Below are 144,179 nucleotides of genomic sequence, written 5' to 3'. Positions count from 1 at the left end.
ATGCAGGGTATCCTCTACCCACAGGGGTGTAGCACACCGGCCTACACCTCTGTGGTCTGGAGGGCCGTGACATTCCATACCATCTAAGGAATCTCTGGTGGATCTCGGGCTGGGTGTCTAACCAAAATACCCCAAAAAGCAAAAAAAAAAGTGTTTTTAAAGTGTTTTTGTTTGTAATATGCATACTAAGCATATCATTTAGTTATAGCTACTGATAATTTAACAAACATAAAAATATGACGTAGATAGGTTTGCAGTTTTCACGGTGTACATTTCAGATTGCATCTATTATACACATGAAAATAACTCACGTTTTCTCCTGAGGTGACGTAAGTTGCTCGTGTTACCACCAGCGGCAACAACAGTGGCTCCAAACTCGCAAAACGTCGGATTTTTTAAAACCAAAACACTTCCAATTTAATGGATCAGTGAATCTTAGTCCTATCTATAAACTCTGTTTTCTGATCTTTGACATCAAAGGACATTGGCTTTGATGTGAAGAAACACTATCTGTATTGTCACGGAAAAAGCTGTTACTATGGAAACGGTGACATCATCTGTGAGGTGGAAGAAGGTAAACAGGCTATATTGGTGCACAAGAGAGGAGCTGTGTCTGCTGTTTGGAAGTGTTTTGGTTTGAAAAAATCCGACAACAACAGTGGCTCCAAACTCGCAAAACGTCCGATTTTTTCAAACCAAAACACTTCCAAACAGCAGACACAGCTCCTCTCTTGTGCACAGACTATATTGGTGCATCTCCGGACTGTCTTTGTTCCTCCTGCATCGCTCTTTTCTGTTCTTTAAGTAACGCGACGGAGCCTCTCCCAGCTGTTAGCAGACTGTTGTGCTAACGGCTAGCTACAGAGCTGTACCAAGCATGCTGTTTGGCGCTGAAATTTTATAAATGTACAATTATTAGTGTCACAAATTGTTGTGTGCTGTGGTGTTTTCCTGTTAAAGAGGATTAGTTGTGGGTTATTAATTGTTGTGTTATAAAGTTATAACCATAATGTAGCAAGTGTAAAGAACGTTTTAATGTTAACCATCAGATTGTAAATAAATCTAAAAGTTATATTTGCTCCCTTGTTTCTTTCGTGCTTATCTGAACCGTGACTTCTATGATCCGTTGCTCCACCAGTCCACTGCTACTAGTAGTATTTTTCCATCCGTCATCTTTAACCTCTTATCCTATTCTGGGTTGTGTGGGGACCGGAGCCGAAGGCAAGGTTCACCCTGGACAGGGATCCAGATTCTGGCAGGACTGAGACAGACATTCACACTCACATTCACACAACCTGACATGTCTTGACATTGTGGGGGAATCCCCATCGCCTGGATAGAACCCACTGACGCTGACACGGGAAGAACATGTAAACTCCACACAGGAGGGCCATCCTGCGAGGTGACTGTGCTAGCCACAGCACCAGCGTGCCAACGAGATGGAATGCAGGGTATTCTCTACCCACAGAGGTGTAGCACACCGGCCTACACTTCTGTGGTCTGGAGGATACCCCGTGGCACTCCATTCCATCTAAGGAATCTGGTGGACCCAACTCATATTCACCCAACTCACATTTACACAACTCACATTCACACAACCTAACATGTTTTGACATTGTGGGGGAATCCCCATCGCCTGGATAGAACCCACTTGCGCGCTGACACGGGGAGAACATGTAAACTCCACAAAGAAGGGCCTTCCTGCAAGGTGACTGTGCTAGCAACAGCACCAGCGTGCCAACGAGATGGAATGCAGGGTATCCTCTACCCACAGGGGTGTAGCACACCGGCCTACACCTCTGTGGTCTGGAGGGCCGTGACATTCCATACCATCTAAGGAATCTCTGGTGGATCTCGGGCTGGGTGTCTAACCAAAATACCCCAAAAAGCAAAAAAAAAAGTGTTTTTAAAGTGTTTTTGTTTGTAATATGCATACTAAGCATATCATTTAGTTATAGCTACTGATAATTTAACAAACATAAAAATATGACGTAGATAGGTTTGCAGTTTTCACGGTGTACATTTCAGATTGCATCTATTATACACATGAAAATAACTCACGTTTTCTCCTGAGGTGACGTAAGTTGCTCGTGTTACCACCAGCGGCAACAACAGTGGCTCCAAACTCGCAAAACGTCGGATTTTTTAAAACCAAAACACTTCCAATTTAATGGATCAGTGAATCTTAGTCCTATCTATAAACTCTGTTTTCTGATCTTTGACATCAAAGGACATTGGCTTTGATGTGAAGAAACACTATCTGTATTGTCACGGAAAAAGCTGTTACTATGGAAACGGTGACATCATCTGTGAGGTGGAAGAAGGTAAACAGGCTATATTGGTGCACAAGAGAGGAGCTGTGTCTGCTGTTTGGAAGTGTTTTGGTTTGAAAAAATCCGACAACAACAGTGGCTCCAAACTCGCAAAACGTCCGATTTTTTCAAACCAAAACACTTCCAAACAGCAGACACAGCTCCTCTCTTGTGCACAGACTATATTGGTGCATCTCCGGACTGTCTTTGTTCCTCCTGCATCGCTCTTTTCTGTTCTTTAAGTAACGCGACGGAGCCTCTCCCAGCTGTTAGCAGACTGTTGTGCTAACGGCTAGCTACAGAGCTGTACCAAGCATGCTGTTTGGCGCTGAAATTTTATAAATGTACAATTATTAGTGTCACAAATTGTTGTGTGCTGTGGTGTTTTCCTGTTAAAGAGGATTAGTTGTGGGTTATTAATTGTTGTGTTATAAAGTTATAACCATAATGTAGCAAGTGTAAAGAACGTTTTAACGTTAACCATCAGATTGTAAATAAATCTAAAAGTTATATTTGCTCCCTTGTTTCTTTCGTGCTTATCTGAACCGTGACTTCTATGATCCGTTGCTCCACCAGTCCACTGCTACTAGTAGTATTTTTCCATCCGTCATCTTTAACCTCTTATCCTATTCTGGGTTGTGTGGGGACCGGAACCGAAGGCAAGGTTCACCCTGGACAGGGATCCAGATTCTGGCAGGACTGAGACAGACATTCACACTCACATTCACACAACCTGACATGTCTTGACATTGTGGGGGAATCCCCATCGCCTGGATAGAACCCACTGACGCTGACACGGGAAGAACATGTAAACTCCACACAGGAGGGCCATCCTGCGAGGTGACTGTGCTAGCCACAGCACCAGCGTGCCAACGAGATGGAATGCAGGGTATTCTCTACCCACAGAGGTGTAGCACACCGGCCTACACTTCTGTGGTCTGAAGGATACCCCGTGGCACTCCATTCCATCTAAGGAATCTGGTGGACCCAACTCATATTCACCCAACTCACATTTACGCAACTCACATTCACACAACCTAACATGTTTTGACATTGTGGGGGAATCCCCATCGCCTGGATAGAACCCACTGACGCTGACACGGGAAGAACATGTAAACTCCACACAGGAGGGCCATCCTGCGAGGTGACTGTGCTAGCCACAGCACCAGCGTGCCAACGAGATGGAATGCAGGGTATTCTCTACCCACAGAGGTGTAGCACACCGGCCTACACTTCTGTGGTCTGGAGGATACCCCGTGGCACTCCATTCCATCTAAGGAATCTGGTGGACCCAACTCATATTCACCCAACTCACATTTACACAACTCACATTCACACAACCTAACATGTTTTGACATTGTGGGGGAATCCCCATGGCCTGGATAGAACCCACTGACGCGCTGACACGGGGAGAACATGTAAACTCCACAAAGAAGGGCCTTCCTGCAAGGTGACTGTGCTAGCAACAGCACCAGCGTGCCAACGAGATGGAATGCAGGGTATCCTCTACCCACAGGGGTGTAGCACACCGGCCTACACCTCTGTGGTCTGGAGGGCCGTGACATTCCATACCATCTAAGGAATCTCTGGTGGATCTCGGGCTGGGTGTCTAACCAAAATACCCCAAAAAGCAAAAACAAAAGTGTTTTTAAAGTGTTTTTGTTTGTAATATGCATACTAAGCATATCATTTAGTTATAGCTACTGATAATTTAACAAACATAAAAATATGACGTAGATAGGTTTGCAGTTTTCACGGTGTACATTTCAGATTGCATCTATTATACACATGAAAATAACTCACGTTTTCTCCTGAGGTGACGTAAGTTGCTCGTGTTACCACCAGCGGCAACAACAGTGGCTCCAAACTCGCAAAACGTCGGATTTTTTAAAACCAAAACACTTCCAATTTAATGGATCAGTGAATCTTAGTCCTACCTATAAACTCTGTTTTCTGATCTTTGACATCAAAGGACATTGGCTTTGATGTGAAGAAACACTATCTGTATTGTCACGGAAAAAGCTGTTACTATGGAAACGGTGACATCATCTGTGAGGTGGAAGAAGGTAAACAGGCTATATTGGTGCACAAGAGAGGAGCTGTGTCTGCTGTTTGGAAGTGTTTTGGTTTGAAAAAATCCGACAACAACAGTGGCTCCAAACTCGCAAAACGTCCGATTTTTTCAAACCAAAACACTTCCAAACAGCAGACACAGCTCCTCTCTTGTGCACAGACTATATTGGTGCATCTCCAGACTGTCTTTGTTCCTCCTGCATCGCTCTTTTCTGTTCTTTAAGTAACGCGACGGAGCCTCTCCCAGCTGTTAGCAGACTGTTGTGCTAACGGCTAGCTACAGAGCTGTACCAAGCATGCTGTTTGGCGCTGAAATTTTATAAATGTACAATTATTAGTGTCACAAATTGTTGTGTGCTGTGGTGTTTTCCTGTTAAAGAGGATTAGTTGTGGGTTATTAATTGTTGTGTTATAAAGTTATAACCATAATGTAGCAAGTGTAAAGAACGTTTTAACGTTAACCATCAGATTGTAAATAAATCTAAAAGTTATATTTCCTCCCTTGTTTCTTTCGTGCTTATCTGAACCGTGACTTCTATGATCCGTTGCTCCACCAGTCCACTGCTACTAGTAGTATTTTTCCATCCGTCATCTTTAACCTCTTATCCTATTCTGGGTTGTGTCGGGACCGGAGCCGAAGGCAAGGTTCACCTTGGACAGGGATCCAGATTCTGGCAGGACTGAGACAGACATTCACACTCACATTCACACAACCTGACATGTCTTGACATTGTGGGGGAATCCCCATCGCCTGGATAGAACCCACTGAGATGACGCGGAAAGAACATGTAAACTCCACACAGGAGGGCCATCCTGCGAGGTGACTGTGCTAGCCACAGCACCAGCGTGCCAACGAGATGGAATGCAGGGTATTCTCTACCCACATAGGTGTAGCACACCGGCCTACACTTCTGTGGTCTGGAGGATACCCCGTGGCACTCCATTCCATCTAAGGAATCTGGTGGACCCAACTCATATTCACCCAACTCACATTTACGCAACTCACATTCACACAACCTAACATGTTTTGACATTGTGGGGGAATCCCCATCGCCTGGATAGAACCCACTGACGCTGACACGGGAAGAACATGTAAACTCCACACAGGAGGGCCATCCTGCGAGGTGACTGTGCTAGCCACAGCACCAGCGTGCCAACGAGATGGAATGCAGGGTATTCTCTACCCACAGGGGTGTAGCACACCGGCCTACACTTCTGTGTTCTGGAGGATACCCCGTGGCACTCCATTCCATCTAAGGAATCTGGTGGACCCAACTCATATTCACCCAACTCACATTTACACAACTCACATTCACACAACCTAACATGTTTTGACATTGTGGGGGAATCCCCATCGCCTGGATAGAACCCACTGACGCGCTGACACGGGGAGAACATGTAAACTCCACAAAGAAGGGCCTTCCTGCAAGGTGACTGTGCTAGCAACAGCACCAGCGTGCCAACGAGATGGAATGCAGGGTATCCTCTACCCACAGGGGTGTAGCACACCGGCCTACACCTCTGTGGTCTGGAGGGCCGTGACATTCCATACCATCTAAGGAATCTCTGGTGGATCTCGGGCTGGGTGTCTAACCAAAATACCCCAAAAAGCAAAAAAAAAAGTGTTTTTAAAGTGTTTTTGTTTGTAATATGCATACTAAGCATATCATTTAGTTATAGCTACTGATAATTTAACAAACATAAAAATATGACGTAGATAGGTTTGCAGTTTTCACGGTGTACATTTCAGATTGCATCTATTATACACATGAAAATAACTCACGTTTTCTCCTGAGGTGACGTAAGTTGCTCGTGTTACCACCAGCGGCAACAACAGTGGCTCCAAACTCGCAAAACGTCGGATTTTTTAAAACCAAAACACTTCCAATTTAATGGATCAGTGAATCTTAGTCCTATCTATAAACTCTGTTTTCTGATCTTTGACATCAAAGGACATTGGCTTTGATGTGAAGAAACACTATCTGTATTGTCACGGAAAAAGCTGTTACTATGGAAACGGTGACATCATCTGTGAGGTGGAAGAAGGTAATCAGGCTATATTGTTGCACAAGAGAGGAGCTGTGTCTGCTGTTTGGAAGTGTTTTGGTTTGAAAAAATCCGACAACAACAGTGGCTCCAAACTCGCAAAACGTCCGATTTTTTCAAACCAAAACACTTCCAAACAGCAGACACAGCTCCTCTCTTGTGCACAGACTATATTGGTGCATCTCCGGACTGTCTTTGTTCCTCCTGCATCGCTCTTTTCTGTTCTTTAAGTAACGCGACGGAGCCTCTCCCAGCTGTTAGCAGACTGTTGTGCTAACGGCTAGCTACAGAGCTGTACCAAGCATGCTGTTTGGCGCTGAAATTTTATAAATGTACAATTATTAGTGTCACAAATTGTTGTGTGCTGTGGTGTTTTCCTGTTAAAGAGGATTAGTTGTGGGTTATTAATTGTTGTGTTATAAAGTTATAACCATAATGTAGCAAGTGTATAGAACGTTGTAACGTTAACCATCAGATTGTAAATAAATCTAAAAGTTATATTTGCTCCCTTGTTTCTTTCGTGCTTATCTGAACCGTGACTTCTATGATCCGTTGCTCCACCAGTCCACTGCTACTAGTAGTATTTTTCCATCCGTCATCTTTAACCTCTTATCCTATTCTGGGTTGGGTGGGGACCGGAGCCGAAGGCAAGGTTCACCCTGGACAGGGATCCAGATTCTGGCAGGACTGAGACAGACATTCACACTCACATTCACACAACCTGACATGTCTTGACATTGTGGGGGAATCCCCATCGCCTGGATAGAACCCACTGACGCTGACACGGGAAGAACATGTAAACTCCACACAGGAGGGCCATCCTGCGAGGTGACTGTGCTAGCCACAGCACCAGCGTGCCAACGAGATGGAATGCAGGGTATTCTCTACCCACATAGGTGTAGCACACCGGCCTACACTTCTGTGGTCTGGAGGATACCCCGTGGCACTCCATTCCATCTAAGGAATCTGGTGGACCCAACTCATATTCACCGAACTCACATTTACGCAACTCACATTCACACAACCTAACATGTTTTGACATTGTGGGGGAATCCCCATCGCCTGGATAGAACCCACTGACGCTGACACGGGAAGAACATGTAAACTCCACACAGGAGGGCCATCCTGCGAGGTGACTGTGCTAGCCACAGCACCAGCGTGCCAACGAGATGGAATGCAGGGTATTCTCTACCCACATAGGTGTAGCACACCGGCCTACACTTCTGTGGTCTGGAGGATACCCCGTGGCACTCCATTCCATCTAAGGAATCTGGTGGACCCAACTCATATTCACCCAACTCACATTTACACAACTCACATTCACACAACCTAACATGTTTTGACATTGTGGGGGAATCCCCATCGCCTGGATAGAACCCACTGACGCGCTGACACGGGGAGAACATGTAAACTCCACAAAGAAGGGCCTTCCTGCAAGGTGACTGTGCTAGCAACAGCACCAGCGTGCCAACGAGATGGAATGCAGGGTATCCTCTACCCACAGGGGTGTAGCACACCGGCCTACACCTCTGTGGTCTGGAGGGCCGTGACATTCCATACCATCTAAGGAATCTCTGGTGGATCTCGGGCTGGGTGTCTAACCAAAATACCCCAAAAAGCAAAAAAAAAAGTGTTTTTAAAGTGTTTTTGTTTGTAATATGCATACTAAGCATATCATTTAGTTATAGCTACTGATAATTTAACAAACATAAAAATATGACGTAGATAGGTTTGCAGTTTTCACGGTGTACATTTCAGATTGCATCTATTATACACATGAAAATAACTAAATAACTCACGTTTTCTCCTGAGGTGACGTAAGTTGCTCGTGTTACCACCAGTGGCAACAACAGTGGCTCCAAACTCGCAAAACGTCGGATTTTTTAAAACCAAAACACTTCCAATTTAATGGATCAGTGAATCTTAGTCCTATCTATAAACTCTGTTTTCTGATCTTTGACATCAAAGGACATTGGCTTTGATGTGAAGAAACACTATCTGTATTGTCACGGAAAAAGCTGTTACTATGGAAACGGTGACATCATCTGTGAGGTGGAAGAAGGTAAACAGGCTATATTGTTGCACAAGAGAGGAGCTGTGTCTGCTGTTTGGAAGTGTTTTGGTTTGAAAAAATCCGACAACAACAGTGGCTCCAAACTCGCAAAACGTCCGATTTTTTCAAACCAAAACACTTCCAAACAGCAGACACAGCTCCTCTCTTGTGCACAGACTATATTGGTGCATCTCCGGACTGTCTTTGTTCCTCCTGCATCGCTCTTTTCTGTTCTTTAAGTAACGCGACGGAGCCTCTCCCAGCTGTTAGCAGACTGTTGTGCTAACGGCTAGCTACAGAACTGTACCAAGCATGCTGTTTGGGGCTGAAATTTTATAAATGTACAATTATTAGTGTCACAAATTGTTGTGTGCTGTGGTGTTTTCCTGTTAAAGAGGATTACTTGTGGGTTATTAATTGTTGTGTTATAAAGTTATAACCATAATGTAGCAAGTGTAAAGAACGTTTTAACGTTAACCATCAGATTGTAAATAAATCTAAAAGTTATATTTGCTCCCTTGTTTCTTTCGTGCTTATCTGAACCGTGACTTCTATGATCCGTTGCTCCACCAGTCCACTGCTACTAGTAGTATTTTTCCATCCGTGATCTTTAACCTCTTATCCTATTCTGGGTTGGGTGGGGACCGGAGCCGAAGGCAAGGTTCACCCTGGACAGGGATCCAGATTCTGGCAGGACTGAGACAGACATTCACACTCACATTCACACAACCTGACATGTCTTGACATTGTGGGGGAATCCCCATCGCCTGGATAGAACCCACTGACGCTGACACGGGAAGAACATGTAAACTCCACACAGGAGGGCCATCCTGCGAGGTGACTGTGCTAGCCACAGCACCAGCGTGCCAACGAGATGGAATGCAGGGTATTCTCTACACACAGAGGTGTAGCACACCGGCCTACACTTCTGTGGTCTGGAGGATACCCCGTGGCACTCCATTCTATCTAAGGAATCTGGTGGACCCAACTCATATTCACCCAACTCACATTTACGCAACTCACATTCACACAACCTAACATGTTTTGACATTGTGGGGGAATCCCCATCGCCTGGATAGAACCCACTGACGCTGACACGGGAAGAACATGTAAACTCCACACAGGAGGGCCATCCTGCGAGGTGACTGTGCTGGCCACAGCACCAGCGTGCCAACGAGATGGAATGCAGGGTATTCTCTACCCACAGAGGTGTAGCACACCGGCCTACACTTCTGTGGTCTGGAGGATACCCCGTGGCACTCCATTCCATCTAAGGAATCTGGTGGACCCAACTCATATTCACCCAACTCACATTTACACAACTCACATTCACACAACCTAACATGTTTTGACATTGTGGGGGAATCCCCATCGCCTGGATAGAACCCACTGACGCTGACACGGGAAGAACATGTAAACTCCACACAGGAGGGCCATCCTGCGAGGTGACTGTGCTAGCCACAGCACCAGCGTGCCAACGAGATGGAATGCAGGGTATTCTCTACCCACAGAGGTGTAGCACACCGGCCTACACTTCTGTGGTCTGGAGGATACCCCATGGCACTCCATTCCATCTAAGGAATCTGGTGGACCCAACTCATATTCACCCAACTCACATTTACACAACTCACATTCACACAACCTAACATGTTTTGACATTGTGGGGGAATCCCCATCGCCTGGATAGAACCCACTGACGCGCTGACACGGGGAGAACATGTAAACTCCACAAAGAAGGGCCTTCCTGCAAGGTGACTGTGCTAGCAACAGCACCAGCGTACCAACGAGATGGAATGCAGGGTATCCTCTACCCACAGGGGTGTAGCACACCGGCCTACACCTCTGTGGTCTGGAGGGCCGTGACATTCCATACCATCTAAGGAATCTCTGGTGGATCTCGGGCTGGGTGTCTAACCAAAATACCCCAAAAAGCAAAAAAAAAAGTGTTTTTAAAGTGTTTTTGTTTGGAATATGCATACTAAGCATATCATTTAGTTATAGCTACTGATAATTTAACAAACATAAAAATATGACGTAGATAGGTTTGCAGTTTTCACGGTGTACATTTCAGATTGCATCTATTATACACATGAAAATAACTCACGTTTTCTCCTGAGGTGACGTAAGTTGCTCGTGTTACCACCAGTGGCAACAACAGTGGCTCCAAACTCGCAAAACGTCGGATTTTTTAAAACCAAAACACTTCCAATTTAATGGATCAGTGAATCTTAGTCCTACCTATAAACTCTGTTTTCTGATCTTTGACATCAAAGGACATTGGCTTTGATGTGAAGAAACACTGTCTGTATTGTCACGGAAAAAGCTGTTACTATGGAAACGGTGACATCATCTGTGAGGTGGAAGAAGGTAAACAGGCTATATTGGTGCACAAGAGAGGAGCTGTGTCTGCTGTTTGGAAGTGTTTTGGTTTGAAAAAATCCGACAACAACAGTGGCTCCAAACTCGCAAAACGTCCGATTTTTTCAAACCAAAACACTTCCAAACAGCAGACACAGCTCCTCTCTTGTGCACAGACTATATTGGTGCATCTCCGGACTGTCTTTGTTCCTCCTGCATCGCTCTTTTCTGTTCTTTAAGTAACGCGACGGAGCCTCTCCCAGCTGTTAGCAGACTGTTGTGCTAACGGCTAGCTACAGAGCTGTACCAAGCTTGCTGTTTGGCGCTGAAATTTTATAAATGTACAATTATTAGTGTCACAAATTGTTGTGTGCTGTGGTGTTTTCCTGTTAAAGAGCATTAGGTGTGGGTTATTAATTGTTGTGTTATAATGTTATAACCATAATGTAGCAATTGTAAAGAACGTTTTAACGTTAACCATCAGATTGTAAATAAATCTAAAAGTTATATTTGATCCCTTGTTTCTTTCGTGTTTATCTGAACTGTGACTTCTATGATCCGTTGCTCCACCAGTCCACTGCTACGAGTAGTATTTTTCCATCCGTCATCTTTAACCTCTTATCCTATTCTGGGTTGTGTGGGGACCGGAGCCAAAGGCAAGGTTCACCCTGGACAGGGATCCAGATTCTGGCAGGACTGAGACAGACATTCACACTCACATTCACACAACCTGACATGTCTTGACATTGTGGGGGAATCCCCATCGCCTGGATAGAACCCACTGACGCTGACACGGGAAGAACATGTAAACTCCACACAGGAGGGCCATCCTGCGAGGTGACTGTGCTAGCCACAGCACCAGCGTGCCAACGAGATGGAATGCAGGGTATTCTCTACCCACATAGGTGTAGCACACCGGCCTACACTTCTGTGGTCTGGAGGATACCCCGTGGCACTCCATTCCATCTAAGGAATCTGGTGGACCCAACTCATATTCACCCAACTCACATTTACGCAACTCACATTCACACAACCTAACATGTTTTGACATTGTGGGGGAATCCCCATCGCCTGGATAGAACCCACTGACGCTGACACGGGAAGAACATGTAAACTCCACACAGGAGGGCCATCCTGCGAGGTGACTGTGCTAGCCACAGCACCAGCGTGCCAACGAGATGGAATGCAGGGTATTCTCTACCCACATAGGTGTAGCACACCGGCCTACACTTCTGTGGTCTGGAGGATACCCCGTGGCACTCCATTCCATCGAAGGAATCTGGTGGACCCAACTCATATTCACCCAACTCACATTTACGCAACTCACATTCACACAACCTAACATGTTTTGACATTGTGGGGGAATCCCCATCGCCTGGATAGAACCCACTGACGCTGACACGGGAAGAACATGTAAACTCCACACAGGAGGGCCATCCTGCGAGGTGACTGTGCTAGCCACAGCACCAGCGTGCCAACGAGATGGAATGCAGGGTATTCTCTACCCACAGAGGTGTAGCACACCGGCCTACACTTCTGTGGTCTGGAGGATACCCCATGGCACTCCATTCCATCTAAGGAATCTGGTGGACCCAACTCATATTCACCCAACTCACATTTACACAACTCACATTCACACAACCTAACATGTTTTGACATTGTGGGGGAATCCCCATCGCCTGGATAGAACCCACTGACGCGCTGACACGGGGAGAACATGTAAACTCCACAAAGAAGGGCCTTCCTGCAAGGTGACTGTGCTAGCAACAGCACCAGCGTACCAACGAGATGGAATGCAGGGTATCCTCTACCCACAGGGGTGTAGCACACCGGCCTACACCTCTGTGGTCTGGAGGGCCGTGACATTCCATACCATCTAAGGAATCTCTGGTGGATCTCGGGCTGGGTGTCTAACCAAAATACCCCAAAAAGCAAAAAAAAAAGCGTTTTTAAAGTGTTTTTGTTTGGAATATGCATACTAAGCATATCATTTAGTTATAGCTACTGATAATTTAACAAACATAAAAATATGACGTAGATAGGTTTGCAGTTTTCACGGTGTACATTTCAGATTGCATCTATTATACACATGAAAATAACTCACGTTTTCTCCTGAGGTGACGTAAGTTGCTCGTGTTACCACCAGTGGCAACAACAGTGGCTCCAAACTCGCAAAACGTCGGATTTTTTAAAACCAAAACACTTCCAATTTAATGGATCAGTGAATCTTAGTCCTACCTATAAACTCTGTTTTCTGATCTTTGACATCAAAGGACATTGGCTTTGATGTGAAGAAACACTGTCTGTATTGTCACGGAAAAAGCTGTTACTATGGAAACGGTGACATCATCTGTGAGGTGGAAGAAGGTAAACAGGCTATATTGGTGCACAAGAGAGGAGCTGTGTCTGCTGTTTGGAAGTGTTTTGGTTTGAAAAAATCCGACAACAACAGTGGCTCCAAACTCGCAAAACGTCCGATTTTTTCAAACCAAAACACTTCCAAACAGCAGACACAGCTCCTCTCTTGTGCACAGACTATATTGGTGCATCTCCGGACTGTCTTTGTTCCTCCTGCATCGCTCTTTTCTGTTCTTTAAGTAACGCGACGGAGCCTCTCCCAGCTGTTAGCAGACTGTTGTGCTAACGGCTAGCTACAGAGCTGTACCAAGCTTGCTGTTTGGCGCTGAAATTTTATAAATGTACAATTATTAGTGTCACAAATTGTTGTGTGCTGTGGTGTTTTCCTGTTAAAGAGCATTAGTTGTGGGTTATTAATTGTTGTGTTATAATGTTATAACCATAATGTAGCAATTGTAAAGAACGTTTTAACGTTAACCATCAGATTGTAAATAAATCTAAAAGTTATATTTGATCCCTTGTTTCTTTCGTGTTTATCTGAACTGTGACTTCTATGATCCGTTGCTCCACCAGTCCACTGCTACGAGTAGTATTTTTCCATCCGTCATCTTTAACCTCTTATCCTATTCTGGGTTGTGTGGGGACCGGAGCCAAAGGCAAGGTTCACCCTGGACAGGGATCCAGATTCTGGCAGGACTGAGACAGACATTCACACTCACATTCACACAACCTGACATGTCTTGACGTTGTGGGGGAATCCCCATCGCCTGGATAGAACCCACTGACGCTGACACGGGAAGAACATGTAAACTCCACACAGGAGGGCCATCCTGCGAGGTGACTGTGCTAGCCACAGCACCAGCGTGCCAACGAGATGGAATGCAGGGTATTCTCTACCCACATAGGTGTAGCACACCGGCCTACACTTCTGTGGTCTGGAGGATACCCCGTGGCACTCCATTCCATCTAAGGAATCTGGTGGACCCAACTCATATTCACCCAACTCACATTTACGCAACTCACATTCACACAACCTAACATGTTTTGACATTGTGGGGGAATCCCCATCGCCTGGATAGAACCCACTGACGCTGACACGGGAAGAACATGTAAACTCCACACAGGAGGGCCATCCTGCGAGGTGACTGTGCTAGCCACAGCACCAGCGTGCCAACGAGATGGAATGCAGGGTATTCTCTACCCACATAGGTGTAGCACACCGGCCTACACTTCTGTGGTCTGGAGGATACCCCGTGGCACTCCATTCCATCGAAGGAATCTGGTGGACCCAACTCATATTCACCCAACTCACATTTACGCAACTCACATTCACACAACCTAACATGTTTTGACATTGTGGGGGAATCCCCATCGCCTGGATAGAACCCACTGACGCTGACACGGGAAGAACATGTAAACTCCACACAGGAGGGCCATCCTGCGAGGTGACTGTGCTAGCCACAGCACCAGCGTGCCAACGAGATGGAATGCAGGGTATTCTCTACCCACATAGGTGTAGCACACCGGCCTACACTTCTGTGGTCTGGAGGATACCCCGTGGCACTCCATTCCATCTAAGGAATCTGGTGGACCCAACTCATATTCACCCAACTCACATTTACACAACTCACATTCACACAACCTAACATGTTTTGACATTGTGGGGGAATCCCCATCGCCTGGATAGAACCCACTGACGCGCTGACACGGGGAGAACATGTAAACTCCACAAAGAAGGGCCTTCCTGCAAGGTGACTGTGCTAGCAACAGCACCAGCGTGCCAACGAGATGGAATGCAGGGTATCCTCTACCCACAGGGGTGTAGCACACCGGCCTACACCTCTGTGGTCTGGAGTGCCGTGACATTACATACCATCTAAGGAATCTCTAGTGGATCTCGGGCTGGGTGTCCAACCAAAATACCCCAAAAAGCAAAAAAAAAAGTGTTTTTAAAGTGTTTTTGTTTGTAATATGCATACTAAGCATATCATTTAGTTATAGCTACTGATAATTTAACAAACATAAAAATATGACGTAGATAGGTTTGCAGTTTTCACGGTGTACATTTCAGATTGCATCTATTATACACATGAAAATAACTCACGTTTTCTCCTGAGGTGACGTAAGTTGCTCGTGTTACCACCAGTGGCAACAACAGTGGCTCCAAACTCGCAAAACGTCGGATTTTTTAAAACCAAAACACTTCCAATTTAATGGATCAGTGAATCTTAGTCCTATCTATAAACTCTGTTTTCTGATCTTTGACATCAAAGGACATTGGCTTTGATGTGAAGAAACACTGTCTGTATTGTCACGGAAAAAGCTGTTACTATGGAAACGGTGACATCATCTGTGAGGTGGAAGAAGGTAAACAGGCTATATTGGTGCACAAGAGAGGAGCTGTGTCTGCTGTTTGGAAGTGTTTTGGTTTGAAAAAATCCGACAACAACAGTGGCTCCAAACTCGCAAAACGTCCGATTTTTTCAAACCAAAACACTTCCAAACAGCAGACACAGCTCCTCTCTTGTGCACAGACTATATTGGTGCATCTCCGGACTGTCTTTGTTCCTCCTGCATCGCTCTTTTCTGTTCTTTAAGTAACGCGACGGAGCCTCTCCCAGCTGTTAGCAGACTGTTGTGCTAACGGCTAGCTACAGAGCTGTACCAAGCATGCTGTTTGGCGCTGAAATTTTATAAATGTACAATTATTAGTGTCACAAATTGTTGTGTGCTGTGGTGTTTTCCTGTTAAAGAGGATTAGTTGTGGGTTATTAATTGTTGTGTTATAAAGTTATAACCATAATGTAGCAAGTGTAAAGAACGTTTTAACGTTAACCATCAGATTGTAAATAAATCTAAAAGTTATATTTGCTCCCTTGTTTCTTTCGTGCTTATCTGAACCGTGACTTCTATGATCCGTTGCTCCACCAGTCCACTGCTACTAGTAGTATTTTTCCATCCGTCATCTTTAACCTCTTATCCTATTCTGGGTTGTGTGGGGACCGGAGCCGAAGGCAAGGTTCACCCTGGACAGGGATCCAGATTCTGGCAGGACTGAGACAGACATTCACACTCACATTCACACAACCTGACATGTCTTGACATTGTGGGGGAATCCCCATCGCCTGGATAGAACCCACTGAGATGACACGGAAAGAACATGTAAACTCCACACAGGAAGGCTATCCTGCGAGGTGACTGTGCTAGCCACAGCACCAGCGTGCCAACGAGATGGAATGCAGGGTATTCTCTACCCACAGAGGTGTAGCACACCGGCATACACTTCTGTGATCTGGAGGATACCCCGTGGCACTCCATTCCATCTAAAGAATCTGGTGGGCCCAACTCATATTCACCCAACTCACATTTACGCAACTCACATTCACACAACCTAACATGTTTTGACATTGTGGGGGAATCCCCATCGCCTGGATAGAACCCACTGACGCTGACACGGGAAGAACATGTAAACTCCACACAGGAGGGCCATCCTGCGAGGTGACTGTGCTAGCCACAGCACCAGCGTGCCAACGAGATGGAATGCAGGGTATTCTCTACCCACATAGGTGTAGCACACCGGCCTACACTTCTGTGGTCTGGAGGATACCCCGTGGCACTCCATTCCATCTAAGGAATGTGGTGGACCCAACTCATATTCACCCAACTCACATTTACACAACTCACATTCACACAACCTAACATGTTTTGACATTGTGGGGGAATCCCCATCGCCTGGATAGAACCCACTGACGCGCTGACACGGGGAGAACATGTAAACTCCACAAAGAAGGGCCTTCCTGCAAGGTGACTGTGCTAGCAACAGCACCAGCGTGCCAACGAGATGGAATGCAGGGTATCCTCTACCCACAGGGGTGTAGCACACCGGCCTACACCTCTGTGGTCTGGAGGGCCGTGACATTCCATACCATCTAAGGAATCTCTAGTGGATCTCGGGCTGGGTGTCTAACCAAAATACCCCAAAAAGCAAAAAAAAAAGTGTTTTTAAAGTGTTTTTGTTTGTAATATGCATACTAAGCATATCATTTAGTTATAGCTACTGATAATTTAACAAACATAAAAATATGACGTAGATAGGTTTGCAGTTTTCACGGTGTACATTTCAGATTGCATCTATTATACACATGAAAATAACTCACGTTTTCTCCTGAGGTGACGTAAGTTGCTCGTGTTACCACCAGTGGCAACAACAGTGGCTCCAAACTCGCAAAACGTCGGATTTTTTAAAACCAAAACACTTCCAATTTAATGGATCAGTGAATCTTAGTCCTATCTATAAACTCTGTTTTCTGATCTTTGACATCAAAGGACATTGGCTTTGATGTGAAGAAACACTATCTGTATTGTCACGGAAAAAGCTGTTACTATGGAAACGGTGACATCATCTGTGAGGTGGAAGAAGGTAAACAGGCTATATTGGCGCACAAGAGAGGAGCTGTGTCTGCTGTTTGGAAGTGTTTTGGTTTGAAAAAATCCGACAACAACAGTGGCTCCAAACTCGCAAAACGTCCGATTTTTTCAAACCAAAACACTTCCAAACAGCAGACACAGCTCCTCTCTTGTGCACAGACTATATTGGTGCATCTCCGGACTGTCTTTGTTCCTCCTGCATCGCTCTTTTCTGTTCTTTAAGTAACGCGACGGAGCCTCTCCCAGCTGTTAGCAGACTGTTGTGCTAACGGCTAGCTACAGAGCTGTACCAAGCATGCTGTTTGGCGCTGAAATTTTATAAATGTACAATTATTAGTGTCACAAATTGTTGTGTGCTGTGGTGTTTTCCTGTTAAAGAGGATTAGTTGTGGATTATTAATTGTTGTGTTATAAAGTTATAACCATAATGTAGCAAGTGTAAAGAACGTTTTAACGTTAACCATCAGATTGTAAATAAATCTAAAAGTTATATTTGCTCCCTTGTTTCTTTCGTGCTTATCTGAACCGTGACTTCTATGATCCGTTGCTCCACCAGTCCACTGCTACTAGTATTATTTTTCCATCCGTCATCTTTAACCTCTTATCCTATTCTGGGTTGGGTGGGGACCGGAGCCGAAAGCAAGGTTCACCCTGGACAGGGATCCAGATTCTGGCAGGACTGAGACAGACATTCACACTCACATTCACACAACCTGACATGTCTTGACATTGTGGGGGAATCCCCATCGCCTGGATAGAACCCACTGACGCTGACACGGGAAGAACATGTAAACTCCACACAGGAGGGCCATCCTGCGAGGTGACTGTGCTAGCCACAGCACCAGCGTGCCAACGAGATGGAATGCAGGGTATTCTCTACCCACAGAGGTGTAGCACACCGGCCTACACTTCTGTGGTCTGGAGGATACCCCGTGGCACTCCATTCCATCTAAGGAATCTGGTGGACCCAACTCATATTCACCCAACTCACATTTACACAACTCACATTCACACAACCTAACATGTTTTGACATTGTGGGGGAATCCCCATCGCCTGGATAGAACCCACTGACGCTGACACGGGAAGAACATGTAAACTCCACACAGGAGGGCCATCCTGCGAGGTGACTGTGCTAGCCACAGCACCAGCGTGCCAACGAGATGGAATGCAGGGTATTCTCTACCCACAGAGGTGTAGCACACCGGCCTACACTTCTGTGGTCTGGAGGATACCCCGTGGCACTCCATTCCATCTAAGGAATCTGGTGGACCCAACTCATATTCACCCAACTCACATTTACACAACTCACATTCACACAACCTAACATGTTTTGACATTGTGGGGGAATCCCCATCGCCTGGATAGAACCCACTGACGCTGACACGGGAAGAACATGTAAACTCCACAAAGAAGGGCCTTCCTGCAAGGTGTGCTAGCCACAGCACCAGCGTGCCAACGAGATGGAATGCAGGGTATCCTCTACCCACAGGGGTGTAGCACACCGGCCTACACCTCTGTGGTCTGGAGGGCCGTGACATTCCATACCATCTAAGGAATCTCTGGTGGATCTCGGGCTGGGTGTCTCACCAAAATACCCCAAAAAGCAAAAAAAAAGTGTTTTTAAAGTGTTTTTGTTTGGAATATGCATACTAAGCATATCATTTAGTTATAGCTACTGATAATTTAACAAACATAAAAATATGACGTAGATAGGTTTGCAGTTTTCACGGTGTACATTTCAGATTGCATCTATTATACACATGAAAATAACTCACGTTTTCTCCTGAGGTGACGTAAGTTGCTCGTGTTACCACCAGTGGCAACAACAGTGGCTCCAAACTCGCAAAAAGTCGGATTTTTTAAAACCAAAACACTTCAAATTTAATGGATCAGTGAATCTTAGTCCTATCTATAAACTCTGTTTTCTGATCTTTGACATCAAAGGACATTGGCTTTGATGTGAAGAAACACTATCTGTATTGTCACGGAAAAAGCTGTTACTATGGAAACGGTGACATCATCTGTGAGGTGGAAGAAGGTGAACAGGCTATATTGGTGCACAAGAGAGGAGCTGTGTCTGCTCTTTGGAAGTGTTTTGGTTTGAAAAAATCCGATAACAACAGTGGCTCCAAACTCGCAAAACGTCCGATTTTTTCAAACCAAAGCACTTCCAAACAGCAGACACAGCTCCTCTCTTGTGCACAGACTATATTGGTGCATCTCCGGACTGTCTTTGTTCCTCCTGCATCGCTCTTTTCTGTTCTTTAAGTAACGCGACGGAGCCTCTCCCAGCTGTTAGCAGAGTGTTGTGCTAACGGCTAGCTACAGAGCTGTACCAAGCATGCTGTTTGGCGCTGAAATTTTATAAATGTACAATTATTAGTGTCACAAATTGTTGTGTGCTGTGGTGTTTTCCTGTTAAAGAGGATTAGTTGTGGGTTATTAATTGTTGTGTTATAAAGTTATAACCATAATGTAGCAAGTGTAAAGAACGTTTTAACGTTAACCATCAGATTGTAAATAAATCTAAAAGTTATGTTTGCTCCCTTGTTTCTTTCGTGCTTATCTGAACCGTGACTTCTATGATCCATTGCTCCACCAGTCCACTACTACTAGTAGTATTTTTCCATCCGTCATCTTTAACCTCTTATCCTATTCTGGGTTGTGTGGGGACCGGAGCCGAAGGCAAGGTTCACCCTGGACAGGGATCCAGATTCTGGCAGGACTGAGACAGACATTCACACTCACATTCACACAACCTGACATGTCTTGACATTGTGGGGGAATCCCCATCGCCTGGATAGAACCCACTGACGCTGACACGGGAAGAACATGTAAACTCCACACAGGAGGGCCATCCTGCGAGGTGACTGTGCTAGCCACAGCACCAGCGTGCCAACGAGATGGAATGCAGGGTATTCTCTACCCACATAGGTGTAGCACACCGGCCTACACTTCTGTGGTCTGGAGGATACCCCGTGGCACTCCATTCCATCGAAGGAATCTGGTGGACCCAACTCATATTCACCCAACTCACATTTACGCAACTCACATTCACACAACCTAACATGTTTTGACATTGTGGGGGAATCCCCATCGCCTGGATAGAACCCACTGACGCTGACACGGGAAGAACATGTAAACTCCACACAGGAGGGCCATCCTGCGAGGTGACTGTGCTAGCCACAGCACCAGCGTGCCAACGAGATGGAATGCAGGGTATTCTCTACCCACATAGGTGTAGCACACCGGCCTACACTTCTGTGGTCTGGAGGATACCCCGTGGCACTCCATTCCATCTAAGGAATCTGGTGGACCCAACTCATATTCACCCAACTCACATTTACACAACTCACATTCACACAACCTAACATGTTTTGACATTGTGGGGGAATCCCCATCGCCTGGATAGAACCCACTGACGCGCTGACACGGGGAGAACATGTAAACTCCACAAAGAAGGGCCTTCCTGCAAGGTGACTGTGCTAGCAACAGCACCAGCGTGCCAACGAGATGGAATGCAGGGTATCCTCTACCCACAGGGGTGTAGCACACCGGCCTACACCTCTGTGGTCTGGAGGGCCGTGACATTACATACCATCTAAGGAATCTCTAGTGGATCTCGGGCTGGGTGTCCAACCAAAATACCCCAAAAAGCAAAAAAAAAAGTGTTTTTAAAGTGTTTTTGTTTGTAATATGCATACTAAGCATATCATTTAGTTATAGCTACTGATAATTTAACAAACATAAAAATATGACGTAGATAGGTTTGCAGTTTTCACGGTGTACATTTCAGATTGCATCTATTATACACATGAAAATAACTCACGTTTTCTCCTGAGGTGACGTAAGTTGCTCGTGTTACCACCAGTGGCAACAACAGTGGCTCCAAACTCGCAAAACGTCGGATTTTTTAAAACCAAAACACTTCCAATTTAATGGATCAGTGAATCTTAGTCCTATCTATAAACTCTGTTTTCTGATCTTTGACATCAAAGGACATTGGCTTTGATGTGAAGAAACACTGTCTGTATTGTCACGGAAAAAGCTGTTACTATGGAAACGGTGACATCATCTGTGAGGTGGAAGAAGGTAAACAGGCTATATTGGTGCACAAGAGAGGAGCTGTGTCTGCTGTTTGGAAGTGTTTTGGTTTGAAAAAATCCGACAACAACAGTGGCTCCAAACTCGCAAAACGTCCGATTTTTTCAAACCAAAACACTTCCAAACAGCAGACACAGCTCCTCTCTTGTGCACAGACTATATTGGTGCATCTCCGGACTGTCTTTGTTCCTCCTGCATCGCTCTTTTCTGTTCTTTAAGTAACGCGACGGAGCCTCTCCCAGCTGTTAGCAGACTGTTGTGCTAACGGCTAGCTACAGAGCTGTACCAAGCATGCTGTTTGGCGCTGAAATTTTATAAATGTACAATTATTAGTGTCACAAATTGTTGTGTGCTGTGGTGTTTTCCTGTTAAAGAGGATTAGTTGTGGGTTATTAATTGTTGTGTTATAAAGTTATAACCATAATGTAGCAAGTGTAAAGAACGTTTTAACGTTAACCATCAGATTGTAAATAAATCTAAAAGTTATATTTGCTCCCTTGTTTCTTTCGTGCTTATCTGAACCGTGACTTCTATGATCCGTTGCTCCACCAGTCCACTGCTACTAGTAGTATTTTTCCATCCGTCATCTTTAACCTCTTATCCTATTCTGGGTTGTGTGGGGACCGGAGCCGAAGGCAAGGTTCACCCTGGACAGGGATCCAGATTCTGGCAGGACTGAGACAGACATTCACACTCACATTCACACAACCTGACATGTCTTGACATTGTGGGGGAATCCCCATCGCCTGGATAGAACCCACTGAGATGACACGGAAAGAACATGTAAACTCCACACAGGAAGGCTATCCTGCGAGGTGACTGTGCTAGCCACAGCACCAGCGTGCCAACGAGATGGAATGCAGGGTATTCTCTACCCACAGAGGTGTAGCACACCGGCATACACTTCTGTGATCTGGAGGATACCCCGTGGCACTCCATTCCATCTAAAGAATCTGGTGGGCCCAACTCATATTCACCCAACTCACATTTACGCAACTCACATTCACACAACCTAACATGTTTTGACATTGTGGGGGAATCCCCATCGCCTGGATAGAACCCACTGACGCTGACACGGGAAGAACATGTAAACTCCACACAGGAGGGCCATCCTGCGAGGTGACTGTGCTAGCCACAGCACCAGCGTGCCAACGAGATGGAATGCAGGGTATTCTCTACCCACATAGGTGTAGCACACCGGCCTACACTTCTGTGGTCTGGAGGATACCCCGTGGCACTCCATTCCATCTAAGGAATGTGGTGGACCCAACTCATATTCACCCAACTCACATTTACACAACTCACATTCACACCACCTAACATGTTTTGACATTGTGGGGGAATCCCCATCGCCTGGATAGAACCCACTGACGCGCTGACACGGGGAGAACATGTAAACTCCACAAAGAAGGGCCTTCCTGCAAGGTGACTGTGCTAGCAACAGCACCAGCGTGCCAACGAGATGGAATGCAGGGTATCCTCTACCCACAGGGGTGTAGCACACCGGCCTACACCTCTGTGGTCTGGAGGGCCGTGACATTACATACCATCTAAGGAATCTCTAGTGGATCTCGGGCTGGGTGTCCAACCAAAATACCCCAAAAAGCAAAAAAAAAAGTGTTTTTAAAGTGTTTTTGTTTGTAATATGCATACTAAGCATATCATTTAGTTATAGCTACTGATAATTTAACAAACATAAAAATATGACGTAGATAGGTTTGCAGTTTTCACGGTGTACATTTCAGATTGCATCTATTATACACATGAAAATAACTCACGTTTTCTCCTGAGGTGACGTAAGTTGCTCGTGTTACCACCAGTGGCAACAACAGTGGCTCCAAACTCGCAAAACGTCGGATTTTTTAAAACCAAAACACTTCCAATTTAATGGATCAGTGAATCTTAGTCCTATCTATAAACTCTGTTTTCTGATCTTTGACATCAAAGGACATTGGCTTTGATGTGAAGAAACACTGTCTGTATTGTCACGGAAAAAGCTGTTACTATGGAAACGGTGACATCATCTGTGAGGTGGAAGAAGGTAAACAGGCTATATTGGTGCACAAGAGAGGAGCTGTGTCTGCTGTTTGGAAGTGTTTTGGTTTGAAAAAATCCGACAACAACAGTGGCTCCAAACTCGCAAAACGTCCGATTTTTTCAAACCAAAACACTTCCAAACAGCAGACACAGCTCCTCTCTTGTGCACAGACTATATTGGTGCATCTCCGGACTGTCTTTGTTCCTCCTGCATCGCTCTTTTCTGTTCTTTAAGTAACGCGACGGAGCCTCTCCCAGCTGTTAGCAGACTGTTGTGCTAACGGCTAGCTACAGAGCTGTACCAAGCATGCTGTTTGGCGCTGAAATTTTATAAATGTACAATTATTAGTGTCACAAATTGTTGTGTGCTGTGGTGTTTTCCTGTTAAAGAGGATTAGTTGTGGGTTATTAATTGTTGTGTTATAAAGTTATAACCATAATGTAGCAAGTGTAAAGAACGTTTTAACGTTAACCATCAGATTGTAAATAAATCTAAAAGTTATATTTGCTCCCTTGTTTCTTTCGTGCTTATCTGAACCGTGACTTCTATGATCCGTTGCTCCACCAGTCCACTGCTACTAGTAGTATTTTTCCATCCGTCATCTTTAACCTCTTATCCTATTCTGGGTTGTGTGGGGACCGGAGCCGAAGGCAAGGTTCACCCTGGACAGGGATCCAGATTCTGGCAGGACTGAGACAGACATTCACACTCACATTCACACAACCTGACATGTCTTGACATTGTGGGGGAATCCCCATCGCCTGGATAGAACCCACTGAGATGACACGGAAAGAACATGTAAACTCCACACAGGAAGGCTATCCTGCGAGGTGACTGTGCTAGCCACAGCACCAGCGTGCCAACGAGATGGAATGCAGGGTATTCTCTACCCACAGAGGTGTAGCACACCGGCATACACTTCTGTGATCTGGAGGATACCCCGTGGCACTCCATTCCATCTAAAGAATCTGGTGGGCCCAACTCATATTCACCCAACTCACATTTACGCAACTCACATTCACACAACCTAACATGTTTTGACATTGTGGGGGAATCCCCATCGCCTGGATAGAACCCACTGACGCTGACACGGGAAGAACATGTAAACTCCACACAGGAGGGCCATCCTGCGAGGTGACTGTGCTAGCCACAGCACCAGCGTGCCAACGAGATGGAATGCAGGGTATTCTCTACCCACATAGGTGTAGCACACCGGCCTACACTTCTGTGGTCTGGAGGATACCCCGTGGCACTCCATTCCATCTAAGGAATGTGGTGGACCCAACTCATATTCACCCAACTCACATTTACACAACTCACATTCACACAACCTAACATGTTTTGACATTGTGGGGGAATCCCCATCGCCTGGATAGAACCCACTGACGCGCTGACACGGGGAGAACATGTAAACTCCACAAAGAAGGGCCTTCCTGCAAGGTGACTGTGCTAGCAACAGCACCAGCGTGCCAACGAGATGGAATGCAGGGTATCCTCTACCCACAGGGGTGTAGCACACCGGCCTACACCTCTGTGGTCTGGAGGGCCGTGACATTCCATACCATCTAAGGAATCTCTAGTGGATCTCGGGCTGGGTGTCTAACCAAAATACCCCAAAAAGCAAAAAAAAAAGTGTTTTTAAAGTGTTTTTGTTTGTAATATGCATACTAAGCATATCATTTAGTTATAGCTACTGATAATTTAACAAACATAAAAATATGACGTAGATAGGTTTGCAGTTTTCACGGTGTACATTTCAGATTGCATCTATTATACACATGAAAATAACTCACGTTTTCTCCTGAGGTGACGTAAGTTGCTCGTGTTACCACCAGTGGCAACAACAGTGGCTCCAAACTCGCAAAACGTCGGATTTTTTAAAACCAAAACACTTCCAATTTAATGGATCAGTGAATCTTAGTCCTATCTATAAACTCTGTTTTCTGATCTTTGACATCAAAGGACATTGGCTTTGATGTGAAGAAACACTATCTGTATTGTCACGGAAAAAGCTGTTACTATGGAAACGGTGACATCATCTGTGAGGTGGAAGAAGGTAAACAGGCTATATTGGCGCACAAGAGAGGAGCTGTGTCTGCTGTTTGGAAGTGTTTTGGTTTGAAAAAATCCGACAACAACAGTGGCTCCAAACTCGCAAAACGTCCGATTTTTTCAAACCAAAACACTTCCAAACAGCAGACACAGCTCCTCTCTTGTGCACAGACTATATTGGTGCATCTCCGGACTGTCTTTGTTCCTCCTGCATCGCTCTTTTCTGTTCTTTAAGTAACGCGACGGAGCCTCTCCCAGCTGTTAGCAGACTGTTGTGCTAACGGCTAGCTACAGAGCTGTACCAAGCATGCTGTTTGGCGCTGAAATTTTATAAATGTACAATTATTAGTGTCACAAATTGTTGTGTGCTGTGGTGTTTTCCTGTTAAAGAGGATTAGTTGTGGGTTATTAATTGTTGTGTTATAAAGTTATAACCATAATGTAGCAAGTGTAAAGAACGTTTTAACGTTAACCATCAGATTGTAAATAAATCTAAAAGTTATATTTGCTCCCTTGTTTCTTTTGTGCTTATCTGAACCGTGACTTCTATGATCCGTTGCTCCACCAGTCCACTGCTACTAGTAGTATTTTTCCATCCGTCATCTTTAACCTCTTATCCTATTCTGGGTTGTGTGGGGACCGGAGCCGAAGGCAAGGTTCACCCTGGACAGGGATCCAGATTCTGGCAGGACTGAGACAGACATTCACACTCACATTCACACAACCTGACATGTCTTGACATTGTGGGGGAATCCCCATCGCCTGGATAGAACCCACTGAGATGACACGGAAAGAACATGTAAACTCCACACAGGAAGGCTATCCTGCGAGGTGACTGTGCTAGCCACAGCACCAGCGTGCCAACGAGATGGAATGCAGGGTATTCTCTACCCACAGAGGTGTAGCACACCGGCATACACTTCTGTGATCTGGAGGATACCCCGTGGCACTCCATTCCATCTAAAGAATCTGGTGGGCCCAACTCATATTCACCCAACTCACATTTACGCAACTCACATTCACACAACCTAACATGTTTTGACATTGTGGGGGAATCCCCATCGCCTGGATAGAACCCACTGACGCTGACACGGGAAGAACATGTAAACTCCACACAGGAGGGCCATCCTGCGAGGTGACTGTGCTAGCCACAGCACCAGCGTGCCAACGAGATGGAATGCAGGGTATTCTCTACCCACATAGGTGTAGCACACCGGCCTACACTTCTGTGGTCTGGAGGATACCCCGTGGCACTCCATTCCATCTAAGGAATGTGGTGGACCCAACTCATATTCACCCAACTCACATTTACACAACTCACATTCACACAACCTAACATGTTTTGACATTGTGGGGGAATCCCCATCGCCTGGATAGAACCCACTGACGCGCTGACACGGGGAGAACATGTAAACTCCACAAAGAAGGGCCTTCCTGCAAGGTGACTGTGCTAGCAACAGCACCAGCGTGCCAACGAGATGGAATGCAGGGTATCCTCTACCCACAGGGGTGTAGCACACCGGCCTACACCTCTGTGGTCTGGAGGGCCGTGACATTCCATACCATCTAAGGAATCTCTAGTGGATCTCGGGCTGGGTGTCTAACCAAAATACCCCAAAAAGCAAAAAAAAAAGTGTTTTTAAAGTGTTTTTGTTTGTAATATGCATACTAAGCATATCATTTAGTTATAGCTACTGATAATTTAACAAACATAAAAATATGACGTAGATAGGTTTGCAGTTTTCACGGTGTACATTTCAGATTGCATCTATTATACACATGAAAATAACTCACGTTTTCTCCTGAGGTGACGTAAGTTGCTCGTGTTACCACCAGTGGCAACAACAGTGGCTCCAAACTCGCAAAACGTCGGATTTTTTAAAACCAAAACACTTCCAATTTAATGGATCAGTGAATCTTAGTCCTATCTATAAACTCTGTTTTCTGATCTTTGACATCAAAGGACATTGGCTTTGATGTGAAGAAACACTATCTGTATTGTCACGGAAAAAGCTGTTACTATGGAAACGGTGACATCATCTGTGAGGTGGAAGAAGGTAAACAGGCTATATTGGCGCACAAGAGAGGAGCTGTGTCTGCTGTTTGGAAGTGTTTTGGTTTGAAAAAATCCGACAACAACAGTGGCTCCAAACTCGCAAAACGTCCGATTTTTTCAAACCAAAACACTTCCAAACAGCAGACACAGCTCCTCTCTTGTGCACAGACTATATTGGTGCATCTCCGGACTGTCTTTGTTCCTCCTGCATCGCTCTTTTCTGTTCTTTAAGTAACGCGACGGAGCCTCTCCCAGCTGTTAGCAGACTGTTGTGCTAACGGCTAGCTACAGAGCTGTACCAAGCATGCTGTTTGGCGCTGAAATTTTATAAATGTACAATTATTAGTGTCACAAATTGTTGTGTGCTGTGGTGTTTTCCTGTTAAAGAGGATTAGTTGTGGATTATTAATTGTTGTGTTATAAAGTTATAACCATAATGTAGCAAGTGTAAAGAACGTTTTAACGTTAACCATCAGATTGTAAATAAATCTAAAAGTTATATTTGCTCCCTTGTTTCTTTCGTGCTTATCTGAACCGTGACTTCTATGATCCGTTGCTCCACCAGTCCACTGCTACTAGTATTATTTTTCCATCCGTCATCTTTAACCTCTTATCCTATTCTGGGTTGGGTGGGGACCGGAGCCGAAAGCAAGGTTCACCCTGGACAGGGATCCAGATTCTGGCAGGACTGAGACAGACATTCACACTCACATTCACACAACCTGACATGTCTTGACATTGTGGGGGAATCCCCATCGCCTGGATAGAACCCACTGACGCTGACACGGGAAGAACATGTAAACTCCACACAGGAGGGCCATCCTGCGAGGTGACTGTGCTAGCCACAGCACCAGCGTGCCAACGAGATGGAATGCAGGGTATTCTCTACCCACAGAGGTGTAGCACACCGGCCTACACTTCTGTGGTCTGGAGGATACCCCGTGGCACTCCATTCCATCTAAGGAATCTGGTGGACCCAACTCATATTCACCCAACTCACATTTACACAACTCACATTCACACAACCTAACATGTTTTGACATTGTGGGGGAATCCCCATCGCCTGGATAGAACCCACTGACGCTGACACGGGAAGAACATGTAAACTCCACACAGGAGGGCCATCCTGCGAGGTGACTGTGCTAGCCACAGCACCAGCGTGCCAACGAGATGGAATGCAGGGTATTCTCTACCCACAGAGGTGTAGCACACCGGCCTACACTTCTGTGGTCTGGAGGATACCCCGTGGCACTCCATTCCATCTAAGGAATCTGGTGGACCCAACTCATATTCACCCAACTCACATTTACACAACTCACATTCACACAACCTAACATGTTTTGACATTGTGGGGGAATCCCCATCGCCTGGATAGAACCCACTGACGCTGACACGGGAAGAACATGTAAACTCCACAAAGAAGGGCCTTCCTGCAAGGTGTGCTAGCCACAGCACCAGCGTGCCAACGAGATGGAATGCAGGGTATCCTCTACCCACAGGGGTGTAGCACACCGGCCTACACCTCTGTGGTCTGGAGGGCCGTGACATTCCATACCATCTAAGGAATCTCTGGTGGATCTCGGGCTGGGTGTCTCACCAAAATACCCCAAAAAGCAAAAAAAAAGTGTTTTTAAAGTGTTTTTGTTTGGAATATGCATACTAAGCATATCATTTAGTTATAGCTACTGATAATTTAACAAACATAAAAATATGACGTAGATAGGTTTGCAGTTTTCACGGTGTACATTTCAGATTGCATCTATTATACACATGAAAATAACTCACGTTTTCTCCTGAGGTGACGTAAGTTGCTCGTGTTACCACCAGTGGCAACAACAGTGGCTCCAAACTCGCAAAAAGTCGGATTTTTTAAAACCAAAACACTTCAAATTTAATGGATCAGTGAATCTTAGTCCTATCTATAAACTCTGTTTTCTGATCTTTGACATCAAAGGACATTGGCTTTGATGTGAAGAAACACTATCTGTATTGTCACGGAAAAAGCTGTTACTATGGAAACGGTGACATCATCTGTGAGGTGGAAGAAGGTGAACAGGCTATATTGGTGCACAAGAGAGGAGCTGTGTCTGCTCTTTGGAAGTGTTTTGGTTTGAAAAAATCCGATAACAACAGTGGCTCCAAACTCGCAAAACGTCCGATTTTTTCAAACCAAAGCACTTCCAAACAGCAGACACAGCTCCTCTCTTGTGCACAGACTATATTGGTGCATCTCCGGACTGTCTTTGTTCCTCCTGCATCGCTCTTTTCTGTTCTTTAAGTAACGCGACGGAGCCTCTCCCAGCTGTTAGCAGAGTGTTGTGCTAACGGCTAGCTACAGAGCTGTACCAAGCATGCTGTTTGGCGCTGAAATTTTATAAATGTACAATTATTAGTGTCACAAATTGTTGTGTGCTGTGGTGTTTTCCTGTTAAAGAGGATTAGTTGTGGGTTATTAATTGTTGTGTTATAAAGTTATAACCATAATGTAGCAAGTGTAAAGAACGTTTTAACGTTAACCATCAGATTGTAAATAAATCTAAAAGTTATGTTTGCTCCCTTGTTTCTTTCGTGCTTATCTGAACCGTGACTTCTATGATCCATTGCTCCACCAGTCCACTACTACTAGTAGTATTTTTCCATCCGTCATCTTTAACCTCTTATCCTATTCTGGGTTGTGTGGGGACCGGAGCCGAAGGCAAGGTTCACCCTGGACAGGGATCCAGATTCTGGCAGGACTGAGACAGACATTCACACTCACATTCACACAACCTGACATGTCTTGACATTGTGGGGGAATCCCCATCGCCTGGATAGAACCCACTGACGCTGACACGGGAAGAACATGTAAACTCCACACAGGAGGGCCATCCTGCGAGGTGACTGTGCTAGCCACAGCACCAGCGTGCCAACGAGATGGAATGCAGGGTATTCTCTACCCACATAGGTGTAGCACACCGGCCTACACTTCTGTGGTCTGGAGGATACCCCGTGGCACTCCATTCCATCGAAGGAATCTGGTGGACCCAACTCATATTCACCCAACTCACATTTACGCAACTCACATTCACACAACCTAACATGTTTTGACATTGTGGGGGAATCCCCATCGCCTGGATAGAACCCACTGACGCTGACACGGGAAGAACATGTAAACTCCACACAGGAGGGCCATCCTGCGAGGTGACTGTGCTAGCCACAGCACCAGCGTGCCAACGAGATGGAATGCAGGGTATTCTCTACCCACATAGGTGTAGCACACCGGCCTACACTTCTGTGGTCTGGAGGATACCCCGTGGCACTCCATTCCATCTAAGGAATCTGGTGGACCCAACTCATATTCACCCAACTCACATTTACACAACTCACATTCACACAACCTAACATGTTTTGACATTGTGGGGGAATCCCCATCGCCTGGATAGAACCCACTGACGCGCTGACACGGGGAGAACATGTAAACTCCACAAAGAAGGGCCTTCCTGCAAGGTGACTGTGCTAGCAACAGCACCAGCGTGCCAACGAGATGGAATGCAGGGTATCCTCTACCCACAGGGGTGTAGCACACCGGCCTACACCTCTGTGGTCTGGAGGGCCGTGACATTACATACCATCTAAGGAATCTCTAGTGGATCTCGGGCTGGGTGTCCAACCAAAATACCCCAAAAAGCAAAAAAAAAAGTGTTTTTAAAGTGTTTTTGTTTGTAATATGCATACTAAGCATATCATTTAGTTATAGCTACTGATAATTTAACAAACATAAAAATATGACGTAGATAGGTTTGCAGTTTTCACGGTGTACATTTCAGATTGCATCTATTATACACATGAAAATAACTCACGTTTTCTCCTGAGGTGACGTAAGTTGCTCGTGTTACCACCAGTGGCAACAACAGTGGCTCCAAACTCGCAAAACGTCGGATTTTTTAAAACCAAAACACTTCCAATTTAATGGATCAGTGAATCTTAGTCCTATCTATAAACTCTGTTTTCTGATCTTTGACATCAAAGGACATTGGCTTTGATGTGAAGAAACACTGTCTGTATTGTCACGGAAAAAGCTGTTACTATGGAAACGGTGACATCATCTGTGAGGTGGAAGAAGGTAAACAGGCTATATTGGTGCACAAGAGAGGAGCTGTGTCTGCTGTTTGGAAGTGTTTTGGTTTGAAAAAATCCGACAACAACAGTGGCTCCAAACTCGCAAAACGTCCAATTTTTTCAAACCAAAACACTTCCAAACAGCAGACACAGCTCCTCTCTTGTGCACAGACTATATTGGTGCATCTCCGGACTGTCTTTGTTCCTCCTGCATCGCTCTTTTCTGTTCTTTAAGTAACGCGACGGAGCCTCTCCCAGCTGTTAGCAGACTGTTGTGCTAACGGCTAGCTACAGAGCTGTACCAAGCATGCTGTTTGGCGCTGAAATTTTATAAATGTACAATTATTAGTGTCACAAATTGTTGTGTGCTGTGGTGTTTTCCTGTTAAAGAGGATTAGTTGTGGGTTATTAATTGTTGTGTTATAAAGTTATAACCATAATGTAGCAAGTGTAAAGAACGTTTTAACGTTAACCATCAGATTGTAAATAAATCTAAAAGTTATATTTGCTCCCTTGTTTCTTTCGTGCTTATCTGAACCGTGACTTCTATGATCCGTTGCTCCACCAGTCCACTGCTACTAGTAGTATTTTTCCATCCGTCATCTTTAACCTCTTATCCTATTCTGGGTTGGGTGGGGACCGGAGCCGAAAGCAAGGTTCACCCTGGACAGGGATCCAGATTCTGGCAGGACTGAGACAGACATTCACACTCACATTCACACAACCTGACATGTCTTGACATTGTGGGGGAATCCCCATCGCCTGGATAGAACCCACTGACGCTGACACGGGAAGAACATGTAAACTCCACACAGGAGGGCCATCCTGCGAGGTGACTGTGCTAGCCACAGCACCAGCGTGCCAACGAGATGGAATGCAGGGTATTCTCTACCCACAGAGGTGTAGCACACCGGCCTACACTTCTGTGGTCTGGAGGATACCCCGTGGCACTCCATTCCATCTAAGGAATCTGGTGGACCCAACTCATATTCACCCAACTCACATTTACACAACTCACATTCACACAACCTAACATGTTTTGACATTGTGGGGGAATCCCCATCGCCTGGATAGAACCCACTGACGCTGACACGGGAAGAACATGTAAACTCCACACAGGAGGGCCATCCTGCGAGGTGACTGTGCTAGCCACAGCACCAGCGTGCCAACGAGATGGAATGCAGGGTATTCTCTACCCACAGAGGTGTAGCACACCGGCCTACACTTCTGTGGTCTGGAGGATACCCCGTGGCACTCCATTCCATCTAAGGAATCTGGTGGACCCAACTCATATTCACCCAACTCACATTTACACAACTCACATTCACACAACCTAACATGTTTTGACATTGTGGGGGAATCCCCATCGCCTGGATAGAACCCACTGACGCTGACACGGGAAGAACATGTAAACTCCACAAAGAAGGGCCTTCCTGCAAGGTGTGCTAGCCACAGCACCAGCGTGCCAACGAGATGGAATGCAGGGTATCCTCTACCCACAGGGGTGTAGCACACCGGCCTACACCTCTGTGGTCTGGAGGGCCGTGACATTCCATACCATCTAAGGAATCTCTGGTGGATCTCGGGCTGGGTGTCTCACCAAAATACCCCAAAAAGCAAAAAAAAAGTGTTTTTAAAGTGTTTTTGTTTGGAATATGCATACTAAGCATATCATTTAGTTATAGCTACTGATAATTTAACAAACATAAAAATATGACGTAGATAGGTTTGCAGTTTTCACGGTGTACATTTCAGATTGCATCTATTATACACATGAAAATAACTCACGTTTTCTCCTGAGGTGACGTAAGTTGCTCGTGTTACCACCAGTGGCAACAACAGTGGCTCCAAACTCGCAAAAAGTCGGATTTTTTAAAACCAAAACACTTCAAATTTAATGGATCAGTGAATCTTAGTCCTATCTATAAACTCTGTTTTCTGATCTTTGACATCAAAGGACATTGGCTTTGATGTGAAGAAACACTATCTGTATTGTCACGGAAAAAGCTGTTACTATGGAAACGGTGACATCATCTGTGAGGTGGAAGAAGGTGAACAGGCTATATTGGTGCACAAGAGAGGAGCTGTGTCTGCTCTTTGGAAGTGTTTTGGTTTGAAAAAATCCGATAACAACAGTGGCTCCAAACTCGCAAAACGTCCGATTTTTTCAAACCAAAGCACTTCCAAACAGCAGACACAGCTCCTCTCTTGTGCACAGACTATATTGGTGCATCTCCGGACTGTCTTTGTTCCTCCTGCATCGCTCTTTTCTGTTCTTTAAGTAACGCGACGGAGCCTCTCCCAGCTGTTAGCAGAGTGTTGTGCTAACGGCTAGCTACAGAGCTGTACCAAGCATGCTGTTTGGCGCTGAAATTTTATAAATGTACAATTATTAGTGTCACAAATTGTTGTGTGCTGTGGTGTTTTCCTGTTAAAGAGGATTAGTTGTGGGTTATTAATTGTTGTGTTATAAAGTTATAACCATAATGTAGCAAGTGTAAAGAACGTTTTAACGTTAACCATCAGATTGTAAATAAATCTAAAAGTTATGTTTGCTCCCTTGTTTCTTTCGTGCTTATCTGAACCGTGACTTCTATGATCCATTGCTCCACCAGTCCACTACTACTAGTAGTATTTTTCCATCCGTCATCTTTAACCTCTTATCCTATTCTGGGTTGTGTGGGGACCGGAGCCGAAGGCAAGGTTCACCCTGGACAGGGATCCAGATTCTGGCAGGACTGAGACAGACATTCACACTCACATTCACACAACCTGACATGTCTTGACATTGTGGGGGAATCCCCATCGCCTGGATAGAACCCACTGACGCTGACACGGGAAGAACATGTAAACTCCACACAGGAGGGCCATCCTGCGAGGTGACTGTGCTAGCCACAGCACCAGCGTGCCAACGAGATGGAATGCAGGGTATTCTCTACCCACATAGGTGTAGCACACCGGCCTACACTTCTGTGGTCTGGAGGATACCCCGTGGCACTCCATTCCATCGAAGGAATCTGGTGGACCCAACTCATATTCACCCAACTCACATTTACGCAACTCACATTCACACAACCTAACATGTTTTGACATTGTGGGGGAATCCCCATCGCCTGGATAGAACCCACTGACGCTGACACGGGAAGAACATGTAAACTCCACACAGGAGGGCCATCCTGCGAGGTGACTGTGCTAGCCACAGCACCAGCGTGCCAACGAGATGGAATGCAGGGTATTCTCTACCCACATAGGTGTAGCACACCGGCCTACACTTCTGTGGTCTGGAGGATACCCCGTGGCACTCCATTCCATCTAAGGAATCTGGTGGACCCAACTCATATTCACCCAACTCACATTTACACAACTCACATTCACACAACCTAACATGTTTTGACATTGTGGGGGAATCCCCATCGCCTGGATAGAACCCACTGACGCGCTGACACGGGGAGAACATGTAAACTCCACAAAGAAGGGCCTTCCTGCAAGGTGACTGTGCTAGCAACAGCACCAGCGTGCCAACGAGATGGAATGCAGGGTATCCTCTACCCACAGGGGTGTAGCACACCGGCCTACACCTCTGTGGTCTGGAGGGCCGTGACATTACATACCATCTAAGGAATCTCTAGTGGATCTCGGGCTGGGTGTCCAACCAAAATACCCCAAAAAGCAAAAAAAAAAGTGTTTTTAAAGTGTTTTTGTTTGTAATATGCATACTAAGCATATCATTTAGTTATAGCTACTGATAATTTAACAAACATAAAAATATGACGTAGATAGGTTTGCAGTTTTCACGGTGTACATTTCAGATTGCATCTATTATACACATGAAAATAACTCACGTTTTCTCCTGAGGTGACGTAAGTTGCTCGTGTTACCACCAGTGGCAACAACAGTGGCTCCAAACTCGCAAAACGTCGGATTTTTTAAAACCAAAACACTTCCAATTTAATGGATCAGTGAATCTTAGTCCTATCTATAAACTCTGTTTTCTGATCTTTGACATCAAAGGACATTGGCTTTGATGTGAAGAAACACTGTCTGTATTGTCACGGAAAAAGCTGTTACTATGGAAACGGTGACATCATCTGTGAGGTGGAAGAAGGTAAACAGGCTATATTGGTGCACAAGAGAGGAGCTGTGTCTGCTGTTTGGAAGTGTTTTGGTTTGAAAAAATCCGACAACAACAGTGGCTCCAAACTCGCAAAACGTCCGATTTTTTCAAACCAAAACACTTCCAAACAGCAGACACAGCTCCTCTCTTGTGCACAGACTATATTGGTGCATCTCCGGACTGTCTTTGTTCCTCCTGCATCGCTCTTTTCTGTTCTTTAAGTAACGCGACGGAGCCTCTCCCAGCTGTTAGCAGACTGTTGTGCTAACGGCTAGCTACAGAGCTGTACCAAGCATGCTGTTTGGCGCTGAAATTTTATAAATGTACAATTATTAGTGTCACAAATTGTTGTGTGCTGTGGTGTTTTCCTGTTAAAGAGGATTAGTTGTGGGTTATTAATTGTTGTGTTATAAAGTTATAACCATAATGTAGCAAGTGTAAAGAACGTTTTAACGTTAACCATCAGATTGTAAATAAATCTAAAAGTTATATTTGCTCCCTTGTTTCTTTCGTGCTTATCTGAACCGTGACTTCTATGATCCGTTGCTCCACCAGTCCACTGCTACTAGTAGTATTTTTCCATCCGTCATCTTTAACCTCTTATCCTATTCTGGGTTGTGTGGGGACCGGAGCCGAAGGCAAGGTTCACCCTGGACAGGGATCCAGATTCTGGCAGGACTGAGACAGACATTCACACTCACATTCACACAACCTGACATGTCTTGACATTGTGGGGGAATCCCCATCGCCTGGATAGAACCCACTGAGATGACACGGAAAGAACATGTAAACTCCACACAGGAAGGCTATCCTGCGAGGTGACTGTGCTAGCCACAGCACCAGCGTGCCAACGAGATGGAATGCAGGGTATTCTCTACCCACAGAGGTGTAGCACACCGGCATACACTTCTGTGATCTGGAGGATACCCCGTGGCACTCCATTCCATCTAAAGAATCTGGTGGGCCCAACTCATATTCACCCAACTCACATTTACGCAACTCACATTCACACAACCTAACATGTTTTGACATTGTGGGGGAATCCCCATCGCCTGGATAGAACCCACTGACGCTGACACGGGAAGAACATGTAAACTCCACACAGGAGGGCCATCCTGCGAGGTGACTGTGCTAGCCACAGCACCAGCGTGCCAACGAGATGGAATGCAGGGTATTCTCTACCCACATAGGTGTAGCACACCGGCCTACACTTCTGTGGTCTGGAGGATACCCCGTGGCACTCCATTCCATCTAAGGAATGTGGTGGACCCAACTCATATTCACCCAACTCACATTTACACAACTCACATTCACACAACCTAACATGTTTTGACATTGTGGGGGAATCCCCATCGCCTGGATAGAACCCACTGACGCGCTGACACGGGGAGAACATGTAAACTCCACAAAGAAGGGCCTTCCTGCAAGGTGACTGTGCTAGCAACAGCACCAGCGTGCCAACGAGATGGAATGCAGGGTATCCTCTACCCACAGGGGTGTAGCACACCGGCCTACACCTCTGTGGTCTGGAGGGCCGTGACATTCCATACCATCTAAGGAATCTCTAGTGGATCTCGGGCTGGGTGTCTAACCAAAATACCCCAAAAAGCAAAAAAAAAAGTGTTTTTAAAGTGTTTTTGTTTGTAATATGCATACTAAGCATATCATTTAGTTATAGCTACTGATAATTTAACAAACATAAAAATATGACGTAGATAGGTTTGCAGTTTTCACGGTGTACATTTCAGATTGCATCTATTATACACATGAAAATAACTCACGTTTTCTCCTGAGGTGACGTAAGTTGCTCGTGTTACCACCAGTGGCAACAACAGTGGCTCCAAACTCGCAAAACGTCGGATTTTTTAAAACCAAAACACTTCCAATTTAATGGATCAGTGAATCTTAGTCCTATCTATAAACTCTGTTTTCTGATCTTTGACATCAAAGGACATTGGCTTTGATGTGAAGAAACACTATCTGTATTGTCACGGAAAAAGCTGTTACTATGGAAACGGTGACATCATCTGTGAGGTGGAAGAAGGTAAACAGGCTATATTGGCGCACAAGAGAGGAGCTGTGTCTGCTGTTTGGAAGTGTTTTGGTTTGAAAAAATCCGACAACAACAGTGGCAACAAACTCGCAAAACGTCCGATTTTTTCAAACCAAAACACTTCCAAACAGCAGACACAGCTCCTCTCTTGTGCACAGACTATATTGGTGCATCTCCGGACTGTCTTTGTTCCTCCTGCATCGCTCTTTTCTGTTCTTTAAGTAACGCGACGGAGCCTCTCCCAGCTGTTAGCAGACTGTTGTGCTAACGGCTAGCTACAGAGCTGTACCAAGCATGCTGTTTGGCGCTGAAATTTTATAAATGTACAATTATTAGTGTCACAAATTGTTGTGTGCTGTGGTGTTTTCCTGTTAAAGAGGATTAGTTGTGGATTATTAATTGTTGTGTTATAAAGTTATAACCATAATGTAGCAAGTGTAAAGAACGTTTTAACGTTAACCATCAGATTGTAAATAAATCTAAAAGTTATATTTGCTCCCTTGTTTCTTTCGTGCTTATCTGAACCGTGACTTCTATGATCCGTTGCTCCACCAGTCCACTGCTACTAGTAGTATTTTTCCATCCGTCATCTTTAACCTCTTATCCTATTCTGGGTTGGGTGGGGACCGGAGCCGAAAGCAAGGTTCACCCTGGACAGGGATCCAGATTCTGGCAGGACTGAGACAGACATTCACACTCACATTCACACAACCTGACATGTCTTGACATTGTGGGGGAATCCCCATCGCCTGGATAGAACCCACTGACGCTGACACGGGAAGAACATGTAAACTCCACAAAGAAGGGCCTTCCTGCAAGGTGACTGTGCTAGCCACAGCACCAGCGTGCCAACGAGATGGAATGCAGGGTATTCTCTACCCACAGAGGTGTAGCACACCGGCATACACTTCTGTGATCTGGAGGATACCCCGTGGCACTCCATTCCATCTAAGGAATCTGGTGGACCCAACTCATATTCACCCAACTCACATTTACGCAACTCACATTCACACAACCTAACATGTTTTGACATTGTGGGGGAATCCCCATCGCCTGGATAGAACCCACTGACGCTGACACGGGAAGAACATGTAAACTCCACACAGGAGGGCCATCCTGCGAGGTGACTGTGCTAGCCACAGCACCGGCGTGCCAACGAGATGGAATGCAGGGTATTCTCTACCCACAGAGGTGTAGCACACCGGCCTACACTTCTGTGGTCTGGAGGATACCCCGTGGCACTCCATTCCATCTAAGGAATCTGGTGGACCCAACTCATATTCACCCAACTCACATTTACACAACTCACATTCACACAACCTAACATGTTTTGACACTGTGGGGGAATCCCCATCGCCTGGATAGAACCCACTGACGCGCTGACACGGGGAGAACATGTAAACTCCACAAAGAAGGGCCTTCCTGCAAGGTGACTGTGCTAGCAACAGCACCAGCGTACCAACGAGATGGAATGCAGGGTATCCTCTACCCACAGGGGTGTAGCACACCGGCCTACACCTCTGTGGTCTGGAGGGCCGTGACATTCCATACCATCTAAGGAATCTCTGGTGGATCTCGGGCTGGGTGTCTAACCAAAATACCCCAAAAATCAAAAAAAAAAGTGTTTTTAAAGTGTTTTTGTTTGGAATATGCATACTAAGCATATCATTTAGTTATAGCTACTGATAATTTAACAAACATAAAAATATGACGTAGATAGGTTTGCAGTTTTCACGGTGTACATTTCAGATTGCATCTATTATACACATGAAAATAACTCACGTTTTCTCCTGAGGTGACGTAAGTTGCTCGTGTTACCACCAGCGGCAACAACAGTGGCTCCAAACTCGCAAAACGTCGGATTTTTTAAAACCAAAACACTTCCAATTTAATGGATCAGTGAATCTTAGTCCTATCTATAAACTCTGTTTTCTGATCTTTGACATCAAAGGACATTGGCTTTGATGTGAAGAAACACTATCTGTATTGTCACGGAAAAAGCTGTTACTATGGAAACGGTGACATCATCTGTGAGGTGGAAGAAGGTAAACAGGCTATATTGGTGCACAAGAGAGGAGCTGTGTCTGCTGTTTGGAAGTGTTTTGGTTTGAAAAAATCCGACAACAACAGTGGCTCCAAACTCGCAAAACGTCCGATTTTTTCAAACCAAAACACTTCCAAACAGCAGACACAGCTCCTCTCTTGTGCACAGACTATATTGGTGCATCTCCGGACTGTCTTTGTTCCTCCTGCATCGCTCTTTTCTGTTCTTTAAGTAACGCGACGGAGCCTCTCCCAGCTGTTAGCAGACTGTTGTGCTAACGGCTAGCTACAGAGCTGTACCAAGCATGCTGTTTGGCGCTGAAATTTTATAAATGTACAATTATTAGTGTCACAAATTGTTGTGTGCTGTGGTGTTTTCCTGTTAAAGAGGATTAGTTGTGGGTTATTAATTGTTGTGTTATAAAGTTACAACCATAATGTAGCAAGTGTAAAGAACGTTTTAACGTTAACCATCAGATTGTAAATAAATCTAAAAGTTATATTTGCTCCCTTGTTTCTTTCGTGCTTATCTGAACCAAGACTTCTATGATCCGTTGCTCCACCAGTCCACTGCTACTAGTAGTATTTTTCCATACGTCATCTTTAACCTCTTATCCTATTCTGGATTGTGTGGGGACCAGGAGCCGAAGGCAAGGTTCACCCTGGACAGGGATCCAGATTCCGGCAGGACTGAGACAGATATTCACACTCACATTCACACAACCTGACATGTCTTGACATTTTGGGGGAATCCCCATCGCCTGGATAGAACCCACTGACGCTGACACGGGAAGAACATGTAAACTCCACACAGGAGGGCCATCCTGCGAGGTGACTGTGCTAGCCACAGCACCAGCGTGCCAACGAGATGGAATGCAGGGTATTCTCTACCCACAGAGGTGTAGCACACCGGCCTACACTTCTGTGGTCTGGAGGATACCCCGTGGCACTCCATTCCATCGAAGGAATCTGGTGGACCCAACTCATATTCACCCAACTCACATTTACGCAACTCACATTCACACAACCTAACATGTTTTGACATTGTGGGGGAATCCCCATCGCCTGGATAGAACCCACTGACCCTGACACGGGAAGAACATGTAAACTCCACACAGGAGGGCCATCCTGCGAGGTGACTGTGCTAGCCACAGCACCAGCGTGCCAACGAGATGGAATGCAGGGTATTCTCTACCCACAGAGGTGTAGCACACCGGCCTACACTTCTGTGGTCTGGAGGATACCCCGTGGCACTCCATTCCATCTAAGGAATCTGGTGGACCCAACTCATATTCACCCAACTCACATTTACACAACTCACATTCACACAACCTAACATGTTTTGACATTGTGGGGGAATCCCCATCGCCTGGATAGAACCCACTGACGCGCTGACACGGGGAGAACATGTAAACTCCACAAAGAAGGGCCTTCCTGCAAGGTGACTGTGCTAGCAACAGCACCAGCGTGCCAACGAGATGGAATGCAGGGTATCCTCTACCCACAGGGGTGTAGCACACCGGCCTACACCTCTGTGGTCTGGAGGGCCGTGACATTACATACCATCTAAGGAATCTCTAGTGGATCTCGGGCTGGGTGTCCAACCAAAATACCCCAAAAAGCAAAAAAAAAAGTGTTTTTAAAGTGTTTTTGTTTGTAATATGCATACTAAGCATATCATTTAGTTATAGCTACTGATAATTTAACAAACATAAAAATATGACGTAGATAGGTTTGCAGTTTTCACGGTGTACATTTCAGATTGCATCTATTATACACATGAAAATAACTCACGTTTTCTCCTGAGGTGACGTAAGTTGCTCGTGTTACCACCAGTGGCAACAACAGTGGCTCCAAACTCGCAAAACGTCGGATTTTTTAAAACCAAAACACTTCCAATTTAATGGATCAGTGAATCTTAGTCCTATCTATAAACTCTGTTTTCTGATCTTTGACATCAAAGGACATTGGCTTTGATGTGAAGAAACACTGTCTGTATTGTCACGGAAAAAGCTGTTACTATGGAAACGGTGACATCATCTGTGAGGTGGAAGAAGGTAAACAGGCTATATTGGTGCACAAGAGAGGAGCTGTGTCTGCTGTTTGGAAGTGTTTTGGTTTGAAAAAATCCGACAACAACAGTGGCTCCAAACTCGCAAAACGTCCGATTTTTTCAAACCAAAACACTTCCAAACAGCAGACACAGCTCCTCTCTTGTGCACAGACTATATTGGTGCATCTCCGGACTGTCTTTGTTCCTCCTGCATCGCTCTTTTCTGTTCTTTAAGTAACGCGACGGAGCCTCTCCCAGCTGTTAGCAGACTGTTGTGCTAACGGCTAGCTACAGAGCTGTACCAAGCATGCTGTTTGGCGCTGAAATTTTATAAATGTACAATTATTAGTGTCACAAATTGTTGTGTGCTGTGGTGTTTTCCTGTTAAAGAGGATTAGTTGTGGGTTATTAATTGTTGTGTTATAAAGTTATAACCATAATGTAGCAAGTGTAAAGAACGTTTTAACGTTAACCATCAGATTGTAAATAAATCTAAAAGTTATATTTGCTCCCTTGTTTCTTTCGTGCTTATCTGAACCGTGACTTCTATGATCCGTTGCTCCACCAGTCCACTGCTACTAGTAGTATTTTTCCATCCGTCATCTTTAACCTCTTATCCTATTCTGGGTTGTGTGGGGACCGGAGCCGAAGGCAAGGTTCACCCTGGACAGGGATCCAGATTCTGGCAGGACTGAGACAGACATTCACACTCACATTCACACAACCTGACATGTCTTGACATTGTGGGGGAATCCCCATCGCCTGGATAGAACCCACTGAGATGACACGGAAAGAACATGTAAACTCCACACAGGAAGGCTATCCTGCGAGGTGACTGTGCTAGCCACAGCACCAGCGTGCCAACGAGATGGAATGCAGGGTATTCTCTACCCACAGAGGTGTAGCACACCGGCATACACTTCTGTGATCTGGAGGATACCCCGTGGCACTCCATTCCATCTAAAGAATCTGGTGGGCCCAACTCATATTCACCCAACTCACATTTACGCAACTCACATTCACACAACCTAACATGTTTTGACATTGTGGGGGAATCCCCATCGCCTGGATAGAACCCACTGACGCTGACACGGGAAGAACATGTAAACTCCACACAGGAGGGCCATCCTGCGAGGTGACTGTGCTAGCCACAGCACCAGCGTGCCAACGAGATGGAATGCAGGGTATTCTCTACCCACATAGGTGTAGCACACCGGCCTACACTTCTGTGGTCTGGAGGATACCCCGTGGCACTCCATTCCATCTAAGGAATGTGGTGGACCCAACTCATATTCACCCAACTCACATTTACACAACTCACATTCACACAACCTAACATGTTTTGACATTGTGGGGGAATCCCCATCGCCTGGATAGAACCCACTGACGCGCTGACACGGGGAGAACATGTAAACTCCACAAAGAAGGGCCTTCCTGCAAGGTGACTGTGCTAGCAACAGCACCAGCGTGCCAACGAGATGGAATGCAGGGTATCCTCTACCCACAGGGGTGTAGCACACCGGCCTACACCTCTGTGGTCTGGAGGGCCGTGACATTCCATACCATCTAAGGAATCTCTAGTGGATCTCGGGCTGGGTGTCTAACCAAAATACCCCAAAAAGCAAAAAAAAAAGTGTTTTTAAAGTGTTTTTGTTTGTAATATGCATACTAAGCATATCATTTAGTTATAGCTACTGATAATTTAACAAACATAAAAATATGACGTAGATAGGTTTGCAGTTTTCACGGTGTACATTTCAGATTGCATCTATTATACACATGAAAATAACTCACGTTTTCTCCTGAGGTGACGTAAGTTGCTCGTGTTACCACCAGTGGCAACAACAGTGGCTCCAAACTCGCAAAACGTCGGATTTTTTAAAACCAAAACACTTCCAATTTAATGGATCAGTGAATCTTAGTCCTATCTATAAACTCTGTTTTCTGATCTTTGACATCAAAGGACATTGGCTTTGATGTGAAGAAACACTATCTGTATTGTCACGGAAAAAGCTGTTACTATGGAAACGGTGACATCATCTGTGAGGTGGAAGAAGGTAAACAGGCTATATTGGCGCACAAGAGAGGAGCTGTGTCTGCTGTTTGGAAGTGTTTTGGTTTGAAAAAATCCGACAACAACAGTGGCTCCAAACTCGCAAAACGTCCGATTTTTTCAAACCAAAACACTTCCAAACAGCAGACACAGCTCCTCTCTTGTGCACAGACTATATTGGTGCATCTCCGGACTGTCTTTGTTCCTCCTGCATCGCTCTTTTCTGTTCTTTAAGTAACGCGACGGAGCCTCTCCCAGCTGTTAGCAGACTGTTGTGCTAACGGCTAGCTACAGAGCTGTACCAAGCATGCTGTTTGGCGCTGAAATTTTATAAATGTACAATTATTAGTGTCACAAATTGTTGTGTGCTGTGGTGTTTTCCTGTTAAAGAGGATTAGTTGTGGATTATTAATTGTTGTGTTATAAAGTTATAACCATAATGTAGCAAGTGTAAAGAACGTTTTAACGTTAACCATCAGATTGTAAATAAATCTAAAAGTTATATTTGCTCCCTTGTTTCTTTCGTGCTTATCTGAACCGTGACTTCTATGATCCGTTGCTCCACCAGTCCACTGCTACTAGTAGTATTTTTCCATCCGTCATCTTTAACCTCTTATCCTATTCTGGGTTGGGTGGGGACCGGAGCCGAAAGCAAGGTTCACCCTGGACAGGGATCCAGATTCTGGCAGGACTGAGACAGACATTCACACTCACATTCACACAACTTGACATGTCTTGACATTGTGGGGGAATCCCCATCGCCTGGATAGAACCCACTGACGCTGACACGGGAAGAACATGTAAACTCCACACAGGAGGGCCATCCTGCGAGGTGACTGTGCTAGCCACAGCACCAGCGTGCCAACGAGATGGAATGCAGGGTATTCTCTACCCACAGAGGTGTAGCACACCGGCCTACACTTCTGTGGTCTGGAGGATACCCCGTGGCACTCCATTCCATCTAAGGAATCTGGTGGACCCAACTCATATTCACCCAACTCACATTTACACAACTCACATTCACACAACCTAACATGTTTTGACATTGTGGGGGAATCCCCATCGCCTGGATAGAACCCACTGACGCTGACACGGGAAGAACATGTAAACTCCACAAAGAAGGGCCTTCCTGCAAGGTGTGCTAGCCACAGCACCAGCGTGCCAACGAGATGGAATGCAGGGTATCCTCTACCCACAGGGGTGTAGCACACCGGCCTACACCTCTGTGGTCTGGAGGGCCGTGACATTCCATACCATCTAAGGAATCTCTGGTGGATCTCGGGCTGGGTGTCTAACCAAAATACCCCAAAAATCAAAAAAAAAAGTGTTTTTAAAGTGTTTTTGTTTGGAATATGCATACTAAGCATATCATTTAGTTATAGCTACTGATAATTTAACAAACATAAAAATATGACGTAGATAGGTTTGCAGTTTTCACGGTGTACATTTCAGATTGCATCTATTATACACATGAAAATAACTCACGTTTTCTCCTGAGGTGACGTAAGTTGCTCGTGTTACCACCAGCGGCAACAACAGTGGCTCCAAACTCGCAAAACGTCGGATTTTTTAAAACCAAAACACTTCCAATTTAATGGATCAGTGAATCTTAGTCCTATCTATAAACTCTGTTTTCTGATCTTTGACATCAAAGGACATTGGCTTTGATGTGAAGAAACACTATCTGTATTGTCACGGAAAAAGCTGTTACTATGGAAACGGTGACATCATCTGTGAGGTGGAAGAAGGTAAACAGGCTATATTGGTGCACAAGAGAGGAGCTGTGTCTGCTGTTTGGAAGTGTTTTGGTTTGAAAAAATCCGACAACAACAGTGGCTCCAAACTCGCAAAACGTCCGATTTTTTCAAACCAAAACACTTCCAAACAGCAGACACAGCTCCTCTCTTGTGCACAGACTATATTGGTGCATCTCCGGACTGTCTTTGTTCCTCCTGCATCGCTCTTTTCTGTTCTTTAAGTAACGCGACGGAGCCTCTCCCAGCTGTTAGCAGACTGTTGTGCTAACGGCTAGCTACAGAGCTGTACCAAGCATGCTGTTTGGCGCTGAAATTTTATAAATGTACAATTATTAGTGTCACAAATTGTTGTGTGCTGTGGTGTTTTCCTGTTAAAGAGGATTAGTTGTGGGTTATTAATTGTTGTGTTATAAAGTTACAACCATAATGTAGCAAGTGTAAAGAACGTTTTAACGTTAACCATCAGATTGTAAATAAATCTAAAAGTTATATTTGCTCCCTTGTTTCTTTCGTGCTTATCTGAACCAAGACTTCTATGATCCGTTGCTCCACCAGTCCACTGCTACTAGTAGTATTTTTCCATACGTCATCTTTAACCTCTTATCCTATTCTGGATTGTGTGGGGACCAGGAGCCGAAGGCAAGGTTCACCCTGGACAGGGATCCAGATTCCGGCAGGACTGAGACAGATATTCACACTCACATTCACACAACCTGACATGTCTTGACATTTTGGGGGAATCCCCATCGCCTGGATAGAACCCACTGACGCTGACACGGGAAGAACATGTAAACTCCACACAGGAGGGCCATCCTGCGAGGTGACTGTGCTAGCCACAGCACCAGCGTGCCAACGAGATGGAATGCAGGGTATTCTCTACCCACAGAGGTGTAGCACACCGGCCTACACTTCTGTGGTCTGGAGGATACCCCGTGGCACTCCATTCCATCGAAGGAATCTGGTGGACCCAACTCATATTCACCCAACTCACATTTACGCAACTCACATTCACACAACCTAACATGTTTTGACATTGTGGGGGAATCCCCATCGCCTGGATAGAACCCACTGACCCTGACACGGGAAGAACATGTAAACTCCACACAGGAGGGCCATCCTGCGAGGTGACTGTGCTAGCCACAGCACCAGCGTGCCAACGAGATGGAATGCAGGGTATTCTCTACCCACAGAGGTGTAGCACACCGGCCTACACTTCTGTGGTCTGGAGGATACCCCGTGGCACTCCATTCCATCTAAGGAATCTGGTGGACCCAACTCATATTCACTCAACTCACATTTACGCAACTCACATTCACACAACCTAACATGTTTTGACATTGTGGGGGAATCCCCATCGCCTGGATAGAACCCACTGACGCTGACACGGGAAGAACATGTAAACTCCACACAGGAGGGCCATCCTGCGAGGTGACTGTGCTAGCCACAGCACCAGCGTGCCAACGAGATGGAATGCAGGGTATCCTCTACCGACAGAGGTGTAGCACACCGGCCTACACTTCTGTGGTCTGGAGGATACCCCGTGGCACTCCATTCCATCTAAGGAATCTGGTGGACCCAACTCATATTCACCCAACTCACATCTACGCAACTCACATTCACACAACCTAACATGTTTTGACATTGTGGGGGAATCCCCATCGCCTGGATAGAACCCACTGACGCGCTGACACGGGGAGAACATGTAAACTCCACAAAGAAGGGCCTTCCTGCAAGGTGACTGTGCTAGCAACAGCACCAGCGTGCCAACGAGATGGAATGCAGGGTATCCTCTACCCACAGGGGTGTAGCACACCGGCCTACACCTCTGTGGTCTGGAGGATACCCCGTGGCACTCCATTCCATCTAAGGAATCTGGTGGACCCAACTCATATTCACCCAACTCACATTTACACAACTCACATTCACACAACCTAACATGTTTTGACATTGTGGGGGAATCCCATCGCCTGGATAGAACCCACTGACGCTGACACGGGAAGAACATGTAAACTCCACAAAGAAGGGCCTTCCTGCAAGGTGACTGTGCTAGCAACAGCACCAGCGTGCCAACGAGATGGAATGCAGGGTATCCTCTACCCACAGGGGTGTAGCACACCGGCCTACACCTCTGTGGTCTGGAGGGCCGTGACATTCCATACCATCTAAGGAATCTCTAGTGGATCTCGGGCTGGGTGTCTAACCAAAATACCCCAAAAAGCAAAAAAAAAAGTGTTTTTAAAGTGTTTTTGTTTGTAATATGCATACTAAGCATATCATTTAGTTATAGCTACTGATAATTTAACAAACATAAAAATATGACGTAGATAGGTTTGCAGTTTTCACGGTGTACATTTCAGATTGCATCTATTATACACATGAAAATAACTCACGTTTTCTCCTGAGGTGACGTAAGTTGCTCGTGTTACCACCAGTGGCAACAACAGTGGCTCCAAACTCGCAAAACGTCGGATTTTTTAAAACCAAAACACTTCCAATTTAATGGATCAGTGAATCTTAGTCCTATCTATAAACTCTGTTTTCTGATCTTTGACATCAAAGGACATTGGCTTTGATGTGAAGAAACACTATCTGTATTGTCACGGAAAAAGCTGTTACTATGGAAACGGTGACATCATCTGTGAGGTGGAAGAAGGTAAACAGGCTATATTGGTGCACAAGAGAGGAGCTGTGTCTGCTGTTTGGAAGTGTTTTGGTTTGAAAAAATCCGACAACAACAGTGGCTCCAAACTCGCAAAACGTCCGATTTTTTCAAACCAAAACACTTCCAAACAGCAGACACAGCTCCTCTCTTGTGCACAGACTATATTGGTGCATCTCCGGACTGTCTTTGTTCCTCCTGCATCGCTCTTTTCTGTTCTTTAAGTAACGCGACGGAGCCTCTCCCAGCTGTTAGCAGACTGTTCTGCTAACGGCTAGCTACAGAGCTGTACCAAGCATGCTGTTTGGCGCTGAAATTTTATAAATGTACAATTATTAGTGTCACAAATTGTTGTGTGCTGTGGTGTTTTCCTGTTAAAGAGGATTAGTTGTGGGTTATTAATTGTTGTGTTATAAAGTTATAACCATAATGTAGCAAGTGTAAAGAACGTTTTAACGTTAACCATCAGATTGTAAATAAATCTAAAAGTTATATTTGCTCCCTTGTTTCTTTCGTGCTTATCTGAACCGTGACTTCTATGATCCGTTGCTCCACCAGTCCACTGCTACTAGTAGTATTTTTCCATCCGTCATCTTTAACCTCTTATCCTATTCTGGATTGTGTGGGGACCAGGAGCCGAAGGCAAGGTTCACCCTGGACAGGGATCCAGATTCCGGCAGGACTGAGACAGATATTCACACTCACATTCACACAACCTGACATGTCTTGACATTGTGGGGGAATCCCCATCGCCTGGATAGAACCCACTGACGCTGACACGGGAAGAACATGTAAACTCCACACAGGAGGGCCATCCTGCGAGGTGACTGTGCTAGCCACAGCACCAGCGTGCCAACGAGATGGAATGCAGGGTATTCTCTACCCACAGAGGTGTAGCACACCGGCCTACACTTCTGTGGTCTGGAGGATACCCCGTGGCACTCCATTCCATCAAAGGAATCTGGTGGAACCAACTCATATTCACCCAACTCACATTTACGCAACTCACATTCACACAACCTAACATGTTTTGACATTGTGGGGGAATCCCCATCGCCTGGATAGAACCCACTGACCCTGACACGGGAAGAACATGTAAACTCCACACAGGAGGGCCATCCTGCGAGGTGACTGTGCTAGCCACAGCACCAGCGTGCCAACGAGATGGAATGCAGGGTATTCTCTACCCACAGAGGTGTAGCACACCGGCCTACACTTCTGTGGTCTGGAGGATACCCCGTGGCACTCCATTCCATCTAAGGAATCTGGTGGACCCAACTCATATTCACCCAACTCACATTTACGCAACTCACATTCACACAACCTAACATGTTTTGACATTGTGGGGGAATCCCCATCGCCTGGATAGAACCCACTGACGCGCTGACACGGGGAGAACATGTAAACTCCACAAAGAAGGGCCTTCCTGCAAGGTGACTGTGCTAGCAACAATCACCAGCGTACCAACGAGATGGAATGCAGGGTATCCTCTACCCACAGGGGTGTAGCACACCGGCCTACACCTCTGTGGTCTGGAGGGCCGTGACATTCCATACCATCTAAGGAATCTCTGGTGGATCTCGGGCTGGGTGTCTAACCAAAATACCCCAAAAATAAAAAAAAAAAGTGTTTTTAAAGTGTTTTTGTTTGGAATATGCATACTAAGCATATCATTTAGTTATAGCTACTGATAATTTAACAAACATAAAAATATGACGTAGATAGGTTTGCAGTTTTCACGGTGTACATTTCAGATTGCATCTATTATACACATGAAAATAACTCACGTTTTCTCCTGAGGTGACGTAAGTTGCTCGTGTTACCACCAGTGGCAACAACAGTGGCTCCAAACTCGCAAAACGTCGGATTTTTTAAAACCAAAACACTTCCAATTTAATGGATCAGTGAATCTTAGTCCTATCTATAAACTCTGTTTTCTGATCTTTGACATCAAAGGACATTGGCTTTGATGTGAAGAAACACTATCTGTATTGTCACGGAAAAAGCTGTTACTATGGAAACGGTGACATCATCTGTGAGGTGGAAGAAGGTAAACAGGCTATATTGGTGCACAAGAGAGGAGCTGTGTCTGCTGTTTGGAAGTGTTTTGGTTTGAAAAAATCCGACAACAACAGTGGCTCCAAACTCGCAAAACGTCCGATTTTTTCAAACCAAAACACTTCCAAACAGCAGACACAGCACCTCTCTTGTGCACAGACTATATTGGTGCATCTCCGGTCTGTCTTTGTTCCTCCTGCATCGCTCTTTTCTGTTCTTTAAGTAACGCGACGGAGCCTCTCCCAGCTGTTGGCAGACTGTTGTGCTAACGGCTAGCTACAGAGCTGTACCAAGCATGCTGTTTGGCGCTGAAATTTTATAAATGTACAATTATTAGTGTCACAAATTGTTGTGTGCTGTGGTGTTTTCCTGTTAAAGAGGATTAGTTGTGGGTTATTAATTGTTGTGTTATAAAGTTATAACCATAATGTAGCAAGTGTAAAGAACGTTTTAACGTTAACCATCAAATTGTAAATAAATCTAAAAGTTATATTTGCTCCCTTGTTTCTTTCGTGCTTATCTGAACCGTGACTTCTATGATCCGTTGCTCCACCAGTCCACTGCTACTAGTAGTATTTTTCCATCCGTCATCTTTAACCTCTTATCCTATTCTGTGTTGGGTGGGGACCAGAGCCGAAGACAAGGTTCACGCTGGACAGGGATCCAGATTCTGGCAGGACTGAGACAGACATTCACACTCACATTCACACAACCTGACATGTCTTGACATTGTGGGGGAATCCCCATCGCCTGGATAGAACCCACTGAGATGACACGGAAAGAACATGTAAACTCCACACAGGAGGGCCATCCTGCGAGGTGACTGTGCTAGCCACAGCACCAGCGTGCCAACGAGATGGAATGCAGGGTATTCTCTACCCACAGAGGTGTAGCACACCGGCATACACTTCTGTGATCTGGAGGATACCCCGTGGCACTCCATTCCATCTAAGGAATCTGGTGGACCCAACTCATATTCACCCAACTCACATTTACGCAACTCACATTCACACAACCTAACATGTTTTGACATTGTGGGGGAATCCCCATCGCCTGGATAGAACCCACTGACGCTGACACGGGAAGAACATGTAAACTCCACACAGGAGGGCCATCCTGCGAGGTGACTGTGCTAGCCACAGCACCAGCGTGCCAACGAGATGGAATGCAGGGTATTCTCTACCCACAGAGGTGTAGCACACCGGCCTACACTTCTGTGGTCTGGAGGATACCCCGTGGCACTCCATTCCATCTAAGGAATCTGGTGGACCCAACTCATATTCACCCAACTCACATTTACACAACTCACATTCACACAACCTAACATGTTTTGACATTGTGGGGGAATCCCCATCGCCTGGATAGAACCCACTGACGCGCTGACACGGGGAGAACATGTAAACTCCACAAAGAAGGGCCTTCCTGCAAGGTGACTGTGCTAGCAACAATCACCAGCGTACCAACGAGATGGAATGCAGGGTATCTTCTACCCACAGGGGTGTAGCACACCGGCCTACACCTCTGTGGTCTGGAGGGCCGTGACATTCCATACCATCTAAGGAATCTCTGGTGGATCTCGGGCTGGGTGTCTCACCAAAATACCCCAAAAAGCAAAAAAAAAAGTGTTTTTAAAGTGTTTTTGTTTGGAATATGCATACTAAGCATATCATTTAGTTATAGCTACTGATAATTTAACAAACATAAAAATATGACGTAGATAGGTTTGCAGTTTTCACGGTGTACATTTCAGATTGCATCTATTATACACATGAAAATAACTCACGTTTTCTCCTGAGGTGACGTAAGTTGCTCGTGTGACCACCAGTGGCAACAACAGTGGCTCCAAAGTCGCAAAACGTCGGATTTTTTAAAACCAAAACACTTCCAATTTAATGGATCAGTGAATCTTAGTCCTATCTATAAACTCTGTTTTCTGATCTTTGACATCAAAGGACATTGGCTTTGATGTGAAGAAACACTATCTGTATTGTCACGGAAAAAGCTGTTACTATGGAAACGGTGACATCATCTGTGAGGTGGAAGAAGGTAAACAGGCTATATTGGTGCACAAGAGAGGAGCTGTGTCTGCTGTTTGGAAGTGTTTTGGTTTGAAAAAATCCGACAACAACAGTGGCTCCAAACTCGCAAAACGTCCGATTTTTTCAAACCAAAACACTTCCAAACAGCAGACACAGCACCTCTCTTGTGCACAGACTATATTGGTGCATCTCCGGTCTGTCTTTGTTCCTCCTGCATTGCTCTTTTCTGTTCTTTAAGTAACGCGACGGAGCCTCTCCCAGCTGTTGGCAGACTGTTGTGCTAACGGCTAGCTACAGAGCTGTACCAAGCATGCTGTTTGGCGCTGAAATTTTATAAATGTACAATTATTAGTGTCACAAATTGTTGTGTGCTGTGGTGTTTTCCTGTTAAAGAGGATTAGTTGTGGGTTATTAATTGTTGTGTTATAAAGTTATAACCATAATGTAGCAAGTGTAAAGAACGTTTTAACGTTAACCATCAGATTGTAAATAAATCTAAAAGTTATATTTGCTCCCTTGTTTCTTTCGTGCTTATCTGAACCGTGACTTCTATGATCCGTTGCTCCACCAGTCCACTGCTACTAGTAGTATTTTTCCATCCGTCATCTTTAACCTCTTATCCTATTCTGGGTTGGGTGGGGACCAGAGCCGAAGACAAGGTTCACGCTGGACAGGGATCCAGATTCTGGCAGGACTGAGACAGACATTCACACTCACATTCACACAACCTGACATGTCTTGACATTGTGGGGGAATCCCCATCGCCTGGATAGAACCCACTGACGCTGACACGGGAAGAACATGTAAACTCCACACAGGAGGGCCATCCTGCGAGGTGACTGTGCTAGCCACAGCACCAGCGTGCCAACGAGATGGAATGTAGGGTATTCTCTACCCACAGAGGTGTAGCACACCGGCCTACACTTCTGTGGTCTGGAGGATACCCCGTGGCACTCCATTCTATCTAAGGAATCTGGTGGACCCAACTCATATTCACCCAACTCACATTTACGCAACTCACATTCACACAACCTAACATGTTTTGACATTGTGGGGGAATCCCCATCGCCTGGATAGAACCCACTGACGCTGACACGGGAAGAACATGTAAACTCCACACAGGAGGGCCATCCTGCGAGGTGACTGTGCTAGCCACAGCACCAGCGTGCCAACGAGATGGAATGCAGGGTATTCTCTACCCACAGAGGTGTAGCACACCGGCCTACACTTCTGTGGTCTGGAGGATACCCCGTGGCACTCCATTCCATCTAAGGAATCTGGTGGACATAAACTCATATTCACCCAACTCACATTTACACAACTCACATTCACACAACCTAACATGTTTTGACATTGTGGGGGAATCCCCATCGCCTGGATAGAACCCACTGACGCTGACACGGGAAGAACATGTAAACTCCACACAGGAGGGCCATCCTGCGAGGTGACTTTGCTAGCCACAGCACCAGCGTGCCAACGAGATGGAATGCAGGGTATTCTCTACCCACAGAGGTGTAGCACACCGGCCTACACTTCTGTGGTCTGGAGGATACCCCATGGCACTCCATTCCATCTAAGGAATCTGGTGGACCCAACTCATATTCACCCAACTCACATTTACACAACTCACATTCACACAACCTAACATGTTTTGACATTGTGGGGGAATCCCCATCGCCTGGATAGAACCCACTGACGCGCTGACACGGGGAGAACATGTAAACTCCACAAAGAAGGGCCTTCCTGCAAGGTGACTGTGCTAGCAACAGCACCAGCGTACCAACGAGATGGAATGCAGGGTATCCTCTACCCACAGGGGTGTAGCACACCGGCCTACACCTCTGTGGTCTGGAGGGCCGTGACATTCCATACCATCTAAGGAATCTCTGGTGGATCTCGGGCTGGGTGTCTAACCAAAATACCCCAAAAAGCAAAAAAAAAAGTGTTTTTAAAGTGTTTTTGTTTGGAATATGCATACTAAGCATATCATTTAGTTATAGCTACTGATAATTTAACAAACATAAAAATATGACGTAGATAGGTTTGCAGTTTTCACGGTGTACATTTCAGATTGCATCTATTATACACATGAAAATAACTCACGTTTTCTCCTGAGGTGACGTAAGTTGCTCGTGTTACCACCAGCGGCAACAACAGTGGCTCCAAACTCGCAAAACGTCGGATTTTTTAAAACCAAAACACTTCCAATTTAATGGATCAGTGAATCTTAGTCCTACCTATAAACTCTGTTTTCTGATCTTTGACATCAAAGGACATTGGCTTTGATGTGAAGAAACACTGTCTGTATTGTCACGGAAAAAGCTGTTACTATGGAAACGGTGACATCATCTGTGAGGTGGAAGAAGGTAAACAGGCTATATTGGTGCACAAGAGAGGAGCTGTGTCTGCTGTTTGGAAGTGTTTTGGTTTGAAAAAATCCGACAACAACAGTGGCTCCAAACTCGCAAAACGTCCGATTTTTTCAAACCAAAACACTTCCAAACAGCAGACACAGCTCCTCTCTTGTGCACAGACTATATTGGTGCATCTCCGGACTGTCTTTGTTCCTCCTGCATCGCTCTTTTCTGTTCTTTAAGTAACGCGACGGAGCCTCTCCCAGCTGTTAGCAGACTGTTGTGCTAACGGCTAGCTACAGAGCTGTACCAAGCTTGCTGTTTGGCGCTGAAATTTTATAAATGTACAATTATTAGTGTCACAAATTGTTGTGTGCTGTGGTGTTTTCCTGTTAAAGAGCATTAGTTGTGGGTTATTAATTGTTGTGTTATAATGTTATAACCATAATGTAGCAAGTGTAAAGAACGTTTTAACGTTAACCATCAGATTGTAAATAAATCTAAAAGTTATATTTGATCCCTTGTTTCTTTCGTGCTTATCTGAACTGTGACTTCTATGATCCGTTGCTCCACCAGTCCACTGCTACGAGTAGTATTTTTCCATCCGTCATCTTTAACCTCTTATCCTATTCTGGGTTGTGTGGGGACCGGAGCCAAAGGCAAGGTTCACCCTGGACAGGGATCCAGATTCTGGCAGGACTGAGACAGACATTCACACTCACATTCACACAACCTGACATGTCTTGACATTGTGGGGGAATCCCCATCGCCTGGATAGAACCCACTGACGCTGACACGGGAAGAACATGTAAACTCCACACAGGAGGGCCATCCTGCGAGGTGACTGTGCTAGCCACAGCACCAGCGTGCCAACGAGATGGAATGCAGGGTATTCTCTACCCACATAGGTGTAGCACACCGGCCTACACTTCTGTGGTCTGGAGGATACCCCGTGGCACTCCATTCCATCTAAGGAATCTGGTGGACCCAACTCATATTCACCCAACTCACATTTACGCAACTCACATTCACACAACCTAACATGTTTTGACATTGTGGGGGAATCCCCATCGCCTGGATAGAACCCACTGACGCTGACACGGGAAGAACATGTAAACTCCACACAGGAGGGCCATCCTGCGAGGTGACTGTGCTAGCCACAGCACCAGCGTGCCAACGAGATGGAATGCAGGGTATTCTCTACCCACATAGGTGTAGCACACCGGCCTACACTTCTGTGGTCTGGAGGATACCCCGTGGCACTCCATTCCATCTAAGGAATCTGGTGGACCCAACTCATATTCACCCAACTCACATTTACACAACTCACATTCACACAACCTAACATGTTTTGACATTGTGGGGGAATCCCCATCGCCTGGATAGAACCCACTGACGCGCTGACACGGGGAGAACATGTAAACTCCACAAAGAAGGGCCTTCCTGCAAGGTGACTGTGCTAGCAACAGCACCAGCGTGCCAACGAGATGGAATGCAGGGTATCCTCTACCCACAGGGGTGTAGCACACCGGCCTACACCTCTGTGGTCTGGAGGGCCGTGACATTACATACCATCTAAGGAATCTCTAGTGGATCTCGGGCTGGGTGTCCAACCAAAATACCCCAAAAAGCAAAAAAAAAAGTGTTTTTAAAGTGTTTTTGTTTGTAATATGCATACTAAGCATATCATTTAGTTATAGCTACTGATAATTTAACAAACATAAAAATATGACGTAGATAGGTTTGCAGTTTTCACGGTGTACATTTCAGATTGCATCTATTATACACATGAAAATAACTCACGTTTTCTCCTGAGGTGACGTAAGTTGCTCGTGTTACCACCAGTGGCAACAACAGTGGCTCCAAACTCGCAAAACGTCGGATTTTTTAAAACCAAAACACTTCCAATTTAATGGATCAGTGAATCTTAGTCCTATCTATAAACTCTGTTTTCTGATCTTTGACATCAAAGGACATTGGCTTTGATGTGAAGAAACACTGTCTGTATTGTCACGGAAAAAGCTGTTACTATGGAAACGGTGACATCATCTGTGAGGTGGAAGAAGGTAAACAGGCTATATTGGTGCACAAGAGAGGAGCTGTGTCTGCTGTTTGGAAGTGTTTTGGTTTGAAAAAATCCGACAACAACAGTGGCTCCAAACTCGCAAAACGTCCGATTTTTTCAAACCAAAACACTTCCAAACAGCAGACACAGCTCCTCTCTTGTGCACAGACTATATTGGTGCATCTCCGGACTGTCTTTGTTCCTCCTGCATCGCTCTTTTCTGTTCTTTAAGTAACGCGACGGAGCCTCTCCCAGCTGTTAGCAGACTGTTGTGCTAACGGCTAGCTACAGAGCTGTACCAAGCATGCTGTTTGGCGCTGAAATTTTATAAATGTACAATTATTAGTGTCACAAATTGTTGTGTGCTGTGGTGTTTTCATGTTAAAGAGGATTAGTTGTGGGTTATTAATTGTTGTGTTATAAAGTTATAACCATAATGTAGCAAGTGTAAAGAACGTTTTAACGTTAACCATCAGATTGTAAATAAATCTAAAAGTTATATTTGCTCCCTTGTTTCTTTCGTGCTTATCTGAACCGTGACTTCTATGATCCGTTGCTCCACCAGTCCACTGCTACTAGTAGTATTTTTCCATCCGTCATCTTTAACCTCTTATCCTATTCTGGGTTGTGTGGGGACCGGAGCCGAAGGCAAGGTTCACCCTGGACAGGGATCCAGATTCTGGCAGGACTGAGACAGACATTCACACTCACATTCACACAACCTGACATGTCTTGACATTGTGGGGGAATCCCCATCGCCTGGATAGAACCCACTGACGCTGACACGGGAAGAACATGTAAACTCCACACAGGAGGGCCATCCTGCGAGGTGACTGTGCTAGCCACAGCACCAGCGTGCCAACGAGATGGAATGCAGGGTATTCTCTACCCACAGAGGTGTAGCACACCGGCCTACACTTCTGTGGTCTGGAGGATACCCCGTGGCACTCCATTCCATCTAAGGAATCTGGTGGACCCAACTCATATTCACCCAACTCACATTTACACAACTCACATTCACACAACCTAACATGTTTTGACATTGTGGGGGAATCCCCATCGCCTGGATAGAACCCACTGACGCTGACACGGGAAGAACATGTAAACTCCACACAGGAGGGCCATCCTGCGAGGTGACTGTGCTAGCCACAGCACCAGCGTGCCAACGAGATGGAATGCAGGGTATTCTCTACCCACAGAGGTGTAGCACACCGGCCTACACTTCTGTGGTCTGGAGGATACCCCGTGGCACTCCATTCCATCTAAGGAATCTGGTGGACCCAACTCATATTCACCCAACTCACATTTACACAACTCACATTCACACAACCTAACATGTTTTGACATTGTGGGGGAATCCCCATCGCCTGGATAGAACCCACTGACGCTGACACGGGAAGAACATGTAAACTCCACAAAGAAGGGCCTTCCTGCAAGGTGTGCTAGCCACAGCACCAGCGTGCCAACGAGATGGAATGCAGGGTATCCTCTACCCACAGGGGTGTAGCACACCGGCCTACACCTCTGTGGTCTGGAGGGCCGTGACATTACATACCATCTAAGGAATCTCTAGTGGATCTCGGGCTGGGTGTCCAACCAAAATACCCCAAAAAGCAAAAAAAAAAGTGTTTTTAAAGTGTTTTTGTTTGGAATATGCATACTAAGCATATCATTTAGTTATAGCTACTGATAATTTAACAAACATAAAAATATGACGTAGATAGGTTTGCAGTTTTCACGGTGTACATTTCAGATTGCATCTATTATACACATGAAAATAACTCACGTTTTCTCCTGAGGTGACGTAAGTTGCTCGTGTTACCACCAGTGGCAACAACAGTGGCTCCAAACTCGCAAAACGTCGGATTTTTTAAAACCAAAACACTTCCAATTTAATGGATCAGTGAATCTTAGTCCTATCTATAAACTCTGTTTTCTGATCTTTGACATCAAAGGACATTGGCTTTGATGTGAAGAAACACTGTCTGTATTGTCACGGAAAAAGCTGTTACTATGGAAACAGTGACATCATCTGTGAGGTGGAAGAAGGTAAACAGGCTATATTGGTGCACAAGAGAGGAGCTGTGTCTGCTGTTTGGAAGTGTTTTGGTTTGAAAAAATCCGACAACAACAGTGGCTCCAAACTCGCAAAACGTCCGATTTTTTCAAACCAAAACACTTCCAAACAGCAGACACAGCTCCTCTCTTGTGCACAGACTATATTGGTGCATCTCCGGACTGTCTTTGTTCCTCCTGCATCGCTCTTTTCTGTTCTTTAAGTAACGCGACGGAGCCTCTCCCAGCTGTTAGCAGACTGTTGTGCTAACGGCTAGCTACAGAGCTGTACCAAGCATGCTGTTTGGCGCTGAAATTTTATAAATGTACAATTATTAGTGTCACAAATTGTTGTGTGCTGTGGTGTTTTCCTGTTAAAGAGGATTAGTTGTGGGTTATTAATTGTTGTGTTATAAAGTTATAACCATAATGTAGCAAGTGTAAAGAACGTTTTAACGTTAACCATCAGATTGTAAATAAATCTAAAAGTTATATTTGCTCCCTTGTTTCTTTCGTGCTTATCTGAACCGTGACTTCTATGATCCGTTGCTCCACCAGTCCACTGCTACTAGTAGTATTTTTCCATCCGTCATCTTTAACCTCTTATCCTATTCTGGGTTGTGTGGGGACCGGAGCCGAAGGCAAGGTTCACCCTGGACAGGGATCCAGATTCTGGCAGGACTGAGACAGACATTCACACTCACATTCACACAACCTGACATGTCTTGACATTGTGGGGGAATCCCCATCGCCTGGATAGAACCCACTGAGATGACACGGAAAGAACATGTAAACTCCACACAGGAAGGCTATCCTGCGAGGTGACTGTGCTAGCCACAGCACCAGCGTGCCAACGAGATGGAATGCAGGGTATTCTCTACCCACAGAGGTGTAGCACACCGGCATACACTTCTGTGATCTGGAGGATACCCCGTGGCACTCCATTCCATCTAAAGAATCTGGTGGGCCCAACTCATATTCACCCAACTCACATTTACGCAACTCACATTCACACAACCTAACATGTTTTGACATTGTGGGGGAATCCCCATCGCCTGGATAGAACCCACTGACGCTGACACGGGAAGAACATGTAAACTCCACACAGGAGGGCCATCCTGCGAGGTGACTGTGCTAGCCACAGCACCAGCGTGCCAACGAGATGGAATGCAGGGTATTCTCTACCCACATAGGTGTAGCACACCGGCCTACACTTCTGTGGTCTGGAGGATACCCCGTGGCACTCCATTCCATCTAAGGAATGTGGTGGACCCAACTCATATTCACCCAACTCACATTTACACAACTCACATTCACACAACCTAACATGTTTTGACATTGTGGGGGAATCCCCATCGCCTGGATAGAACCCACTGACGCGCTGACACGGGGAGAACATGTAAACTCCACAAAGAAGGGCCTTCCTGCAAGGTGACTGTGCTAGCAACAGCACCAGCGTGCCAACGAGATGGAATGCAGGGTATCCTCTACCCACAGGGGTGTAGCACACCGGCCTACACCTCTGTGGTCTGGAGGGCCGTGACATTCCATACCATCTAAGGAATCTCTAGTGGATCTCGGGCTGGGTGTCTAACCAAAATACCCCAAAAAGCAAAAAAAAAAGTGTTTTTAAAGTGTTTTTGTTTGTAATATGCATACTAAGCATATCATTTAGTTATAGCTACTGATAATTTAACAAACATAAAAATATGACGTAGATAGGTTTGCAGTTTTCACGGTGTACATTTCAGATTGCATCTATTATACACATGAAAATAACTCACGTTTTCTCCTGAGGTGACGTAAGTTGCTCGTGTTACCACCAGTGGCAACAACAGTGGCTCCAAACTCGCAAAACGTCGGATTTTTTAAAACCAAAACACTTCCAATTTAATGGATCAGTGAATCTTAGTCCTATCTATAAACTCTGTTTTCTGATCTTTGACATCAAAGGACATTGGCTTTGATGTGAAGAAACACTATCTGTATTGTCACGGAAAAAGCTGTTACTATGGAAACGGTGACATCATCTGTGAGGTGGAAGAAGGTAAACAGGCTATATTGGCGCACAAGAGAGGAGCTGTGTCTGCTGTTTGGAAGTGTTTTGGTTTGAAAAAATCCGACAACAACAGTGGCTCCAAACTCGCAAAACGTCCGATTTTTTCAAACCAAAACACTTCCAAACAGCAGACACAGCTCCTCTCTTGTGCACAGACTATATTGGTGCATCTCCGGACTGTCTTTGTTCCTCCTGCATCGCTCTTTTCTGTTCTTTAAGTAACGCGACGGAGCCTCTCCCAGCTGTTAGCAGACTGTTGTGCTAACGGCTAGCTACAGAGCTGTACCAAGCATGCTGTTTGGCGCTGAAATTTTATAAATGTACAATTATTAGTGTCACAAATTGTTGTGTGCTGTGGTGTTTTCCTGTTAAAGAGGATTAGTTGTGGATTATTAATTGTTGTGTTATAAAGTTATAACCATAATGTAGCAAGTGTAAAGAACGTTTTAAGGTTAACCATCAGATTGTAAATAAATCTAAAAGTTATATTTGCTCCCTTGTTTCTTTCGTGCTTATCTGAACCGTGACTTCTATGATCCGTTGCTCCACCAGTCCACTGCTACTAGTAGTATTTTTCCATCCGTCATCTTTAACCTCTTATCCTATTCTGGGTTGGGTGGGGACCGGAGCCGAAAGCAAGGTTCACCCTGGACAGGGATCCAGATTCTGGCAGGACTGAGACAGACATTCACACTCACATTCACACAACCTGACATGTCTTGATATTGTGGGGGAATCCCCATCGCCTGGATAGAACCCACTGACGCTGACACGGGAAGAACATGTAAACTCCACACAGGAGGGCCATCCTGCGAGGTGACTGTGCTAGCCACAGCACCAGCGTGCCAACGAGATGGAATGCAGGGTATTCTCTACCCACAGAGGTGTAGCACACCGGCCTACACTTCTGTGTTCTGGAGGATACCCCGTGGCACTCCATTCCATCTAAGGAATCTGGTGGACCCAACTCATATTCACCCAACTCACATTTACACAACTCACATTCACACAACCTAACATGTTTTGACATTGTGGGGGAATCCCCATCGCCTGGATAGAACCCACTGACGCTGACACGGGAAGAACATGTAAACTCCACACAGGAGGGCCATCCTGCGAGGTGACTGTGCTAGCCACAGCACCAGCGTGCCAACGAGATGGAATGCAGGGTATTCTCTACCCACAGAGGTGTAGCACCCCGGCCTACACTTCTGTGGTCTGGAGGATACCCCGTGGCACTCCATTCCATCTAAGGAATCTGGTGGACCCAACTCATATTCACCCAACTCACATTTACACAACTCACATTCACACAACCTAACATGTTTTGACATTGTGGGGGAATCCCCATCGCCTGGATAGAACCCACTGACGCTGACACGGGAAGAACATGTAAACTCCACAAAGAAGGGCCTTCCTGCAAGGTGTGCTAGCCACAGCACCAGCGTGCCAACGAGATGGAATGCAGGGTATCCTCTACCCACAGGGGTGTAGCACACCGGCCTACACCTCTGTGGTCTGGAGGGCCGTGACATTCCATACCATCTAAGGAATCTCTGGTGGATCTCGGGCTGGGTGTCTCACCAAAATACCCCAAAAAGCAAAAAAAAAGTGTTTTTAAAGTGTTTTTGTTTGGAATATGCATACTAAGCATATCATTTAGTTATAGCTACTGATAATTTAACAAACATAAAAATATGACGTAGATAGGTTTGCAGTTTTCACGGTGTACATTTCAGATTGCATCTATTATACACATGAAAATAACTCACGTTTTCTCCTGAGGTGACGTAAGTTGCTCGTGTTACCACCAGTGGCAACAACAGTGGCTCCAAACTCGCAAAAAGTCGGATTTTTTAAAACCAAAACACTTCAAATTTAATGGATCAGTGAATCTTAGTCCTATCTATAAACTCTGTTTTCTGATCTTTGACATCAAAGGACATTGGCTTTGATGTGAAGAAACACTATCTGTATTGTCACGGAAAAAGCTGTTACTATGGAAACGGTGACATCATCTGTGAGGTGGAAGAAGGTGAACAGGCTATATTGGTGCACAAGAGAGGAGCTGTGTCTGCTCTTTGGAAGTGTTTTGGTTTGAAAAAATCCGACAACAACAGTGGCTCCAAACTCGCAAAACCGTCCGATTTTTTCAAACCAAAGCACTTCCAAACAGCAGACACAGCTCCTCTCTTGTGCACAGACTATATTGGTGCATCTCCGGACTGTCTTTGTTCCTCCTGCATCGCTCTTTTCTGTTCTTTAAGTAACGCGACGGAGCCTCTCCCAGCTGTTAGCAGACTGTTGTGCTAACGGCTAGCTACAGAGCTGTACCAAGCATGCTGTTTGGCGCTGAAATTTTATAAATGTACAATTATTAGTGTCACAAATTGTTGTGTGCTGTGGTGTTTTCCTGTTAAAGAGGATTAGTTGTGGGTTATTAATTGTTGTGTTATAAAGTTATAACCATAATGTAGCAAGTGTAAAGAACGTTTTAACGTTAACCATCAGATTGTAAATAAATCTAAAAGTTATGTTTGCTCCCTTGTTTCTTTCGTGCTTATCTGAACCGTGACTTCTATGATCCATTGCTCCACCAGTCCACTGCTACTAGTAGTATTTTTCCATCCGTCATCTTTAACCTCTTATCCTATTCTGGGTTGTGTGGGGACCGGAGCCGAAGGCAAGGTTCACCCTGGACAGGGATCCAGATTCTGGCAGGACTGAGACAGACATTCACACTCACATTCACACAACCTGACATGTCTTGACATTGTGGGGGAATCCCCATCGCCTGGATAGAACCCACTGACGCTGACACGGGAAGAACATGTAAACTCCACACAGGAGGGCCATCCTGCGAGGTGACTGTGCTAGCCACAGCACCAGCGTGCCAACGAGATGGAATGCAGGGTATTCTCTACCCACAGAGGTGTAGCACACCGGCCTACACTTCTGTGGTCTGGAGGATACCCCGTGGCACTCCATTCCATCTAAGGAATCTGGTGGACCCAACTCATATTCACCCAACTCACATTTACACAACTCACATTCACACAACCTAACATGTTTTGACATTTTGGGGGAATCCCCATCGCCTGGATAGAACCCACTGACGCGCTGACACGGGGAGAACATGTAAACTCCACAAAGAAGGGCCTTCCTGCAAGGTGACTGTGGTAGCAACAGCACCAGCGTGCCAACGAGATGGAATGCAGGGTATCCTCTACCCACAGGGGTGTAGCACACCGGCCTACACCTCTGTGGTCTGGAGGGCCGTGACATTCCATACCATCTAAGGAATCTCTAGTGGATCTCGGGCTGGGTGTCTAACCAAAATACCCCAAAAAGCAAAAAAAAAAGTGTTTTTAAAGTGTTTTTGTTTGTAATATGCATACTAAGCATATCATTTAGTTATAGCTACTGATAATTTAACAAACATAAAAATATGACGTAGATAGGTTTGCAGTTTTCACGGTGTACATTTCAGATTGCATCTATTATACACATGAAAATAACTCACGTTTTCTCCTGAGGTGACGTAAGTTGCTCGTGTTACCACCAGTGGCAACAACAGTGGCTCCAAACTCGCAAAACGTCGGATTTTTTAAAACCAAAACACTTCCAATTTAATGGATCAGTGAATCTTAGTCCTATCTATAAACTCTGTTTTCTGATCTTTGACATCAAAGGACATTGGCTTTGATGTGAAGAAACACTATCTGTATTGTCACGGAAAAAGCTGTTACTATGGAAACGGTGACATCATCTGTGAGGTGGAAGAAGGTAAACAGGCTATATTGGTGCACAAGAGAGGAGCTGTGTCTGCTGTTTGGAAGTGTTTTGGTTTGAAAAAATCCGACAACAACAGTGGCTCCAAACTCGCAAAACGTCCGATTTTTTCAAACCAAAACACTTCCAAACAGCAGACACAGCTCCTCTCTTGTGCACAGACTATATTGGTGCATCTCCGGACTGTCTTTGTTCCTCCTGCATCGCTCTTTTCTGTTCTTTAAGTAACGCGACGGAGCCTCTCCCAGCTGTTAGCAGACTGTTGTGCTAACGGCTAACTACAGAGCTGTACCAAGCATGCTGTTTGGCGCTGAAATTTTATAAATGTACAATTATTAGTGTCACAAATTGTTGTGTGCTGTGGTGTTTTCCTGTTAAAGAGGATTAGTTGTGGGTTATTAATTGTTGTGTTATAAAGTTATAACCATAATGTAGCAAGTGTAAAGAACGTTTTAACGTTAACCATCAGATTGTAAATAAATCTAAAAGTTATATTTGCTCCCTTGTTTCTTTCGTGCTTATCTGAACCGTGACTTCTATGATCCGTTGCTCCACCAGTCCACTGCTACTAGTAGTATTTTTCCATCCGTCATCTTTAACCTCTTATCCTATTCTGGGTTGGGTGGGGACCGGAGCCGAAGACAAGGTTCACGCTGGACAGGGATCCAGATTCTGGCAGGACTGAGACAGACATTCACACTCACATTCACACAACCTGACATGTCTTGACATTGTGGGGGAATCCCCATCGCCTGGATAGAACCCACTGAGATGACACGGGAAGAACATGTAAACTCCACACAGGAGGGCCATCCTGCGAGGTGACTGTGCTAGCCACAGCACCAGCGTGCCAACGAGATGGAATGCAGGGTATTCTCTACCCACAGAGGTGTAGCACACCGGCCTACACTTCTGTGGTCTGGAGGATACCCCGTGGCACTCCATTCCATCGAAGGAATCTGGTGGACCCAACTCATATTCACCCAACTCACATTTACGCAACTCACATTCACACAACCTAACATGTTTTGACATTGTGGGGGAATCCCCATCGCCTGGATAGAACCCACTGACCCTGACACGGGAAGAACATGTAAACTCCACACAGGAGGGCCATCCTGCGAGGTGACTGTGCTAGCCACAGCACCAGCGTGCCAACGAGATGGAATGCAGGGTATTCTCTACCCACAGAGGTGTAGCACACCGGCCTACACTTCTGTGGTCTGGAGGATACCCCGTGGCACTCCATTCCATCGAAGGAATCTGGTGGACCCAACTCATATTCACCCAACTCACATTTACGCAACTCACATTCACACAACCTAACATGTTTTGACATTGTGGGGGAATCCCCATCGCCTGGATAGAACCCACTGACCCTGACACGGGAAGAACATGTAAACTCCACACAGGAGGGCCATCCTGCGAGGTGACTGTGCTAGCCACAGCACCAGCGTGCCAACGAGATGGAATGCAGGGTATTCTCTACCCACAGAGGTGTAGCACACCGGCCTACACTTCTGTGGTCTGGAGGATACCCCGTGGCACTCCATTCCATCTAAGGAATCTGGTGGACCCAACTCATATTCACTCAACTCACATTTACGCAACTCACATTCACACAACCTAACATGTTTTGACATTGTGGGGGAATCCCCATCGCCTGGATAGAACCCACTGACGCTGACACGGGAAGAACATGTAAACTCCACACAGGAGGGCCATCCTGCGAGGTGACTGTGCTAGCCACAGCACCAGCGTGCCAACGAGATGGAATGCAGGGTATCCTCTACCCACAGAGGTGTAGCACACCGGCCTACACTTCTGTGGTCTGGAGGATACCCCGTGGCACTCCATTCCATCTAAGGAATCTGGTGGACCCAACTCATATTCACCCAACTCACATTTACACAACTCACATTCACACAACCTAACATGTTTTGACATTGTGGGGGAATCCCCATCGCCTGGATAGAACCCACTGACGCTGACACGGGAAGAACATGTAAACTCCACAAAGAAGGGCCTTCCTGCAAGGTGTGCTAGCCACAGCACCAGCGTGCCAACGAGATGGAATGCAGGGTATTCTCTACCCACAGAGGTGTAGCACACCGGCCTACACTTCTGTGGTCTGGAGGATACCCCGTGGCACTCCATTCCATCTAAGGAATCTGGTGGACCCAACTCATATTCACCCAACTCACATTTACACAACTCACATTCACACAACCTAACATGTTTTGACATTGTGGGGGAATCCCCATGGCCTGGATAGAACCCACTGACGCGCTGACACGGGGAGAACATGTAAACTCCACAAAGAAGGGCCTTCCTGCAAGGTGACTGTGCTAGCAACAGCACCAGCGTGCCAACGAGATGGAATGCAGGGTATCCTCTACCCACAAGGGTGTAGCACACCGGCCTACACCTCTGTGGTCTGGAGGGCCGTGACATTCCATACCATCTAAGGAATCTCTGGTGGATCTCGGGCTGGGTGTCTCACCAAAATACCCCAAAAAGCAAAAAAAAAAGTGTTTTTAAAGTGTTTTTGTTTGGAATATGCATACTAAGCATATCATTTAGTTATAGCTACTGATAATTTAACAAACATAAAAATATGACGTAGATAGGTTTGCAGTTTTCACGGTGTACATTTCAGATTGCATCTATTATACACATGAAAATAACTCACGTTTTCTCCTGAGGTGACGTAAGTTGCTCGTGTTACCACCAGTGGCAACAACAGTGGCTCCAAACTCGCAAAACGTCGGATTTTTTAAAACCAAAACACTTCCAATTTAATGGATCAGTGAATCTTAGTCCTATCTATAAACTCTGTTTTCTGATCTTTGACATCAAAGGACATTGGCTTTGATGTGAAGAAACACTATCTGTATTGTCACGGAAAAAGCTGTTACTATGGAAACGGTGACATCATCTGTGAGGTGGAAGAAGGTAAACAGGCTATATTGGTGCACAAGAGAGGAGCTGTGTCTGCTGTTTGGAAGTGTTTTGGTTTGAAAAAATCCGACAACAACAGTGGCTCCAAACTCGCAAAACGTCCGATTTTTTCAAACCAAAACACTTCCAAACAGCAGACACAGCACCTCTCTTGTGCACAGACTATATTGGTGCATCTCCGGTCTGTCTTTGTTCCTCCTGCATTGCTCTTTTCTGTTCTTTAAGTAACGCGACGGAGCCTCTCCCAGCTGTTGGCAGACTGTTGTGCTAACGGCTAGCTACAGAGCTGTACCAAGCATGCTGTTTGGCGCTGAAATTTTATAAATGTACAATTATTAGTGTCACAAATTGTTGTGTGCTGTGGTGTTTTCCTGTTAAAGAGGATTAGTTGTGGGTTATTAATTGTTGTGTTATAAAGTTATAACCATAATGTAGCAAGTGTAAAGAACGTTTTAACGTTAACCATCAGATTGTAAATAAATCTAAAAGTTATATTTGCTCCCTTGTTTCTTTCGTGCTTATCTGAACCGTGACTTCTATGATCCGTTGCTCCACCAGTCCACTGCTACTAGTAGTATTTTTCCATCCGTCATCTTTAACCTCTTATCCTATTCTGGGTTGGGTGGGGACCAGAGCCGAAGACAAGGTTCACGCTGGACAGGGATCCAGATTCTGGCAGGACTGAGACAGACATTCACACTCACATTCACACAACCTGACATGTCTTGACATTGTGGGGGAATCCCCATCGCCTGGATAGAACCCACTGAGATGACACGGAAAGAACATGTAAACTCCACACAGGAGGGCCATCCTGCGAGGTGACTGTGCTAGCCACAGCACCAGCGTGCCAACGAGATGGAATGCAGGGTATTCTCTACCCACAGAGGTGTAGCACACCGGCATACACTTCTGTGATCTGGAGGATACCCCGTGGCACTCCATTCCATCTAAGGAATCTGGTGGACCCAACTCATATTCACCCAACTCACATTTACGCAACTCACATTCACACAACCTAACATGTTTTGACATTGTGGGGGAATCCCCATCGCCTGGATAGAACCCACTGACGCTGACACGGGAAGAACATGTAAACTCCACACAGGAGGGCCATCCTGCGAGGTGACTGTGCTAGCCACAGCACCAGCGTGCCAACGAGATGGAATGCAGGGTATTCTCTACCCACAGAGGTGTAGCACACCGGCCTACACTTCTGTGGTCTGGAGGATACCCCGTGGCACTCCATTCCATCTAAGGAATCTGGTGGACCCAACTCATATTCACCCAACTCACATTTACACAACTCACATTCACACAACCTAACATGTTTTGACATTGTGGGGGAATCCCCATCGCCTGGATAGAACCCACTGACGCGCTGACACGGGGAGAACATGTAAACTCCACAAAGAAGGGCCTTCCTGCAAGGTGACTGTGCTAGCAACAATCACCAGCGTACCAACGAGATGGAATGCAGGGTATCCTCTACCCACAGGGGTGTAGGACACCGGCCTACACCTCTGTGGTCTGGAGGGCCGTGACATTCCATACCATCTAAGGAATCTCTGGTGGATCTCGGGCTGGGTGTCTAACCAAAATACCCCAAAAATAAAAAAAAAAAGTGTTTTTAAAGTGTTTTTGTTTGGAATATGCATACTAAGCATATCATTTAGTTATAGCTACTGATAATTTAACAAACATAAAAATATGACGTAGATAGGTTTGCAGTTTTCACGGTGTACATTTCAGATTGCATCTATTATACACATGAAAATAACTCACGTTTTCTCCTGAGGTGACGTAAGTTGCTCGTGTTACCACCAGTGGCAACAACAGTGGCTCCAAACTCGCAAAACGTCGGATTTTTTAAAACCAAAACACTTCCAATTTAATGGATCAGTGAATCTTAGTCCTATCTATAAACTCTGTTTTCTGATCTTTGACATCAAAGGACATTGGCTTTGATGTGAAGAAACACTATCTGTATTGTCACGGAAAAAGCTGTTACTATGGAAACGGTGACATCATCTGTGAGGTGGAAGAAGGTAAACAGGCTATATTGGTGCACAAGAGAGGAGCTGTGTCTGCTGTTTGGAAGTGTTTTGGTTTGAAAAAATCCGACAACAACAGTGGCTCCAAACTCGCAAAACGTCCGATTTTTTCAAACCAAAACACTTCCAAACAGCAGACACAGCTCCTCTCTTGTGCACAGACTATATTGGTGCATCTCCGGACTGTCTTTGTTCCTCCTGCATCGCTCTTTTCTGTTCTTTAAGTAACGCGACGGAGCCTCTCCCAGCTGTTAGCAGACTGTTGTGCTAACGGCTAGCTACAGAGCTGTACCAAGCATGCTGTTTGGCGCTGAAATTTTATAAATGTACAATTATTAGTGTCACAAATTGTTGTGTGCTGTGGTGTTTTCCTGTTAAAGAGGATTAGTTGTGGGTTATTAATTGTTGTGTTATAAAGTTATAACCATAATGTAGCAAGTGTAAAGAACGTTTTAACGTTAACCATCAGATTGTAAATAAATCTAAAAGTTATATTTGCTCCCTTGTTTCTTTCGTGCTTATCTGAACCGTGACTTCTATGATCCGTTGCTCCACCAGTCCACTGCTACTAGTAGTATTTTTCCATCCGTCATCTTTAACCTCTTATCCTATTCTGGGTTGGGTGGGGACCGGAGCCGAAGACAAGGTTCACGCTGGACAGGGATCCAGATTCTGGCAGGACTGAGACAGACATTCACACTCACATTCACACAACCTGACATGTCTTGACATTGTGGGGGAATCCCCATCGCCTGGATAGAACCCACTGAGATGACACGGGAAGAACATGTAAACTCCACACAGGAGGGCCATCCTGCGAGGTGACTGTGCTAGCCACAGCACCAGCGTGCCAACGAGATGGAATGCAGGGTATTCTCTACCCACAGAGGTGTAGCACACCGGCCTACACTTCTGTGGTCTGGAGGATACCCCGTGGCACTCCATTCCATCGAAGGAATCTGGTGGACCCAACTCATATTCACCCAACTCACATTTACGCAACTCACATTCACACAACCTAACATGTTTTGACATTGTGGGGGAATCCACATCGCCTGGATAGAACCCACTGACCCTGACACGGGAAGAACATGTAAACTCCACACAGGAGGGCCATCCTGCGAGGTGACTGTGCTAGCCACAGCACCAGCGTGCCAACGAGATGGAATGCAGGGTATTCTCTACCCACAGAGGTGTAGCACACCGGCCTACACTTCTGTGGTCTGGAGGATACCCCGTGGCACTCCATTCCATCGAAGGAATCTGGTGGACCCAACTCATATTCACCCAACTCACATTTACGCAACTCACATTCACACAACCTAACATGTTTTGACATTGTGGGGGAATCCCCATCGCCTGGATAGAACCCACTGACCCTGACACGGGAAGAACATGTAAACTCCACACAGGAGGGCCATCCTGCGAGGTGACTGTGCTAGCCACAGCACCAGCGTGCCAACGAGATGGAATGCAGGGTATTCTCTACCCACAGAGGTGTAGCACACCGGCCTACACTTCTGTGGTCTGGAGGATACCCCGTGGCACTCCATTCCATCTAAGGAATCTGGTGGACCCAACTCATATTCACTCAACTCACATTTACGCAACTCACATTCACACAACCTAACATGTTTTGACATTGTGGGGGAATCCCCATCGCCTGGATAGAACCCACTGACGCTGACACGGGAAGAACATGTAAACTCCACACAGGAGGGCCATCCTGCGAGGTGACTGTGCTAGCCACAGCACCAGCGTGCCAACGAGATGGAATGCAGGGTATCCTCTACCCACAGAGGTGTAGCACACCGGCCTACACTTCTGTGGTCTGGAGGATACCCCGTGGCACTCCATTCCATCTAAGGAATCTGGTGGACCCAACTCATATTCACCCAACTCACATTTACACAACTCACATTCACACAACCTAACATGTTTTGACATTGTGGGGGAATCCCCATCGCCTGGATAGAACCCACTGACGCTGACACGGGAAGAACATGTAAACTCCACAAAGAAGGGCCTTCCTGCAAGGTGTGCTAGCCACAGCACCAGCGTGCCAACGAGATGGAATGCAGGGTATTCTCTACCCACAGAGGTGTAGCACACCGGCCTACACTTCTGTGGTCTGGAGGATACCCCGTGGCACTCCATTCCATCTAAGGAATCTGGTGGACCCAACTCATATTCACCCAACTCACATTTACACAACTCACATTCACACAACCTAACATGTTTTGACATTGTGGGGGAATCCCCATGGCCTGGATAGAACCCACTGACGCGCTGACACGGGGAGAACATGTAAACTCCACAAAGAAGGGCCTTCCTGCAAGGTGACTGTGCTAGCAACAGCACCAGCGTGCCAACGAGATGGAATGCAGGGTATCCTCTACCCACAGGGGTGTAGCACACCGGCCTACACCTCTGTGGTCTGGAGGGCCGTGACATTCCATACCATCTAAGGAATCTCTGGTGGATCTCGGGCTGGGTGTCTCACCAAAATACCCCAAAAAGCAAAAAAAAAAGTGTTTTTAAAGTGTTTTTGTTTGGAATATGCATACTAAGCATATCATTTAGTTATAGCTACTGATAATTTAACAAACATAAAAATATGACGTAGATAGGTTTGCAGTTTTCACGGTGTACATTTCAGATTGCATCTATTATACACATGAAAATAACTCACGTTTTCTCCTGAGGTGACGTAAGTTGCTCGTGTTACCACCAGTGGCAACAACAGTGGCTCCAAACTCGCAAAACGTCGGATTTTTTAAAACCAAAACACTTCCAATTTAATGGATCAGTGAATCTTAGTCCTATCTATAAACTCTGTTTTCTGATCTTTGACATCAAAGGACATTGGCTTTGATGTGAAGAAACACTATCTGTATTGTCACGGAAAAAGCTGTTACTATGGAAACGGTGACATCATCTGTGAGGTGGAAGAAGGTAAACAGGCTATATTGGTGCACAAGAGAGGAGCTGTGTCTGCTGTTTGGAAGTGTTTTGGTTTGAAAAAATCCAACAACAACAGTGGCTCCAAACTCGCAAAACGTCCGATTTTTTCAAACCAAAACACTTCCAAACAGCAGACACAGCTCCTCTCTTGTGCACAGACTATATTGGTGCATCTCCGGACTGTCTTTGTTCCTCCTGCATCGCTCTTTTCTGTTCTTTAAGTAACGCGACGGAGCCTCTCCCAGCTGTTAGCAGACTGTTCTGCTAACGGCTAGCTACAGAGCTGTACCAAGCATGCTGTTTGGCGCTGAAATTTTATAAATGTACAATTATTAGTGTCACAAATTGTTGTGTGCTGTGGTGTTTTCCTGTTAAAGAGGATTAGTTGTGGGTTATTAATTGTTGTGTTATAAAGTTATAACCATAATGTAGCAAGTGTAAAGAACGTTTTAACGTTAACCATCAGATTGTAAATAAATCTAAAAGTTATATTTGCTCCCTTGTTTCTTTCGTGCTTATCTGAACCGTGACTTCTATGATCCGTTGCTCCACCAGTCCACTGCTACTAGTAGTATTTTTCCATCCGTCATCTTTAACCTCTTATCCTATTCTGGATTGTGTGGGGACCAGGAGCCGAAGGCAAGGTTCACCTTGGACAGGGATCCAGATTCCGGCAGGACTGAGACAGATATTCACACTCACATTCACACAACCTGACATGTCTTGACATTGTGGGGGAATCCCCATCGCCTGGATAGAACCCACTGACGCTGACACGGGAAGAACATGTAAACTCCACACAGGAGGGCCATCCTGCGAGGTGACTGTGCTAGCCACAGCACCAGCGTGCCAACGAGATGGAATGCAGGGTATTCTCTACCCACAGAGGTGTAGCACACCGGCCTACACTTCTGTGGTCTGGAGGATACCCCGTGGCACTCCATTCCATCAAAGGAATCTGGTGGAACCAACTCATATTCACCCAACTCACATTTACGCAACTCACATTCACACAACCTAACATGTTTTGACATTGTGGGGGAATCCCCATCGCCTGGATAGAACCCACTGACCCTGACACGGGAAGAACATGTAAACTCCACACAGGAGGGCCATCCTGCGAGGTGACTGTGCTAGCCACAGCACCAGCGTGCCAACGAGATGGAATGCAGGGTATTCTCTACCCACAGAGGTGTAGCACACCGGCCTACACTTCTGTGGTCTGGAGGATACCCCGTGGCACTCCATTCCATCTAAGGAATCTGGTGGACCCAACTCATATTCACCCAACTCACATTTACGCAACTCACATTCACACAACCTAACATGTTTTGACATTGTGGGGGAATCCCCATCGCCTGGATAGAACCCACTGACGCGCTGACACGGGGAGAACATGTAAACTCCACAAAGAAGGGCCTTCCTGCAAGGTGACTGTGCTAGCAACAATCACCAGCGTACCAACGAGATGGAATGCAGGGTATCCTCTACCCACAGGGGTGTAGCACACCGGCCTACACCTCTGTGGTCTGGAGGGCCGTGACATTCCATACCATCTAAGGAATCTCTGGTGGATCTCGGGCTGGGTGTCTAACCAAAATACCCCAAAAATAAAAAAAAAAAGTGTTTTTAAAGTGTTTTTGTTTGGAATATGCATACTAAGCATATCATTTAGTTATAGCTACTGATAATTTAACAAACATAAAAATATGACGTAGATAGGTTTGCAGTTTTCACGGTGTACATTTCAGATTGCATCTATTATACACATGAAAATAACTCACGTTTTCTCCTGAGGTGACGTAAGTTGCTCGTGTTACCACCAGTGGCAACAACAGTGGCTCCAAACTCGCAAAACGTCGGATTTTTTAAAACCAAAACACTTCCAATTTAATGGATCAGTGAATCTTAGTCCTATCTATAAACTCTGTTTTCTGATCTTTGACATCAAAGGACATTGGCTTTGATGTGAAGAAACACTATCTGTATTGTCACGGAAAAAGCTGTTACTATGGAAACGGTGACATCATCTGTGAGGTGGAAGAAGGTAAACAGGCTATATTGGTGCACAAGAGAGGAGCTGTGTCTGCTGTTTGGAAGTGTTTTGGTTTGAAAAAATCCGACAACAACAGTGGCTCCAAACTCGCAAAACGTCCGATTTTTTCAAACCAAAACACTTCCAAACAGCAGACACAGCACCTCTCTTGTGCACAGACTATATTGGTGCATCTCCGGTCTGTCTTTGTTCCTCCTGCATTGCTCTTTTCTGTTCTTTAAGTAACGCGACGGAGCCTCTCCCAGCTGTTGGCAGACTGTTGTGCTAACGGCTAGCTACAGAGCTGTACCAAGCATGCTGTTTGGCGCTGAAATTTTATAAATGTACAATTATTAGTGTCACAAATTGTTGTGTGCTGTGGTGTTTTCCTGTTAAAGAGGATTAGTTGTGGGTTATTAATTGTTGTGTTATAAAGTTATAACCATAATGTAGCAAGTGTAAAGAACGTTTTAACGTTAACCATCAGATTGTAAATAAATCTAAAAGTTATATTTGCTCCCTTGTTTCTTTCGTGCTTATCTGAACCGTGACTTCTATGATCCGTTGCTCCACCAGTCCACTGCTACTAGTAGTATTTTTCCATCCGTCATCTTTAACCTCTTATCCTATTCTGGGTTGGGTGGGGACCAGAGCCGAAGACAAGGTTCACGCTGGACAGGGATCCAGATTCTGGCAGGACTGAGACAGACATTCACACTCACATTCACACAACCTGACATGTCTTGACATTGTGGGGGAATCCCCATCGCCTGGATAGAACCCACTGAGATGACACGGAAAGAACATGTAAACTCCACACAGGAGGGCCATCCTGCGAGGTGACTGTGCTAGCCACAGCACCAGCGTGCCAACGAGATGGAATGCAGGGTATTCTCTACCCACAGAGGTGTAGCACACCGGCATACACTTCTGTGATCTGGAGGATACCCCGTGGCACTCCATTCCATCTAAGGAATCTGGTGGACCCAACTCATATTCACCCAACTCACATTTACGCAACTCACATTCACACAACCTAACATGTTTTGACATTGTGGGGGAATCCCCATCGCCTGGATAGAACCCACTGACGCTGACACGGGAAGAACATGTAAACTCCACAAAGAAGGGCCTTCCTGCAAGGTGTGCTAGCCACAGCACCAGCGTGCCAACGAGATGGAATGCAGGGTATTCTCTACCCACAGAGGTGTAGCACACCGGCCTACACTTCTGTGGTCTGGAGGATACCCCGTGGCACTCCATTCCATCTAAGGAATCTGGTGGACCCAACTCATATTCACCCAACTCACATTTACACAACTCACATTCACACAACCTAACATGTTTTGACATTGTGGGGGAATCCCCATCGCCTGGATAGAACCCACTGACGCGCTGACACGGGGAGAACATGTAAACTCCACAAAGAAGGGCCTTCCTGCAAGGTGACTGTGCTAGCAACAGCACCAGCGTGCCAACGAGATGGAATGCAGGGTATCCTCTACCCACAAGGGTGTAGCACACCGGCCTACACCTCTGTGGTCTGGAGGGCCGTGACATTCCATACCATCTAAGGAATCTCTGGTGGATCTCGGGCTGGGTGTCTCACCAAAATACCCCAAAAAGCAAAAAAAAAAGTGTTTTTAAAGTGTTTTTGTTTGGAATATGCATACTAAGCATATCATTTAGTTATAGCTACTGATAATTTAACAAACATAAAAATATGACGTAGATAGGTTTGCAGTTTTCACGGTGTACATTTCAGATTGCATCTATTATACACATGAAAATAACTCACGTTTTCTCCTGAGGTGACGTAAGTTGCTCGTGTTACCACCAGTGGCAACAACAGTGGCTCCAAACTCGCAAAACGTCGGATTTTTTAAAACCAAAACACTTCCAATTTAATGGATCAGTGAATCTTAGTCCTATCTATAAACTCTGTTTTCTGATCTTTGACATCAAAGGACATTGGCTTTGATGTGAAGAAACACTATCTGTATTGTCACGGAAAAAGCTGTTACTATGGAAACGGTGACATCATCTGTGAGGTGGAAGAAGGTAAACAGGCTATATTGGTGCACAAGAGAGGAGCTGTGTCTGCTGTTTGGAAGTGTTTTGGTTTGAAAAAATCCGACAACAACAGTGGCTCCAAACTCGCAAAACGTCCGATTTTTTCAAACCAAAACACTTCCAAACAGCAGACACAGCACCTCTCTTGTGCACAGACTATATTGGTGCATCTCCGGTCTGTCTTTGTTCCTCCTGCATTGCTCTTTTCTGTTCTTTAAGTAACGCGACGGAGCCTCTCCCAGCTGTTGGCAGACTGTTGTGCTAACGGCTAGCTACAGAGCTGTACCAAGCATGCTGTTTGGCGCTGAAATTTTATAAATGTACAATTATTAGTGTCACAAATTGTTGTGTGCTGTGGTGTTTTCCTGTTAAAGAGGATTAGTTGTGGGTTATTAATTGTTGTGTTATAAAGTTATAACCATAATGTAGCAAGTGTAAAGAACGTTTTAACGTTAACCATCAGATTGTAAATAAATCTAAAAGTTATATTTGCTCCCTTGTTTCTTTCGTGCTTATCTGAACCGTGACTTCTATGATCCGTTGCTCCACCAGTCCACTGCTACTAGTAGTATTTTTCCATCCGTCATCTTTAACCTCTTATCCTATTCTGGGTTGGGTGGGGACCAGAGCCGAAGACAAGGTTCACGCTGGACAGGGATCCAGATTCTGGCAGGACTGAGACAGACATTCACACTCACATTCACACAACCTGACATGTCTTGACATTGTGGGGGAATCCCCATCGCCTGGATAGAACCCACTGAGATGACACGGAAAGAACATGTAAACTCCACACAGGAGGGCCATCCTGCGAGGTGACTGTGCTAGCCACAGCACCAGCGTGCCAACGAGATGGAATGCAGGGTATTCTCTACCCACAGAGGTGTAGCACACCGGCATACACTTCTGTGATCTGGAGGATACCCCGTGGCACTCCATTCCATCTAAGGAATCTGGTGGACCCAACTCATATTCACCCAACTCACATTTACGCAACTCACATTCACACAACCTAACATGTTTTGACATTGTGGGGGAATCCCCATCGCCTGGATAGAACCCACTGACGCTGACACGGGAAGAACATGTAAACTCCACACAGGAGGGCCATCCTGCGAGGTGACTGTGCTAGCCACAGCACCAGCGTGCCAACGAGATGGAATGCAGGGTATTCTCTACCCACAGAGGTGTAGCACACCGGCCTACACTTCTGTGGTCTGGAGGATACCCCGTGGCACTCCATTCCATCTAAGGAATCTGGTGGACCCAACTCATATTCACCCAACTCACATTTACACAACTCACATTCACACAACCTAACATGTTTTGACATTGTGGGGGAATCCCCATCGCCTGGATAGAACCCACTGACGCGCTGACACGGGGAGAACATGTAAACTCCACAAAGAAGGGCCTTCCTGCAAGGTGACTGTGCTAGCAACAGCACCAGCGTGCCAACGAGATGGAATGCAGGGTATCCTCTACCCACAGGGGTGTAGCACACCGGCCTACACCTCTGTGGTCTGGAGGGCCGTGACATTCCATACCATCTAAGGAATCTCTGGTGGATCTCGGGCTGGGTGTCTAACCAAAATACCCCAAAAAGCAAAAAAAAAAGTGTTTTTAAAGTGTTTTTGTTTGGAATATGCATACTAAGCATATCATTTAGTTATAGCTACTGATAATTTAACAAACATAAAAATATGACGTAGATGGGTTTGCAGTTTTCACGGTGTACATTTCAGATTGCATCTATTATACACATGAAAATAACTCACGTTTTCTCCTGAGGTGACGTAAGTTGCTCGTGTTACCACCAGCGGCAACAACAGTGGCTCCAAACTCGCAAAACGTCGGATTTTTTAAAACCAAAACACTTCCAATTTAATGGATCAGTGAATCTTAGTCCTACCTATAAACTCTGTTTTCTGATCTTTGACATCAAAGGACATTGGCTTTGATGTGAAGAAACACTGTCTGTATTGTCACGGAAAAAGCTGTTACTATGGAAACGGTGACATCATCTGTGAGGTGGAAGAAGGTAAACAGGCTATATTGGTGCACAAGAGAGGAGCTGTGTCTGCTGTTTGGAAGTGTTTTGGTTTGAAAAAATCCGACAACAACAGTGGCTCCAAACTCGCAAAACGTCCGATTTTTTCAAACCAAAACACTTCCAAACAGCAGACACAGCTCCTCTCTTGTGCACAGACTATATTGGTGCATCTCCGGACTGTCTTTGTTCCTCCTGCATCGCTCTTTTCTGTTCTTTAAGTAACGCGACGGAGCCTCTCCCAGCTGTTAGCAGACTGTTGTGCTAACGGCTAGCTACAGAGCTGTACCAAGCTTGCTGTTTGGCGCTGAAATTTTATAAATGTACAATTATTAGTGTCACAAATTGTTGTGTGCTGTGGTGTTTTCCTGTTAAAGAGCATTAGTTGTGGGTTATTAATTGTTGTGTTATAATGTTATAACCATAATGTAGCAAGTGTAAAGAACGTTTTAACGTTAACCATCAGATTGTAAATAAATCTAAAAGTTATATTTGATCCCTTGTTTCTTTCGTGCTTATCTGAACTGTGACTTCTATGATCCGTTGCTCCACCAGTCCACTGCTACGAGTAGTATTTTTCCATCCGTCATCTTTAACCTCTTATCCTATTCTGGGTTGTGTGGGGACCGGAGCCAAAGGCAAGGTTCACCCTGGACAGGGATCCAGATTCTGGCAGGACTGAGACAGACATTCACACTCACATTCACACAACCTGACATGTCTTGACATTGTGGGGGAATCCCCATCGCCTGGATAGAACCCACTGACGCTGACACGGGAAGAACATGTAAACTCCACACAGGAGGGCCATCCTGCGAGGTGACTGTGCTAGCCACAGCACCAGCGTGCCAACGAGATGGAATGCAGGGTATTCTCTACCCACATAGGTGTAGCACACCGGCCTACACTTCTGTGGTCTGGAGGATACCCCGTGGCACTCCATTCCATCTAAGGAATCTGGTGGACCCAACTCATATTCACCCAACTCACATTTACGCAACTCACATTCACACAACCTAACATGTTTTGACATTGTGGGGGAATCCCCATCGCCTGGATAGAACCCACTGACGCTGACACGGGAAGAACATGTAAACTCCACACAGGAGGGCCATCCTGCGAGGTGACTGTGCTAGCCACAGCACCAGCGTGCCAACGAGATGGAATGCAGGGTATTCTCTACCCACATAGGTGTAGCACACCGGCCTACACTTCTGTGGTCTGGAGGATACCCCGTGGCACTCCATTCCATCGAAGGAATCTGGTGGACCCAACTCATATTCACCCAACTCACATTTACGCAACTCACATTCACACAACCTAACATGTTTTGACATTGTGGGGGAATCCCCATCGCCTGGATAGAACCCACTGACGCTGACACGGGAAGAACATGTAAACTCCACACAGGAGGGCCATCCTGCGAGGTGACTGTGCTAGCCACAGCACCAGCGTGCCAACGAGATGGAATGCAGGGTATTCTCTACCCACATAGGTGTAGCACACCGGCCTACACTTCTGTGGTCTGGAGGATACCCCGTGGCACTCCATTCCATCTAAGGAATCTGGTGGACCCAACTCATATTCACCCAACTCACATTTACACAACTCACATTCACACAACCTAACATGTTTTGACATTGTGGGGGAATCCCCATCGCCTGGATAGAACCCACTGACGCGCTGACACGGGGAGAACATGTAAACTCCACAAAGAAGGGCCTTCCTGCAAGGTGACTGTGCTAGCAACAGCACCAGCGTGCCAACGAGATGGAATGCAGGGTATCCTCTACCCACAGGGGTGTAGCACACCGGCCTACACCTCTGTGGTCTGGAGGGCCGTGACATTACATACCATCTAAGGAATCTCTAGTGGATCTCGGGCTGGGTGTCCAACCAAAATACCCCAAAAAGAAAAAAAAAAGTGTTTTTAAAGTGTTTTTGTTTGTAATATGCATACTAAGCATATCATTTAGTTATAGCTACTGATAATTTAACAAACATAAAAATATGACGTAGATAGGTTTGCAGTTTTCACGGTGTACATTTCAGATTGCATCTATTATACACATGAAAATAACTCACGTTTTCTCCTGAGGTGACGTAAGTTGCTCGTGTTACCACCAGTGGCAACAACAGTGGCTCCAAACTCGCAAAACGTCGGATTTTTTAAAACCAAAACACTTCCAATTTAATGGATCAGTGAATCTTAGTCCTATCTATAAACTCTGTTTTCTGATCTTTGACATCAAAGGACATTGGCTTTGATGTGAAGAAACACTGTCTGTATTGTCACGGAAAAAGCTGTTACTATGGAAACGGTGACATCATCTGTGAGGTGGAAGAAGGTAAACAGGCTATATTGGTGCACAAGAGAGGAGCTGTGTCTGCTGTTTGGAAGTGTTTTGGTTTGAAAAAATCCGACAACAACAGTGGCTCCAAACTCGCAAAACGTCCGATTTTTTCAAACCAAAACACTTCCAAACAGCAGACACAGCTCCTCTCTTGTGCACAGACTATATTGGTGCATCTCCGGACTGTCTTTGTTCCTCCTGCATCGCTCTTTTCTGTTCTTTAAGTAACGCGTCGGAGCCTCTCCCAGCTGTTAGCAGACTGTTGTGCTAACGGCTAGCTACAGAGCTGTACCAAGCATGCTGTTTGGCGCTGAAATTTTATAAATGTACAATTATTAGTGTCACAAATTGTTGTGTGCTGTGGTGTTTTCATGTTAAAGAGGATTAGTTGTGGGTTATTAATTGTTGTGTTATAAAGTTATAACCATAATGTAGCTAGTGTAAAGAACGTTTTAACGTTAACCATCAGATTGTAAATAAATCTAAAAGTTATATTTGCTCCCTTGTTTCTTTCGTGCTTATCTGAACCGTGACTTCTATGATCCGTTGCTCCACCAGTCCACTGCTACTAGTAGTATTTTTCCATCCGTCATCTTTAACCTCTTATCCTATTCTGGGTTGTGTGGGGACCGGAGCCGAAGGCAAGGTTCACCCTGGACAGGGATCCAGATTCTGGCAGGACTGAGACAGACATTCACACTCACATTCACACAACCTGACATGTCTTGACATTGTGGGGGAATCCCCATCGCCTGGATAGAACCCACTGAGATGACACGGAAAGAACATGTAAACTCCACACAGGAAGGCTATCCTGCGAGGTGACTGTGCTAGCCACAGCACCAGCGTGCCAACGAGATGGAATGCAGGGTATTCTCTACCCACAGAGGTGTAGCACACCGGCATACACTTCTGTGATCTGGAGGATACCCCGTGGCACTCCATTCCATCTAAAGAATCTGGTGGGCCCAACTCATATTCACCCAACTCACATTTACGCAACTCACATTCACACAACCTAACATGTTTTGACATTGTGGGGGAATCCCCATCGCCTGGATAGAACCCACTGACGCTGACACGGGAAGAACATGTAAACTCCACACAGGAGGGCCATCCTGCGAGGTGACTGTGCTAGCCACAGCACCAGCGTGCCAACGAGATGGAATGCAGGGTATTCTCTACCCACATAGGTGTAGCACACCGGCCTACACTTCTGTGGTCTGGAGGATACCCCGTGGCACTCCATTCCATCTAAGGAATGTGGTGGACCCAACTCATATTCACCCAACTCACATTTACACAACTCACATTCACACAACCTAACATGTTTTGACATTGTGGGGGAATCCCCATCGCCTGGATAGAACCCACTGACGCGCTGACACGGGGAGAACATGTAAACTCCACAAAGAAGGGCCTTCCTGCAAGGTGACTGTGCTAGCAACAGCACCAGCGTGCCAACGAGGTGGAATGCAGGGTATCCTCTACCCACAGGGGTGTAGCACACCGGCCTACACCTCTGTGGTCTGGAGGGCCGTGACATTCCATACCATCTAAGGAATCTCTAGTGGATCTCGGGCTGGGTGTCTAACCAAAATACCCCAAAAAGCAAAAAAAAAAGTGTTTTTAAAGTGTTTTTGTTTGTAATATGCATACTAAGCATATCATTTAGTTATAGCTACTGATAATTTAACAAACATAAAAATATGACGTAGATAGGTTTGCAGTTTTCACGGTGTACATTTCAGATTGCATCTATTATACACATGAAAATAACTCACGTTTTCTCCTGAGGTGACGTAAGTTGCTCGTGTTACCACCAGTGGCAACAACAGTGGCTCCAAACTCGCAAAACGTCGGATTTTTTAAAACCAAAACACTTCCAATTTAATGGATCAGTGAATCTTAGTCCTATCTATAAACTCTGTTTTCTGATCTTTGACATCAAAGGACATTGGCTTTGATGTGAAGAAACACTATCTGTATTGTCACGGAAAAAGCTGTTACTATGGAAACGGTGACATCATCTGTGAGGTGGAAGAAGGTAAACAGGCTATATTGGCGCACAAGAGAGGAGCTGTGTCTGCTGTTTGGAAGTGTTTTGGTTTGAAAAAATCCAACAACAACAGTGGCTCCAAACTCGCAAAACGTCCGATTTTTTCAAACCAAAACACTTCCAAACAGCAGACACAGCTCCTCTCTTGTGCACAGACTATATTGGTGCATCTCCGGACTGTCTTTGTTCCTCCTGCATCGCTCTTTTCTGTTCTTTAAGTAACGCGACGGAGCCTCTCCCAGCTGTTAGCAGACTGTTGTGCTAACGGCTAGCTACAGAGCTGTACCAAGCATGCTGTTTGGCGCTGAAATTTTATAAATGTACAATTATTAGTGTCACAAATTGTTGTGTGCTGTGGTGTTTTCCTGTTAAAGAGGATTAGTTGTGGATTATTAATTGTTGTGTTATAAAGTTATAACCATAATGTAGCAAGTGTAAAGAACGTTTTAACGTTAACCATCAGATTGTAAATAAATCTAAAAGTTATATTTGCTCCCTTGTTTCTTTCGTGCTTATCTGAACCGTGACTTCTATGATCCGTTGCTCCACCAGTCCACTGCTACTAGTAGTATTTTTCCATCCGTCATCTTTAACCTCTTATCCTATTCTGGGTTGGGTGGGGACCGGAGCCGAAAGCAAGGTTCACCCTGGACAGGGATCCAGATTCTGGCAGGACTGAGACAGACATTCACACTCACATTCACACAACCTGACATGTCTTGACATTGTGGGGGAATCCCCATCGCCTGGATAGAACCCACTGACGCTGACACGGGAAGAACATGTAAACTCCACACAGGAGGGCCATCCTGCGAGGTGACTGTGCTAGCCACAGCACCAGCGTGCCAACGAGATGGAATGCAGGGTATTCTCTACCCACAGAGGTGTAGCACACCGGCCTACACTTCTGTGGTCTGGAGGATACCCCGTGGCACTCCATTCCATCTAAGGAATCTGGTGGACCCAACTCATATTCACCCAACTCACATTTACACAACTCACATTCACACAACCTAACATGTTTTGACATTGTGGGGGAATCCCCATCGCCTGGATAGAACCCACTGACGCTGACACGGGAAGAACATGTAAACTCCACACAGGAGGGCCATCCTGCGAGGTGACTGTGCTAGCCACAGCACCAGCGTGCCAACGAGATGGAATGCAGGGTATTCTCTACCCACAGAGGTGTAGCACACCGGCCTACACTTCTGTGGTCTGGAGGATACCCCGTGGCACTCCATTCCATCTAAGGAATCTGGTGGACCCAACTCATATTCACCCAACTCACATTTACACAACTCACATTCACACAACCTAACATGTTTTGACATTGTGGGGGAATCCCCATCGCCTGGATAGAACCCACTGACGCTGACACGGGAAGAACATGTAAACTCCACAAAGAAGGGCCTTCCTGCAAGGTGTGCTAGCCACAGCACCAGCGTGCCAATGAGATGGAATGCAGGGTATCCTCTACCCACAGGGGTGTAGCACACCGGCCTACACCTCTGTGGTCTGGAGGGCCGTGACATTCCATACCATCTAAGGAATCTCTGGTGGATCTCGGGCTGGGTGTCTCACCAAAATACCCCAAAAAGCAAAAAAAAAGTGTTTTTAAAGTGTTTTTGTTTGGAATATGCATACTAAGCATATCATTTAGTTATAGCTACTGATAATTTAACAAACATAAAAATATGACGTAGATAGGTTTGCAGTTTTCACGGTGTACATTTCAGATTGCATCTATTATACACATGAAAATAACTCACGTTTTCTCCTGAGGTGACGTAAGTTGCTCGTGTTACCACCAGTGGCAACAACAGTGGCTCCAAACTCGCAAAAAGTCGGATTTTTTAAAACCAAAACACTTCAAATTTAATGGATCAGTGAATCTTAGTCCTATCTATAAACTCTGTTTTCTGATCTTTGACATCAAAGGACATTGGCTTTGATGTGAAGAAACACTATCTGTATTGTCACGGAAAAAGCTGTTACTATGGAAACGGTGACATCATCTGTGAGGTGGAAGAAGGTGAACAGGCTATATTGGTGCACAAGAGAGGAGCTGTGTCTGCTCTTTGGAAGTGTTTTGGTTTGAAAAAATCCGATAACAACAGTGGCTCCAAACTCGCAAAACGTCCGATTTTTTCAAACCAAAGCACTTCCAAACAGCAGACACAGCTCCTCTCTTGTGCACAGACTATATTGGTGCATCTCCGGACTGTCTTTGTTCCTCCTGCATCGCTCTTTTCTGTTCTTTAAGTAACGCGACGGAGCCTCTCCCAGCTGTTAGCAGACTGTTGTGCTAACGGCTAGCTACAGAGCTGTACCAAGCATGCTGTTTGGCGCTGAAATTTTATAAATGTACAATTATTAGTGTCACAAATTGTTGTGTGCTGTGGTGTTTTCCTGTTAAAGAGGATTAGTTGTGGGTTATTAATTGTTGTGTTATAAAGTTATAACCATAATGTAGCAAGTGTAAAGAACGTTTTAACGTTAACCATCAGATTGTAAATAAATCTAAAAGTTATGTTTGCTCCCTTGTTTCTTTCGTGCTTATCTGAACCGTGACTTCTATGATCCATTGCTCCACCAGTCCACTGCTACTAGTAGTATTTTTCCATCCGTCATCTTTAACCTCTTATCCTATTCTGGGTTGTGTGGGGACCGGAGCCGAAGGCAAGGTTCACCCTGGACAGGGATCCAGATTCTGGCAGGACTGAGACAGACATTCACACTCACATTCACACAACCTGACATGTCTTGACATTGTGGGGGAATCCCCATCGCCTGGATAGAACCCACTGACGCTGACACGGGAAGAACATGTAAACTCCACACAGGAGGGCCATCCTGCGAGGTGACTGTGCTAGCCACAGCACCAGCGTGCCAACGAGATGGAATGCAGGGTATTCTCTACCCACATAGGTGTAGCACACCGGCCTACACTTCTGTGGTCTGGAGGATACCCCGTGGCACTCCATTCCATCTAAGGAATCTGGTGGACCCAACTCATATTCACCCAACTCACATTTACGCAACTCACATTCACACAACCTAACATGTTTTGACATTGTGGGGGAATCCCCATCGCCTGGATAGAACCCACTGACGCTGACACGGGAAGAACATGTAAACTCCACACAGGAGGGCCATCCTGCGAGGTGACTGTGCTAGCCACAGCACCAGCGTGCCAACGAGATGGAATGCAGGGTATTCTCTACCCACATAGGTGTAGCACACCGGCCTACACTTCTGTGGTCTGGAGGATACCCCGTGGCACTCCATTCCATCTAAGGAATCTGGTGGACCCAACTCATATTCACCCAACTCACATTTACACAACTCACATTCACACAACCTAACATGTTTTGACATTGTGGGGGAATCCCCATCGCCTGGATAGAACCCACTGACGCGCTGACACGGGGAGAACATGTAAACTCCACAAAGAAGGGCCTTCCTGCAAGGTGACTGTGCTAGCAACAGCACCAGCGTGCCAACGAGATGGAATGCAGGGTATCCTCTACCCACAGGGGTGTAGCACACCGGCCTACACCTCTGTGGTCTGGAGGGCCGTGACATTACATACCATCTAAGGAATCTCTAGTGGATCTCGGGCTGGGTGTCCAACCAAAATACCCCAAAAAGCAAAAAAAAAAGTGTTTTTAAAGTGTTTTTGTTTGTAATATGCATACTAAGCATATCATTTAGTTATAGCTACTGATAATTTAACAAACATAAAAATATGACGTAGATAGGTTTGCAGTTTTCACGGTGTACATTTCAGATTGCATCTATTATACACATGAAAATAACTCACGTTTTCTCCTGAGGTGACGTAAGTTGCTCGTGTTACCACCAGTGGCAACAACAGTGGCTCCAAACTCGCAAAACGTCGGATTTTTTAAAACCAAAACACTTCCAATTTAATGGATCAGTGAATCTTAGTCCTATCTATAAACTCTGTTTTCTGATCTTTGACATCAAAGGACATTGGCTTTGATGTGAAGAAACACTGTCTGTATTGTCACGGAAAAAGCTGTTACTATGGAAACAGTGACATCATCTGTGAGGTGGAAGAAGGTAAACAGGCTATATTGGTGCACAAGAGAGGAGCTGTGTCTGCTGTTTGGAAGTGTTTTGGTTTGAAAAAATCCGACAACAACAGTGGCTCCAAACTCGCAAAACGTCCGATTTTTTCAAACCAAAACACTTCCAAACAGCAGACACAGCTCCTCTCTTGTGCACAGACTATATTGGTGCATCTCCGGACTGTCTTTGTTCCTCCTGCATCGCTCTTTTCTGTTCTTTAAGTAACGCGACGGAGCCTCTCCCAGCTGTTAGCAGACTGTTGTGCTAACGGCTAGCTACAGAGCTGTACCAAGCATGCTGTTTGGCGCTGAAATTTTATAAATGTACAATTATTAGTGTCACAAATTGTTGTGTGCTGTGGTGTTTTCCTGTTAAAGAGGATTAGTTGTGGGTTATTAATTGTTGTGTTATAAAGTTATAACCATAATGTAGCAAGTGTAAAGAACGTTTTAACGTTAACCATCAGATTGTAAATAAATCTAAAAGTTATATTTGCTCCCTTGTTTCTTTCGTGCTTATCTGAACCGTGACTTCTATGATCCGTTGCTCCACCAGTCCACTGCTACTAGTAGTATTTTTCCATCCGTCATCTTTAACCTCTTATCCTATTCTGGGTTGTGTGGGGACCGGAGCCGAAGGCAAGGTTCACCCTGGACAGGGATCCAGATTCTGGCAGGACTGAGACAGACATTCACACTCACATTCACACAACCTGACATGTCTTGACATTGTGGGGGAATCCCCATCGCCTGGATAGAACCCACTGAGATGACACGGAAAGAACATGTAAACTCCACACAGGAAGGCTATCCTGCGAGGTGACTGTGCTAGCCACAGCACCAGCGTGCCAACGAGATGGAATGCAGGGTATTCTCTACCCACAGAGGTGTAGCACACCGGCATACACTTCTGTGATCTGGAGGATACCCCGTGGCACTCCATTCCATCTAAAGAATCTGGTGGGCCCAACTCATATTCACCCAACTCACATTTACGCAACTCACATTCACACAACCTAACATGTTTTGACATTGTGGGGGAATCCCCATCGCCTGGATAGAACCCACTGACGCTGACACGGGAAGAACATGTAAACTCCACACAGGAGGGCCATCCTGCGAGGTGACTGTGCTAGCCACAGCACCAGCGTGCCAACGAGATGGAATGCAGGGTATTCTCTACCCACATAGGTGTAGCACACCGGCCTACACTTCTGTGGTCTGGAGGATACCCCGTGGCACTCCATTCCATCTAAGGAATGTGGTGGACCCAACTCATATTCACCCAACTCACATTTACACAACTCACATTCACACAACCTAACATGTTTTGACATTGTGGGGGAATCCCCATCGCCTGGATAGAACCCACTGACGCGCTGACACGGGGAGAACATGTAAACTCCACAAAGAAGGGCCTTCCTGCAAGGTGACTGTGCTAGCAACAGCACCAGCGTGCCAACGAGATGGAATGCAGGGTATCCTCTACCCACAGGGGTGTAGCACACCGGCCTACACCTCTGTGGTCTGGAGGGCCGTGACATTCCATACCATCTAAGGAATCTCTAGTGGATCTCGGGCTGGGTGTCTAACCAAAATACCCCAAAAAGCAAAAAAAAAAGTGTTTTTAAAGTGTTTTTGTTTGTAATATGCATACTAAGCATATCATTTAGTTATAGCTACTGATAATTTAACAAACATAAAAATATGACGTAGATAGGTTTGCAGTTTTCACGGTGTACATTTCAGATTGCATCTATTATACACATGAAAATAACTCACGTTTTCTCCTGAGGTGACGTAAGTTGCTCGTGTTACCACCAGTGGCAACAACAGTGGCTCCAAACTCGCAAAACGTCGGATTTTTTAAAACCAAAACACTTCCAATTTAATGGATCAGTGAATCTTAGTCCTATCTATAAACTCTGTTTTCTGATCTTTGACATCAAAGGACATTGGCTTTGATGTGAAGAAACACTATCTGTATTGTCACGGAAAAAGCTGTTACTATGGAAACGGTGACATCATCTGTGAGGTGGAAGAAGGTAAACAGGCTATATTGGCGCACAAGAGAGGAGCTGTGTCTGCTGTTTGGAAGTGTTTTGGTTTGAAAAAATCCGACAACAACAGTGGCTCCAAACTCGCAAAACGTCCGATTTTTTCAAACCAAAACACTTCCAAACAGCAGACACAGCTCCTCTCTTGTGCACAGACTATATTGGTGCATCTCCGGACTGTCTTTGTTCCTCCTGCATCGCTCTTTTCTGTTCTTTAAGTAACGCGACGGAGCCTCTCCCAGCTGTTAGCAGACTGTTGTGCTAACGGCTAGCTACAGAGCTGTACCAAGCATGCTGTTTGGCGCTGAAATTTTATAAATGTACAATTATTAGTGTCACAAATTGTTGTGTGCTGTGGTGTTTTCCTGTTAAAGAGGATTAGTTGTGGATTATTAATTGTTGTGTTATAAAGTTATAACCATAATGTAGCAAGTGTAAAGAACGTTTTAACGTTAACCATCAGATTGTAAATAAATCTAAAAGTTATATTTGCTCCCTTGTTTCTTTCGTGCTTATCTGAACCGTGACTTCTATGATCCGTTGCTCCACCAGTCCACTGCTACTAGTAGTATTTTTCCATCCGTCATCTTTAACCTCTTATCCTATTCTGGGTTGTGTGGGGACCGGAGCCGAAGGCAAGGTTCACCCTGGACAGGGATCCAGATTCTGGCAGGACTGAGACAGACATTCACACTCACATTCACACAACCTGACATGTCTTGACATTGTGGGGGAATCCCCATCGCCTGGATAGAACCCACTGACGCTGACACGGGAAGAACATGTAAACTCCACACAGGAGGGCCATCCTGCGAGGTGACTGTGCTAGCCACAGCACCAGCGTGCCAACGAGATGGAATGCAGGGTATTCTCTACCCACAGAGGTGTAGCACACCGGCCTACACTTCTGTGGTCTGGAGGATACCCCGTGGCACTCCATTCCATCTAAGGAATCTGGTGGACCCAACTCATATTCACCCAACTCACATTTACACAACTCACATTCACACAACCTAACATGTTTTGACATTGTGGGGGAATCCCCATCGCCTGGATAGAACCCACTGACGCGCTGACACGGGGAGAACATGTAAACTCCACAAAGAAGGGCCTTCCTGCAAGGTGACTGTGGTAGCAACAGCACCAGCGTGCCAACGAGATGGAATGCAGGGTATCCTCTACCCACAGGGGTGTAGCACACCGGCCTACACCTCTGTGGTCTGGAGGGCCGTGACATTCCATACCATCTAAGGAATCTCTAGTGGATCTCGGGCTGGGTGTCTAACCAAAATACCCCAAAAAGCAAAAAAAAAAGTGTTTTTAAAGTGTTTTTGTTTGTAATATGCATACTAAGCATATCATTTAGTTATAGCTACTGATAATTTAACAAACATAAAAATATGACGTAGATAGGTTTGCAGTTTTCACGGTGTACATTTCAGATTGCATCTATTATACACATGAAAATAACTCACGTTTTCTCCTGAGGTGACGTAAGTTGCTCGTGTTACCACCAGTGGCAACAACAGTGGCTCCAAACTCGCAAAACGTCGGATTTTTTAAAACCAAAACACTTCCAATTTAATGGATCAGTGAATCTTAGTCCTATCTATAAACTCTGTTTTCTGATCTTTGACATCAAAGGACATTGGCTTTGATGTGAAGAAACACTATCTGTATTGTCACGGAAAAAGCTGTTACTATGGAAACGGTGACATCATCTGTGAGGTGGAAGAAGGTAAACAGGCTATATTGGTGCACAAGAGAGGAGCTGTGTCTGCTGTTTGGAAGTGTTTTGGTTTGAAAAAATCCGACAACAACAGTGGCTCCAAACTCGCAAAACGTCCGATTTTTTCAAACCAAAACACTTCCAAACAGCAGACACAGCTCCTCTCTTGTGCACAGACTATATTGGTGCATCTCCGGACTGTCTTTGTTCCTCCTGCATCGCTCTTTTCTGTTCTTTAAGTAACACGACGGAGCCTCTCCCAGCTGTTAGCAGACTGTTGTGCTAACGGCTAGCTACAGAGCTGTACCAAGCATGCTGTTTGGCGCTGAAATTTTATAAATGTACAATTATTAGTGTCACAAATTGTTGTGTGCTGTGGTGTTTTCCTGTTAAAGAGGATTAGTTGTGGATTATTAATTGTTGTGTTATAAAGTTATAACCATAATGTAGCAAGTGTAAAGAACGTTTTAACGTTAACCATCAGATTGTAAATAAATCTAAAAGTTATATTTGCTCCCTTGTTTCTTTCGTGCTTATCTGAACCGTGACTTCTATGATCCGTTGCTCCACCAGTCCACTGCTACTAGTAGTATTTTTCCATCCGTCATCTTTAACCTCTTATCCTATTCTGGGTTGTGTGGGGACCGGAGCCGAAGGCAAGGTTCACCCTGGACAGGGATCCAGATTCTGGCAGGACTGAGACAGACATTCACACTCACATTCACACAACCTGACATGTCTTGACATTGTGGGGGAATCCCCATCGCCTGGATAGAACCCACTGACGCTGACACGGGAAGAACATGTAAACTCCACACAGGAGGGCCATCCTGCGAGGTGACTGTGCTAGCCACAGCACCAGCGTGCCAACGAGATGGAATGCAGGGTATTCTCTACCCACAGAGGTGTAGCACACCGGCCTACACTTCTGTGGTCTGGAGGATACCCCGTGGCACTCCATTCCATCTAAGGAATCTGGTGGACCCAACTCATATTCACCCAACTCACATTTACACAACTCACATTCACACAACCTAACATGTTTTGACATTGTGGGGGAATCCCCATCGCCTGGATAGAACCCACTGACGCGCTGACACGGGGAGAACATGTAAACTCCACAAAGAAGGGCCTTCCTGCAAGGTGACTGTGGTAGCAACAGCACCAGCGTGCCAACGAGATGGAATGCAGGGTATCCTCTACCCACAGGGGTGTAGCACACCGGCCTACACCTCTGTGGTCTGGAGGGCCGTGACATTCCATACCATCTAAGGAATCTCTAGTGGATCTCGGGCTGGGTGTCTAACCAAAATACCCCAAAAAGCAAAAAAAAAAGTGTTTTTAAAGTGTTTTTGTTTGTAATATGCATACTAAGCATATCATTTAGTTATAGCTACTGATAATTTAACAAACATAAAAATATGACGTAGATAGGTTTGCAGTTTTCACGGTGTACATTTCAGATTGCATCTATTATACACATGAAAATAACTCACGTTTTCTCCTGAGGTGACGTAAGTTGCTCGTGTTACCACCAGTGGCAACAACAGTGGCTCCAAACTCGCAAAACGTCGGATTTTTTAAAACCAAAACACTTCCAATTTAATGGATCAGTGAATCTTAGTCCTATCTATAAACTCTGTTTTCTGATCTTTGACATCAAAGGACATTGGCTTTGATGTGAAGAAACACTATCTGTATTGTCACGGAAAAAGCTGTTACTATGGAAACGGTGACATCATCTGTGAGGTGGAAGAAGGTAAACAGGCTATATTGGTGCACAAGAGAGGAGCTGTGTCTGCTGTTTGGAAGTGTTTTGGTTTGAAAAAATCCGACAACAACAGTGGCTCCAAACTCGCAAAACGTCCGATTTTTTCAAACCAAAACACTTCCAAACAGCAGACACAGCTCCTCTCTTGTGCACAGACTATATTGGTGCATCTCCGGACTGTCTTTGTTCCTCCTGCATCGCTCTGTTCTGTTCTTTAAGTAACGCGACGGAGCCTCTCCCAGCTGTTAGCAGACTGTTGTGCTAACGGCTAGCTACAGAGCTGTACCAAGCATGCTGTTTGGCGCTGAAATTTTATAAATGTACAATTATTAGTGTCACAAATTGTTGTGTGCTGTGGTGTTTTCCTGTTAAAGAGGATTAGTTGTGGGTTATTAATTGTTGTGTTATAAAGTTATAACCATAATGTAGCAAGTGTAAAGAACGTTTTAACGTTAACCATCAGATTGTAAATAAATCTAAAAGTTATATTTGCTCCCTTGTTTCTTTCGTGCTTATCTGAACCGTGACTTCTATGATCCGTTGCTCCACCAGTCCACTGCTACTAGTAGTATTTTTCCATCCGTCATTTTTAACCTCTTATCCTATTCTGGGTTGGGTGGGGACCGGAGCCGAAAGCAAGGTTCACCCTGGACAGGGATCAAGATTCTGGCAGGACTGAGACAGACATTCACACTCACATTCACACAACCTGACATGTCTTGACATTGTGGGGGAATCCCCATCGCCTGGATAGAACCCACTGACGCTGACACGGGAAGAACATGTAAACTCCACACAGGAGGGCCATCCTGCGAGGTGACTGTGCTAGCCACAGCACCAGCGTGCCAACGAGATGGAATGCAGGGTATTCTCTACCCACAGAGGTGTAGCACACCGGCCTACACTTCTGTGGTCTGGAGGATACCCCGTGGCACTCCATTCCATCTAAGGAATCTGGTGGACCCAACTCATATTCACCCAACTCACATTTACACAACTCACATTCACACAACCTAACATGTTTTGACATTGTGGGGGAATCCCCATCGCCTGGATAGAACCCACTGACGCTGACACGGGAAGAACATGTAAACTCCACACAGGAGGGCCATCCTGCGAGGTGACTGTGCTAGCCACAGCACCAGCGTGCCAACGAGATGGAATGCAGGGTATTCTCTACCCACAGAGGTGTAGCACACCGGCCTACACTTCTGTGGTCTGGAGGATACCCCGTGGCACTCCATTCCATCTAAGGAATCTGGTGGACCCAACTCATATTCACCCAACTCACATTTACACAACTCACATTCACACAACCTAACATGTTTTGACATTGTGGGGGAATCCCCATCGCCTGGATAGAACCCACTGACGCGCTGACACGGGGAGAACATGTAAACTCCACAAAGAAGGGCCTTCCTGCAAGGTGACTGTGGTAGCAACAGCACCAGCGTGCCAACGAGATGGAATGCAGGGTATCCTCTACCCACAGGGGTGTAGCACACCGGCCTACACCTCTGTGGTCTGGAGGGCCGTGACATTCCATACCATCTAAGGAATCTCTAGTGGATCTCGGGCTGGGTGTCTAACCAAAATACCCCAAAAAGCAAAAAAAAAAGTGTTTTTAAAGTGTTTTTGTTTGTAATATGCATACTAAGCATATCATTTAGTTATAGCTACTGATAATTTAACAAACATAAAAATATGACGTAGATAGGTTTGCAGTTTTCACGGTGTACATTTCAGATTGCATCTATTATACACATGAAAATAACTCACGTTTTCTCCTGAGGTGACGTAAGTTGCTCGTGTTACCACCAGTGGCAACAACAGTGGCTCCAAACTCGCAAAACGTCGGATTTTTTAAAACCAAAACACTTCCAATTTAATGGATCAGTGAATCTTAGTCCTATCTATAAACTCTGTTTTCTGATCTTTGACATCAAAGGACATTGGCTTTGATGTGAAGAAACACTATCTGTATTGTCACGGAAAAAGCTGTTACTATGGAAACGGTGACATCATCTGTGAGGTGGAAGAAGGTAAACAGGCTATATTGGTGCACAAGAGAGGAGCTGTGTCTGCTGTTTGGAAGTGTTTTGGTTTGAAAAAATCCGACAACAACAGTGGCTCCAAACTCGCAAAACGTCCGATTTTTTCAAACCAAAACACTTCCAAACAGCAGACACAGCTCCTCTCTTGTGCACAGACTATATTGGTGCATCTCCGGACTGTCTTTGTTCCTCCTGCATCGCTCTGTTCTGTTCTTTAAGTAACGCGACGGAGCCTCTCCCAGCTGTTAGCAGACTGTTGTGCTAACGGCTAGCTACAGAGCTGTACCAAGCATGCTGTTTGGCGCTGAAATTTTATAAATGTACAATTATTAGTGTCACAAATTGTTGTGTGCTGTGGTGTTTTCCTGTTAAAGAGGATTAGTTGTGGGTTATTAATTGTTGTGTTATAAAGTTATAACCATAATGTAGCAAGTGTAAAGAACGTTTTAACGTTAACCATCAGATTGTAAATAAATCTAAAAGTTATATTTGCTCCCTTGTTTCTTTCGTGCTTATCTGAACCGTGACTTCTATGATCCGTTGCTCCACCAGTCCACTGCTACTAGTAGTATTTTTCCATCCGTCATTTTTAACCTCTTATCCTATTCTGGGTTGGGTGGGGACCGGAGCCGAAAGCAAGGTTCACCCTGGACAGGGATCAAGATTCTGGCAGGACTGAGACAGACATTCACACTCACATTCACACAACCTGACATGTCTTGACATTGTGGGGGAATCCCCATCGCCTGGATAGAACCCACTGACGCTGACACGGGAAGAACATGTAAACTCCACACAGGAGGGCCATCCTGCGAGGTGACTGTGCTAGCCACAGCACCAGCGTGCCAACGAGATGGAATGCAGGGTATTCTCTACCCACAGAGGTGTAGCACACCGGCCTACACTTCTGTGGTCTGGAGGATACCCCGTGGCACTCCATTCCATCTAAGGAATCTGGTGGACCCAACTCATATTCACCCAACTCACATTTACACAACTCACATTCACACAACCTAACATGTTTTGACATTGTGGGGGAATCCCCATCGCCTGGATAGAACCCACTGACGCTGACACGGGAAGAACATGTAAACTCCACACAGGAGGGCCATCCTGCGAGGTGACTGTGCTAGCCACAGCACCAGCGTGCCAACGAGATGGAATGCAGGGTATTCTCTACCCACAGAGGTGTAGCACACCGGCCTACACTTCTGTGGTCTGGAGGATACCCCGTGGCACTCCATTCCATCTAAGGAATCTGGTGGACCCAACTCATATTCACCCAACTCACATTTACACAACTCACATTCACACAACCTAACATGTTTTGACATTGTGGGGGAATCCCCATCGCCTGGATAGAACCCACTGACGCTGACACGGGAAGAACATGTAAACTCCACAAAGAAGGGCCTTCCTGCAAGGTGTGCTAGCCACAGCACCAGCGTGCCAACGAGATGGAATGCAGGGTATCCTCTACCCACAGGGGTGTAGCACACCGGCCTACACCTCTGTGGTCTGGAGGGCCGTGACATTCCATACCATCTAAGGAATCTCTGGTGGATCTCGGGCTGGGTGTCTCACCAAAATACCCCAAAAAGCAAAAAAAAAGTGTTTTTAAAGTGTTTTTGTTTGGAATATGCATACTAAGCATATCATTTAGTTATAGCTACTGATAATTTAACAAACATAAAAATATGACGTAGATAGGTTTGCAGTTTTCACGGTGTACATTTCAGATTGCATCTATTATACACATGAAAATAACTCACGTTTTCTCCTGAGGTGACGTAAGTTGCTCGTGTTACCACCAGTGGCAACAACAGTGGCTCCAAACTCGCAAAAAGTCGGATTTTTTAAAACCAAAACACTTCAAATTTAATGGATCAGTGAATCTTAGTCCTATCTATAAACTCTGTTTTCTGATCTTTGACATCAAAGGACATTGGCTTTGATGTGAAGAAACACTATCTGTATTGTCACGGAAAAAGCTGTTACTATGGAAACGGTGACATCATCTGTGAGGTGGAAGAAGGTGAACAGGCTATATTGGTGCACAAGAGAGGAGCTGTGTCTGCTCTTTGGAAGTGTTTTGGTTTGAAAAAATCCGATAACAACAGTGGCTCCAAACTCGCAAAACGTCCGATTTTTTCAAACCAAAGCACTTCCAAACAGCAGACACAGCTCCTCTCTTGTGCACAGACTATATTGGTGCATCTCCGGACTGTCTTTGTTCCTCCTGCATCGCTCTTTTCTGTTCTTTAAGTAACGCGACGGAGCCTCTCCCAGCTGTTAGCAGACTGTTGTGCTAACGGCTAGCTACAGAGCTGTACCAAGCATGCTGTTTGGCGCTGAAATTTTATAAATGTACAATTATTAGTGTCACAAATTGTTGTGTGCTGTGGTGTTTTCCTGTTAAAGAGGATTAGTTGTGGGTTATTAATTGTTGTGTTATAAAGTTATAACCATAATGTAGCAAGTGTAAAGAACGTTTTAACGTTAACCATCAGATTGTAAATAAATCTAAAAGTTATGTTTGCTCCCTTGTTTCTTTCGTGCTTATCTGAACCGTGACTTCTATGATCCATTGCTCCACCAGTCCACTGCTACTAGTAGTATTTTTCCATCCGTCATCTTTAACCTCTTATCCTATTCTGGGTTGTGTGGGGACCGGAGCCGAAGGCAAGGTTCACCCTGGACAGGGATCCAGATTCTGGCAGGACTGAGACAGACATTCACACTCACATTCACACAACCTGACATGTCTTGACATTGTGGGGGAATCCCCATCGCCTGGATAGAACCCACTGACGCTGACACGGGAAGAACATGTAAACTCCACACAGGAGGGCCATCCTGCGAGGTGACTGTGCTAGCCACAGCACCAGCGTGCCAACGAGATGGAATGCAGGGTATTCTCTACCCACAGAGGTGTAGCACACCGGCCTACACTTCTGTGGTCTGGAGGATACCCCGTGGCACTCCATTCCATCTAAGGAATCTGGTGGACCCAACTCATATTCACCCAACTCACATTTACGCAACTCACATTCACACAACCTAACATGTTTTGACATTGTGGGGGAATCCCCATCGCCTGGATAGAACCCACTAACGCTGACACGGGAAGAACATGTAAACTCCACACAGGAGGGCCATCCTGCGAGGTGACTGTGGTAGCCACAGCACCAGCGTGCCAATGAGATGGAATGCAGGGTATCCTCTACCCACAGGGGTGTAGCACACCGGCCTACACCTCTGTGGTCTGGAGGGCCGTGACATTCCATACCATCTAAGGAATCTCTGGTGGATCTCGGGCTGGGTGTCTAACCAAAATACCCCAAAAAGCAAAAACAAAAGTGTTTTTAAAGTGTTTTTGTTTGTAATATGCATACTAAGCATATCATTTAGTTATAGCTACTGATAATTTAACAAACATAAAAATATGACGTAGATAGGTTTGCAGTTTTCACGGTGTACATTTCAGATTGCATCTATTATACACATGAAAATAACTCACGTTTTCTCCTGAGGTGACGTAAGTTGCTCGTGTTACCACCAGCGGCAACAACAGTGGCTCCAAACTCGCAAAACGTCGGATTTTTTAAAACCAAAACACTTCCAATTTAATGGATCAGTGAATCTTAGTCCTACCTATAAACTCTGTTTTCTGATCTTTGACATCAAAGGACATTGGCTTTGATGTGAAGAAACACTATCTGTATTGTCACGGAAAAAGCTGTTACTATGGAAACGGTGACATCATCTGTGAGGTGGAAGAAGGTAAACAGGCTATATTGGTGCACAAGAGAGGAGCTGTGTCTGCTGTTTGGAAGTGTTTTGGTTTGAAAAAATCCGACAACAACAGTGGCTCCAAACTCGCAAAACGTCCGATTTTTTCAAACCAAAACACTTCCAAACAGCAGACACAGCACCTCTCTTGTGCACAGACTATATTGGTGCATCTCCGGTCTGTCTTTGTTCCTCCTGCATTGCTCTTTTCTGTTCTTTAAGTAACGCGACGGAGCCTCTCCCAGCTGTTGGCAGACTGTTGTGCTAACGGCTAGCTACAGAGCTGTACCAAGCATGCTGTTTGGCGCTGAAATTTTATAAATGTACAATTATTAGTGTCACAAATTGTTGTGTGCTGTGGTGTTTTCCTGTTAAAGAGGATTAGTTGTGGGTTATTAATTGTTGTGTTATAAAGTTATAACCATAATGTAGCAAGTGTAAAGAACGTTTTAACGTTAACCATCAGATTGTAAATAAATCTAAAAGTTATATTTGCTCCCTTGTTTCTTTCGTGCTTATCTGAACCGTGACTTCTATGATCCGTTGCTCCACCAGTCCACTGCTACTAGTAGTATTTTTCCATCCGTCATCTTTAACCTCTTATCCTATTCTGGGTTGGGTGGGGACCGGAGCCGAAGACAAGGTTCACGCTGGACAGGGATCCAGATTCTGGCAGGACTGAGACAGACATTCACACTCACATTCACACAACCTGACATGTCTTGACATTGTGGGGGAATCCCCATCGCCTGGATAGAACCCACTGAGATGACACGGAAAGAACATGTAAACTCCACACAGGAGGGCCATCCTGCGAGGTGACTGTGCTAGCCACAGCACCAGCGTGCCAACGAGATGGAATGCAGGGTATTCTCTACCCACAGAGGTGTAGCACACCGGCATACACTTCTGTGATCTGGAGGATACCCCGTGGCACTCCATTCCATCTAAGGAATCTGGTGGACCCAACTCATATTCACCCAACTCACATTTACGCAACTCACATTCACACAACCTAACATGTTTTGACATTGTGGGGGAATCCCCATCGCCTGGATAGAACCCACTGACGCTGACACGGGAAGAACATGTAAACTCCACACAGGAGGGCCATCCTGCGAGGTGACTGTGCTAGCCACAGCACCAGCGTGCCAACGAGATGGAATGCAGGGTATTCTCTACCCACAGAGGTGTAGCACACCGGCCTACACTTCTGTGGTCTGGAGGATACCCCGTGGCACTCCATTCCATCTAAGGAATCTGGTGGACCCAACTCATATTCACCCAACTCACATTTACACAACTCACATTCACACAACCTAACATGTTTTGACATTGTGGGGGAATCCCCATCGCCTGGATAGAACCCACTGACGCTGACACGGGAAGAACATGTAAACTCCACACAGGAGGGCCATCCTGCGAGGTGACTGTGCTAGCCACAGCACCAGCGTGCCAACGAGATGGAATGCAGGGTATTCTCTACCCACAGAGGTGTAGCACACCGGCCTACACTTCTGTGGTCTGGAGGATACCCCGTGGCACTCCATTCCATCTAAGGAATCTGGTGGACCCAACTCATATTCACCCAACTCACATTTACACAACTCACATTCACACAACCTAACATGTTTTGACATTGTGGGGGAATCCCCATCGCCTGGATAGAACCCACTGACGCGCTGACACGGGGAGAACATGTAAACTCCACAAAGAAGGGCCTTCCTGCAAGGTGACTGTGCTAGCAACAGCACCAGCGTACCAACGGGATGGAATGCAGGGTATCCTCTACCCACAGGGGTGCAGCACACCGGCCTACACCTCTGTGGTCTGGAGGATACCCCGTGGCACTCCATTCCATCTAAGGAATCTCTGGTGGATCTCGGGCTGGGTGTCTAACCAAAATACCCCAAAAAGCAAAAAAAAAAGTGTTTTTAAAGTGTTTTTGTTTGGAATATGCATACTAAGCATATCATTTAGTTATAGCTACTGATAATTTAACAAACATAAAAATATGACGTAGATAGGTTTGCAGTTTTCACGGTGTACATTTCAGATTGCATCTATTATACACATGAAAATAACTCACGTTTTCTCCTGAGGTGACGTAAGTTGCTCGTGTTACCACCAGCGGCAACAACAGTGGCTCCAAACTCGCAAAACGTCGGATTTTTTAAAACCAAAACACTTCCAATTTAATGGATCAGTGAATCTTAGTCCTATCTATAAACTCTGTTTTCTGATCTTTGACATCAAAGGACATTGGCTTTGATGTGAAGAAACACTATCTGTATTGTCACGGAAAAAGCTGTTACTATGGAAACGGTGACATCATCTGTGAGGTGGAAGAAGGTAAACAGGCTATATTGGTGCACAAGAGAGGAGCTGTGTCTGCTGTTTGGAAGTGTTTTGGTTTGAAAAAATCCGACAACAACAGTGGCTCCAAACTCGCAAAACGTCCGATTTTTTCAAACCAAAACACTTCCAAACAGCAGACACAGCTCCTCTCTTGTGCACAGACTATATTGGTGCATCTCCGGACTGTCTTTGTTCCTCCTGCATCGCTCTTTTCTGTTCTTTAAGTAACGCGACGGAGCCTCTCCCAGCTGTTAGCAGACTGTTGTGCTAACGGCTAGCTACAGAGCTGTACCAAGCATGCTGTTTGGCGCTGAAATTTTATAAATGTACAATTATTAGTGTCACAAATTGTTGTGTGCTGTGGTGTTTTCCTGTTAAAGAGGATTAGTTGTGGGTTATTAATTGTTGTGTTATAAAGTTACAACCATAATGTAGCAAGTGTAAAGAACGTTTTAACGTTAACCATCAGATTGTAAATAAATCTAAAAGTTATATTTGCTCCCTTGTTTCTTTCGTGCTTATCTGAACCAAGACTTCTATGATCCGTTGCTCCACCAGTCCACTGCTACTAGTAGTATTTTTCCATACGTCATCTTTAACCTCTTATCCTATTCTGGATTGTGTGGGGACCAGGAGCCGAAGGCAAGGTTCACCCTGGACAGGGATCCAGATTCCGGCAGGACTGAGACAGATATTCACACTCACATTCACACAACCTGACTTGTCTTGACATTTTGGGGGAATCCCCATCGCCTGGATAGAACCCACTGACGCTGACACGGGAAGAACATGTAAACTCCACACAGGAGGGCCATCCTGCGAGGTGACTGTGCTAGCCACAGCACCAGCGTGCCAACGAGATGGAATGCAGGGTATTCTCTACCCACAGAGGTGTAGCACACCGGCCTACACTTCTGTGGTCTGGAGGATACCCCGTGGCACTCCATTCCATCGAAGGAATCTGGTGGACCCAACTCATATTCACCCAACTCACATTTACGCAACTCACATTCACACAACCTAACATGTTTTGACATTGTGGGGGAATCCCCATCGCCTGGATAGAACCCACTGACCCTGACACGGGAAGAACATGTAAACTCCACACAGGAGGGCCATCCTGCGAGGTGACTGTGCTAGCCACAGCACCAGCGTGCCAACGAGATGGAATGCAGGGTATTCTCTACCCACAGAGGTGTAGCACACCGGCCTACACTTCTGTGGTCTGGAGGATACCCCGTGGCACTCCATTCCATCTAAGGAATCTGGTGGACCCAACTCATATTCACTCAACTCACATTTACGCAACTCACATTCACACAACCTAACATGTTTTGACATTGTGGGGGAATCCCCATCGCCTGGATAGAACCCACTGACGCTGACACGGGAAGAACATGTAAACTCCACACAGGAGGGCCATCCTGCGAGGTGACTGTGCTAGCCACAGCACCAGCGTGCCAACGAGATGGAATGCAGGGTATCCTCTACCCACAGAGGTGTAGCACACCGGCCTACACTTCTGTGGTCTGGAGGATACCCCGTGGCACTCCATTCCATCTAAGGAATCTGGTGGACCCAACTCATATTCACCCAACTCACATTTACACAACTCACATTCACACAACCTAACATGTTTTGACATTGTGGGGGAATCCCCATCGCCTGGATAGAACCCACTGACGCTGACACGGGAAGAACATGTAAACTCCACAAAGAAGGGCCTTCCTGCAAGGTGTGCTAGCCACAGCACCAGCGTGCCAACGAGATGGAATGCAGGGTATTCTCTACCCACAGAGGTGTAGCACACCGGCCTACACTTCTGTGGTCTGGAGGATACCCCGTGGCACTCCATTCCATCTAAGGAATCTGGTGGACCCAACTCATATTCACCCAACTCACATTTACACAACTCACATTCACACAACCTAACATGTTTTGACATTGTGGGGGAATCCCATCGCCTGGATAGAACCCACTGACGCTGACACGGGAAGAACATGTAAACTCCACAAAGAAGGGCCTTCCTGCAAGGTGACTGTGCTAGCAACAGCACCAGCGTGCCAACGAGATGGAATGCAGGGTATCCTCTACCCACAGGGGTGTAGCACACCGGCCTACACCTCTGTGGTCTGGAGGGCCGTGACATTCCATACCATCTAAGGAATCTCTAGTGGATCTCGGGCTGGGTGTCTAACCAAAATACCCCAAAAAGCAAAAAAAAAAGTGTTTTTAAAGTGTTTTTGTTTGTAATATGCATACTAAGCATATCATTTAGTTATAGCTACTGATAATTTAACAAACATAAAAATATGACGTAGATAGGTTTGCAGTTTTCACGGTGTACATTTCAGATTGCATCTATTATACACATGAAAATAACTCACGTTTTCTCCTGAGGTGACGTAAGTTGCTCGTGTTACCACCAGTGGCAACAACAGTGGCTCCAAATTCGCAAAACGTCGGATTTTTTAAAACCAAAACACTTCCAATTTAATGGATCAGTGAATCTTAGTCCTATCTATAAACTCTGTTTTCTGATCTTTGACATCAAAGGACATTGGCTTTGATGTGAAGAAACACTATCTGTATTGTCACGGAAAAAGCTGTTACTATGGAAACGGTGACATCATCTGTGAGGTGGAAGAAGGTAAACAGGCTATATTGGTGCACAAGAGAGGAGCTGTGTCTGCTGTTTGGAAGTGTTTTGGTTTGAAAAAATCCGACAACAACAGTGGCTCCAAACTCGCAAAACGTCCGATTTTTTCAAACCAAAACACTTCCAAACAGCAGACACAGCTCCTCTCTTGTGCACAGACTATATTGGTGCATCTCCGGACTGTCTTTGTTCCTCCTGCATCGCTCTTTTCTGTTCTTTAAGTAACGCGACGGAGCCTCTCCCAGCTGTTAGCAGACTGTTCTGCTAACGGCTAGCTACAGAGCTGTACCAAGCATGCTGTTTGGCGCTGAAATTTTATAAATGTACAATTATTAGTGTCACAAATTGTTGTGTGCTGTGGTGTTTTCCTGTTAAAGAGGATTAGTTGTGGGTTATTAATTGTTGTGTTATAAAGTTATAACCATAATGTAGCAAGTGTAAAGAACGTTTTAACGTTAACCATCAGATTGTAAATAAATCTAAAAGTTATATTTGCTCCCTTGTTTCTTTCGTGCTTATCTGAACCGTGACTTCTATGATCCGTTGCTCCACCAGTCCACTGCTACTAGTAGTATTTTTCCATCCGTCATCTTTAACCTCTTATCCTATTCTGGATTGTGTGGGGACCAGGAGCCGAAGGCAAGGTTCACCTTGGACAGGGATCCAGATTCCGGCAGGACTGAGACAGATATTCACACTCACATTCACACAACCTGACATGTCTTGACATTGTGGGGGAATCCCCATCGCCTGGATAGAACCCACTGACGCTGACACGGGAAGAACATGTAAACTCCACACAGGAGGGCCATCCTGCGAGGTGACTGTGCTAGCCACAGCACCAGCGTGCCAACGAGATGGAATGCAGGGTATTCTCTACCCACAGAGGTGTAGCACACCGGCCTACACTTCTGTGGTCTGGAGGATACCCCGTGGCACTCCATTCCATCAAAGGAATCTGGTGGAACCAACTCATATTCACCCAACTCACATTTACGCAACTCACATTCACACAACCTAACATGTTTTGACATTGTGGGGGAATCCCCATCGCCTGGATAGAACCCACTGACCCTGACACGGGAAGAACATGTAAACTCCACACAGGAGGGCCATCCTGCGAGGTGACTGTGCTAGCCACAGCACCAGCGTGCCAACGAGATGGAATGCAGGGTATTCTCTACCCACAGAGGTGTAGCACACCGGCATACACTTCTGTGATCTGGAGGATACCCCGTGGCACTCCATTCCATCTAAGGAATCTGGTGGACCCAACTCATATTCACCCAACTCACATTTACGCAACTCACATTCACACAACCTAACATGTTTTGACATTGTGGGGGAATCCCCATCGCCTGGATAGAACCCACTGACGCTGACACGGGAAAAACATGTAAACTCCACAAAGAAGGGCCTTCCTGCAAGGTGTGCTAGCCACAGCACCAGCGTGCCAACGAGATGGAATGCAGGGTATTCTCTACCCACAGAGGTGTAGCACACCGGCCTACACTTCTGTGGTCTGGAGGATACCCCGTGGCACTCCATTCCATCTAAGGAATCTGGTGGACCCAACTCATATTCACCCAACTCACATTTACACAACTCACATTCACACAACCTAACATGTTTTGACATTGTGGGGGAATCCCCATCGCCTGGATAGAACCCACTGACGCGCTGACACGGGGAGAACATGTAAACTCCACAAAGAAGGGCCTTCCTGCAAGGTGACTGTGCTAGCAACAGCACCAGCGTGCCAACGAGATGGAATGCAGGGTATCCTCTACCCACAAGGGTGTAGCACACCGGCCTACACCTCTGTGGTCTGGAGGGCCGTGACATTCCATACCATCTAAGGAATCTCTGGTGGATCTCGGGCTGGGTGTCTCACCAAAATACCCCAAAAAGCAAAAAAAAAAGTGTTTTTAAAGTGTTTTTGTTTGGAATATGCATACTAAGCATATCATTTAGTTATAGCTACTGATAATTTAACAAACATAAAAATATGACGTAGATAGGTTTGCAGTTTTCACGGTGTACATTTCAGATTGCATCTATTATACACATGAAAATAACTCACGTTTTCTCCTGAGGTGACGTAAGTTGCTCGTGTTACCACCAGTGGCAACAACAGTGGCTCCAAACTCGCAAAACGTCGGATTTTTTAAAACCAAAACACTTCCAATTTAATGGATCAGTGAATCTTAGTCCTATCTATAAACTCTGTTTTCTGATCTTTGACATCAAAGGACATTGGCTTTGATGTGAAGAAACACTATCTGTATTGTCACGGAAAAAGCTGTTACTATGGAAACGGTGACATCATCTGTGAGGTGGAAGAAGGTAAACAGGCTATATTGGTGCACAAGAGAGGAGCTGTGTCTGCTGTTTGGAAGTGTTTTGGTTTGAAAAAATCCGACAACAACAGTGGCTCCAAACTCGCAAAACGTCCGATTTTTTCAAACCAAAACACTTCCAAACAGCAGACACAGCACCTCTCTTGTGCACAGACTATATTGGTGCATCTCCGGTCTGTCTTTGTTCCTCCTGCATTGCTCTTTTCTGTTCTTTAAGTAACGCGACGGAGCCTCTCCCAGCTGTTGGCAGACTGTTGTGCTAACGGCTAGCTACAGAGCTGTACCAAGCATGCTGTTTGGCGCTGAAATTTTATAAATGTACAATTATTAGTGTCACAAATTGTTGTGTGCTGTGGTGTTTTCCTGTTAAAGAGGATTAGTTGTGGGTTATTAATTGTTGTGTTATAAAGTTATAACCATAATGTAGCAAGTGTAAAGAACGTTTTAACGTTAACCATCAGATTGTAAATAAATCTAAAAGTTATATTTGCTCCCTTGTTTCTTTCGTGCTTATCTGAACCGTGACTTCTATGATCCGTTGCTCCACCAGTCCACTGCTACTAGTAGTATTTTTCCATCCGTCATCTTTAACCTCTTATCCTATTCTGGGTTGGGTGGGGACCAGAGCCGAAGACAAGGTTCACGCTGGACAGGGATCCAGATTCTGGCAGGACTGAGACAGACATTCACACTCACATTCACACAACCTGACATGTCTTGACATTGTGGGGGAATCCCCATCGCCTGGATAGAACCCACTGAGATGACACGGAAAGAACATGTAAACTCCACACAGGAGGGCCATCCTGCGAGGTGACTGTGCTAGCCACAGCACCAGCGTGCCAACGAGATGGAATGCAGGGTATTCTCTACCCACAGAGGTGTAGCACACCGGCATACACTTCTGTGATCTGGAGGATACCCCGTGGCACTCCATTCCATCTAAGGAATCTGGTGGACCCAACTCATATTCACCCAACTCACATTTACACAACTCACATTCACACAACCTAACATGTTTTGACATTGTGGGGGAATCCCCATCGCCTGGATAGAACCCACTGACGCGCTGACACGGGGAGAACATGTAAACTCCACAAAGAAGGGCCTTCCTGCAAGGTGACTGTGCTAGCAACAGCACCAGCGTGCCAACGAGATGGAATGCAGGGTATCCTCTACCCACAGGGGTGTAGCACACCGGCCTACACCTCTGTGGTCTGGAGGGCCGTGACATTCCATACCATCTAAGGAATCTCTGGTGGATCTCGGGCTGGGTGTCTAACCAAAATACCCCAAAAAGCAAAAAAAAAAGTGTTTTTAAAGTGTTTTTGTTTGGAATATGCATACTAAGCATATCATTTAGTTATAGCTACTGATAATTTAACAAACATAAAAATATGACGTAGATGGGTTTGCAGTTTTCACGGTGTACATTTCAGATTGCATCTATTATACACATGAAAATAACTCACGTTTTCTCCTGAGGTGACGTAAGTTGCTCGTGTTACCACCAGCGGCAACAACAGTGGCTCCAAACTCGCAAAACGTCGGATTTTTTAAAACCAAAACACTTCCAATTTAATGGATCAGTGAATCTTAGTCCTACCTATAAACTCTGTTTTCTGATCTTTGACATCAAAGGACATTGGCTTTGATGTGAAGAAACACTGTCTGTATTGTCACGGAAAAAGCTGTTACTATGGAAACGGTGACATCATCTGTGAGGTGGAAGAAGGTAAACAGGCTATATTGGTGCACAAGAGAGGAGCTGTGTCTGCTGTTTGGAAGTGTTTTGGTTTGAAAAAATCCGACAACAACAGTGGCTCCAAACTCGCAAAACGTCCGATTTTTTCAAACCAAAACACTTCCAAACAGCAGACACAGCTCCTCTCTTGTGCACAGACTATATTGGTGCATCTCCGGACTGTCTTTGTTCCTCCTGCATCGCTCTTTTCTGTTCTTTAAGTAACGCGACGGAGCCTCTCCCAGCTGTTAGCAGACTGTTGTGCTAACGGCTAGCTACAGAGCTGTACCAAGCTTGCTGTTTGGCGCTGAAATTTTATAAATGTACAATTATTAGTGTCACAAATTGTTGTGTGCTGTGGTGTTTTCCTGTTAAAGAGCATTAGTTGTGGGTTATTAATTGTTGTGTTATAATGTTATAACCATAATGTAGCAAGTGTAAAGAACGTTTTAACGTTAACCATCAGATTGTAAATAAATCTAAAAGTTATATTTGATCCCTTGTTTCTTTCGTGCTTATCTGAACTGTGACTTCTATGATCCGTTGCTCCACCAGTCCACTGCTACGAGTAGTATTTTTCCATCCGTCATCTTTAACCTCTTATCCTATTCTGGGTTGTGTGGGGACCGGAGCCAAAGGCAAGGTTCACCCTGGACAGGGATCCAGATTCTGGCAGGACTGAGACAGACATTCACACTCACATTCACACAACCTGACATGTCTTGACATTGTGGGGGAATCCCCATCGCCTGGATAGAACCCACTGACGCTGACACGGGAAGAACATGTAAACTCCACACAGGAGGGCCATCCTGCGAGGTGACTGTGCTAGCCACAGCACCAGCGTGCCAACGAGATGGAATGCAGGGTATTCTCTACCCACATAGGTGTAGCACACCGGCCTACACTTCTGTGGTCTGGAGGATACCCCGTGGCACTCCATTCCATCTAAGGAATCTGGTGGACCCAACTCATATTCACCCAACTCACATTTACGCAACTCACATTCACACAACCTAACATGTTTTGACATTGTGGGGGAATCCCCATCGCCTGGATAGAACCCACTGACGCTGACACGGGAAGAACATGTAAACTCCACACAGGAGGGCCATCCTGCGAGGTGACTGTGCTAGCCACAGCACCAGCGTGCCAACGAGATGGAATGCAGGGTATTCTCTACCCACATAGGTGTAGCACACCGGCCTACACTTCTGTGGTCTGGAGGATACCCCGTGGCACTCCATTCCATCGAAGGAATCTGGTGGACCCAACTCATATTCACCCAACTCACATTTACGCAACTCACATTCACACAACCTAACATGTTTTGACATTGTGGGGGAATCCCCATCGCCTGGATAGAACCCACTGACGCTGACACGGGAAGAACATGTAAACTCCACACAGGAGGGCCATCCTGCGAGGTGACTGTGCTAGCCACAGCACCAGCGTGCCAACGAGATGGAATGCAGGGTATTCTCTACCCACATAGGTGTAGCACACCGGCCTACACTTCTGTGGTCTGGAGGATACCCGTGGCACTCCATTCCATCTAAGGAATCTGGTGGACCCAACTCATATTCACCCAACTCACATTTACACAACTCACATTCACACAACCTAACATGTTTTGACATTGTGGGGGAATCCCCATCGCCTGGATAGAACCCACTGACGCGCTGACACGGGGAGAACATGTAAACTCCACAAAGAAGGGCCTTCCTGCAAGGTGACTGTGGTAGCAACAGCACCAGCGTGCCAACGAGATGGAATGCAGGGTATCCTCTACCCACAGGGGTGTAGCACACCGGCCTACACCTCTGTGGTCTGGAGGGCCGTGACATTCCATACCATCTAAGGAATCTCTAGTGGATCTCGGGCTGGGTGTCTAACCAAAATACCCCAAAAAGCAAAAAAAAAAGTGTTTTTAAAGTGTTTTTGTTTGTAATATGCATACTAAGCATATCATTTAGTTATAGCTACTGATAATTTAACAAACATAAAAATATGACGTAGATAGGTTTGCAGTTTTCACGGTGTACATTTCAGATTGCATCTATTATACACATGAAAATAACTCACGTTTTCTCCTGAGGTGACGTAAGTTGCTCGTGTTACCACCAGTGGCAACAACAGTGGCTCCAAACTCGCAAAACGTCGGATTTTTTAAAACCAAAACACTTCCAATTTAATGGATCAGTGAATCTTAGTCCTATCTATAAACTCTGTTTTCTGATCTTTGACATCAAAGGACATTGGCTTTGATGTGAAGAAACACTATCTGTATTGTCACGGAAAAAGCTGTTACTATGGAAACGGTGACATCATCTGTGAGGTGGAAGAAGGTAAACAGGCTATATTGGTGCACAAGAGAGGAGCTGTGTCTGCTGTTTGGAAGTGTTTTGGTTTGAAAAAATCCGACAACAACAGTGGCTCCAAACTCGCAAAACGTCCGATTTTTTCAAACCAAAACACTTCCAAACAGCAGACACAGCTCCTCTCTTGTGCACAGACTATATTGGTGCATCTCCGGACTGTCTTTGTTCCTCCTGCATCGCTCTGTTCTGTTCTTTAAGTAACGCGACGGAGCCTCTCCCAGCTGTTAGCAGACTGTTGTGCTAACGGCTAGCTACAGAGCTGTACCAAGCATGCTGTTTGGCGCTGAAATTTTATAAATGTACAATTATTAGTGTCACAAATTGTTGTGTGCTGTGGTGTTTTCCTGTTAAAGAGGATTAGTTGTGGGTTATTAATTGTTGTGTTATAAAGTTATAACCATAATGTAGCAAGTGTAAAGAACGTTTTAACGTTAACCATCAGATTGTAAATAAATCTAAAAGTTATATTTGCTCCCTTGTTTCTTTCGTGCTTATCTGAACCGTGACTTCTATGATCCGTTGCTCCACCAGTCCACTGCTACTAGTAGTATTTTTCCATCCGTCATTTTTAACCTCTTATCCTATTCTGGGTTGGGTGGGGACCGGAGCCGAAAGCAAGGTTCACCCTGGACAGGGATCAAGATTCTGGCAGGACTGAGACAGACATTCACACTCACATTCACACAACCTGACATGTCTTGACATTGTGGGGGAATCCCCATCGCCTGGATAGAACCCACTGACGCTGACACGGGAAGAACATGTAAACTCCACACAGGAGGGCCATCCTGCGAGGTGACTGTGCTAGCCACAGCACCAGCGTGCCAACGAGATGGAATGCAGGGTATTCTCTACCCACAGAGGTGTAGCACACCGGCCTACACTTCTGTGGTCTGGAGGATACCCCGTGGCACTCCATTCCATCTAAGGAATCTGGTGGACCCAACTCATATTCACCCAACTCACATTTACACAACTCACATTCACACAACCTAACATGTTTTGACATTGTGGGGGAATCCCCATCGCCTGGATAGAACCCACTGACGCTGACACGGGAAGAACATGTAAACTCCACACAGGAGGGCCATCCTGCGAGGTGACTGTGCTAGCCACAGCACCAGCGTGCCAACGAGATGGAATGCAGGGTATTCTCTACCCACAGAGGTGTAGCACACCGGCCTACACTTCTGTGGTCTGGAGGATACCCCGTGGCACTCCATTCCATCTAAGGAATCTGGTGGACCCAACTCATATTCACCCAACTCACATTTACACAACTCACATTCACACAACCTAACATGTTTTGACATTGTGGGGGAATCCCCATCGCCTGGATAGAACCCACTGACGCGCTGACACGGGGAGAACATGTAAACTCCACAAAGAAGGGCCTTCCTGCAAGGTGACTGTGGTAGCAACAGCACCAGCGTGCCAACGAGATGGAATGCAGGGTATCCTCTACCCACAGGGGTGTAGCACACCGGCCTACACCTCTGTGGTCTGGAGGGCCGTGACATTCCATACCATCTAAGGAATCTCTAGTGGATCTCGGGCTGGGTGTCTAACCAAAATACCCCAAAAAGCAAAAAAAAAAGTGTTTTTAAAGTGTTTTTGTTTGTAATATGCATACTAAGCATATCATTTAGTTATAGCTACTGATAATTTAACAAACATAAAAATATGACGTAGATAGGTTTGCAGTTTTCACGGTGTACATTTCAGATTGCATCTATTATACACATGAAAATAACTCACGTTTTCTCCTGAGGTGACGTAAGTTGCTCGTGTTACCACCAGTGGCAACAACAGTGGCTCCAAACTCGCAAAACGTCGGATTTTTTAAAACCAAAACACTTCCAATTTAATGGATCAGTGAATCTTAGTCCTATCTATAAACTCTGTTTTCTGATCTTTGACATCAAAGGACATTGGCTTTGATGTGAAGAAACACTATCTGTATTGTCACGGAAAAAGCTGTTACTATGGAAACGGTGACATCATCTGTGAGGTGGAAGAAGGTAAACAGGCTATATTGGTGCACAAGAGAGGAGCTGTGTCTGCTGTTTGGAAGTGTTTTGGTTTGAAAAAATCCGACAACAACAGTGGCTCCAAACTCGCAAAACGTCCGATTTTTTCAAACCAAAACACTTCCAAACAGCAGACACAGCTCCTCTCTTGTGTACAGACTATATTGGTGCATCTCCGGACTGTCTTTGTTCCTCCTGCATCGCTCTGTTCTGTTCTTTAAGTAACGCGACGGAGCCTCTCCCAGCTGTTAGCAGACTGTTGTGCTAACGGCTAGCTACAGAGCTGTACCAAGCATGCTGTTTGGCGCTGAAATTTTATAAATGTACAATTATTAGTGTCACAAATTGTTGTGTGCTGTGGTGTTTTCCTGTTAAAGAGGATTAGTTGTGGGTTATTAATTGTTGTGTTATAAAGTTATAACCATAATGTAGCAAGTGTAAAGAACGTTTTAACGTTAACCATCAGATTGTAAATAAATCTAAAAGTTATATTTGCTCCCTTGTTTCTTTCGTGCTTATCTGAACCGTGACTTCTATGATCCGTTGCTCCACCAGTCCACTGCTACTAGTAGTATTTTTCCATCCGTCATTTTTAACCTCTTATCCTATTCTGGGTTGGGTGGGGACCGGAGCCGAAAGCAAGGTTCACCCTGGACAGGGATCAAGATTCTGGCAGGACTGAGACAGACATTCACACTCACATTCACACAACCTGACATGTCTTGACATTGTGGGGGAATCCCCATCGCCTGGATAGAACCCACTGACGCTGACACGGGAAGAACATGTAAACTCCACACAGGAGGGCCATCCTGCGAGGTGACTGTGCTAGCCACAGCACCAGCGTGCCAACGAGATGGAATGCAGGGTATTCTCTACCCACAGAGGTGTAGCACACCGGCCTACACTTCTGTGGTCTGGAGGATACCCCGTGGCACTCCATTCCATCTAAGGAATCTGGTGGACCCAACTCATATTCACCCAACTCACATTTACACAACTCACATTCACACAACCTAACATGTTTTGACATTGTGGGGGAATCCCCATCGCCTGGATAGAACCCACTGACGCTGACACGGGAAGAACATGTAAACTCCACACAGGAGGGCCATCCTGCGAGGTGACTGTGCTAGCCACAGCACCAGCGTGCCAACGAGATGGAATGCAGGGTATTCTCTACCCACAGAGGTGTAGCACACCGGCCTACACTTCTGTGGTCTGGAGGATACCCCGTGGCACTCCATTCCATCTAAGGAATCTGGTGGACCCAACTCATATTCACCCAACTCACATTTACACAACTCACATTCACACAACCTAACATGTTTTGACATTGTGGGGGAATCCCCATCGCCTGGATAGAACCCACTGACGCTGACACGGGAAGAACATGTAAACTCCACAAAGAAGGGCCTTCCTGCAAGGTGTGCTAGCCACAGCACCAGCGTGCCAACGAGATGGAATGCAGGGTATCCTCTACCCACAGGGGTGTAGCACACCGGCCTACACCTCTGTGGTCTGGAGGGCCGTGACATTCCATACCATCTAAGGAATCTCTGGTGGATCTCGGGCTGGGTGTCTAACCAAAATACCCCAAAAAGCAAAAACAAAAGTGTTTTTAAAGTGTTTTTGTTTGTAATATGCATACTAAGCATATCATTTAGTTATAGCTACTGATAATTTAACAAACATAAAAATATGACGTAGATAGGTTTGCAGTTTTCACGGTGTACATTTCAGATTGCATCTATTATACACATGAAAATAACTCACGTTTTCTCCTGAGGTGACGTAAGTTGCTCGTGTTACCACCAGCGGCAACAACAGTGGCTCCAAACTCGCAAAACGTCGGATTTTTTAAAACCAAAACACTTCCAATTTAATGGATCAGTGAATCTTAGTCCTACCTATAAACTCTGTTTTCTGATCTTTGACATCAAAGGACATTGGCTTTGATGTGAAGAAACACTATCTGTATTGTCACGGAAAAAGCTGTTACTATGGAAACGGTGACATCATCTGTGAGGTGGAAGAAGGTAAACAGGCTATATTGGTGCACAAGAGAGGAGCTGTGTCTGCTGTTTGGAAGTGTTTTGGTTTGAAAAAATCCGACAACAACAGTGGCTCCAAACTCGCAAAACGTCCGATTTTTTCAAACCAAAACACTTCCAAACAGCAGACACAGCACCTCTCTTGTGCACAGACTATATTGGTGCATCTCCGGTCTGTCTTTGTTCCTCCTGCATTGCTCTTTTCTGTTCTTTAAGTAACGCGACGGAGCCTCTCCCAGCTGTTGGCAGACTGTTGTGCTAACGGCTAGCTACAGAGCTGTACCAAGCATGCTGTTTGGCGCTGAAATTTTATAAATGTACAATTATTAGTGTCACAAATTGTTGTGTGCTGTGGTGTTTTCCTGTTAAAGAGGATTAGTTGTGGGTTATTAATTGTTGTGTTATAAAGTTATAACCATAATGTAGCAAGTGTAAAGAACGTTTTAACGTTAACCATCAGATTGTAAATAAATCTAAAAGTTATATTTGCTCCCTTGTTTCTTTCGTGCTTATCTGAACCGTGACTTCTATGATCCGTTGCTCCACCAGTCCACTGCTACTAGTAGTATTTTTCCATCCGTCATCTTTAACCTCTTATCCTATTCTGGGTTGGGTGGGGACCGGAGCCGAAGACAAGGTTCACGCTGGACAGGGATCCAGATTCTGGCAGGACTGAGACAGACATTCACACTCACATTCACACAACCTGACATGTCTTGACATTGTGGGGGAATCCCCATCGCCTGGATAGAACCCACTGAGATGACACGGAAAGAACATGTAAACTCCACACAGGAGGGCCATCCTGCGAGGTGACTGTGCTAGCCACAGCACCAGCGTGCCAACGAGATGGAATGCAGGGTATTCTCTACCCACAGAGGTGTAGCACACCGGCATACACTTCTGTGATCTGGAGGATACCCCGTGGCACTCCATTCCATCTAAGGAATCTGGTGGACCCAACTCATATTCACCCAACTCACATTTACGCAACTCACATTCACACAACCTAACATGTTTTGACATTGTGGGGGAATCCCCATCGCCTGGATAGAACCCACTGACGCTGACACGGGAAGAACATGTAAACTCCACACAGGAGGGCCATCCTGCGAGGTGACTGTGCTAGCCACAGCACCAGCGTGCCAACGAGATGGAATGCAGGGTATTCTCTACCCACAGAGGTGTAGCACACCGGCCTACACTTCTGTGGTCTGGAGGATACCCCGTGGCACTCCATTCCATCTAAGGAATCTGGTGGACCCAACTCATATTCACCCAACTCACATTTACACAACTCACATTCACACAACCTAACATGTTTTGACATTGTGGGGGAATCCCCATCGCCTGGATAGAACCCACTGACGCTGACACGGGAAGAACATGTAAACTCCACACAGGAGGGCCATCCTGCGAGGTGACTGTGCTAGCCACAGCACCAGCGTGCCAACGAGATGGAATGCAGGGTATTCTCTACCCACAGAGGTGTAGCACACCGGCCTACACTTCTGTGGTCTGGAGGATACCCCGTGGCACTCCATTCCATCTAAGGAATCTGGTGGACCCAACTCATATTCACCCAACTCACATTTACACAACTCACATTCACACAACCTAACATGTTTTGACATTGTGGGGGAATCCCCATCGCCTGGATAGAACCCACTGACGCGCTGACACGGGGAGAACATGTAAACTCCACAAAGAAGGGCCTTCCTGCAAGGTGACTGTGCTAGCAACAGCACCAGCGTACCAACGGGATGGAATGCAGGGTATCCTCTACCCACAGGGGTGCAGCACACCGGCCTACACCTCTGTGGTCTGGAGGATACCCCGTGGCACTCCATTCCATCTAAGGAATCTCTGGTGGATCTCGGGCTGGGTGTCTAACCAAAATACCCCAAAAAGCAAAAAAAAAAGTGTTTTTAAAGTGTTTTTGTTTGGAATATGCATACTAAGCATATCATTTAGTTATAGCTACTGATAATTTAACAAACATAAAAATATGACGTAGATAGGTTTGCAGTTTTCACGGTGTACATTTCAGATTGCATCTATTATACACATGAAAATAACTCACGTTTTCTCCTGAGGTGACGTAAGTTGCTCGTGTTACCACCAGCGGCAACAACAGTGGCTCCAAACTCGCAAAACGTCGGATTTTTTAAAACCAAAACACTTCCAATTTAATGGATCAGTGAATCTTAGTCCTATCTATAAACTCTGTTTTCTGATCTTTGACATCAAAGGACATTGGCTTTGATGTGAAGAAACACTATCTGTATTGTCACGGAAAAAGCTGTTACTATGGAAACGGTGACATCATCTGTGAGGTGGAAGAAGGTAAACAGGCTATATTGGTGCACAAGAGAGGAGCTGTGTCTGCTGTTTGGAAGTGTTTTGGTTTGAAAAAATCCGACAACAACAGTGGCTCCAAACTCGCAAAACGTCCGATTTTTTCAAACCAAAACACTTCCAAACAGCAGACACAGCTCCTCTCTTGTGCACAGACTATATTGGTGCATCTCCGGACTGTCTTTGTTCCTCCTGCATCGCTCTTTTCTGTTCTTTAAGTAACGCGACGGAGCCTCTCCCAGCTGTTAGCAGACTGTTGTGCTAACGGCTAGCTACAGAGCTGTACCAAGCATGCTGTTTGGCGCTGAAATTTTATAAATGTACAATTATTAGTGTCACAAATTGTTGTGTGCTGTGGTGTTTTCCTGTTAAAGAGGATTAGTTGTGGGTTATTAATTGTTGTGTTATAAAGTTACAACCATAATGCAGCAAGTGTAAAGAACGTTTTAACGTTAACCATCAGATTGTAAATAAATCTAAAAGTTATATTTGATCCCTTGTTTCTTTCGTGCTTATCTGAACCAAGACTTCTATGATCCGTTGCTCCACCAGTCCACTGCTACTAGTAGTATTTTTCCATACGTCATCTTTAACCTCTTATCCTATTCTGGATTGTGTGGGGACCAGGAGCCGAAGGCAAGGTTCACCCTGGACAGGGATCCAGATTCCGGCAGGACTGAGACAGATATTCACACTCACATTCACACAACCTGACTTGTCTTGACATTTTGGGGGAATCCCCATCGCCTGGATAGAACCCACTGACGCTGACACGGGAAGAACATGTAAACTCCACACAGGAGGGCCATCCTGCGAGGTGACTGTGCTAGCCACAGCACCAGCGTGCCAACGAGATGGAATGCAGGGTATTCTCTACCCACAGAGGTGTAGCACACCGGCCTACACTTCTGTGGTCTGGAGGATACCCCGTGGCACTCCATTCCATCGAAGGAATCTGGTGGACCCAACTCATATTCACCCAACTCACATTTACGCAACTCACATTCACACAACCTAACATGTTTTGACATTGTGGGGGAATCCCCATCGCCTGGATAGAACCCACTGACCCTGACACGGGAAGAACATGTAAACTCCACACAGGAGGGCCATCCTGCGAGGTGACTGTGCTAGCCACAGCACCAGCGTGCCAACGAGATGGAATGCAGGGTATTCTCTACCCACAGAGGTGTAGCACACCGGCCTACACTTCTGTGGTCTGGAGGATACCCCGTGGCACTCCATTCCATCTAAGGAATCTGGTGGACCCAACTCATATTCACTCAACTCACATTTACGCAACTCACATTCACACAACCTAACATGTTTTGACATTGTGGGGGAATCCCCATCGCCTGGATAGAACCCACTGACGCTGACACGGGAAGAACATGTAAACTCCACACAGGAGGGCCATCCTGCGAGGTGACTGTGCTAGCCACAGCACCAGCGTGCCAACGAGATGGAATGCAGGGTATCCTCTACCCACAGAGGTGTAGCACACCGGCCTACACTTCTGTGGTCTGGAGGATACCCCGTGGCACTCCATTCCATCTAAGGAATCTGGTGGACCCAACTCATATTCACCCAACTCACATTTACACAACTCACATTCACACAACCTAACATGTTTTGACATTGTGGGGGAATCCCCATCGCCTGGATAGAACCCACTGACGCTGACACGGGAAGAACATGTAAACTCCACAAAGAAGGGCCTTCCTGCAAGGTGTGCTAGCCACAGCACCAGCGTGCCAACGAGATGGAATGCAGGGTATTCTCTACCCACAGAGGTGTAGCACACCGGCCTACACTTCTGTGGTCTGGAGGATACCCCGTGGCACTCCATTCCATCTAAGGAATCTGGTGGACCCAACTCATATTCACCCAACTCACATTTACACAACTCACATTCACACAACCTAACATGTTTTGACATTGTGGGGGAATCCCATCGCCTGGATAGAACCCACTGACGCTGACACGGGAAGAACATGTAAACTCCACAAAGAAGGGCCTTCCTGCAAGGTGACTGTGCTAGCAACAGCACCAGCGTGCCAACGAGATGGAATGCAGGGTATCCTCTACCCACAGGGGTGTAGCACACCGGCCTACACCTCTGTGGTCTGGAGGGCCGTGACATTCCATACCATCTAAGGAATCTCTAGTGGATCTCGGGCTGGGTGTCTAACCAAAATACCCCAAAAAGCAAAAAAAAAAGTGTTTTTAAAGTGTTTTTGTTTGTAATATGCATACTAAGCATATCATTTAGTTATAGCTACTGATAATTTAACAAACATAAAAATATGACGTAGATAGGTTTGCAGTTTTCACGGTGTACATTTCAGATTGCATCTATTATACACATGAAAATAACTCACGTTTTCTCCTGAGGTGACGTAAGTTGCTCGTGTTACCACCAGTGGCAACAACAGTGGCTCCAAATTCGCAAAACGTCGGATTTTTTAAAACCAAAACACTTCCAATTTAATGGATCAGTGAATCTTAGTCCTATCTATAAACTCTGTTTTCTGATCTTTGACATCAAAGGACATTGGCTTTGATGTGAAGAAACACTATCTGTATTGTCACGGAAAAAGCTGTTACTATGGAAACGGTGACATCATCTGTGAGGTGGAAGAAGGTAAACAGGCTATATTGGTGCACAAGAGAGGAGCTGTGTCTGCTGTTTGGAAGTGTTTTGGTTTGAAAAAATCCGACAACAACAGTGGCTCCAAACTCGCAAAACGTCCGATTTTTTCAAACCAAAACACTTCCAAACAGCAGACACAGCTCCTCTCTTGTGCACAGACTATATTGGTGCATCTCCGGACTGTCTTTGTTCCTCCTGCATCGCTCTTTTCTGTTCTTTAAGTAACGCGACGGAGCCTCTCCCAGCTGTTAGCAGACTGTTCTGCTAACGGCTAGCTACAGAGCTGTACCAAGCATGCTGTTTGGCGCTGAAATTTTATAAATGTACAATTATTAGTGTCACAAATTGTTGTGTGCTGTGGTGTTTTCCTGTTAAAGAGGATTAGTTGTGGGTTATTAATTGTTGTGTTATAAAGTTATAACCATAATGTAGCAAGTGTAAAGAACGTTTTAACGTTAACCATCAGATTGTAAATAAATCTAAAAGTTATATTTGCTCCCTTGTTTCTTTCGTGCTTATCTGAACCGTGACTTCTATGATCCGTTGCTCCACCAGTCCACTGCTACTAGTAGTATTTTTCCATCCGTCATCTTTAACCTCTTATCCTATTCTGGATTGTGTGGGGACCAGGAGCCGAAGGCAAGGTTCACCTTGGACAGGGATCCAGATTCCGGCAGGACTGAGACAGATATTCACACTCACATTCACACAACCTGACATGTCTTGACATTGTGGGGGAATCCCCATCGCCTGGATAGAACCCACTGACGCTGACACGGGAAGAACATGTAAACTCCACACAGGAGGGCCATCCTGCGAGGTGACTGTGCTAGCCACAGCACCAGCGTGCCAACGAGATGGAATGCAGGGTATTCTCTACCCACAGAGGTGTAGCACACCGGCCTACACTTCTGTGGTCTGGAGGATACCCCGTGGCACTCCATTCCATCAAAGGAATCTGGTGGAACCAACTCATATTCACCCAACTCACATTTACGCAACTCACATTCACACAACCTAACATGTTTTGACATTGTGGGGGAATCCCCATCGCCTGGATAGAACCCACTGACGCTGACACGGGAAGAACATGTAAACTCCACACAGGAGGGCCATCCTGCGAGGTGACTGTGCTAGCCACAGCACCAGCGTGCCAACGAGATGGAATGCAGGGTATTCTCTACCCACAGAGGTGTAGCACACCGGCCTACACTTCTGTGGTCTGGAGGATACCCCGTGGCACTCCATTCCATCTAAGGAATCTGGTGGACCCAACTCATATTCACCCAACTCACATTTACGCAACTCACATTCACACAACCTAACATGTTTTGACATTGTGGGGGAATCCCCATCGCCTGGATAGAACCCACTGACGCTGACACGGGAAGAACATGTAAACTCCACACAGGAGGGCCATCCTGCGAGGTGACTGTGCTAGCCACAGCACCAGCGTGCCAACGAGATGGAATGCAGGGTATTCTCTACCCACAGGGGTGTAGCACACCGGCCTACACCTCTGTGGTCTGGAGGGCCGTGACATTCCATACCATCTAAGGAATCTCTAGTGGATCTCGGGCTGGGTGTCTAACCAAAATACCCCAAAAAGCAAAAAAAAAAGTGTTTTTAAAGTGTTTTTGTTTGTAATATGCATACTAAGCATATCATTTAGTTATAGCTACTGATAATTTAACAAACATAAAAATATGACGTAGATAGGTTTGCAGTTTTCACGGTGTACATTTCAGATTGCATCTATTATACACATGAAAATAACTCACGTTTTCTCCTGAGGTGACGTAAGTTGCTCGTGTTACCACCAGTGGCAACAACAGTGGCTCCAAACTCGCAAAACGTCGGATTTTTTAAAACCAAAACACTTCCAATTTAATGGATCAGTGAATCTTAGTCCTATCTATAAACTCTGTTTTCTGATCTTTGACATCAAAGGACATTGGCTTTGATGTGAAGAAACACTATCTGTATTGTCACGGAAAAAGCTGTTACTATGGAAACGGTGACATCATCTGTGAGGTGGAAGAAGGTAAACAGGCTATATTGGCGCACAAGAGAGGAGCTGTGTCTGCTGTTTGGAAGTGTTTTGGTTTGAAAAAATCCGACAACAACAGTGGCTCCAAACTCGCAAAACGTCCGATTTTTTCAAACCAAAACACTTCCAAACAGCAGACACAGCTCCTCTCTTGTGCACAGACTATATTGGTGCATCTCCGGACTGTCTTTGTTCCTCCTGCATCGCTCTTTTCTGTTCTTTAAGTAACGCGACGGAGCCTCTCCCAGCTGTTAGCAGACTGTTGTGCTAACGGCTAGCTACAGAGCTGTACCAAGCATGCTGTTTGGCGCTGAAATTTTATAAATGTACAATTATTAGTGTCACAAATTGTTGTGTGCTGTGGTGTTTTCCTGTTAAAGAGGATTAGTTGTGGATTATTAATTGTTGTGTTATAAAGTTATAACCATAATGTAGCAAGTGTAAAGAACGTTTTAACGTTAACCATCAGATTGTAAATAAATCTAAAAGTTATATTTGCTCCCTTGTTTCTTTCGTGCTTATCTGAACCGTGACTTCTATGATCCGTTGCTCCACCAGTCCACTGCTACTAGTAGTATTTTTCCATCCGTCATCTTTAACCTCTTATCCTATTCTGGGTTGTGTGGGGACCGGAGCCGAAGGCAAGGTTCACCCTGGACAGGGATCCAGATTCTGGCAGGACTGAGACAGACATTCACACTCACATTCACACAACCTGACATGTCTTGACATTGTGGGGGAATCCCCATCGCCTGGATAGAACCCACTGACGCTGACACGGGAAGAACATGTAAACTCCACACAGGAGGGCCATCCTGCGAGGTGACTGTGCTAGCCACAGCACCAGCGTGCCAACGAGATGGAATGCAGGGTATTCTCTACCCACAGAGGTGTAGCACACCGGCCTACACTTCTGTGGTCTGGAGGATACCCCGTGGCACTCCATTCCATCTAAGGAATCTGGTGGACCCAACTCATATTCACCCAACTCACATTTACACAACTCACATTCACACAACCTAACATGTTTTGACATTGTGGGGGAATCCCCATCGCCTGGATAGAACCCACTGACGCGCTGACACGGGGAGAACATGTAAACTCCACAAAGAAGGGCCTTCCTGCAAGGTGACTGTGGTAGCAACAGCACCAGCGTGCCAACGAGATGGAATGCAGGGTATCCTCTACCCACAGGGGTGTAGCACACCGGCCTACACCTCTGTGGTCTGGAGGGCCGTGACATTCCATACCATCTAAGGAATCTCTAGTGGATCTCGGGCTGGGTGTCTAACCAAAATACCCCAAAAAGCAAAAAAAAAAGTGTTTTTAAAGTGTTTTTGTTTGTAATATGCATACTAAGCATATCATTTAGTTATAGCTACTGATAATTTAACAAACATAAAAATATGACGTAGATAGGTTTGCAGTTTTCACGGTGTACATTTCAGATTGCATCTATTATACACATGAAAATAACTCACGTTTTCTCCTGAGGTGACGTAAGTTGCTCGTGTTACCACCAGTGGCAACAACAGTGGCTCCAAACTCGCAAAACGTCGGATTTTTTAAAACCAAAACACTTCCAATTTAATGGATCAGTGAATCTTAGTCCTATCTATAAACTCTGTTTTCTGATCTTTGACATCAAAGGACATTGGCTTTGATGTGAAGAAACACTATCTGTATTGTCACGGAAAAAGCTGTTACTATGGAAACGGTGACATCATCTGTGAGGTGGAAGAAGGTAAACAGGCTATATTGGTGCACAAGAGAGGAGCTGTGTCTGCTGTTTGGAAGTGTTTTGGTTTGAAAAAATCCGACAACAACAGTGGCTCCAAACTCGCAAAACGTCCGATTTTTTCAAACCAAAACACTTCCAAACAGCAGACACAGCTCCTCTCTTGTGCACAGACTATATTGGTGCATCTCCGGACTGTCTTTGTTCCTCCTGCATCGCTCTGTTCTGTTCTTTAAGTAACGCGACGGAGCCTCTCCCAGCTGTTAGCAGACTGTTGTGCTAACGGCTAGCTACAGAGCTGTACCAAGCATGCTGTTTGGCGCTGAAATTTTATAAATGTACAATTATTAGTGTCACAAATTGTTGTGTGCTGTGGTGTTTTCCTGTTAAAGAGGATTAGTTGTGGGTTATTAATTGTTGTGTTATAAAGTTATAACCATAATGTAGCAAGTGTAAAGAACGTTTTAACGTTAACCATCAGATTGTAAATAAATCTAAAAGTTATATTTGCTCCCTTGTTTCTTTCGTGCTTATCTGAACCGTGACTTCTATGATCCGTTGCTCCACCAGTCCACTGCTACTAGTAGTATTTTTCCATCCGTCATTTTTAACCTCTTATCCTATTCTGGGTTGGGTGGGGACCGGAGCCGAAAGCAAGGTTCACCCTGGACAGGGATCAAGATTCTGGCAGGACTGAGACAGACATTCACACTCACATTCACACAACCTGACATGTCTTGACATTGTGGGGGAATCCCCATCGCCTGGATAGAACCCACTGACGCTGACACGGGAAGAACATGTAAACTCCACACAGGAGGGCCATCCTGCGAGGTGACTGTGCTAGCCACAGCACCAGCGTGCCAACGAGATGGAATGCAGGGTATTCTCTACCCACAGAGGTGTAGCACACCGGCCTACACTTCTGTGGTCTGGAGGATACCCCGTGGCACTCCATTCCATCTAAGGAATCTGGTGGACCCAACTCATATTCACCCAACTCACATTTACACAACTCACATTCACACAACCTAACATGTTTTGACATTGTGGGGGAATCCCCATCGCCTGGATAGAACCCACTGACGCTGACACGGGAAGAACATGTAAACTCCACACAGGAGGGCCATCCTGCGAGGTGACTGTGCTAGCCACAGCACCAGCGTGCCAACGAGATGGAATGCAGGGTATTCTCTACCCACAGAGGTGTAGCACACCGGCCTACACTTCTGTGGTCTGGAGGATACCCCGTGGCACTCCATTCCATCTAAGGAATCTGGTGGACCCAACTCATATTCACCCAACTCACATTTACACAACTCACATTCACACAACCTAACATGTTTTGACATTGTGGGGGAATCCCCATCGCCTGGATAGAACCCACTGACGCGCTGACACGGGGAGAACATGTAAACTCCACAAAGAAGGGCCTTCCTGCAAGGTGACTGTGGTAGCAACAGCACCAGCGTGCCAACGAGATGGAATGCAGGGTATCCTCTACCCACAGGGGTGTAGCACACCGGCCTACACCTCTGTGGTCTGGAGGGCCGTGACATTCCATACCATCTAAGGAATCTCTAGTGGATCTCGGGCTGGGTGTCTAACCAAAATACCCCAAAAAGCAAAAAAAAAAGTGTTTTTAAAGTGTTTTTGTTTGTAATATGCATACTAAGCATATCATTTAGTTATAGCTACTGATAATTTAACAAACATAAAAATATGACGTAGATAGGTTTGCAGTTTTCACGGTGTACATTTCAGATTGCATCTATTATACACATGAAAATAACTCACGTTTTCTCCTGAGGTGACGTAAGTTGCTCGTGTTACCACCAGTGGCAACAACAGTGGCTCCAAACTCGCAAAACGTCGGATTTTTTAAAACCAAAACACTTCCAATTTAATGGATCAGTGAATCTTAGTCCTATCTATAAACTCTGTTTTCTGATCTTTGACATCAAAGGACATTGGCTTTGATGTGAAGAAACACTATCTGTATTGTCACGGAAAAAGCTGTTACTATGGAAACGGTGACATCATCTGTGAGGTGGAAGAAGGTAAACAGGCTATATTGGTGCACAAGAGAGGAGCTGTGTCTGCTGTTTGGAAGTGTTTTGGTTTGAAAAAATCCGACAACAACAGTGGCTCCAAACTCGCAAAACGTCCGATTTTTTCAAACCAAAACACTTCCAAACAGCAGACACAGCTCCTCTCTTGTGCACAGACTATATTGGTGCATCTCCGGACTGTCTTTGTTCCTCCTGCATCGCTCTGTTCTGTTCTTTAAGTAACGCGACGGAGCCTCTCCCAGCTGTTAGCAGACTGTTGTGCTAACGGCTAGCTACAGAGCTGTACCAAGCATGCTGTTTGGCGCTGAAATTTTATAAATGTACAATTATTAGTGTCACAAATTGTTGTGTGCTGTGGTGTTTTCCTGTTAAAGAGGATTAGTTGTGGGTTATTAATTGTTGTGTTATAAAGTTATAACCATAATGTAGCAAGTGTAAAGAACGTTTTAACGTTAACCATCAGATTGTAAATAAATCTAAAAGTTATATTTGCTCCCTTGTTTCTTTCGTGCTTATCTGAACCGTGACTTCTATGATCCGTTGCTCCACCAGTCCACTGCTACTAGTAGTATTTTTCCATCCGTCATTTTTAACCTCTTATCCTATTCTGGGTTGGGTGGGGACCGGAGCCGAAAGCAAGGTTCACCCTGGACAGGGATCAAGATTCTGGCAGGACTGAGACAGACATTCACACTCACATTCACACAACCTGACATGTCTTGACATTGTGGGGGAATCCCCATCGCCTGGATAGAACCCACTGACGCTGACACGGGAAGAACATGTAAACTCCACACAGGAGGGCCATCCTGCGAGGTGACTGTGCTAGCCACAGCACCAGCGTGCCAACGAGATGGAATGCAGGGTATTCTCTACCCACAGAGGTGTAGCACACCGGCCTACACTTCTGTGGTCTGGAGGATACCCCGTGGCACTCCATTCCATCTAAGGAATCTGGTGGACCCAACTCATATTCACCCAACTCACATTTACACAACTCACATTCACACAACCTAACATGTTTTGACATTGTGGGGGAATCCCCATCGCCTGGATAGAACCCACTGACGCTGACACGGGAAGAACATGTAAACTCCACACAGGAGGGCCATCCTGCGAGGTGACTGTGCTAGCCACAGCACCAGCGTGCCAACGAGATGGAATGCAGGGTATTCTCTACCCACAGAGGTGTAGCACACCGGCCTACACTTCTGTGGTCTGGAGGATACCCCGTGGCACTCCATTCCATCTAAGGAATCTGGTGGACCCAACTCATATTCACCCAACTCACATTTACACAACTCACATTCACACAACCTAACATGTTTTGACATTGTGGGGGAATCCCCATCGCCTGGATAGAACCCACTGACGCTGACACGGGAAGAACATGTAAACTCCACAAAGAAGGGCCTTCCTGCAAGGTGTGCTAGCCACAGCACCAGCGTGCCAACGAGATGGAATGCAGGGTATCCTCTACCCACAGGGGTGTAGCACACCGGCCTACACCTCTGTGGTCTGGAGGGCCGTGACATTCCATACCATCTAAGGAATCTCTGGTGGATCTCGGGCTGGGTGTCTCACCAAAATACCCCAAAAAGCAAAAAAAAAGTGTTTTTAAAGTGTTTTTGTTTGGAATATGCATACTAAGCATATCATTTAGTTATAGCTACTGATAATTTAACAAACATAAAAATATGACGTAGATAGGTTTGCAGTTTTCACGGTGTACATTTCAGATTGCATCTATTATACACATGAAAATAACTCACGTTTTCTCCTGAGGTGACGTAAGTTGCTCGTGTTACCACCAGTGGCAACAACAGTGGCTCCAAACTCGCAAAAAGTCGGATTTTTTAAAACCAAAACACTTCAAATTTAATGGATCAGTGAATCTTAGTCCTATCTATAAACTCTGTTTTCTGATCTTTGACATCAAAGGACATTGGCTTTGATGTGAAGAAACACTATCTGTATTGTCACGGAAAAAGCTGTTACTATGGAAACGGTGACATCATCTGTGAGGTGGAAGAAGGTGAACAGGCTATATTGGTGCACAAGAGAGGAGCTGTGTCTGCTCTTTGGAAGTGTTTTGGTTTGAAAAAATCCGATAACAACAGTGGCTCCAAACTCGCAAAACGTCCGATTTTTTCAAACCAAAGCACTTCCAAACAGCAGACACAGCTCCTCTCTTGTGCACAGACTATATTGGTGCATCTCCGGACTGTCTTTGTTCCTCCTGCATCGCTCTTTTCTGTTCTTTAAGTAACGCGACGGAGCCTCTCCCAGCTGTTAGCAGACTGTTGTGCTAACGGCTAGCTACAGAGCTGTACCAAGCATGCTGTTTGGCGCTGAAATTTTATAAATGTACAATTATTAGTGTCACAAATTGTTGTGTGCTGTGGTGTTTTCCTGTTAAAGAGGATTAGTTGTGGGTTATTAATTGTTGTGTTATAAAGTTATAACCATAATGTAGCAAGTGTAAAGAACGTTTTAACGTTAACCATCAGATTGTAAATAAATCTAAAAGTTATGTTTGCTCCCTTGTTTCTTTCGTGCTTATCTGAACCGTGACTTCTATGATCCATTGCTCCACCAGTCCACTGCTACTAGTAGTATTTTTCCATCCGTCATCTTTAACCTCTTATCCTATTCTGGGTTGTGTGGGGACCGGAGCCGAAGGCAAGGTTCACCCTGGACAGGGATCCAGATTCTGGCAGGACTGAGACAGACATTCACACTCACATTCACACAACCTGACATGTCTTGACATTGTGGGGGAATCCCCATCGCCTGGATAGAACCCACTGACGCTGACACGGGAAGAACATGTAAACTCCACACAGGAGGGCCATCCTGCGAGGTGACTGTGCTAGCCACAGCACCAGCGTGCCAACGAGATGGAATGCAGGGTATTCTCTACCCACAGAGGTGTAGCACACCGGCCTACACTTCTGTGGTCTGGAGGATACCCCGTGGCACTCCATTCCATCTAAGGAATCTGGTGGACCCAACTCATATTCACCCAACTCACATTTACGCAACTCACATTCACACAACCTAACATGTTTTGACATTGTGGGGGAATCCCCATCGCCTGGATAGAACCCACTAACGCTGACACGGGAAGAACATGTAAACTCCACACAGGAGGGCCATCCTGCGAGGTGACTGTGGTAGCCACAGCACCAGCGTGCCAATGAGATGGAATGCAGGGTATCCTCTACCCACAGGGGTGTAGCACACCGGCCTACACCTCTGTGGTCTGGAGGGCCGTGACATTCCATACCATCTAAGGAATCTCTGGTGGATCTCGGGCTGGGTGTCTAACCAAAATACCCCAAAAAGCAAAAACAAAAGTGTTTTTAAAGTGTTTTTGTTTGTAATATGCATACTAAGCATATCATTTAGTTATAGCTACTGATAATTTAACAAACATAAAAATATGACGTAGATAGGTTTGCAGTTTTCACGGTGTACATTTCAGATTGCATCTATTATACACATGAAAATAACTCACGTTTTCTCCTGAGGTGACGTAAGTTGCTCGTGTTACCACCAGCGGCAACAACAGTGGCTCCAAACTCGCAAAACGTCGGATTTTTTAAAACCAAAACACTTCCAATTTAATGGATCAGTGAATCTTAGTCCTACCTATAAACTCTGTTTTCTGATCTTTGACATCAAAGGACATTGGCTTTGATGTGAAGAAACACTATCTGTATTGTCACGGAAAAAGCTGTTACTATGGAAACGGTGACATCATCTGTGAGGTGGAAGAAGGTAAACAGGCTATATTGGTGCACAAGAGAGGAGCTGTGTCTGCTGTTTGGAAGTGTTTTGGTTTGAAAAAATCCGACAACAACAGTGGCTCCAAACTCGCAAAACGTCCGATTTTTTCAAACCAAAACACTTCCAAACAGCAGACACAGCACCTCTCTTGTGCACAGACTATATTGGTGCATCTCCGGTCTGTCTTTGTTCCTCCTGCATTGCTCTTTTCTGTTCTTTAAGTAACGCGACGGAGCCTCTCCCAGCTGTTGGCAGACTGTTGTGCTAACGGCTAGCTACAGAGCTGTACCAAGCATGCTGTTTGGCGCTGAAATTTTATAAATGTACAATTATTAGTGTCACAAATTGTTGTGTGCTGTGGTGTTTTCCTGTTAAAGAGGATTAGTTGTGGGTTATTAATTGTTGTGTTATAAAGTTATAACCATAATGTAGCAAGTGTAAAGAACGTTTTAACGTTAACCATCAGATTGTAAATAAATCTAAAAGTTATATTTGCTCCCTTGTTTCTTTCGTGCTTATCTGAACCGTGACTTCTATGATCCGTTGCTCCACCAGTCCACTGCTACTAGTAGTATTTTTCCATCCGTCATCTTTAACCTCTTATCCTATTCTGGGTTGGGTGGGGACCGGAGCCGAAGACAAGGTTCACGCTGGACAGGGATCCAGATTCTGGCAGGACTGAGACAGACATTCACACTCACATTCACACAACCTGACATGTCTTGACATTGTGGGGGAATCCCCATCGCCTGGATAGAACCCACTGAGATGACACGGAAAGAACATGTAAACTCCACACAGGAGGGCCATCCTGCGAGGTGACTGTGCTAGCCACAGCACCAGCGTGCCAACGAGATGGAATGCAGGGTATTCTCTACCCACAGAGGTGTAGCACACCGGCATACACTTCTGTGATCTGGAGGATACCCCGTGGCACTCCATTCCATCTAAGGAATCTGGTGGACCCAACTCATATTCACCCAACTCACATTTACGCAACTCACATTCACACAACCTAACATGTTTTGACATTGTGGGGGAATCCCCATCGCCTGGATAGAACCCACTGACGCTGACACGGGAAGAACATGTAAACTCCACACAGGAGGGCCATCCTGCGAGGTGACTGTGCTAGCCACAGCACCAGCGTGCCAACGAGATGGAATGCAGGGTATTCTCTACCCACAGAGGTGTAGCACACCGGCCTACACTTCTGTGGTCTGGAGGATACCCCGTGGCACTCCATTCCATCTAAGGAATCTGGTGGACCCAACTCATATTCACCCAACTCACATTTACACAACTCACATTCACACAACCTAACATGTTTTGACATTGTGGGGGAATCCCCATCGCCTGGATAGAACCCACTGACGCTGACACGGGAAGAACATGTAAACTCCACACAGGAGGGCCATCCTGCGAGGTGACTGTGCTAGCCACAGCACCAGCGTGCCAACGAGATGGAATGCAGGGTATTCTCTACCCACAGAGGTGTAGCACACCGGCCTACACTTCTGTGGTCTGGAGGATACCCCGTGGCACTCCATTCCATCTAAGGAATCTGGTGGACCCAACTCATATTCACCCAACTCACATTTACACAACTCACATTCACACAACCTAACATGTTTTGACATTGTGGGGGAATCCCCATCGCCTGGATAGAACCCACTGACGCGCTGACACGGGGAGAACATGTAAACTCCACAAAGAAGGGCCTTCCTGCAAGGTGACTGTGCTAGCAACAGCACCAGCGTACCAACGGGATGGAATGCAGGGTATCCTCTACCCACAGGGGTGCAGCACACCGGCCTACACCTCTGTGGTCTGGAGGATACCCCGTGGCACTCCATTCCATCTAAGGAATCTCTGGTGGATCTCGGGCTGGGTGTCTAACCAAAATACCCCAAAAAGCAAAAAAAAAAGTGTTTTTAAAGTGTTTTTGTTTGGAATATGCATACTAAGCATATCATTTAGTTATAGCTACTGATAATTTAACAAACATAAAAATATGACGTAGATAGGTTTGCAGTTTTCACGGTGTACATTTCAGATTGCATCTATTATACACATGAAAATAACTCACGTTTTCTCCTGAGGTGACGTAAGTTGCTCGTGTTACCACCAGCGGCAACAACAGTGGCCCCAAACTCGCAAAACGTCGGATTTTTTAAAACCAAAACACTTCCAATTTAATGGATCAGTGAATCTTAGTCCTATCTATAAACTCTGTTTTCTGATCTTTGACATCAAAGGACATTGGCTTTGATGTGAAGAAACACTATCTGTATTGTCACGGAAAAAGCTGTTACTATGGAAACGGTGACATCATCTGTGAGGTGGAAGAAGGTAAACAGGCTATATTGGTGCACAAGAGAGGAGCTGTGTCTGCTGTTTGGAAGTGTTTTGGTTTGAAAAAATCCGACAACAACAGTGGCTCCAAACTCGCAAAACGTCCGATTTTTTCAAACCAAAACACTTCCAAACAGCAGACACAGCTCCTCTCTTGTGCACAGACTATATTGGTGCATCTCCGGACTGTCTTTGTTCCTCCTGCATCGCTCTTTTCTGTTCTTTAAGTAACGCGACGGAGCCTCTCCCAGCTGTTAGCAGACTGTTGTGCTAACGGCTAGCTACAGAGCTGTACCAAGCATGCTGTTTGGCGCTGAAATTTTATAAATGTACAATTATTAGTGTCACAAATTGTTGTGTGCTGTGGTGTTTTCCTGTTAAAGAGGATTAGTTGTGGGTTATTAATTGTTGTGTTATAAAGTTACAACCATAATGTAGCAAGTGTAAAGAACGTTTTAACGTTAACCATCAGATTGTAAATAAATCTAAAAGTTATATTTGCTCCCTTGTTTCTTTCGTGCTTATCTGAACCAAGACTTCTATGATCCGTTGCTCCACCAGTCCACTGCTACTAGTAGTATTTTTCCATACGTCATCTTTAACCTCTTATCCTATTCTGGATTGTGTGGGGACCAGGAGCCGAAGGCAAGGTTCACCCTGGACAGGGATCCAGATTCCGGCAGGACTGAGACAGATATTCACACTCACATTCACACAACCTGACTTGTCTTGACATTTTGGGGGAATCCCCATCGCCTGGATAGAACCCACTGACGCTGACACGGGAAGAACATGTAAACTCCACACAGGAGGGCCATCCTGCGAGGTGACTGTGCTAGCCACAGCACCAGCGTGCCAACGAGATGGAATGCAGGGTATTCTCTACCCACAGAGGTGTAGCACACCGGCCTACACTTCTGTGGTCTGGAGGATACCCCGTGGCACTCCATTCCATCGAAGGAATCTGGTGGACCCAACTCATATTCACCCAACTCACATTTACGCAACTCACATTCACACAACCTAACATGTTTTGACATTGTGGGGGAATCCCCATCGCCTGGATAGAACCCACTGACCCTGACACGGGAAGAACATGTAAACTCCACACAGGAGGGCCATCCTGCGAGGTGACTGTGCTAGCCACAGCACCAGCGTGCCAACGAGATGGAATGCAGGGTATTCTCTACCCACAGAGGTGTAGCACACCGGCCTACACTTCTGTGGTCTGGAGGATACCCCGTGGCACTCCATTCCATCTAAGGAATCTGGTGGACCCAACTCATATTCACTCAACTCACATTTACGCAACTCACATTCACACAACCTAACATGTTTTGACATTGTGGGGGAATCCCCATCGCCTGGATAGAACCCACTGACGCTGACACGGGAAGAACATGTAAACTCCACACAGGAGGGCCATCCTGCGAGGTGACTGTGCTAGCCACAGCACCAGCGTGCCAACGAGATGGAATGCAGGGTATTCTCTACCCACAGAGGTGTAGCACACCGGCCTACACTTCTGTGGTCTGGAGGATACCCCGTGGCACTCCATTCCATCAAAGGAATCTGGTGGAACCAACTCATATTCACCCAACTCACATTTACGCAACTCACATTCACACAACCTAACATGTTTTGACATTGTGGGGGAATCCCCATCGCCTGGATAGAACCCACTGACCCTGACACGGGAAGAACATGTAAACTCCACACAGGAGGGCCATCCTGCGAGGTGACTGTGCTAGCCACAGCACCAGCGTGCCAACGAGATGGAATGCAGGGTATTCTCTACCCACAGAGGTGTAGCACACCGGCATACACTTCTGTGATCTGGAGGATACCCCGTGGCACTCCATTCCATCTAAGGAATCTGGTGGACCCAACTCATATTCACCCAACTCACATTTACGCAACTCACATTCACACAACCTAACATGTTTTGACATTGTGGGGGAATCCCCATCGCCTGGATAGAACCCACTGACGCTGACACGGGAAGAACATGTAAACTCCACAAAGAAGGGCCTTCCTGCAAGGTGTGCTAGCCACAGCACCAGCGTGCCAACGAGATGGAATGCAGGGTATTCTCTACCCACAGAGGTGTAGCACACCGGCCTACACTTCTGTGGTCTGGAGGATACCCCGTGGCACTCCATTCCATCTAAGGAATCTGGTGGACCCAACTCATATTCACCCAACTCACATTTACACAACTCACATTCACACAACCTAACATGTTTTGACATTGTGGGGGAATCCCCATCGCCTGGATAGAACCCACTGACGCGCTGACACGGGGAGAACATGTAAACTCCACAAAGAAGGGCCTTCCTGCAAGGTGACTGTGCTAGCAACAGCACCAGCGTGCCAACGAGATGGAATGCAGGGTATCCTCTACCCACAAGGGTGTAGCACACCGGCCTACACCTCTGTGGTCTGGAGGGCCGTGACATTCCATACCATCTAAGGAATCTCTGGTGGATCTCGGGCTGGGTGTCTCACCAAAATACCCCAAAAAGCAAAAAAAAAAGTGTTTTTAAAGTGTTTTTGTTTGGAATATGCATACTAAGCATATCATTTAGTTATAGCTACTGATAATTTAACAAACATAAAAATATGACGTAGATAGGTTTGCAGTTTTCACGGTGTACATTTCAGATTGCATCTATTATACACATGAAAATAACTCACGTTTTCTCCTGAGGTGACGTAAGTTGCTCGTGTTACCACCAGTGGCAACAACAGTGGCTCCAAACTCGCAAAACGTCGGATTTTTTAAAACCAAAACACTTCCAATTTAATGGATCAGTGAATCTTAGTCCTATCTATAAACTCTGTTTTCTGATCTTTGACATCAAAGGACATTGGCTTTGATGTGAAGAAACACTATCTGTATTGTCACGGAAAAAGCTGTTACTATGGAAACGGTGACATCATCTGTGAGGTGGAAGAAGGTAAACAGGCTATATTGGTGCACAAGAGAGGAGCTGTGTCTGCTGTTTGGAAGTGTTTTGGTTTGAAAAAATCCGACAACAACAGTGGCTCCAAACTCGCAAAACGTCCGATTTTTTCAAACCAAAACACTTCCAAACAGCAGACACAGCACCTCTCTTGTGCACAGACTATATTGGTGCATCTCCGGTCTGTCTTTGTTCCTCCTGCATTGCTCTTTTCTGTTCTTTAAGTAACGCGACGGAGCCTCTCCCAGCTGTTGGCAGACTGTTGTGCTAACGGCTAGCTACAGAGCTGTACCAAGCATGCTGTTTGGCGCTGAAATTTTATAAATGTACAATTATTAGTGTCACAAATTGTTGTGTGCTGTGGTGTTTTCCTGTTAAAGAGGATTAGTTGTGGGTTATTAATTGTTGTGTTATAAAGTTATAACCATAATGTAGCAAGTGTAAAGAACGTTTTAACGTTAACCATCAGATTGTAAATAAATCTAAAAGTTATATTTGCTCCCTTGTTTCTTTCGTGCTTATCTGAACCGTGACTTCTATGATCCGTTGCTCCACCAGTCCACTGCTACTAGTAGTATTTTTCCATCCGTCATCTTTAACCTCTTATCCTATTCTGGGTTGGGTGGGGACCAGAGCCGAAGACAAGGTTCACGCTGGACAGGGATCCAGATTCTGGCAGGACTGAGACAGACATTCACACTCACATTCACACAACCTGACATGTCTTGACATTGTGGGGGAATCCCCATCGCCTGGATAGAACCCACTGAGATGACACGGAAAGAACATGTAAACTCCACACAGGAGGGCCATCCTGCGAGGTGACTGTGCTAGCCACAGCACCAGCGTGCCAACGAGATGGAATGCAGGGTATTCTCTACCCACAGAGGTGTAGCACACCGGCATACACTTCTGTGATCTGGAGGATACCCCGTGGCACTCCATTCCATCTAAGGAATCTGGTGGACCCAACTCATATTCACCCAACTCACATTTACGCAACTCACATTCACACAACCTAACATGTTTTGACATTGTGGGGGAATCCCCATCGCCTGGATAGAACCCACTGACGCTGACACGGGAAGAACATGTAAACTCCACACAGGAGGGCCATCCTGCGAGGTGACTGTGCTAGCCACAGCACCAGCGTGCCAACGAGATGGAATGCAGGGTATTCTCTACCCACAGAGGTGTAGCACACCGGCCTACACTTCTGTGGTCTGGAGGATACCCCGTGGCACTCCATTCCATCTAAGGAATCTGGTGGACCCAACTCATATTCACCCAACTCACATTTACGCAACTCACATTCACACAACCTAACATGTTTTGACATTGTGGGGGAATCCCCATCGCCTGGATAGAACCCACTGACGCTGACACGGGAAGAACATGTAAACTCCACAAAGAAGGGCCTTCCTGCAAGGTGTGCTAGCCACAGCACCAGCGTGCCAACGAGATGGAATGCAGGGTATTCTCTACCCACAGAGGTGTAGCACACCGGCCTACACTTCTGTGGTCTGGAGGATACCCCGTGGCACTCCATTCCATCTAAGGAATCTGGTGGACCCAACTCATATTCACCCAACTCACATTTACACAACTCACATTCACACAACCTAACATGTTTTGACATTGTGGGGGAATCCCCATCGCCTGGATAGAACCCACTGACGCGCTGACACGGGGAGAACATGTAAACTCCACAAAGAAGGGCCTTCCTGCAAGGTGACTGTGCTAGCAACAGCACCAGCGTGCCAACGAGATGGAATGCAGGGTATCCTCTACCCACAAGGGTGTAGCACACCGGCCTACACCTCTGTGGTCTGGAGGGCCGTGACATTCCATACCATCTAAGGAATCTCTGGTGGATCTCGGGCTGGGTGTCTCACCAAAATACCCCAAAAAGCAAAAAAAAAAGTGTTTTTAAAGTGTTTTTGTTTGGAATATGCATACTAAGCATATCATTTAGTTATAGCTACTGATAATTTAACAAACATAAAAATATGACGTAGATAGGTTTGCAGTTTTCACGGTGTACATTTCAGATTGCATCTATTATACACATGAAAATAACTCACGTTTTCTCCTGAGGTGACGTAAGTTGCTCGTGTTACCACCAGTGGCAACAACAGTGGCTCCAAACTCGCAAAACGTCGGATTTTTTAAAACCAAAACACTTCCAATTTAATGGATCAGTGAATCTTAGTCCTATCTATAAACTCTGTTTTCTGATCTTTGACATCAAAGGACATTGGCTTTGATGTGAAGAAACACTATCTGTATTGTCACGGAAAAAGCTGTTACTATGGAAACGGTGACATCATCTGTGAGGTGGAAGAAGGTAAACAGGCTATATTGGTGCACAAGAGAGGAGCTGTGTCTGCTGTTTGGAAGTGTTTTGGTTTGAAAAAATCCGACAACAACAGTGGCTCCAAACTCGCAAAACGTCCGATTTTTTCAAACCAAAACACTTCCAAACAGCAGACACAGCACCTCTCTTGTGCACAGACTATATTGGTGCATCTCCGGTCTGTCTTTGTTCCTCCTGCATTGCTCTTTTCTGTTCTTTAAGTAACGCGACGGAGCCTCTCCCAGCTGTTGGCAGACTGTTGTGCTAACGGCTAGCTACAGAGCTGTACCAAGCATGCTGTTTGGCGCTGAAATTTTATAAATGTACAATTATTAGTGTCACAAATTGTTGTGTGCTGTGGTGTTTTCCTGTTAAAGAGGATTAGTTGTGGGTTATTAATTGTTGTGTTATAAAGTTATAACCATAATGTAGCAAGTGTAAAGAACGTTTTAACGTTAACCATCAGATTGTAAATAAATCTAAAAGTTATATTTGCTCCCTTGTTTCTTTCGTGCTTATCTGAACCGTGACTTCTATGATCCGTTGCTCCACCAGTCCACTGCTACTAGTAGTATTTTTCCATCCGTCATCTTTAACCTCTTATCCTATTCTGGGTTGGGTGGGGACCAGAGCCGAAGACAAGGTTCACGCTGGACAGGGATCCAGATTCTGGCAGGACTGAGACAGACATTCACACTCACATTCACACAACCTGACATGTCTTGACATTGTGGGGGAATCCCCATCGCCTGGATAGAACCCACTGAGATGACACGGAAAGAACATGTAAACTCCACACAGGAGGGCCATCCTGCGAGGTGACTGTGCTAGCCACAGCACCAGCGTGCCAACGAGATGGAATGCAGGGTATTCTCTACCCACAGAGGTGTAGCACACCGGCATACACTTCTGTGATCTGGAGGATACCCCGTGGCACTCCATTCCATCTAAGGAATCTGGTGGACCCAACTCATATTCACCCAACTCACATTTACGCAACTCACATTCACACAACCTAACATGTTTTGACATTGTGGGGGAATCCCCATCGCCTGGATAGAACCCACTGACGCTGACACGGGAAGAACATGTAAACTCCACACAGGAGGGCCATCCTGCGAGGTGACTGTGCTAGCCACAGCACCAGCGTGCCAACGAGATGGAATGCAGGGTATTCTCTACCCACAGAGGTGTAGCACACCGGCCTACACTTCTGTGGTCTGGAGGATACCCCGTGGCACTCCATTCCATCTAAGGAATCTGGTGGACCCAACTCATATTCACCCAACTCACATTTACACAACTCACATTCACACAACCTAACATGTTTTGACATTGTGGGGGAATCCCCATCGCCTGGATAGAACCCACTGACGCGCTGACAGGGGGAGAACATGTAAACTCCACAAAGAAGGGCCTTCCTGCAAGGTGACTGTGCTAGCAACAGCACCAGCGTGCCAACGAGATGGAATGCAGGGTATCCTCTACCCACAGGGGTGTAGCACACCGGCCTACACCTCTGTGGTCTGGAGGGCCGTGACATTCCATACCATCTAAGGAATCTCTGGTGGATCTCGGGCTGGGTGTCTAACCAAAATACCCCAAAAAGCAAAAAAAAAAGTGTTTTTAAAGTGTTTTTGTTTGGAATATGCATACTAAGCATATCATTTAGTTATAGCTACTGATAATTTAACAAACATAAAAATATGACGTAGATGGGTTTGCAGTTTTCACGGTGTACATTTCAGATTGCATCTATTATACACATGAAAATAACTCACGTTTTCTCCTGAGGTGACGTAAGTTGCTCGTGTTACCACCAGCGGCAACAACAGTGGCTCCAAACTCGCAAAACGTCGGATTTTTTAAAACCAAAACACTTCCAATTTAATGGATCAGTGAATCTTAGTCCTACCTATAAACTCTGTTTTCTGATCTTTGACATCAAAGGACATTGGCTTTGATGTGAAGAAACACTGTCTGTATTGTCACGGAAAAAGCTGTTACTATGGAAACGGTGACATCATCTGTGAGGTGGAAGAAGGTAAACAGGCTATATTGGTGCACAAGAGAGGAGCTGTGTCTGCTGTTTGGAAGTGTTTTGGTTTGAAAAAATCCGACAACAACAGTGGCTCCAAACTCGCAAAACGTCCGATTTTTTCAAACCAAAACACTTCCAAACAGCAGACACAGCTCCTCTCTTGTGCACAGACTATATTGGTGCATCTCCGGACTGTCTTTGTTCCTCCTGCATCGCTCTTTTCTGTTCTTTAAGTAACGCGACGGAGCCTCTCCCAGCTGTTAGCAGACTGTTGTGCTAACGGCTAGCTACAGAGCTGTACCAAGCTTGCTGTTTGGCGCTGAAATTTTATAAATGTACAATTATTAGTGTCACAAATTGTTGTGTGCTGTGGTGTTTTCCTGTTAAAGAGCATTAGTTGTGGGTTATTAATTGTTGTGTTATAATGTTATAACCATAATGTAGCAAGTGTAAAGAACGTTTTAACGTTAACCATCAGATTGTAAATAAATCTAAAAGTTATATTTGATCCCTTGTTTCTTTCGTGCTTATCTGAACTGTGACTTCTATGATCCGTTGCTCCACCAGTCCACTGCTACGAGTAGTATTTTTCCATCCGTCATCTTTAACCTCTTATCCTATTCTGGGTTGTGTGGGGACCGGAGCCAAAGGCAAGGTTCACCCTGGACAGGGATCCAGATTCTGGCAGGACTGAGACAGACATTCACACTCACATTCACACAACCTGACATGTCTTGACATTGTGGGGGAATCCCCATCGCCTGGATAGAACCCACTGACGCTGACACGGGAAGAACATGTAAACTCCACACAGGAGGGCCATCCTGCGAGGTGACTGTGCTAGCCACAGCACCAGCGTGCCAACGAGATGGAATGCAGGGTATTCTCTACCCACATAGGTGTAGCACACCGGCCTACACTTCTGTGGTCTGGAGGATACCCCGTGGCACTCCATTCCATCGAAGGAATCTGGTGGACCCAACTCATATTCACCCAACTCACATTTACGCAACTCACATTCACACAACCTAACATGTTTTGACATTGTGGGGGAATCCCCATCGCCTGGATAGAACCCACTGACGCTGACACGGGAAGAACATGTAAACTCCACACAGGAGGGCCATCCTGCGAGGTGACTGTGCTAGCCACAGCACCAGCGTGCCAACGAGATGGAATGCAGGGTATTCTCTACCCACATAGGTGTAGCACACCGGCCTACACTTCTGTGGTCTGGAGGATACCCCGTGGCACTCCATTCCATCTAAGGAATCTGGTGGACCCAACTCATATTCACCCAACTCACATTTACACAACTCACATTCACACAACCTAACATGTTTTGACATTGTGGGGGAATCCCCATCGCCTGGATAGAACCCACTGACGCGCTGACACGGGGAGAACATGTAAACTCCACAAAGAAGGGCCTTCCTGCAAGGTGACTGTGCTAGCAACAGCACCAGCATGCCAACGAGATGGAATGCAGGGTATCCTCTACCCACAGGGGTGTAGCACACCGGCCTACACCTCTGTGGTCTGGAGGGCCGTGACATTACATACCATCTAAGGAATCTCTAGTGGATCTCGGGCTGGGTGTCCAACCAAAATACCCCAAAAAGCAAAAAAAAAAGTGTTTTTAAAGTGTTTTTGTTTGTAATATGCATACTAAGCATATCATTTAGTTATAGCTACTGATAATTTAACAAACATAAAAATATGACGTAGATAGGTTTGCAGTTTTCACGGTGTACATTTCAGATTGCATCTATTATACACATGAAAATAACTCACGTTTTCTCCTGAGGTGACGTAAGTTGCTCGTGTTACCACCAGTGGCAACAACAGTGGCTCCAAACTCGCAAAACGTCGGATTTTTTAAAACCAAAACACTTCCAATTTAATGGATCAGTGAATCTTAGTCCTATCTATAAACTCTGTTTTCTGATCTTTGACATCAAAGGACATTGGCTTTGATGTGAAGAAACACTGTCTGTATTGTCACGGAAAAAGCTGTTACTATGGAAACGGTGACATCATCTGTGAGGTGGAAGAAGGTAAACAGGCTATATTGGTGCACAAGAGAGGAGCTGTGTCTGCTGTTTGGAAGTGTTTTGGTTTGAAAAAATCCGACAACAACAGTGGCTCCAAACTCGCAAAACGTCCGATTTTTTCAAACCAAAACACTTCCAAACAGCAGACACAGCTCCTCTCTTGTGCACAGACTATATTGGTGCATCTCCGGACTGTCTTTGTTCCTCCTGCATCGCTCTTTTCTGTTCTTTAAGTAACGCGTCGGAGCCTCTCCCAGCTGTTAGCAGACTGTTGTGCTAACGGCTAGCTACAGAGCTGTACCAAGCATGCTGTTTGGCGCTGAAATTTTATAAATGTACAATTATTAGTGTCACAAATTGTTGTGTGCTGTGGTGTTTTCATGTTAAAGAGGATTAGTTGTGGGTTATTAATTGTTGTGTTATAAAGTTATAACCATAATGTAGCAAGTGTAAAGAACGTTTTAACGTTAACCATCAGATTGTAAATAAATCTAAAAGTTATATTTGCTCCCTTGTTTCTTTCGTGCTTATCTGAACCGTGACTTCTATGATCCGTTGCTCCACCAGTCCACTGCTACTAGTAGTATTTTTCCATCCGTCATCTTTAACCTCTTATCCTATTCTGGGTTGTGTGGGGACCGGAGCCGAAGGCAAGGTTCACCCTGGACAGGGATCCAGATTCTGGCAGGACTGAGACAGACATTCACACTCACATTCACACAACCTGACATGTCTTGACATTGTGGGGGAATCCCCATCGCCTGGATAGAACCCACTGAGATGACACGGAAAGAACATGTAAACTCCACACAGGAAGGCTATCCTGCGAGGTGACTGTGCTAGCCACAGCACCAGCGTGCCAACGAGATGGAATGCAGGGTATTCTCTACCCACAGAGGTGTAGCACACCGGCATACACTTCTGTGATCTGGAGGATACCCCGTGGCACTCCATTCCATCTAAAGAATCTGGTGGGCCCAACTCATATTCACCCAACTCACATTTACACAACTCACATTCACACAACCTAACATGTTTTGACATTGTGGGGGAATCCCCATCGCCTGGATAGAACCCACTGACGCGCTGACACGGGGAGAACATGTAAACTCCACAAAGAAGGGCCTTCCTGCAAGGTGACTGTGCTAGCAACAGCACCAGCGTGCCAACGAGGTGGAATGCAGGGTATCCTCTACCCACAGGGGTGTAGCACACCGGCCTACACCTCTGTGGTCTGGAGGGCCGTGACATTCCATACCATCTAAGGAATCTCTAGTGGATCTCGGGCTGGGTGTCTAACCAAAATACCCCAAAAAGCAAAAAAAAAAGTGTTTTTAAAGTGTTTTTGTTTGTAATATGCATACTAAGCATATCATTTAGTTATAGCTACTGATAATTTAACAAACATAAAAATATGACGTAGATAGGTTTGCAGTTTTCACGGTGTACATTTCAGATTGCATCTATTATACACATGAAAATAACTCACGTTTTCTCCTGAGGTGACGTAAGTTGCTCGTGTTACCACCAGTGGCAACAACAGTGGCTCCAAACTCGCAAAACGTCGGATTTTTTAAAACCAAAACACTTCCAATTTAATGGATCAGTGAATCTTAGTCCTATCTATAAACTCTGTTTTCTGATCTTTGACATCAAAGGACATTGGCTTTGATGTGAAGAAACACTATCTGTATTGTCACGGAAAAAGCTGTTACTATGGAAACGGTGACATCATCTGTGAGGTGGAAGAAGGTAAACAGGCTATATTGGCGCACAAGAGAGGAGCTGTGTCTGCTGTTTGGAAGTGTTTTGGTTTGAAAAAATCCAACAACAACAGTGGCTCCAAACTCGCAAAACGTCCGATTTTTTCAAACCAAAACACTTCCAAACAGCAGACACAGCTCCTCTCTTGTGCACAGACTATATTGGTGCATCTCCGGACTGTCTTTGTTCCTCCTGCATCGCTCTTTTCTGTTCTTTAAGTAACGCGACGGAGCCTCTCCCAGCTGTTAGCAGACTGTTGTGCTAACGGCTAGCTACAGAGCTGTACCAAGCATGCTGTTTGGCGCTGAAATTTTATAAATGTACAATTATTAGTGTCACAAATTGTTGTGTGCTGTGGTGTTTTCCTGTTAAAGAGGATTAGTTGTGGGTTATTAATTGTTGTGTTATAAAGTTATAACCATAATGTAGCAAGTGTAAAGAACGTTTTAACGTTAACCATCAGATTGTAAATAAATCTAAAAGTTATGTTTGCTCCCTTGTTTCTTTCGTGCTTATCTGAACCATGACTTCTATGATCCATTGCTCCACCAGTCCACTGCTACTAGTAGTATTTTTCCATCCGTCATCTTTAACCTCTTATCCTATTCTGGGTTGTGTGGGGACCGGAGCCGAAGGCAAGGTTCACCCTGGACAGGGATCCAGATTCTGGCAGGACTGAGACAGACATTCACACTCACATTCACACAACCTGACATGTCTTGACATTGTGGGGGAATCCCCATCGCCTGGATAGAACCCACTGACGCTGACACGGGAAGAACATGTAAACTCCACACAGGAGGGCCATCCTGCGAGGTGACTGTGCTAGCCACAGCACCAGCGTGCCAACGAGATGGAATGCAGGGTATTCTCTACCCACATAGGTGTAGCACACCGGCCTACACTTCTGTGGTCTGGAGGATACCCCGTGGCACTCCATTCCATCTAAGGAATCTGGTGGACCCAACTCATATTCACCCAACTCACATTTACGCAACTCACATTCACACAACCTAACATGTTTTGACATTGTGGGGGAATCCCCATCGCCTGGATAGAACCCACTGACGCTGACACGGGAAGAACATGTAAACTCCACACAGGAGGGCCATCCTGCGAGGTGACTGTGCTAGCCACAGCACCAGCGTGCCAACGAGATGGAATGCAGGGTATTCTCTACCCACATAGGTGTAGCACACCGGCCTACACTTCT

Source organism: Cebidichthys violaceus, unplaced genomic scaffold (assembly GCF_023349555.1).
Source record: "Cebidichthys violaceus isolate CVI_PGR_0920_01 unplaced genomic scaffold, fCebVio1.0.p SCAF_37, whole genome shotgun sequence".
NCBI lineage: Eukaryota > Metazoa > Chordata > Actinopteri > Perciformes > Stichaeidae > Cebidichthys > Cebidichthys violaceus.
The sequence above is the reverse complement of the archived record's forward strand: the minus strand, read 5'-3'. Positions refer to the sequence as shown.